The sequence below is a fragment of the Eptesicus fuscus genome, chromosome 9 (assembly GCF_027574615.1).
Source record: "Eptesicus fuscus isolate TK198812 chromosome 9, DD_ASM_mEF_20220401, whole genome shotgun sequence".
NCBI classification, from domain to species: Eukaryota; Metazoa; Chordata; class Mammalia; order Chiroptera; family Vespertilionidae; genus Eptesicus; species Eptesicus fuscus.
In genome coordinates, this window is record NC_072481.1 from 38,016,691 (window position 1) to 38,160,869 (window position 144,179).

The 144,179-nt window shown below is 39.7% G+C and overlaps 1 protein-coding gene and 2 pseudogenes across 1 annotated transcript; 2 read left to right on the top strand and 1 right to left on the bottom strand.

Annotated features, from left to right (window-relative positions):
• The first annotated feature begins 4,829 nt into the window (after positions 1 to 4,829).
• LOC129150208 (parafibromin-like) lies at positions 4,830 to 8,721 on the top strand. Its single transcript, XM_054720746.1, is given in 4 exon segments — positions 4,830 to 5,027; positions 5,030 to 5,082; positions 7,417 to 7,499; positions 7,502 to 8,721. Coding segments are annotated over 4 exon segments (1,554 nt in total).
• Positions 5,095 to 7,401, top strand: LOC103284228 (pre-mRNA-splicing factor SYF1-like; annotated as a pseudogene).
• A 3,382-nt stretch (positions 8,722 to 12,103) lies between the features above and the next one.
• Positions 12,104 to 101,775, bottom strand: LOC103284229 (BUD13 homolog; annotated as a pseudogene).
• Between the last annotated feature and the right edge of the window lie 42,404 nt (positions 101,776 to 144,179).

A 144,179-nucleotide genomic window follows, 5' to 3' on the forward strand; every position in this document is an offset into this window, starting at 1 on the left:
TGCTTCTCTCAGCTGGGACAATCCTGAGGGATGTGTGCTACAAGATTTCAGAGGTTAAGCTCCAGCCACGCACAGGGTAACTAGCCTAATACATCTGGTACTGACGATATTCCCCTTATTACTTCTTCATTACCAGCCAGTGTTCCCTGAACCTCCAAAATAAACCAATGGCATCTAATATTTGTATCAGGGCCTGCATCTGGGGGAACCCAAACTAAAACACCAAGTCTTAAAAACAAAAATTCACATTTTAAGACATCTTGTTCATTGCCTTTCAGCTCACCACCATTAAACCTCTCACGGGAGAAAGTCTATTCAACTAAGATGCTTTGAGTCTCTCTCAGATTTATACCCGATTTAGCTGAAAGGCAAGAATGGCAGCTAAGGGAAGAGATTATGCCTTTGAACACCTTGCATTTCAAGTGCACAGGACACGCCTTAGTGTCAGTTCTTAGTGAGCAAGTAGTCTATTCAAGAAGGCAGCTGAGCCTAGACCGTGTTGCTATCTCCATCCCAAAGAGCCCAGCAACCTCTGGAAGCGTTTCACCAGTCATCCCATTGCACAGCCTAGAAGGAACGTGACGTGCTCCCAAAATCAAGATCCATAGATTTTGTTCAGTCTTCAGCAACTGTTTTATATTTTATCAGCCTAAATACAGAAAAGCCTTTTCAACAGATGGATTGCATCAGATTCTGTAAACATTGTAATTGTTTGGCAGGATTAGTGCTTGTGCTGAAAAATGTAATTTGCAAAGATACACACAGACGGCACATATTCCCCCAATACACACAGCAACGCAGTTTAGGCTGCAAATGAGGCCCCATCATATGCCTTCTGTACAGTGCTCATTAACTCATCAAATTCAGAATTAAATAGCAATTATCTCCAACATTTCAGACTGCTGTTTCTGCCATTTGCTGTTTCATATGAGCTTAAGAAATGAAATAAAGCACAGCCCCCATCCATTTCTCCCCAGCATACTCACAGAGACCCTGGAGGGCAGCCAAGTGACACAGTGCTAAATAAAATCAGCCCTTTTAAATTAGGTGTGGGCAGAGCAGATATTTTACTTTACTAAAAAGATAAGCATCCTGTAGTTTGGGTGGTTTCACAGTCACTGCCCAAGGAAATTTACAAAGATGCTGGTCTAGCTTATAAGGAACTCCCCTCAGATGACTGTTCTGGGAATGATTCAGAGGGCTTGGGGAAAGAATCCTCTTGATTTATATAATTTCATCAGCCGCCCATTTTAATAGAGTATTTTATTGCTAAAATCAAGGAGGAAAGCAATTGCAAGTAAGTCAATCTCAGGCATGCTGCCAGGCAGACCTAGGTCCATGGAAAGTTCAAGGCTGATGGAAGAACCCTCCACTTGAGACTTGTGAGAGCAATTGTGGGCTTATCATGTTAATCATCGAAGGCCTCCTCTGTACCAGGCACTGGACTAAGCATGTCACTCCTTAGGTTGAGGCTTAAATGGTTTAAAAATGAGAGGATTAAAGCTCAGGGGTCTTTAATAACTTGCCCAAGGAGGTTGCTGTCAGACCTGATTCAAACTTAGTTTTGCCAAAGTTCCCGACTCTGAAGCTCCTTTTGTCAAATCTTCAAAGAGATCCCTATGTAGATCTAAAACCTATGTAGCCCACTAGGAATAAATTGTTTTCTTTTCCTTGATTTCTACTCAAAATTGAGGAGTGGAGAAGAGGCCAGCTCCTAAATGAAGGGGATTGTGAGAAAAAAGAGAACATGATGGTTATAAGTAAAGTCAGCTTTTGAAAGTTCGTTTATCTCTCAATTCTGAAAGAGTTCATAGCCAAATTTTGTGGCAGAAGATGTATTCTGTTCATCCAAATTGCAATAATTACACGCAATACTGCTTCAGTGTTTTCTGATTACAAATGAACAAAAACAAAACAAAAAACAAACAAGTAAAAGAATAAAGATAGAAAAGCACAAAGAAAAAAAATTGGAGGTTATAGGTTCAATTCCTGGTCAGGGCTCATGCCTGGGTTGTGGACTTGACCCCCAGTAGGGGACATGCAGAAGGCAGCCAATGGATGTTTCTCTCATTGATGTTTCTCTTTCTATCTCCCTCTCCATTCCTCTCAATCTAAAAAAATAATAAAAATTTCAATCCAAAGTGATTATAATGCATGCAGAAAAGCATAAAAATTGTAAATCCCCAGTGAATTAAAGCAACATGAAAATTTTTCTGTAACTACATCTCCCACAAAGTTTAAGAGACATTTATCACTACTCATCAAGATCCCTTCTTGCCCCCTAAACATCACTGCCCTCTATTTCCCCCACCTTGTAACCACTGTGCGTATTTCTCTAAACTATTGTTGAGTTTCGCCCGAGTTTGAGTTTAATGTAAAGACAGCACTGCTTGATGTATTCATGTTGTTTCATGTAACTATAGCTCAGTCATTTTTATTGCTGTATAATATTCTATTATAGGTTAGTTTAGCAGACTTAGCAAATAAAAATTCAAGATACCCAACTGAATTTGAATTTCAGATAAGTATTTTTAGTATTAATATGTCCCATGCACTATTTGTGATATGCCTATATTGTAAAATTATTATTTCCCTAAAATTTAAATGGGCATCTTGGATATTATTTGACAATCCTAATTTTACAATCTTTAAAAGTTATCTAATACTCTACTTTTGGAAAGTTTAAACTTTTGGCTATTGCAGATATGCTGCTAAGGACATTCTTATACAGGTCTTTTCATTGTTAAGGTTTTAAAACAAATTCTTTCTTCCTTGTGTAATATGTGAATATATGCTTTCAATTAAAATGTGATCAAATTATAGTTTCAACATTTTGCATGTTCCGGACATTATAATTTTTGGAGTGTGTAGTATTCCTTTGGGTGACTGGGAATTGTCAAATTATAGTTAAATTAGGGCACATTTTATTGATAATTTAGATACTCACAGTTCTAGAGAACCACTCTGGAGAGTTTGAAGAACACGAGAGAAGAAAAACCAAGAGGTGGTTGCAGAATAAGCAAGATAGAACTCTTGAGATTTGCCTCAGTCTCTTTTCTAGACAACACAAGTGAAGACATGATTGAAGATACAATCCCAAGGAAGTACGAGTGGAGAGGAGATGTGGGAAAGACCAGAAGGAAAGCAGTTAAAGGTGGGGTACTACTGAGCTGGCTATGGCTTCAAGAAAACTTTATAGCAGGTTACTTAATCACAGGAGAGGGCCCTAGAGAGGCCTGTGGATCCATTGAATCTGATTGACAGCTGTAGAAGAATACCAGCCATTCATCTTTAAAGTGTGCCTCTGGAGGTGGTAACACTCCCACACTTTCAGGTTTGGATAATCTAGCCTTGCTGTTAGGACATTGGCGAGGCCAGATTCTCTCTGGCTACAGCCCAGTCAGACCCGCAGCTGCCTTGGAGCTGTTATGGAGCTGCTTTTTAGACACTACTGGAAGATGATAGAGGTCTTGCAGAATCCTGTGCCCTGCCTGAGGAAGCTGTGGGACAATGTGAAATCTCTCTATATAAAAGCCTAATATGCAAATTGTCCCTGCGGGAGTTTGACCGGGAGACCAATTGCTCGCTGTGACTTGTGCTGACCACCAGGGGGTGGCACAGAACAAAGGAAGGCCCTGGAAGCAGGCGGCAGGCGGCAGCCGGGGAAGGGAGGCTCTGTATAAGCAGGAGTGAAAGCTCCGGTAAAGTGGTAAACGGCCTGCCAGAGCATTGAAGGCATGTCTCAAAGCACACACCGTCCCTAGCAGAGTTTGGGAGCTGTATTGGCTCAAAGTGAGGGTGGAAAAGGGGGTTCTATGGAAAGTAACCTCACAGGGTGATCTAGTCACAAATTCCCAACTAGGCAGGTCTTGGTGGCAGTCACGCCCCTGGCTTATATCTGTAGGAAAATATTTATCTTTGCCTTAAGCAAACTTCATTCATTGTTGTGCATCTAGGTTAACACACCTTTGAAATGCCAGAGTAATCCTTTTTTCAGATACCTGGGAAGCAACCACTCTTAAGAAAGCACATAATCTTTTTGTTTTGTTTTTTTGTTAAGTACAGTAGGTCCTCAGGTTATGTCAGAGATCCGTTCCTACAGGGCGGCATAACTTGATTTTTGCCGTAAGTCAGAACCCGCCACATAAGCACCTACGTCACTCACATGGAGCACATACACAGCAGTAATGAAGTGAAACAGAAAAAAAAAAAATTAAAAGAAAGATAATTCCTGACCTTTACTTGTGGTAAATAAATTATAAAAAACATAAAGCATATATGTACATACATTGAAATGATGGAACTTTTTTTTTATCAATAAATGGGAGATGGCGACGTAACCACGAAATGACGTACATTGAGTCTGACGTAACCTGAGGACTGTCTGTAGATCTTTATTGATTTTAGAGTGGAAAGGAGAGGGAAAGAGAGAAAGAAATATTAATGATGAGAGGGGATCGAGCCCACAACCGAGGCATGTGCCCAGACCAGAATCCAACCATGACCTTTTGGCTCATAGCTCCATGCTCAATCACTGAGCCACGAGGGGCCGGGCAGGAAGCACATAATCTTATAATCCAATCCCTGTCTTGTTTTCTCCCACCTTCATGTAATCTTCTTTACATCCCCTCCTTAATTTCAAATGTAGAAAAGAAACTGCAGAGTGGGTGTGTGGCATAGGCAGGGGTGGAGGCCCAGTGAGGCCAGGAGGTGGTGGAGGTGGAAGCAGAGGAGCAGCACCCAGTGAGACAGAGGGCGCAGCTGGAGGGGGTGAGGAGGCTGTGGTAAGCGTGGGGGGGCGGTGTGTGTGAAGGGGGGTGTCCCTGGTGATGGCAGAGGTGGTGAGAGGGTGGAAGATCGCAGACCTGCTCAGTGTCCTGCAACAGTACAACATCCAGAAGAAGGCGATCTTGGTTAAGGGGACTGGAAAGGAAGGCCAACCCAGGGAGTACTACACATGGGATTCTATTTTATTTCTACTTAGTAACATGCACCTTTCTCATCCTGTTTATGTCCGAAGCGCAGCACAGTCACTGACAATATTCCTGTGTTTAGAAGACCTGATGGAAAAGATCTGCTTGGGGAGCTGGCAAAATGGTGGTGATGGCGCGACTCTCGCTGCAGGAGCGGCTGGACCTTGTCTTTGATGTAGAAGACCTCCCCTATGAGGAGGAAATGATGCGGAACCAGTTCTTTGTCAAATGCTGGCTCCACTACATTGAGTTCAAGCAGACCCCCCCCAACCCCCGAAGCCCAGGCTCAATCAGCTGTATGAGCGAGCGAGTGCTGAAGCTGCTGCCCTGCAGCTACAAACTCTGCTACTGTTACCTGGTGGTGCGCAGGGCACAGGTGAAGCATCGCTGTGTGACTGATCCCGCCCATGAAGATGTCAACAACTGCCACGAGCGGGCCTTGGTGTTCATGCACAAGATGCCACGTCTATGGCTAGACTATCGTCAGTTCTTTGTGGACCAGAGCCCTATCACTCACACCCGCCGCACTTTCGACCCTGTCCCTTGGGCACTGCTCATCACACGCACTCTTGTATTTGGCCTCTGTACCTGCACTTCCTGCATTTACACCCACTGCCTGAGATGGCCAAGCTGAGCTCCGAGAGCGCAGAGGGGTACATTGAGTACCTCAAGTCAAGGGACTGGCTGGACGAGGCTGCACAGCGCTTGGCCACCATGGTGAATGATGAGCGCTTCCTGTCCAAGGCGGGCACGTCCAACTACCAGCTGTGGCACAAGCTCTGTGAGCTCATCTCCCAGAACCCGGACAAGGTGCAGTCGCTCAACATGGACACCATCACCCAAGGGGGCCTTACTCGCTTCACAGATCAGCTGGGCAAGCTCTGGTGCTCACTGGCCGACCACTACATGCTCAATGGCCATTTTGAGAAGGCCCGGGACGTGTACAAGGAGGCCATCCGAACTGTGATGACTGTGCGGGATTTCACCCAGGTATTTGACAGCTATGCCTAGTTCAGGACAGCATGATTGTAGCGAAGATGGAGACCACCTCAGAGCTGGGGCAGGAAGAAGAGGATGTCATGGACTTGGAACTGCACCTGACCTGCTTTGAGCAGCTGATCAGTCGGCGGCCCCTTCTCCTTAATAGCATCTTGCTGCCCCAGAACCCACACCATGTACATGAGTGGCACAGTGAGTGGCCCTGCACCAGGGCTGCCCCCAGGAGAACATCAGCACGTACTCAGAGGTGTGCAGGCAGTGGATCCCTGCAAGGCTACGGGCAAACTCCACATGCTGTGGGTTCCATTTGCCAAGTTTTATGAAGACAACGGGCAGCTGGATGATACCCGCATCATCCTGGAGAGTGCCACCAAAGTAAGCTTTAAGCAAGTGGATGACCTGGCAAGTGTGTGGTGTGAGTGTGGTGAGCTGGAGCTCTGACTTGAGAATTAGGACTAGGCCTGCGGCTGTTGTGGAAGGTAACAGCACTACCTGCCCTCCGGGCTGAGTATTTTGATGGCTCGGTGCCCGTGCAGAATCGTGTGCATAAAACATTAAAGGTGTGGTCCTTGCTTGCTGACCTGGAGGAAAGCCATGGCACCTTTCAGTCTACCAAGGCTGAGTATGACAGTATTCTGGACCTGCGCATTGCTACCAACTACGCCATATTCCTGGAGGAGCACAAGTACTTCGAGGAGAGCTTCAAGGCAAAGGAGCATGGCATCTTGCTGTTCAAGTGGCCCACTGTGTCTGACAGGAGCACCTATCTGACCAAATTCATCACCACTATGGGGGCTGCAAGCTGGAGCGGGCGCAGGACCTCTTTGAGCAGGGGCTGGATGGCTGTCCCCCCCAAATATGCAAAGATCCTGTACCTGCTGTATGCACAGCTGGAGGAGGAGTGGGGCCTGGCCCAGCATGCAATGGCCGTGTAGGAGTGCGCCACCCAGGCCGTAGAGCCCACCCAGCAGTACGACATCTTAAAATCTACATCAAGCAGGCAGTAGAGATCTATGAGTCACCCACACCAGCCATGGCATCTACCACTGCTCGCAATGAAACCTGTTTGTGTGTGTGTGTGTGTGTGTGTGTGTATAATATATATATATATATATATATATATATATATATATATATATACTAGTAGCCCGTTTGCACGAAGATTCGTGCAATAGACCTTCATTCACCTGGCTGCCTGCACCAGTTTTCTGCCAGCACCGGGGACCCAGGCCTTGGCTGTGGCCACTGCCTTCTGCCTTCTTTCAGGGTCCGGGCTTGGCCCGGGGCGGTGGCCTTGGGCTTGGCCGCACCCAGCGTCCCTGCAACGGTTTCCTGGTGGGCGTGGTTGATGGGCATGGCTTGGTTGGTGGGTGTGGCTTGGGCATAGCGAAGGTGCAGTCAATTTGCATATTTGTCTATTATAAGGTAAGATATATATACTTGCATATCTCAGTGGTGAAGCATCAACGTCAGCAAATATTGACAGAAGCGCCCCTGTAGAACTAGGGCTTCAGCAATCTACTCAAATCAAAGAGCTGCAGAGGAAGTGTCAGCAGGAGCAAAGAAACCACGAATTAAGGATGAAGAGCATGTGTGCCTCGATAAAGAGAGGTGGGCTGCCCGCTTGCAGGGTCACAGAGAAGGGATTGTACGGCCTGGACAGATTAGGTCTTTGTCTGAAACTGTGTCAGTGGAAAAAATTGCTGCCATCAAAGCCAAAATTATGGCGAAGAAAAGATCCACCATCAAGACGGACTTAGGTGGTCCCTTAGCCGCTCTCAAAGGGAGGAGCTTTGTGGACGCGGAGGTGGATGTGACCCGGGACATTGTCAGCAGAGAGCGAGGGGGGAGGACACGGACAACCATCCTACAGAGCACGGGGAAGACCTTCGCCGAGGACATTTTTGCAATTCTTCAGTCTGTGGAAGCCAGAGAGGCAGGGCGAGCGCCCGAACAGTGACCGGCCCCAAAGGCAGCACCTGTGGCTCCCACATTGCCTACCAAACAGCCGACCCCAGCTGCCTACAGCAGATATGTCCAGGAACGATTCAAAGAAAAAGAAACGGAAGGCTTCAAAATTGACACGATGGGCACCTACCATGGGATGACGCTGGAGTCCGTGACGGAGGGTGGGGCAGCCAGTGAGACTCAGACCCCCGCGGCACAGCCAGTACCGAGACCCATTTCTCAAGCAAGACCCCCTCCTCATCAGAAGAAAGGCTCTCAGACCCCCATTATCATAATCCCTGCCGCCGCCACCTCCTTAATAACCATGCTGAACGCAAAGGACCTTCTGCAGGACCTGACCTTCGTCCCATCAGAGGAGAAGAAGAAACAGGGCTGCCGACGAGAAAATGAAACTCTGATACAGAGGAGAAAAGACCAGATGCAGCCGAGGGGCACCGCGCTCAGCCTCACGGTGCCCTACAAAGTCATAGACCAGCCTCTGAAACTCAGGCCTCAGGACTGGGACCTGTTCGTGGCCGTCTTCGTGCACGGTCCTGCCTGGCAGTTCAAAGGGTGGCCAGGGCTTTTGCCTGATGGATCTCCAGTTGACATGTTTGCTAAAATTAAAGCCTTCCATCTCAAATATGATCAAGTTCCTCTAGACCCCAACGTGCAGAAGTGGGACGTAACGGTGTTAGAGCTCAGCTATTACAAACGCCACTCGGACAGACGGCTTTTCTTAAGATTCTGGGAAACGCTGGATAGGTACATGGTAAGGCATAAATCCCACTTGAGATTCTGAATTACGTGGTTTCCCCATCTGGAAATCTGGATTAAGAAGCGTGGGTATACCTTCATCTAAAGACTGACTGAGTGTCAAGCTCTGAATTTATCAAAATCTCACAAATGATGAAGGTCACGGATCGAGCAAAGATCTCATATGATGCTTTTGTGCTTCAAAGAGATCATATGATGCCTGTCATTCATATAAGTAAACTTTTTGGCCTACAACTATCTATAATAATAAAAGTGTAATATGCTAATTATACTGGACATCCTTCCAGAGAAAGCTGGGGCTGTGAGGGAAGCCCGGGTGCCTGCCAGGGGCCACAGGGTGGTGGAGGGAAGCCAGTGCCGGCAGCCCGGGGAAGGAAGGCCTACTCTTGCATGAAGTTCATGCATTGGGCCTCTAGATTTTTTTAATATTAGCCTCCTAGTCTGTAATAGAAATTGTATATTTTGATAGAAGTTTTTTCTCCATTGGTTAAACTAGCATTATTTAAAATGTGTTTCTTTAGAAAAATAAAAGAAACTGCAGAACTGTTATTTGCTGAAGTGTTTGAGATCTTGTTTTGGCTCAAATAAACTAAAAAATTCTCTGCAGGTTTAGACATTTCTTATGTTGATGAAAGCATTTAAGGAGTCTCTGTTTGCCCTGGCTGTTTTGGCTCATTGGATAGAGCCTTGGCCTGTGGAATCAAGGGTCCCAGGTTCGATTCCAGGCAAGGGTATATGCCTGGGTTGCTGATTCAATCCCCAGGGTGGGGTGTGCAGGAGGCAGCCGATCAATGATTCTCTCTCATCATTGATGTTTCTATCTCTCTCTCCTTCTCCCTTCCTCTCTGAAATCAATATATATATTTTAAAAGAAGTCTCTGTTCAATCATTAGTTGATCACTAAGCAAGCCAAGCAGAGACTTCAGTGGTCACACATCAAAAGTGATTGTGCCCTAGCTGGTTCGGCTCAGCCGATAGAGCGTCTGCATGGGGACTAAAAGTCCTGAGTTCAATTCTGGTCAAGGGCACATGTCCAGGTCTCAGGCTCGATCCCCAGTGGGGGAGTGCAGAAGGCAGCCAATCCATGATTCTCTCTCATCATTGATCTTTCCATCTCTCTCTCCCTCCCCCTTCCTCTCTAAAATCAATAGAAAAATATATTTTTAAAAAAGTGATTATCCCTACCTGGCTTGGCTCAGTGCGTCCACCTGCGGACTGAAGGGTCCCGGGTTTGATTCCTGTCAAGGGCATATGCCTGGGTTGCGGGCTTGATCCCCAGTGGGGGGCATGCAGGAGGCAGCTGATCAATGATTCTCTCTCATCATTGATGTTTCTATCTCTCTCTTCCTCTCTGAAATCAATAAAAATATGTTAAAAAATAAAAAAGTGGTTGCTCTTTTATTTAATGTTCTGGGGAAAATAGGAACTGAAAATATACATTTGGATGTGAAATAACATCTAGAAGTCAGGTGAGGTGGTAAAATGGCTGAAACTGGGTTCATTTAGCCTCAACATCTAGGTGAAGACCACAGACCAACAAGTCATTCAGCAAACATGGAAACAAGCAACTGGTGCTAGGCATGTCCACATGATAGCAGCCCCACATGAGGCTGCTTCCACATATGCTAAGCAGAGTTTGAGCACATGTTCTTCAACTTGCCTGACATTAGGCCCCTCCTTTATCCTCTGTCTCATATCTTAAAAGCTCAGGCACCTCAATTGTGTTCTGTTGTATAATCAAGCACCTGAAGTTGGTACACTGGAGTTATAGCTCAGTTGAAGTCACTAACAAGGCCTTTGCCTCCAGCAAGGTGGTGCAGCGCCCCAGCTACTCCTGCAGTGGGAGGGCCTTAAGTGAATTCACCTTCAGCTGGGACTCCAGGCAAGTGCAGAAGCTTAACTAGAACTTCCTGAGTCAAGCTGTGCACAGTCTGTAATCTTGTGGGGAATGTTTCTCTGACCTGCCAGAGAAATGGACGTGTAGGAATCTACAATTAACACAAATGAGCATAAGTTAAAGGATAAAGCCTCCCAGTAGTCTCGCTACCTAGTGTCAGAAAGCTCTCAGGAAGAGGCTGACTTCCCCCTCTGACCCTGCCTCCCCACTCTGCACAGACTCAAGTTTCCACAGCCCGTGGCCAAGGGCACTTCCAATCCAGTGATTCTTTCTCCAGCAGAGTGAGGGCGACCAGCTGGTGAAATCATTTCAGATGGACTGAATTGATTCTCATGACACAAGGTGTTGTAAGACTTGTAACAAGTTTATAGACCTCCATGGAAATATGACTCATTTTTCTTATCACCCATATATAGGTTTTAAGGTGAACAGATGACTGTGTGGAGGTGATTATTTGGCAAAGAAGGGACATCTGGGCTGTAGTCACAGCAAGTGAACCTCTTTAGCTGGTGGAGGGGGAGAGGAGACAAACTTACCAGGATTTTGGCGGGAAAAGAGCATTTTGGGTTAATTTGTCTCAACAGGAGTTTCTTTAACTAAATATTCAAGTAGCAGTGTTTGAGAGCTGTGATTCTAGACTCTCAAAAGTTGCCCGGAGAAATCTGTCATCCTCTAGAATGGCTATGTACTGTAGCAGCTCCACCCAGGGAGTGCCATGCTGTTCTTTGCTAGATCTAAATAGAAAAAAAAACAAAACAAAACATATGGGGGAACCAGAGGGAAAGACATAGCCTTCATTACTTATATCTGGGGAAGACCTGATGATAGCCAGTTGGGTGAGTTTCCACATTGGACCAGGATAGGCTAGGGGCTTAACTAGCAGAAGGGAGAATAGAGAGGGAAGAGGAGAGACGGGAAGGGGAGAGGGGGGAACCGAGCTGGGAAAGGCCTGAGGTCAGACCAAGGACAGAGAGCCTGGTAAAGCTTGTTAGCCATCAAGAGCGAGGGAAACACTTGGGTCGGTGCTGCCCTGCTCCTCGTGGACCCTGGCTAGACGGACACCATTCCACTGACTGGGAGGTGGAACTGGGTATATCCTCGCTTGACCCTACAGGCTACACACTTCACATACCCAGCACTGACAATAGTGCCAGGCTACTTCCCACAAGCATGCCAAGGAGAAATCAGTCTGACTGAACTTTTAAAAACATAAATGTTTGTTAAAACCTAACCAAGAACAAACCCTGGGACGCTGGGAAATCAGTGTTTCTTCTGTAAGTCAGCAGCGATCACTGGTGTTGGCACACCTGAGACGTTACAGGTGCCTCAGTCCAAACGTCAGGTCTCAGATATTCTTCTCAAATGCTAGTCAAAACTAGTCTTCAACAATTGCTTGTGTGTGTGGTCCCTGATTATTAGCATAGACAACTGTTACCGCTGGACAGCTGGATAGCTGGCTGCCCTAGGTTCACTACCACAACCCTCAGCCACTCCCATAGCCTCAGAGAAGTTACATACCCTCAACACTCCACTTGTGGGCCAGTCTCTCCATCGCCTTCCTGCTGGCAAGCCTGACAAAGCACTTCTGCTCAGATCCACTGGGTCTGTACCCCCATCCCTGTGATATCCAGGACAGATGGTGAATTTGTTGGGAGGAGGTGCTGGGCCACTGTAGTGATGTCTCATTTTCTTATTGTTGTTCGCCTTAGTATTATTCTTCTTAATAAAGTTGGCCATGGGTCCCCTTCTCTTTCTTGTTCTCTCAGTATCTGATCCACATTTTTATCATCATTTTCTTTACTGCATCCTTCCACATTTTGTTGCAGCTGCCGGCTCTGGACAAGCCCCTTTCCCCACTGGGCATATAGAGCATGTCTCTGAGTCCTTCTCTGCTTCTCTCCTTTGCTCTAAACATTCTGGTTTCAAATTCTTCTTATGACCAGACCAATCTTGAAATAGGGTTTCAGCATATCGGAATTCAGCTTCTCATGCCATGGTTTCTTGAATTTCTGCTGCTCTCGCTGTTTGTCAGTTAACACCAACACAGTGCTAGCCCCAGAATACACCGGTGCAGCCTTCTTTCCCAGAGGCTGAGCACTTTGAGATGGAGACAGGTCGGAATCAGAAGAGTTGGCCCTCTTGTTTCCTCCCTGGTGGAGAGGGGTCAGAAACCGAGCTCTAGTCTTCCAGTCTCTTTCATGGAGGTGACATATCTGAATCAGAATCCTGGTGCCCTGAACTTCGCTTCTTCCATGGAAGAGAATGATCTGAATTGGAAGCTTTCTGACTGTCACTTGGGAAGGAAGAAAAGTCCAACGTGTGACTCTGATGTCTTCTAGGTGAAGCATTTGTATGAAATTTCTTATGGCTGGTGAAGAGCCTTTAGAATCATGCTGTGCATTTCCAAAATGGAATTTTGCTTGCTTTTTTCATGGAGCAGAGTTGTCCGAGTTATATTCATATTTGCTGTTCTTCAGGTGTGAGGGATGAGAGCATCCTGGCCCCTTCCAATGTGGAGATGTTTTGCTAGAGGCTCTTTCTGGGGCTTTACTGCTTTTGGTTCTGGGCAGTGAATGAGGAACATTAGGAACCAAATTGGGGAAGTTATGAGTGGCCCTCCTGAGCTGCGATGTGTCCAAAGATTCAAGTCTTTTTAGGTTGAGATGAGTCAGGGGAGCTGTTCAGGCACTTCTATTGGGAGAGATACCTGAGGAACTGTTATCGGTCCTCCTAAGAGAAGAGGATCTGGGGTGTCATATGGACCCTTCTAGGAGGAGAGGATCTGGGGTATCACATGGACCCCCTACCTAGGAGGAGAAGGATCTGGGGAGTCATGACAGAAATGTCTTTGTGAAAGTAAGTCCTCATTGTGGCCTCCCAGAAGCTTCTATTTGGCACTGGATGAAAAGATATTCACCTGCTCAGCCTCTTCTGGCCGCTTATCTATACATTCAGCCACTGAAGGCAACTCTCCATCATCTTTCTTTTCCTCCTTTTCTAGTTTAGTGGTGGAGAAAGATGTACAGCTTACGTCATCCACCTTCCCCTCCCACCCACATGACCAGATTAAATCACTTTTTTTGACATTTGAGAATGGAGTCTGAGCTCCTGTGGCAGCAGGCATCTGCCCCTGACAAGTAACTTCAGATACTTGGCCTTGGGGGACAGAGGAGCTGTCTGCCACCACTGCCCTGGTGAAGGCAAGGGCAAGGCTCTGAATGAACTTGATATAAAGTTATTAGTTTTTGATTGGATGAAAGGATTTGAGAAGAAAAGTGGTTAAAGCAGCTTAGGGAAGCTGTGAGCTGTCAATTGGGTTTTGAAGTTTGGATAGAATTTACCTGGGCACAAGTCAGGTGGGAAGTGAGATGGAATAGGGTTTATAGAAATGAGGCTAGTTTATGGAGAACAGTTTGACATCTTTCTTAGAAGGAAAGCCTTGCACAAGATGAACAACGAGAGTATTGGCACCATTTGAAAAGCTGTCTTTGCCTTTAGGTAGCAAAATGCTTTCATCTCTTCTGAGAACCTTGGGTTCACTCTATTTCCATTGCATTTTGCTCCAACCTAGGAGCCAGCCATGTTGCCCTGAACATTCCATAAAACAAATCCTGTGCCTCAGGTTTAGAGTCCTAGAATGTTTAGGGGGTGGGGAGGCAGGCTTCACATGTAACTAAACCAAAAATAAATCACACCAATTCAATTTTGATCTGGAATCAAACCAGAGAATGACTTGAGACTTAGTTATTTCATTCATGATACTAACATTAACATTGATTGCTTGCAAAAGAAAAATGGGTTATAGATTAAGTTGAAAAGACTATAGCCCAGAACTATTTATGAACAAGCAGCCATCAATACTCAAGTCTGAATCAGTCTGAGATTATCACACCTAGCAGAGAAGGAAAAAGTTATCTTTTATAATTCTAAATGAGAACCAAGAGAAACTTGATTACTAGGAAGGGACAAAGAAAAAGGCAGAAGTTAATGAGGATTGTGGATTTTTAAATGCTTTTATAGCTAAGAACTTTGTCAGTAAACACTAAAATTCATCCTGTTTAATGTAATAACTATGCCTGATAACACTACTTGATTTGGGAAGCTGTCATATTTATGGATATTGACATCACCACTGAGAATGCATTTTTACTTGCTAGCATAAGACCAGTCCTAAGAAGAGGTGGGCTACTACATATCTGAGGTTATTAATTCTAAAAATCCCTCACGTATCTAAGAGGGAAATCTCCAATGGAAGAGATGGAGCACTTCACTGTGCAACATCACTAGAATGAACATTCTGTCTCTTGATAACTTACTAAGAAGCTTTGTTTTTACAGTAGAATTTTCCATCTTAGTTTGCTTTAGAGGAATCTTGTTAATTCTAACAATTTTTCTACAGAGAATAAGGAATTCCACTGTAGAGACAGAGGCATAGTATCCATACTTTACAACTAGAACTCACCTAAGCACAAACACCAACACAAGAATGAGCTCATCATTTGAGTAAAAAGGTTGGTTTCATGGACCAGTGGAACAAATGCCACAATATTCACTAGAAGATCCAGCTTCTCTTTTCATGTGCAGTGTTGGTCCAGGACAATGTAGCTATTTGGAGTAGGACCCCTTCTTCCAAAGGTGTGGACTCAGTTCATCTACTTACCACCTGCCTCTGGACTAGTCAACTACCCACTTGTCCCAATTATGCCCCAATTAATTAATGATCTGCCTATACTTAGTGGGACATATGCAGGTGACCAGGGGTCAGCAATAACGGTCTATTCCCTGGTACTTCAGTGTCTAGACAGTTGAGCAGAACCGGAACACATGAACACACAAGACAGAATTAGTATGCAATCACACAAGGTTTATTTACCTATTCCTAGTGGGTCCTAGGCTCCAGCAAAGGCCACCCGGTGATGCACACTGAAAGACGGATGATGAAGACAGAGACAGACAGGCGGTAGCAGTTGGTTCAGGCTTGCACAGCAGAGCAGTCAGTCAGGGGCTTGTCTCACAGAGCGATGTGGAGTCCTCCTCTTATCAGGCAGGAGAAGTTGACTGAAGAAGGTCCAGTACTTATATAGCCAGTAGTAAACAACTTGTGTCTTATCGGTGTGGGCCAGACAGTATGCCTTATGCTAGGAGCAGGACATTTACACATAAGGGCTTAGGGCGTTTACATCAAGATAGTGGGGCGTTCACCATGTTTATAACATTTTGGAAGTTACAGAGTATTGGGGTCTCCACACAGCAAACATTTCACACAATAACATTTCACACATTAGAGGGGTTTCCTTATGACCATAACATTATAACACCACTCAAGTCTGGATGGATGAGAGAAGGTTAGTATTTGCTAGCAAAAATCAAAGCAAAGGTCTATGATACATACATGACACAGATCTGCTTAATGTGCCAGGTGACTGAGCTTTTGGTGGGTGATAGCTTAACTATATTCTTGCCCTGACTGTATTCAGCTCTGACACACCTAGGGTAGCATTCCCTCTCATTGATAGAGGAATTGAGGAGGTGAAGTGACTTTGCCAAAGCCATGTGAATGGTTAAGTGTGAGGGTCAGGTTTCAAGTCCTTTGACTTGAAAATTATTCATGTGAAAATCATTCAGCTAGTGAGGGCGAAAAAATCCGTTTATTTTTTATTTAAGAATAATAACAGTTTGTATGGTCTTTTACCTTGAAGATGGAACAGATTTTAATGTACCTTAAAAATGTTTTTGCTACATCCTCAGACATTCCTCACTTTTGAGACTCACTACTCAAGTTCCTATTGTTGACCTGAAAATATTTTTTATTTCCCAAGAGAGTCATTCTTTGTGCTCACATTTAAATGCATTGTGCTTTACGGCCATCATCTTCCTTACTTTTCCTGAGCATTTAGCTCCTCCTGGGTCTGACTTCTCTCCTGGCAGTGTTCAAAGATCTTAATTCTGTGTCCAGTACTGTACAGTATTGCTGATGTTATACAAACATACTTAATGAAACCATTAGAGGATATGCTGGTTTATAGGTGTTTTAACTGCATCATCATAAAAATCCTTGGTGGATTGTTATATACATGTTTATGGCTGTTTTAGTGATATTTGAACAAGTTGATTGAGACTTTGGACAGGCTGAGAATACTTTTGTTTTCCCATTTAAAATATTTTGATTCCTGCTATCTAATATGTTTTTTTAGGAGAAGATTAATATTTCATAAAAGATTAAAGTAAATATGCATTACTTCTCAGGTACAACTATACTAGAGGACATATGAGTAGTCAGATGCTTGTACTTGTATGTAGAAACTCCAGGAGGTGACGACTACAAAAGGAGTCCAACACAATTGCACTGAAGTGGCCACAAATACCCCTAATGGTATAGTCTTTAATAAGATGATTTTTTTCTGAAATATATGTACTTTCCCCCTGCCCCTAAATTTTATACTAATAGCTAATCTTGCTCTGAGATGTTTTCTTTGAAAACTCAGTAAGTATTAACTAATATAATAGTTAAGTTTCAAGTTCGAGTTATAAACAGTTTTCACCTGCATGTAACTTGTGTACTGTGTTGGGCTGTTCTTTACTAGATCCTAAGATCTAGCATTCTGGAGCTCTGGAGCCCTGCCCCCTAATTGCCAGTATTGACAGTCTCCAAAATTGCCCCCATAAGTTTTCAAGATGAACTGGGGGGAGTGTGACATTGTACCTCTTGGAAGCTGCTGAATTGTCCCTCTTGGAAGTTGCTGAATTATACTATCTACCACCATTGAGATCTTAATTTCACAGCCCACAATGAGAAAAAAAAAAAAAACTCCACAAAATTCTAGAGTCACAGCTGATTGACAGCACTATTAGGTTCCTCACTATCATCCTGGGGTCAAGATACATAGGGAATAATTGCAAAGCTACATAACTCATTACGGAACTCAAGAGCTTTCAGAGGCAGTTATGCCTCTGACATAAGAGTATAGAGAAGCTGGGGGGTGGGGTGGCTGGGGAGAGGTCAATGGGGGGGGAGGAGACATGTAATACTATATGTAATACTTTAAACAATAAAGAATTTTTTAAAAAGAGTATAGAGTAGCAAAGAGAAATGGCTTTGGAGTCAGACTACATATATTTAAGTCTCAGCAATCTAAGAATAGACCATTTCCTTACTCGGTTCCTCAACTTACTCATCTGTCAAGTGGGTATGTTAATAGCATCTAACATGGGTTTGTGAAGATACCCCACAGTGTTTGACATAAAGAACATGAATGTTATCTACTATTAAATTATTTGCCTTTTTTCAGGCTGGTGCTACCAAGTTAGGTAATTTGTATATTAGAAAGAATGTTAGACAATAACTCATGCAGGGAATTCAAGAAGTTCCCCTAAAAGGAGGATTCATTTCTTAAGAACTAGGTTTGTAGAATTCTTTCCAGAGCCCAGAATTGCATTTATCTAAAGTGAGACATGCTCATTGCTTTAAGTGTATTTTTTAGGTTGTTAGTTTCCTTAGTTTGTGTTCCTATTTCTAAACATTTATTTTTCTATGGCTAGATAATACTTTAGGTGTTTGTTTGTTTTTTTAATTCTTGGTAGTCAAAGATAAACCTGAGCATTTGCATGTCTTTTCCATTAGGTTTAAGATAAGCTCATCTCTAATCAAAACCAAACTGAACTTCCAAAAGGTAAAGACATCTGTTCTACATCATCTTTTATGACTTGCAATATTTGACTGGTATTTCTATTGTGGCATAAATGTTTGAGGAGAAATGATCATGGTCTTCTTCCCAGACCTATAAGAACTCCAACCTGAGTCCTGGGGGGACTATCTGCAAGTGAACAACTGATTAGTCAGCTGCTCTCTCTGTTCAGTTTCACGTGAACAGCATGTCAGATGATGCCTCAAATCCTAGCAGGGGCCTTCCATTTCCATTTGGGGAATTTCAAGAACTTGGAATCCTGAAATAATCAGCTTTTTTTATCATGAAAACAATAGGTAATATTTTCCATCCTTTCGGTGGAGGAGCCAAAAAAATTAAGGTGCAAATGGGATTAGACCTTTAAGAGTCTTTCTGTTGCATTTCACATAACTATCCCCTCTCTTGGCCCCCAGAGGGAAGAATTTGAACCATAACAAAAGGAAACAAGGCTCTTGGCATTCAAGTCTCTCCAGCTTTTCAACCATCAATGGACTATTTATTATTCCCAGCATCCTTTGTCATTCATCTTCATAAATTATCTCTTAATTCTGGCTTGTTAGTAGCATTCACCCTAAACTAAGTCAAATGACAGCCTCTATGAGGCCTGCTCTCCACTCAGCCAAAACAAAACAAAACTCCAGTTAGAACTAATCTTCACTTCTGTGCAGTGACTCTCATAAAACTGAATTCTACCCTGTCTGAACACAAGTGACAGGCTTGGCTTTTCCCTGACAAACCACTTTAAGCTACCTCTTTTATGGAGCCTTGTGCTTTAGAGTAAATATATATAAAACATCTCTAGAAGAGGTATTTAAACCTATCATTCCATGTAAAAACTGAACAAGCAGTAGCCAACATGATTAGATGGAATACAAAACATGTTAGAAGTTTAACTCTATGGTTTGCCATATGTTTGTTGAAATAACATTGGCTATATTTATAAGGTGAGAAAAATACCCATTGGAAAAATTAGTTACTTGGCTTTCAACTGAAAGAGCTGCCAGTGATGTAAAGAAAGTTTTCTGGGGAATTCCACCATAGTGAAAACAAGCAAAAGAAATCAACCGTTCCCATACTTAATTATCCAGCATCCCCTAATTAATTCTTGTGACTATGGAAGCATGCCACTGATATTTCCATTAAGTGTACCTGCTGCAGGAAACACAGCCAGTTGACAGTCTTCAGTGATCTACCATGACATTCACAATGAGGCTGTGCGTCACCTGCTGCCCTCGGTCAGAGGCCAAGCAGTGTAGGCTGCTAGAGCCAGCCTGCTTCCGTCTGACAAAGCTCCTCAAATGGGCCACCACTGTTCTAGGACTCCTCAGTGACAGGCTTGGCTTTTTCCTGACAAACCACTTTAGACTAGCCTAGACTTTCTCAGGACTGAGCTGTAGTCAGCTTCTTCTTAACCAATCCCGCTTCCATCTCTCCTTTCACAGGAGTCAGAAGTACATCGGTGAGTGGCTATCATCAGTGTCTAGTATTTGTTTCACAGGTGTTTCCCTTAATAAGTCTCTACTTCTATCTTGGCTTCTGTTTCTGAGGATCTGAACTGATAAGGGAGGGAGGTACTGGGATTGGTTTGAGAAGGCAAGTAGTAGAATGCCTTGAGGACTCACTTACTGCTTGGGCAGCAATGACAACCCCACCCAGAGTGAAGCTGAGGACAAAGATAATCATTTTATAACTTGGTAAAACAATTAAATAGCTGATCAGTTGTGACCTGGGAAAATACCCCAGTAAAGGGAAAGCCCCTAGCCAGTGACATGTTTCAGACACTTAAATATTGGGAGGAGACAAACCACAGAATGAGAGAAAATATTTGCAAATCATAAATAAGAAGTTAGTATGCAGAATAAACTGAAACAGGAAATTCTAATAAAAAGTGGGTAAATTACTTGAATAGATATTTGGCCAAAGAATATGTACAATGGCTAATAAGCACATGAAGATGCTCACTATCATTAGTCATTAGGGGAATGCAAATTCAAACCACAATGAGATGGACATTTTAATGGGGATAAAGTGGTATTAAAACTTTTTTTGGCAAAGATGTGGATAAATTGGAACCCTTGTGCATTGTGGGTGGGAGAATAAAATGGTGCAGTCACTATGGAAGAGTTTGATGATTCCCCGAAAAACTATATGGATTACTATATGACCCATAAATTCCACTCAAAGGAATTGAAAGCAGGGATTCAAACAGATACTTGTAAGCCACTGTTCACTGCATCATTATTTACAATAGCCAAGAAGTAGAGATAGTCCATGTGTCCATTTACAGATGATAGAGTAAACAAATGGGGTACATTTACAAAGTAGGTTATTCAGAGGAGTAAAGTTTTGATACATGCACAACATAGATGAACCTCCAGGACATTGTGCTAAATGAAATAAGCCAGGCACAAAAAGACAAATATTGTATGACTGCACTTATTAGATACCTAAATTAGGCAGATTCATAAAGACAAAGTAGATTAGAGGTGACCAGAGCTAGGGAGAAAGGGAATGGGGAGTTATTGCTTAATAGTTACAGAGTTTTCAAAATAGATAGTGGTGATGGTTGCATAATGTTTTGAATGTAAAATAGCACTGAATTGTTCAGTTAGTTAAAATAAGTTTTATTATTTTAAAAATGATTAAAATTTTCCTCTGGAGAGAGGAAAGGCAATAAGAACATCTGTCTACACAAATACTTGAAAGATTTGTACACCAATTTCTATAAAAGCACTTACTCATAATTGTCAAAAAGGAGAAACAAATGTCTGTTGGCTGGTGAATGAATAAGGTGTGTTGGATTATTTAGCAATCAAAAGGAATGAACTACTGATGAATGTTACTATATGGATGAGCTTCTGCTACATATGAAGTGAAAAGAAGCCAGAAGCAAAATACCATGCGTTTTTGGATCCCACTTTTATGAAATGCCCAGGCAAATCTAGAGATAGAAATTAGATTAATAGTTGGCTGGGGCAGGAGATGGGAATGGAAATTAATTACAAATTGGCATGAGGGATATTTTGGGTGATAATCTAAAACTGGGTTGTGGTGATAGATGCAGTCCTGAATTTACTAAGCTGACTTGTATCCTTAAAAGGGGTGAGTTTTATGGTATAAGTTACAGCACAATAAAAATTTTAAAGGCCATGTGGGGTAAGAGCAAGTCGCAGCAGGGGAATCACAATGCGGGTCTCTGGGGGTGTCGTGTCAAGGCCTGTGTTTCCACAGTGGAGAATTGTTATGTTTTTCAAGAGGTAGTTGGGTTGCTAGAATTCTGCTAAGTAGAGATCAAGAGGTCAACAAGGGAGGCTCCAAGGGACCATGAGTCTGGAACTGCCCACTACAAGCTTGGTTCTATCAGATTTACCAAGTTTATAAATTCAGACAAGACCAACAACAGTATGTTGCAATATAGAAATGGATTAGCCAGGAACAAAGCTAGTTGAACCAGAGATCACAACCTGTATTAACGGGTAGCTCAAACACCCAGGACTCCTATAAGAGATGCACAATGCTTCTCCCTCACCATACATGTGAGAGTGTTGTGTGGGTGAGTTTCTTATACAGATCAGCTGGAGGAAAATTCTGCGCTTGGTTTACAGATGGGTATAAGTCAAAATTGGAGAGCTGCTACTCCTGCTCCCTCCTATACCTTTCAAAGGAATTTTCCCCAATAAATCACACTTAATCCATCTTGGTCTTTGCTTCGTAGTAGGTCCAAATGGACAGTATCCTAAATCAATATGTAAAAACATTTAAAGTCCAATATTGGCAACTGACCTAATTCATTGTCATAGAAGTTAATAGGTGTCTTATATGCACTGCTTAGCAAAAATAAGTTATCTTTAAAGGCAAAATCGGAGCCTGGATTGATTTTAGACCTTTTATAATATGCACACAGTGCTATAAATTGTCCTCTAAGCACCACTTTTCCTGCATCCCACAAATTTTGGTAAGTCATATTCTTGTTCTAATTTAGTTTAAATTAAAAAAAAATTCTCTTGAGATTTCTTTGATCCATGTGTTATTTAGAAGTGTGTAGTTTAAACTCCACGTATTTTTAATGTTTTCCAGCTATCTTTCTAGTATTCTTTCTGTTATTGATTTCTAGTTTAATTCCATTGTGCTTTGAGAACACACTTTTATATTTTATATTTTTTTCAAATTTGTTAAGGTGTGTTTTACAAGCTGGAATGTGCTCTTAATGAATGTTCTGTGTGAGCTTTGAGAAGAATGTGTATTTTGCTATTGCTGGATTATGCCATAGGTATTAGATTCAATTGATTTATGTTGCTGGTCAGTTATACTAATTTTCTGCCTGCTGGATGTGTCAATTACCTACAGAGGGATGCTGAGCTTTCCAAATATAGTAGTGATTTATCCATCTCTCCTTGCAGTTCTATTGGCTTTTGTTAGGCATACACACATTAAGAATTATTATGTATTCTTGGAAAATTGACCTTTTTTTATATAACACCCCCTCATATTTTTGTTATAGAGTTGGATTTGTGTAAAATGAATACAGATACTCTAGTTCTTTTGATTATTGTTAGCGTGATGTTATCTTTCTCCAGGCCTTTTTTTTTAAAAACAAACAAAACTATGTGTATTTAAGTTGGGCTTCTTATAGAATACATATAGTTGAGTCTTGTTTTTTGATCCACTTCAACAGCCTGTCTTTTATTTGGTGTATTTAGACCCTTGATGTTAAAGTGATTGATAGAGTTGGATTAATATTTATTACAGTTTTCTATTAGTTACCTTTGTTCTTTCGTTTTTGTATTCCACTCTCTCTGGTAGTAGTTGAATATTATTTATTATTGCATTTTTCCTTCTTAGCATGTCAATAATTCTTATTTTAGTGGTTTCTCTTAAGATTTCAGTATATATTTACAAGTAGTCTTCTCTTTTAATTGTACTTCTCACTTCATGGGTAGTACAATTACCTTGTAATAGTGCATTCCCAATTCATCCCTCTTCTCATAATTTTGTCATTCATTTTATTTATCCATAAACTAGAGTTGCCAAATGCATTACTTTGAACAATCTGTTACCTATTAGATCAATTAACTGACTCTTACCTTAATTCATTTCTTCTCTAGTGCTCTTTTCTAATATATAGCTGAGTTTCTGGCCTGTATAATTTTCCATTCTTTCTGAAGATTTAACATTTTTTGAAAGGCAGGTTTACTGGCTACAAATTCTCTATTTGTTTTGTCTAAGAAAGTCTTTGTCTGCCCCCCTCTTGAACTCTTGAAGGATAATTTTCACTGGATAAAGAATTCTAGGCTGTTTCTTCCCTCAAAATCCCCTAAAATGTTTCACTCACTTGTCAGCATGGTTTCTGAAAAGAAGTCTAATATAATTTTTATTCTTGCTCCTCTATTGTCAAGGTGTATGTTTTCCCCCTGGCCTCTTTCTGGTCCAACATTTTCTACAGTATGAATATATACGTAGATGCTTTTTTGGTTTGTTTTTTGATGTTCTAAGATTCCTGGATATGTGTTTTGGTGTCTATCATTAATTCTCAGTCATTGTTCCTTCAAATATTTTGTTTCTTTCTCTTTTATGATATTCCTACTACAAGTAACACTCTTTGTAACTGTCCTGAAGTTTAGATATGGTGTTCTATCCTTTCCATTTTTTCTCTTTGCATTTCAGTGTTAGAAGTTCCTATTGGCATTTCAAGCTTACCAGTTCTTTGGTCACTTCCAATCTATTGAATAGCTCAGAGGCACTCTGCTTTTGTTGGTTTGATTCTAGCATTTCTTTTTGATTCTTAAAGTTTCCATCTCTGTCCACATTCCAAATTTTTCTTGTATCTGATTAGAGCCATTAGCTTATCAGTCAGTTGTTTTAAATTTACCAGCCATTTTTTTAGTATGCCTTGACATTTTTTGTTGAAAACCGGACATTGTGAACTGGGTAAAGGAATGGAGGTAAATGGGCCTTTATTGTGAGGTTGTGTGTTTATCTGACTAAGGGTTAGGCTATTTTTACTGTAATGGTATGTTTCAGAGGCTAAACCTTCCTGATATTTTCCTTGATTTTGTCTCCCCTGTTGTCTTTGGGGTTCCCTATAAACTTCAATAAAACCTGAGACATGTTTTTTTTTCAGTTGTGTCTCCCTGCTACTGCATCAGGAAAACTAGGATGTGGTGCTTAGATGTGAGGGAACGAAAAGCTTTCTCAAGTTTCAGTCCAGTGATGAGGTCCTGGGCTTTCAGTGAGCCCATGCACTTGGGCAGTGATCATCACAAGTGCTTCTTTGTGTATTTTTCCCTTCTTCCTCATGTGAGACAGAACTGGTAAGAGGAAACTGGAGTTGGGTACTTCCCTTCCTCCCACATGAAAAGCTAGAGGAGGTTGAAGTTGGGTCTTCCCTTTCCAATTTGTTGGTTAGGTAACTCTGATAAGATAGTTTCTCTTGAGGGCAGGCCTAAGAACAGAATGCTCTGGAGTGTTTCAAAATGGTTCCTTTTCCTCTCCTTCTGCTGAGCAGGAAGGGATTTTTCTCCTGTCTTCCCTGGGAGAGCCTGGTAGGGCTCCTGGGGGTGTGTGTGTGTGTGTAAAACTCAAGTGTGGGGCCCTCCAAAACCAGCCCCTCAAGTTTTTAAACTCTCCAACTGGTCCCCACTGAGCCTCTGGCAGCCATCAGATAGTTGTTTCCTACTTAGATACTGGGTCCTGTGAAGTTTTCTGTTACTCAGTTTCTGCTCTACTAAGTTGTTAGGAACTGTAAAATGAGAAAAATGGGAAAACCACCAATTTGCCCAATGGCCTTAATTTTCTGATTAATAGAAGTAGAGTTAGACTTTCCATATGTTTAGTTTTATTCTTAGTTGTGTGCATGGAAGTGACTTCTACATTCATTACATGACAGACCCCAAATTAGAAGTTTCCACTACCCAAACCTTTACACACATCTCTATCCAGAAGAAAGTGTGACTTATCCACAAGAGTCAGAACTTATTAGAGCTAGCTAGGGTTTTGTTTTGTATTTTAACTCATTTCATTGAGATGGTGGGTTATGTTATTAAGCTCCTAGTGCAAGAATAGCTTGTTTTAATGCTTGGAACCAGATGGACTTGGAGTTCAACAATACATTTCTGGGAACCTTGAACACTGACTTTTGCTTTTAGGCAGCAATAGGATTCTTAGAATAGGATACCCTTTTTTTAGTTGTTAAACACATATCTTCCTTCATACCTCAAAGATTAAGTTCTAACAGAAAAAAATAGTCTAGTAACACTGGCCATATCCGTGGCTTTTCAAGGGGAACAAAACAATTACATAGCATTTGACAATAAGTTACCAAATACATTTTGTGCATGACTCTTGGCAAGGTCTTGCTTTAGCATAGGTAAACTGTATTCAATCATCTGTGCAGAAATGGTTCTCCTGAAATTCTGAGAAGCATAGAACCGTGGATCAGACAGCGTCCAATGGTAGGAGGAAGAAACGGGAGAAATCAGCCACTTATTTGGCCTGGGCTTCAAGTTTAGACACATTGGAATTGCCTCACCATATTTGGTATCAGGTGAAGCATTGAATTAAAACATTTTCCTTTAGAATATTTCAAACAAAGAGGCCCCAAACCATGTAAAAAATGTTGGGGGAATATCCTGTTACAATCTTTCATTGCTACAAACAAAGAGAACAGCTAAAGCTAGAATAGATCTTGTTACCTATCTTGAATATAGGTAGAATTCACTAAAGTTGAATTCTATGATGGGACGGAATTTTAATGGGCTAGCCACTCAACTATTAGGGCAATAGAAGGAAGGGTTTATTGAGTTGCTTTCCCAGATTCAGCTCTGTTGGAAAGCTTAGACTGTTATGCAGGAACAGTGGTAGCCAACAAGCTAGTTATGGGTTCTGGAGTATGGAGACACTTTGCCTATTTTGTTTGAGGCAGTTACTAGGCTCCTTATTCACGTTGATGTAACACCAGTAGTTATCATGTTACCTGATAGATCTGTTCTGCACATTTGGGCCACATAGGCCCTCTTTAGGCATCAGTATTACAATACAAGCTCTAGGGGCAACCCTTAAATATTTTGGTATCTTTCTCTATTATATCCATCTTTTAATGTTGGAAGTTCAAAGTCACTAACCTGAGCAGAAATACCTATTTTGAGTGTCTGCAAAAAGGCAAGAAATTCCGTCCCATCATAGAATTCAACTTTAGTAGATACTGTCAGATGTAGTAGATGTACCTGACATAGATAGGTGATCTACCTACATTCAAGACACTTCCAGAAGTGATCATTTTCTCATTTTACAGATGAAATTGAGATTAACCCACCAGACTCACATAGCATTTGGAGTTGCACTAAGATTCAAACTTCCAATCCCTCGCTTTATCATACCCCAGCTTCAGTGACCACAGGAAGGCTGAGGAAGTAGCCACATTGGAAATAGATGCCAAAATGCAAGAATGCCAGGAAGAAGGGACAGAAAGAGCATTACAAGCAGAGGCAGCAGCTTAACCTGAGGCACAGGACTTGGTTTATGGCTCATTCAGGGCAACATGGTTAGCTCCTAGTCTGAAGCAAAATGCAATGGAAATAGAGTGAACCCAAGCTTCTCAGAAGAGATGAAAGCATTTTACTACCTAAAGTCGAAGACAGCTCTTCAAATGGTGCCAAAACTCTGGTTTGTTCAGCTTGTGTAAGTCTTTCCTTCTAAGAAAGATGTCAAACTGTTCTCCATACACTAACCTCATTCCTATAAACCATATTCCATCTCACTTCCCACCTGACTTGTGCCCAGGTAAATTCTATCCAAATTCCAAAGCCCAATTGACAGCTCACAGCTTCCCTAAGCTGCTTTAACCACTTTTCTTCTCAAATCCTTTTACCCTTTCTCTGACTGGCTTATTTCGCTTAACGTAATGCTCTCTGGTTCCATCAATGCTGTTGCAAATGGTAAAAGTTCCGGATGAACAAAAATAGATCCAGAGACAAATGGCAGGGGAAGTGGGGAGGTTAGAGAGCAACCAAAGGACTTGTATGCATGCATATTAGCATAACCAATGGACACAGACACTGGAGCATTGGGGGCTTGCCCAGGGTGAGAATGGCAGGGGGAGGGGGTGTCAATTGGGGAAAAAGGAGACATATGTAAAACTTTAGACAATAAATAAATAAAGAAATAAATAAATAAAAATAAATCCTTTCACCCAATTAAGAGCTAATGTCTTCACATCAAGTTCAGTCAGAGCCCCACCCTTGCAGCCACCCTGAGGGCAGGCAACTCTTCTCAGCTACTGGCCTTGAAGAGCAGGTTGCTTGTGGGGGCAGTTGCCAAAAACCATGGAGGCTGGGACTCCATTCTCAAGCATAGCAAAAACGGCCTAAGCCTAGAGATATCTGTGGGAAGGGACTGCGGGTTGTGGATAACAATGTTAGCTGCCCATCTGTCTGTCTCCTTTAGCATTTGAGAATACTTGAGACCTGACTTTGGATTGAGGCACCTGTAAGTTCTCAGGAGCACCAACACTGGCGGTTGCTGCAACTTCCAGAAGAAACACTGATTTCTCAGGGTCCCAGGGTTTGTTCTTCCTTGTGTTTATTTAAAAAAAAACCACAAAAACTAAGTGTTTTTTTTTTTTTTTAAATAAAAGTTCAGTTGGATTGATTTCTCCTTGCCATGTTTGTGGGAAGTAGCCTAGCACTATTCTCAGTGCTGGGTATTTGAACTATGTTGTCATTCCAGAGGATGACAAGTTTCTCCAGACAGACAACTTTTGAGAGTCTAAAATCATAGCTCTCAAATACTGCTATTTGAATATTTAGTTAATGTGACTCCTGTTGAGATAAAATAGCCAAAAATGCTTTTTTTCCCTGCCAAAATCATTGTTTGTCTCCTCTCCCCCTCCCACTAGCTAAAGAGATTGACTGGCTGTGACTTGTGCAGATGTCCCTTCTTTGCCAAATAATCACCTCCACACAGTCATCTGTTCACCTTAAAACCTTTATGTGGGCGATAAGAAAAATGAGTCAGATTTCCATGGAGGTCTATAAACTTGTTACAAGTCTTATAACACCTCGGGTCATGAGAATCAATTCAGTCTGTCTGAAATGGTTTCACCAGCTGGTCGCCCTCACTCTGCTAGGCAGAAAGAATCACTGGATTGGAAGCACCCTTGACCATGGGCTGTGGAAACTTGAGTCTGTGCAGAGTGGGGAGGCAGGGTCAGAGGGGGAAGTCAGCCTCTTCCTGAGGGCTTTCTGACACTAGGTAGCGAGACTACTGGGAGGCTTTATCCTTTAACTTATGCTCATTTGTGTTAATTGTAGACTCCTACACGTCCATTTCTCTGGCAGGTCAGAGAAACATTCCCCACAAGATTACAGACTGTGCACAGCTTGACTCAGGAAGTTCTAGTTAGGCTTCTGCACTTGCCTGGAGTCCCAGCTGAAGGTGAATTCACTTAAGGCCCTCCCACCGCAGGAGTAGCTGGGATGCTGTACCACCTTCCTGGAGGCAAAGGTCTTGTTAGTGACTTCAGCTGAGCCACAACTTCAGTGTATCAACTTCAGGTACTTGATTATAAAACAGAAAACGATTGAGGTGCCTGAGCTTTTAAGACCTGACACAATGGATAAAGGAGGAGCCTAATGTCAGGCAAGTTGAACACGTGCTCAAACTCTGCTTAACATCGGTGGAAGCAGCCCCATGTGGGGCTGTTATCAGGTGGACATGCCTAGCACCAGATGCTTGTTTTCATGTTTGCTCAATGACTTGTTCAGCGGTCTCCACCTAGATGTTGAGGCTTGCACTGGACTTACAAAACCCAAAATCAACCTAGTTTCAGCCATTTTACCACCCCACATGGTATCTAGATGTTATTTCACATTCAACTGTTCATATCTTCACTGGTTGTCTAGTGGGATTAAGTGATAAATAGCAGGCCACCTGTCACAAAGGTGCTCGGTCCTTTCTCTTTCCCCTCCCTGAAAGTCATCAAGTGCAGCTTATTCTGCTTCTCTCTCCTCAGCTGGCACAGGACTGTTAATGACTACTGAGCACAAATAGATTCTAGTAGCTTGCTAGCAACAGCCCAGCATTTACTCTAGTCCAGGTTTCAATACAAATATTTGAACCCCCAAAAGTAGAATAGTTACTCACAATCCAACTTGAGCTCTTGGCTTGCTCTGTTATTTGGAAAGCCCTTCCCAGGGAAATACAATGCTCCCCAAAGTCATGATTGGCTCTACATGAACCCCCTAGCTTTGAGAAACCCCAGTAAAGGACAACAGAGCCCTGTGAAGACGTAGATGCTGTAGTTAAAAAACCTTCCTATGGAAAGGAGCATCCTTACCCCAGTTCTTCCAAGCTTAGGGCAGGCACTGCCAACAAACTTCTGTACTCAGTTTTTATTATTATTATTATTATTTTATTATTATTTTGTTAATCCTCATCTGAGGATGTTTTTCCTATTGATTTTTAGAGAGAAGGGAGGGGGAGAGACACAGAGAGAAAAACATGGATGTGAAAAAGACATCAATTGGTTGCTCCCCACACCCATCTGCCCATGCCCCGACCAGGGCTAGGGATCAAGCCTGCAATTGAGGTATGTGCCTTGACCGGAATCAAACATGGGACTCTTCAGTCCATGGGCCAATGCTCTATCCACTGAGCCAAACTGACGAGGGCTCTGTACTCAGGTTTTAGAAGAAGGAGCCCGACCTTCCCTGCCATTGTGGGAATACCAGCAGAGTTGTCATGCTAGTTAGGGAGCATCTCCTCTCCGGTGGGTCCCTTTTCCGGGGACTGGGAAGGAGCTCTGCAGGCAAGCATCTGTCCCACTTTAACAGGTTAGGCAGAGCCTGAACCAAAATGAGGAAGAAGCATTTCAGAGCTGTGCAGTCCACCAACAACTAGAGAACTGCCTTCTTCAGAACTGGTAAAGGGATGAGGTGAAGACACAAGGCTTTGTAAGAGAAGCCACAGGAAAAGAGAATAGTCCCTTCAGTAAGACAGTGTTTCAGGTCCTGGAAGTAGGCCTGAGACAGAAAGTTCTTGCAGAAAGAAAGGGAAAGAATAGATACCATTTCTTCATTTCTTGCCAGCTCCCTTACTTCCCCAGTCTCCACCTCATTACAAACCGCTAACGTACACAAATAGTAAGACGCCCTGCTGCCTAGAGCAGAGGCCCTCCACAATGCCACAGGTGACTGTCTTGGCTTTTAAAGGCGGGTGTCCTGGGCGCATGCTCAGCAAGAAATGGAGCTGCATCAGGGAGGGGAAAACACCTGCCTCGCCAACCCTCTTCTCGCTCTCCACTGCAAAGGCTCCACTTCATCTCGGAAGAGAAGGGGCAGCTGAGAGTAACTGAGGCAGCAACTTTATCTCGTGGGTTAATCACCCAGAGCTGTGCCTCCTCCCCGCTTTTTTCACCTTTTCCTCAAGCTCTGCCTCAAGGTTTATGCTGCAAAGTGTCCAGGGAGAAACAGTTCTCAAAGACTAGCTCTGAGAAGCTTTGCATTATTTTGCCAAATGAGTGGGAGAATGCTCCTGTGGGTGTCTCCACTCATGGATAGGGTTGCCAGGTTTAACCAATAAAAGGACAGGATACCCAGTGACATTTGAATTTCAGATAATGAACACATCGTTTTGTAGTATAGTTATGCTGCATTGAAGCTCCACTATCCTATTTGGGATATATCTGTCCTGCAAAATTATTTGTTGTTTATTTGTTTTTTTTTCATTGTCACTGGGCATAATAAACTTTATCTGGCAACTCCTATGAGGCCCCAGACTACCCAGATGATTCCTCCTCCCAGCCAAATGCTGGTTGAGTTCTTTGTGATACTAATGAGAGAAACACAAGAAGATACATTGCTATTGCTCCATTGTACCTAAAACTGCACCACCAACCTGTCTAGCTCTGCCTACCCTGAAGGGAGTGACCCTCAGATTCAACAGGCTCAGTCGAGAGTACATAGTTCAAAGCCGGAAGCTACCCCTTGAAGAATTCTGTTAAACTTCCTGTGTGACTTGGAATAGATTCCATCTTCCTGTGGTCATTAATTTCCCCACCTGTGGGATGACTTGGACTCAATAATAACGGCGATTATTCACGGAGCCAGTCATGCCCGTCAGGCTCATTATTTCTAATTGATTCAACAATGCTGCTAGATCTGTATTTTACAGCTTTACATTTCACAGAACTCAGAGAAACAAAGGGTCCACAGGTAAAGGCTAGGATTGAAACCTAGACCCAGTTGATTTTCAGTCCTGGTATCTTTTCTGTTCTTCATTCCACTTCTCTAAGTGTTTCTGAGTTGTTCATTCATTCATGTTTGTTTGATTGCTTGTTTGTTTGTTGGTTGGTTGTTTATAATTAGGTAATACAGACACATGTTACACACACACACACACAAAACAGGTACAAAATGGTGAAAAGTAAGACTTCCTCCCTTGTTTTTCTTCTAGTCACTAATTCTTCTCTCCAGAGCCAATCAGCCAATTAATAGTTTTCAGATACATCTTGTTCATTTTCTTTTCCACAGAAGGTGGCCTCCTATACAAATTTTTCTGCTCTTCCCCTTTCCCCACTTAATATAAGTTAGAGATATTTCCATTTAGTAAATATAACAGTGTCTTTTTAAATGGCTGCCATTATATGGATATGTTACATTTTTTTCTTACCAATGGTTTATACAAGTACACATTTAGATTTATTTGCCATATTTTGCCCCCCCCCCTTTTTAACAAAAATTCTATAATAAGTATCTTTCTCTAAGCTTATATTTGTACATGTGCTACCCATGGGATGCACAGTTAGGTATTTAAATATTTAGGAATGAATTCACTTACTCAAAGGATATGTGCATTATAAACTTTGAGAGATACTGCCAGATGGAGCGGAAGTTGAGATAATAACGGACATTCCTTTCAACAATATATAATTACCTGTTGGCCAACAAAGCTCCTTATCCAAGTCTCTGCCAATCTGATAGGTGAAAAAATCGTGTCTTATGATGGTTTTAATTTACATTTGCCTTATTATAAATGTGACTGGGTTTGAGCCTTTTTCTCCTCTTGGGAATGTCCATCTAGATTATCGGGGGCCCAAGGAATGAAAACAACACATGGGTAAACCTTGTGTTCAATTGGTAAAATAATGCCAAGTTGTTATACGTTTTCTTATTAACTTGTAGAGGAATATCAGATTCTCAAAAAAAAAAAAAAAAAGCCACTTTACCTGTGATTTGAATTTCAAATATCTGTAGGTTGTCTTTTAACTTTGTGTAATGCCATTTTTTCTAATTCACTGTGTTTAATTTTTATCTAGTAAGATTTATGGCTTCAGAATTTAATATCAAATTTAGATAGGCTTGCTCTGCTCTAAGGTTCTAAAACAAATCTTTCTTTTCTTTTCTTTTCTTTTGATATCACAATTCCATTTTTCAAAGTACTGAAATATTTTGACCTAACAAAAATGTGTTTTTCTGTCATCAGCATCTCAAATGTTTTCTTTCAGTCTATAATTTTGTACTGACTTTTTATGTTTGAGTATATTTGTCCCAGGTTATGTTCTCCCTACTGCTCCATAAGATAAGTTTGTAGCTTTTCTTGTTGACCTGCAGTGCCTCTCACTCAGGGAAGAAGGAGTCTATATCCCTTACCACTGATGTGTAATTGACAAATGGTCACCAATGTTTTTATAATATGAGATTATGTTACACACTTATTCTCTGCTTGAAGGGAAATCATGAGTTTCTACCAGCTCTCTTGTTCTTTTCTCTTTGTCATAAGAATGGCATGTCCCAAATAAGGGCAATTCCTTCAGGCTAGGTCCAGCAAATCCACAGCCACCAAGAAGGAATGTGAGTGAGAAATACATGTTTACTGTTATAAACTACTTAGACTTTAGGGTTGTTTGTTACCTAAGCAAACCTGACATTCATAACTTAATTGTATCTACGTTTAACCCTTGTATCATGAAGTATAACGTACATCCAAAATAAGGAAACAAAACAAATGTTCCCTACCATAAATTACCACTAAGTTAATCCCCATGTGACCATCACCAACCAGGTCAAGAGGCAAAATATTTCCAGCCCTGGTAAATAAGACTATACCGTCTCTTCAATGTGATAGGCTGAATTGTGTCCCCTAAAATTCATAAATTGAAGTCCCAACTCCCCATAATTCAGAATGTGACTGTATTTAGAGAGTCTTTGAGGAGATAAGTTAAAATGAGGTCTTTAGGGTGGACCCTACTCCAGTGTGACAGGTATTGTTATAAGAAGAGGAAATTGGGACACAAATATGCACAGAAGAAAGACCAAGTGAAGACATGGGGAGAAGAGAGCTCTCTATAAGCCAAGGAGAGAGGTCTCAGAGAAAACCAACCCTGGTTTCTTGGACTTCTTGATCTTGGACTTCTGCCTCCAGAGACGTAAATAAATTTTTGTTGTTTAAGCCTGTGTTGCTTTGTTATGACAGCTCTCGGAAATTAATTTACTCATAATAGTGGATTCCTCAATATCGGTTAGCAATAATGTCTGTACTTACTTCCATTGGTATAGTTTGTTGCTTGCTTTGTTTTTTAATTTTTATAGAAATATAATCATGCACTGTTTGTGTGTGTGTGTGTGTGTGTTGGTTACTTGTGCTCAAAATTATAATTGTGAGGTTCATCACTCTCTTTGCTATAAAAATATTCTACCATGTATTAACTCATTCTACTGTTTATGAACTTTTGTGCTATTTCTGATCTGGAACTATTATTAATAATAATGATATATAATTCTTGAACACATCTCTTTGTGCTTATGTGCATCAAAGAGTAAAATTCATGTATTATAGGGTATGTGTATGTTTAAGTTTAGTAGATAATGCCAAATAATTTCAAAATTATTTTAATAATTCATGTTTTCACCAGCAGTTCAGGAGAGTTTCTGATGTTCAACATTCTTGCCAACATTTGCTATTGTCAATTTTTAAAATTATTTTGTCATTTAAGACTATAAAATTGTTTCTTATTATGGTTTGAATTTGTATTTCTGTGATTACAAATGAGGTTAAGTAACTTTTAAAAACATTGATTGGTCATTAGAATATCCTTATCTGCAATCTTTTTTCAACATTCTTGAATGTTTTTGTTGGATAGTATTTTTCTTATTGATTTGTTTGTTCTCTTTATTTATTATGAAAGTGAGCCCTTCATTGGTTATTATGCTATTAATATAGTCTTTCATTCAGAAAATGTAAATTTGTTCTGTAACCTACACTATATTAAAAATCAATTAAATTGTGGTTCTAAATATAAAAAGACAAAATAATACAATTCTTAGAAGATAATATGGCAGACTATCTCATGACCTTGACATAGAGAAAGTCTTAAGCAGGGCACAAAATGAGATTGATAAATTTGATCACAACAATTAAAATATTATTACTCCCAAACTACCATTAAAATGATTAGAAGGCAAGCCCACAGAGAGGAAGTGATATTTCTAGGGGTGTCTAAGTGAGGTAAATCCTCAGTTTCCTGGGTGGAAGTTAATGGATAATGTTTAAAGTTGATCCAAGAAATAACAAAACAAAAATAAATACAGAAGCACATAATAGGTCACTGTTTCTGGGACTAGGACTGAAACTGAGGATAGGTGGGAAAAAAATGGAAAACTATTGGTTTTCACTATAACCCCTCTATATTATTTTATGTGTTAACTAGAGGCCTGGTGCATGGAATTCGTGCATGGGGGGGCGGTCCCTTCAGCCCAGCCTGTATCCTCTCCAATCTGGGACCCCTTGGGGAATGTCTGATATGTCTGACTGCCGGTTTAGTCGGGACTAAACCGGCAGTCAGACATCCCTCTCACAATCCTGGATTGCTGGCTCCTAATCGCTCACCTGCCTGCCTACCTGGTTGCCCCCAACTGCCCCTCCCTGCCGGCCTGGTTGCCCCCAACTGCCCCCCCTGCTGGCCTGGTCACCCCATGCAGCCTGTTTGTTCAGTCGTTTGGTCATCCCTCACTAAACCCCCTGCCGGCCTGGTCATGGCAGCCATCTTGTGAGGGTGTGAGGGTCAATTTTCATATTACCTCTTTATCATATAGGATTATGTGCATGTATTACTTTGTGTGTGTGTTGTTGTTTTTTTAAGGTACTCTTTTTTAGAAAGATGTAGTAATTCTTCAACTCTTATTGAAGTACCTCTGGAGTGAAGAATGGAGATACCTTCTTAGACCTCCAGCCATGCCCTAAGACTGTAATGACAAATTAAAAAAACATGCTTTCAGGTCTGGTATTTTACAATAAAAATCACAAGAATTTTATATTCTTAGTCATCATATATTTGTGTTAGTTTAATGTGAAATCTTTTATTTAAATTACTTACATATTTACTCAAATTTCCCAGCAAATTTCATGTTCAGGAAGATCCAGCAGGTTTATTCTTTGGCTTCAAGTAGCCCCAGGACACCCCTGAGGACCCCCTGGACTGTAAGTAACCCAGTATGAGAAGGATATTTCTAACTTGTTAATGCTGCTATAATGGCTAAATATATTATGGCTTCCAGATGTTGTATCTACTTCAGATGTCAGATAGGGAGCACAAGGCAGTATAATTGTGCAGTACCCATTTTGCAATCAGAAGATCTGTTTGCATTCTGACTGGGACCTTACTTTGAGCAAGTTACTTGAAGTCCCAAGACTTTCACATTCTCAACTATAAAACAAGTCTAATAAATACTGATTTTGCCGATTACCCCACAAAGTTGTTCTGTGGCTTATGTGAGAAATTATTTTGTAAACCATGTAACATTTGTCTTCCAGAGTACTAGCAGAAATTTTGTATGTCAAATTTTAATGCCAGAATTTTCAACGTAAGTTGAAAATGTGATATTTTTTAATATCTATATAGCTTCTCCAAGGTGTTTGCATTGACCAGTGAGTTCCATTGGATGAAAATTTACAGCTCCCACTCCATATCAGGCTAGGCACTAGGAATTACCAATATACAAAGAGGACTCCCTGTCTTCAAGTCACATACAATAGAATCTGCATTATAGATTTGGTAGAAAAGCCTTTTACATGAGCACACATGCCACATATTTTCCTGACTGCATTGCCTTGGGAAGTCATTTTCCTTTCCTGGGCTTTAGTTTCTTTATCTATAAAAGGAAGATGTTGTAATTTTATACATACTTAAGATTCATTGATTTCCAATATTCTATATTTACCAGGACCTTTTAATGCCTTTTTAAAAAATCTGCAGCAATGCTTGATTGAGTACCTTCTTCATGATCAATACACGAGTCAGGGTTCACCAGGAAGTACTCAAAATTGAGCATAGAGGAAACTAAGTACACTGGTGAAAGAGGAGCTGCAAGGCCTCCTACCCTTCCCCCTCCTCCCTTCCCTCCCCCCGCCCCCCCCCCCCCCCCCCCCCCCCCCGCCTCTCTCCCAGCAAACACACACACCCTGAGATTAGCAGCAGCAGAAACCTGCTATCACTCCCCGGGCTAGTAGGACAAAGGGAGAAATTGATGCTTCCAAAGACCATGGTCAAGGTCACCTGGAAGGAGATGGAACCAGGAAGGCTTGTCTAGTGTCCATAGAGGAGACACAACCAGGTCCAGAGATACTGAGTCAAAGAATAGAGCAAGTATAACATAGATTTTTTTTCTCCTTTGCCCATTATCTCCAACTGTGCCTCCCAAGGCCCAACCCACCAGAGCTTTCTAAGCAGGTGCTGGGGAAATTCAGCCTTCTTGGGCCATTTCCAGTGACACAGAGCAAAGCAGGGGAAGGGTGAGGAATGGATTTGAGCCCAAATAGTTCACAGACTGGCCCCATCACTGTGGTGCGTTGTACTCCTTCAAGGAGCTTATGATGCATCAGAGAAAACCAAGCTCATATTATGGAGCAACAAAAATTAAAAATTATTTCATTAACATATGTTATCTGAAACCTCCAAAATATTGGCTTTATTTTTTTTTTCAGATGAGAAAATGGGCTCAGAGAGTTAAGTTGCCCAAACTCACAGAGCAAGTAAAAGTGAAGTTGGAACCTATAACCACCTGCCTCCCAAGGATGTGATCTTTCTTCCATACACATTAGATGTTGCAAATTCTCAGTAAGAGGGGTGTTCAGATAAAGGAAGGTCTCTATTTCCTCATCTGAAATCCCACAAATGGGATTTGAAAAGCTCCAATAGGAATCCTCTATCAGTAGATGCTGGCATCCTTTAGGAGGGCTTCAGAGAAAACCAGCCGCGGTGGCTCAGTGGTTGAGCGTTGACCTATGAACCAGGAGGTCATGGTTCGATTCCAGGTTAGGGCACATGACTAGACTATGAGCTTGATCCCCAGTGTGCAGCCTGCAGGAGGCAGCCAATCAATGAATCAATGATTCTCTCTCATTATTGATGTTTCTATCTCTCTCTCCCACTCTCTGAAATCAATAAAAAAGAAAAAAAAATAGAAAAGGTAGGGCTCTTTGGGGTCTTCAAAGATGTGTGGGACTCACAGAGAAAGGGTCTGAGTAAAGTTCCTCTTGTTTTTCTCTCTCTGAGAAATCTCTTCTCTCTCAGCAGCCTTAATTTGAGTTTTGAGTACTGAAACATAATATTGCTTCCAGGAACCTTGATGGGCTTTCCTAAGTTTTTGCTTAGGATATGAAAAGCAGTTGTCACCTCACACAGCTCTGGAGCCTCGGAGGCAACTGACAGAGTGTCTGGAGTCCACCCTCATCCTTAGGGCCTTGTACCCTAACTCAGGGGTACCTGCATGTTTGACATTAGTTTTCCTGGGCAACTGGATCTCTATTGGCCATACATCTGAGAATTCTCAAGAACACTGTTTATTCCTTGAGAAATCTGGAATGAATTAGGCTGAATAAATTGGCTCTCAACTTGGCTGTTTCAGATGGCAGCAAAGAAATAACATATGCTGCTTTTCCCCCTTTTTCTTTTTTTTATTTATTGAAGGGGAAATGAAAACACACCCATGTCCACACAAAAAAATAGATTTTGTCAAATTATGCTTCATTTCTGCAGAAAGTGGAAACCTTTGATCAGAATATTTAGGTGTCTCAGAAGAGTGTTAGGATAGCAAGAAGCCTGGGGAATTCATTCTAAGCATGTCTGCAACCTGTGCAGCATAAATCTAAGTTGAACTGCAGTGTCCACAGAGCCAACCTGCAGCTGAGTTGCTAGGGCTACTGATGCAGTAAGCAAACACAACAAAGAATGTTCCCCTCTTAATCCTCCCCCGATCCTACCTTTCTAACCTCAGCGCCAGACATTCATCAAAAGAAAGCCACATGGAGACTTTGAAATATTATTCAGAAAGAAATTAGAAGGAAAAACAAAAGGAGAAATAATCAGGGCATAATTAATCAGGATTAAACCTAACACATGCATTGTTTTAACTGCTCAATCTCAGTTTACAAATAATTAATGATAACAATGATAGGTGACATGCTTGAGCACTATGCTAAGTTCTTAGCTTATATTACCTATTTACATGTAAGAGTAACCTCATAAATGAAGTACTATTATTATCCCTACCTTATAATGATAAAAATTAGCTTTAAGAATTTAAGTACATTTCCTGAGTTAATACATTTAGAAAGTAAAGGAGCCAGATTTCAACATTAAGTCTACCTAACTGCATTATCCAGCTCTAAACCATTATACCAAACCCTATGGAATAGACATGGAGGTATACTGCCCAGATTTTTCTTCAAGAAAGAATTTGTTGCTCCAACTGCTTTGGGTGCTATCAGTAGGCAGTCTTTAGCTGTCAGCCCCTTTGGAGTCATCTCAGCTGCAGAGTACCACCTCACCCAAGGTCAAATCTTTCCCAGGGCTGCTCATATCCAATGACTGATGGGCAGTTCCAGACACATAGTCACTTGGTATCCTATGGTCAAGCTGGCAGCCTTTTCTGTCACCTGGTATCTGGCCAGAGCATTATTCCTAGGTGTGGAATGTGATCCTTTAAAACCTGAAAAATTCTGCCAAGTGGTTTGCTTCCTTCTTTATGGTAACTGATGCAAGATCCAGGAATTTGTTTTTTACTTTGGAAGGCATATCCTAGCATGCCCTTGACCACTGGACTGCTAAAAGCTTTACTGAAGTGGCAGATCTCAGAGTCTTTGTAGGTTTTTGTTTCCTATCTTCTGGAGAACTTGTGCCTTCCCAAGGCTTCCTGTGTACTAGAGACTTGTTCATTCTACTCGATCAGCATCAATGTCCTGCATCAATATGATGTTCCAGGATTGTCCTAGGGGTTCAGATCTCTTTGGGTTACATTATAATAGACAATGTACAAATTAACATGGACTTTGAGAAAATTGTACATGGATATTTTGTCTCTCCCATGTGGATGCTAGCTTTTGAAAATCTGATCAGATTAGGGAAGAAGCATTCAACCAGTAAAGTTTCCTGAGGCCTTGTTAGTCTTCTCTATCAAAGATAACACATCGAAGACAGCAGCAGCATTAGGGCTACTTCCTGTTTAACTTGAAGTAACCTACAATCATTCTCCAGGATTTGTTATTGTTTTTTTATTTATTATCTTGGAAAGGGTGAGAGGAACATGGTTAAAGGCTTCTCCTTGGTTTCTCTATTGTGATAGCTCTTACCCAACAGACCCAATGTAGGGGTTACTCCAACTGCCAAATACATCAATCCCATTTATAAATTCAGAGAGTGGGAAAATAGCCACCAGGTGGACTGATTGTTTGCCAATCTTTGGCCAGGATTTTATTTACAGGCATCGTATATGCCACTACTCTAATAGGGGATGTGTGATAATTCTCCATGTCTTTCACAGTTCCCTTTTTCTCAATCAACCAAATAAATTGCTGAAGTTCCCTTTGGGGCAGAAAGAAGGGAATTAATGCAGTATATATTAGTTGTGGTTTGACAGGGTCCTTCCTCATGGGAATTGAGCCATACCTTCACTCAAAAAGTTTTTGGTCTGAAAACTGATTCAAGTATAAAAACTAGGTAAGGGATTGGGACATTTTATAGTGACAACCTCCTTCAGTCTCTTGCTCCTCCAAGCTTGCTCTCTTTAGATTATAGCATTAAGCAGTATCCTCATTGACAGCCCATTTATGCTGCCCCTAGAGATAGGGTCTTCTATTAACTCTCTCCACAACTTTCAAGCCCTGCAACTGCCATTCCAACTTTACCAGTCATTATAACGGCAAAATCCTGGCTTCTGGCAGTTAAGCACCACCATCTGACCTCCATTGCTCCACTGTGGGAAGGAGGGTAGCATTATCCACATTGTTATCAACAAATCAATGTCTGTAACAACTCTACCTTTGTCACAAGTCTATGGGCATTCAACAAAACAGAGACTTTCCTGCCTGGTCAGAGAAGAAAGAGCCCTTTGTTCTATAGGCCCTAGAGTAGAAAAACAGCATTATAGACTGGATGTGTTTGTTTTTTGCTTCTAATTGTCTCTAAGAGATGGACATTAGGTCCACCCTCTTATGGAGCCAGTTAGAAATGTCCTGACTTTTGTCTGATTAGCAAAGTAACAAGAGCCAAGTAGAATACTATATCAAATTGAAGATGGCTGATATTCAGGAGAAGACTTAAATCTTCCCAACAAAAAACAATGCACATAAAAGAAAATTGTAGAGCAACATCTCTAATGAACATAGATGCAAAAATCCTCAATAAAATATTAGCAAAACAAATTCAACAGCACACAATGATCAAGTGGGATTTGATCCAGGGATGCAAGAATTATTTAATATCCACAAATCAATCAATGTGACATACCACATTAACAAAGTAAAGGTTAAAAAATACGATTATTTCAATAAAGGAACAAAAAGCCTTTGACAAAATTCAACATCCATTCATGATAAAAAAAAAAAAAAAACAACTTTCAACAAACTGGATATAAAGGAAATATACCTCAAGATAGTAAAGGCCAGGTTATTTCTGATAAGTCCACAGAAAATATCATACTTGATGGTAAAAAGATGTAAGCTTTTCCTCTGAGATCAGGAACAAGAAAAGGATGCCCACTCTTACCACTTTTATTCAACACTAGGGGCCCAGTGCACGAATTCGTGCACCTTGAAAGAAACTGTGGGTCATGAGGCTGCAGTGGGCACAGAGGCTGGTCTTGGCCCATCCTCCAAGCCCCCGCCCGGCCCCTCCCACCACGGTTCCTGATGCCCTGTCTGCTGGCAGCCCCGCTCCCACCACCAAATGCCAGCTCCACTTGCACCCACTGACAGCATGGAGCCGTTGGGGCCAGCGCCAGCAGTAGGTGCGAGTGGGGCCAACACTGTCAGCGGGTGCAGGTGGCAGCTGCTGCCCTGATCACCCCTCAGGAGCAGGGGGAGGTGGAAAAGCCCTGAGGGGTGATCAGGGCCTGTAGCCACTGCTCAAACCTGCTGATGGCGCCAAGTGATTGGGACCAGTGCCGGGCGTCAGAAGCAGGTGCAAGCGGCAGCTCCAGCACCGGCTGCGGGTGCAAGAGGGGCCAGCACTAGCAGTAGGTGTGAGTTCCAGGCGGGACTGTGGTGTGCAGGAACAATGAATTTTCAGTAACCACCAGAGGCTTGCCCCGATGACAGCAACTGGCACCCCACCTTGGTCTGGTGCCCCTGCTCACCTGATCCACCATCCTGCCATGACCAAAGCCCACCATTTTCTGCACTCTGCTGCCTGCTGCTGATGCCTGCCAGGTTCTGCACGTAGTCCCTGGTGGTCAGCACACATCATAGCAACCGGTTGTTCAGTTGTTCCAGTTTGGCCTATTTGCATATTAGATATATATATATATATATATATATATATATATATATATATATATATATAGACTAGGGACTGGTGCAAGAAATTTGTGCATGGAGGGGTGTCCCTCAGCCTGGCCTGTACCCTCTCCAATCCGGGACCCCTCAGGGGACGTCTGACTGCCAGTAAACCAGCTGTCGGACATCCCTCTCGCAATCCGAGACTGCTGTTTCCTAACTACTTACCTACCTGCCTGCTTGATTGCCCCTAACCGCCTCTGCCTGCCAGCCTGATAGCCCCTAACAGTTACCCTGCTGCCCTGATTGCCCCCTAACTGTTCCCCTGCCAGTCCGATTGCCCCTTAACTGAGCCTTGAGCTGCTGGGCAGCCACCATCTGCGGCTTGCCTGAGCCTCGGGCCGGCCCTGGGCAACTGGGCAGCTGCCATCCCCGGCTTCCCTGAGTCTCGGGCCAGCCTTGAGCGGCTGGGCAACTGCCATCAGTGGCTTTCCTGAGCTTGCAGCTGCCATCCCTGGCCTCCCTGAGCCTCAGGCAGCCACTGTGGCTTTGTCCGGAAGGACGTCTGGAAGGTCATCCGGAAGGTCTCCCAGTCTAATTAGCATATTACCCTTTTATTAGTGTAAATAGTACTGGAAGTCCTAGTCAGAGCAATTAGGCAAGAAAATAGCAATTAGAAAGAATGAATATTGTTAAAATGTTCATACTATTCAAACCAATCTACAGATTCAATGTGTCCCTATCAAATTTTCAATTGCATTTTTTTACAGAAAGAGAAAAAACAATTCTAAAATTTGTATTAAACCATAAAAGATCAGAATAGCTAAAGCAATCTTGAGAAAGAACAAAGCTTCATGCATCAAACTCCTTTATTTTAGACTACATGACAAAGCCATAGTAATCAAAACATATGGTGTTGATATAAAAACAAATACATAGATCAATGGAACAGAATACAGAGACAAGAAATAAGCCTAATTAATTTATGTCAAAGGAGCCAATAATACAGAATGAGGAAAATAATCTCTTCAATAAATGGTATTGGGAAAACTATGCAAAAGAGTAAAACTATAACTCTATTTTGCACCATACAAATTTAATTCAAAGTTGGTTAAAAATTTAAATTGAAGATCTGAAACTGTAAAAATTCTAGAGGAAAACGTAAACAGTGAGACTAGATTAAACTAAAGGTGTTCTGCATTACAAAGGAAACCACTAACAAAATGAAAAGGCATCCTATGGAAAGGGAGAAAATAATTGCAAATTATATATAATTGCGAAGGGACCAATACCCCAAATATAAAGAACTAACACAACTCAACAGCAAAAGAACCCAAACAATCTTATTAAACATTGGACTGAGGAACTGAATAGACTTTCTTCCAGAGAAGACATATAATTGGTCAACAGATAAATGACAGGTGCTCAACATCACAAATCATCAAGGAAATTAAAAGCAAAACCACAATGAGATTTGTCCTGCTTGTTAGAATTACCATTTTCAAAAAAGACTGGAGATAACAAGTGTTAGTGAGGAGATAGAGAAAAGGAAAACTTTGTGCAGCCACTGTGGAAAATAGTATGAAAGTTCCTAAAAATAAAAATAAAAATAGAGCTACCATATGATTCAGTAATTCCACCTCTGGCTATATATCCAAAGGAAAGGAAAGCAGGATCTCAAAGAGATAACTGCACTCCATGTTCACTAGCATTATTCACAATAGCTAAGATAAGGAAACAAACTAAGTGCCTCTCAATGAATGAATAAAGACATAAATATTTTTTTCACATCTTTATTATTCAGCCATGAGAAAGAAGGAAATATTGCTGTTGACAACAACATGGATGGGCCCTGAAAACATGCTGAGTGCTATAAGCCAGACAGAAAAAGACAAATACTGTTGATATCACTTATATATAGAATCTAAAAAGGAAAGAAAAAAAGCCAAGCTCATAGAAACAGATAGTAGAAAAGTTACTAGGGACTAAAGGGGGGAGAAAAAGGGAGAGATTGGTCAAAAAGTACAAACTTTTAGCTATAAGATGAATAATATTTTGGATATAGTGTATAATATGGTGACTACAGTTGATAACACAATGATATAACTGAAATTTGCTAAGAGAGTAGAAATTAAATGTTTTCATCAGTCAAAAAAGAGATGAATATATGAGGTGATGGATGTGTTAATTAACCTTTGGGAGGAATCCTTTAAGAATACATATGTATAACAAATCATCACAATGTACACTTTAAATATTTTACTATTTTGGTCTTTTTAAAGACCAAATATTTTTTAAAAATATAGAAACTAACTACTTTTCAAATTTTAGATTTTTCCAAAATTTTAACATTTTCATTAAAATAAAATTGCTTTATTGCTACATTTCTACTTTAGTAGAAGATTACGAGGGGAAAAAAACCCTTCTTTTACTGGGTGGCCCTGAGTCTCATTGAGGAGCAGGTATTTCCCCAGAGTCACCTCAATAAGATGGGAACTTATCATACTTGCTTTTGTTTAATATCTGTGTTCTCTTATTACTCTCAAGCTCCCTTAGATAAAGCCATGGCTCTTTATCACCAGGCCTAGCATAGTGCATCATAGCTGGACTAGAATAGTGCCTGGCAATACTTATTGTTTCGTAAATTCATTCATTAATTATGTAATAAATACTGGACAAGTGAGCAATAGATGCACAAATTATTATAGAGCATCAAATCAAATTTAGATTCTTAGTCATCCATTGCCTCGTGGATATCTGCTCTCTCATTCACAAATAGATTTTATTCAGCCCTGTAAGTGGAAAAAATCCAGCAGGATGTAGCCTTTTACTCAGAGAGCCAAACGAGGAAGGGATACATTAGATGTGAGCAATTGGGAATCCTGCCCACCTCAGGACATTGGTAGCATTTTAATGATATAGACCCCTATCTATTTTCTTTGCTCCATCCACCTCCCTCCTATATTATATGTCCCCATTGAATTCTCATTTTCAGTAGCGTCTGGTGCTAGCTCTAACATATCAGCAGAAACAAAGAGTGGCATTTCCAACCTTCTTAGGTTCAGCACTGCCCATGTAGTGTCTTTTGTTAATTGGTTTTGGCCTCTAGAGGCACTGAGTCACTATTTCCTTTATGGGCAACTTCTAAGTCTTGTCTTCTCAGGAAACTTACAGCTCTTCATCTTATCATCTCATTTGATCCTCCCAAAGGTCCTATGACGTAAATGACCAGATGTCATGCACAGAAAGGTCACTGAATGAGGAAATCAGAAGACAATGATTCTTATTTTTACTATTTATTAGTTGTGTGATCTTAGGCAAATCTCATACAGTCATAAAAAAGAAATGGTTTTTTTTTGGATCCAACACCCAACGAATATCTGGTGAAATGCTAAAGGTACAGTGGGACATAAGACAGGTAAGTTCTCTTTTCTCACAGTGCTTTCATTCCAGTGAAGTATAGACAAATGAAAAGGCAGCAAATAGATAAGAAAAACTTATATATTAATAAATGCTAACTTACTGAATTAATAAATATTATGGAAAAAATAGAAAAAGGGTGATGTATTAAATAGTGACCAGTGGAAGCTGTTCTAATTAGGAGGTCAGAGAATGCCCCCTCCAAAGAAGTGAAACTTTCCCATATCTGACAGCAAAGAGGAGTCAGCCCATGAAGAGGGTGATGAAGAGCTTTCCATGCAGAGGGAACAGATATTTAGAAGTTCCAAGTTACAGAAGTTCCAAGATGGCACAGGCTTGGTTGTCCTTCACAGTTTTTATTATTGGTGTCTCCCATTATACAGATGATGCTCCTAAGGCCTAGAGCAGTGAAGCAACTTGCTCAGGAGTAAATGTTGACTTATAAGAGCATGGATTCAGACCCATAACTTCTGACTCTTAAAGAGAATGTTCTTCATTTAAATTCTTAGCCACCTTAGTTCAGACCCTCACGATCCCACCTCTGGATAATTTCAGTTGATTCCTAATTGGTTGCTCAGCATCTACATCTACCTTTTCACACTTCCAGCCCACTTCATCTTTGGTATTGAAGATGGCCAGTTTTATTTCTAATATGGAGGTCTAATCATGTTCTCTCTCTCTCTCTCTCTCTCTCTCTCTCTCTCTTTCTCTCGCCTGCTTTAAATGCCTCCCGTGGCTTCTAGAAGCCTAAAGATAAAGTCCAAGATGTCCAACTTATTATTTAATGGATTCTTCACATTTCAGCCTTATCTCTTAACACCATCTTTCCCAATCCTTCCTTTAGCCTCACTGAATGAAATGTCAGGCCATTTTATGCCACTGTGTTTTCAAAACATACTATTCTCTTTTGTTAGTAAATTCCAATCATCTTGCAATTACTCATGCAATTGACATTTACTGTGTAAAGTACATCACTCCCTTATCTATGCCAGCATAACACTTTTGCTCTATTATAGTACTTAGTTTCCATATCTATTGCAATGGTTCATTTACTTGCCCTATTAGATTGTGAGATCCTAAAGGGCAGAAAACAATGTTTTTTGTGTGCTGGAGAATTTTAGTAATTAGTTTATGTGTGCCAGGAGATAAAATAGGTTGAAAATTGCTGCCTTAGTATGTCAATCATAGTGGTTTTTTAAATTCTTGGTCTGATCATTCCAATATCCCTGCCCTGTCTGGTTCCAATGTTTGCTCTGACTCTTCAAATTGTGTTTCTTGCCTTTTAGAATGCCTTGTAATTTTCTCTTGATATTTGACCTGATGTATCACATAAAAGGAGCTGCTGTAAATATGCCTTTAATAATGTGATGGTGAGAGGTGGGGGAAGGGAAAGCATTCTATAGTCCAATGACGAGGTCTCAGTGTTTCAGTAAGTCTTACCTGTGGACTGTGAACTTTACTGTTTCTCACCCCCAATAGATGGGGTGGCATGGCAAGCATGGGCTGGAGTTGGGTATTTCCCTTCCCCTAGCTCAGGTTGGCTCTGTTTAAGGAGTTCCCCCTGAGGGCAGGCTTTGCTAAGAATAACAGAGTTCTCTGGTGTATTTAAAAATGGTTCCTTTCCCCTCTCCCTGCCAGAACCCTGAGGGGATTTTTCTCTGATATTTACTGTTGGAATCTAGTCAAGATCCTGGAGGTAAATGTCACAATATTATGAGGGGCTCCTAAAATTCCCCTGGAGTTCTTAACTCTCAGACTTGTCCACACGGAGCCTGCATCAGTTCCTCAATTGCAGAGCAGGTTTTCTGCCCAGTCCATGGTTCCTGAGGAGGTTTCCACCTGTCATCTCTGCTCCCAGAGCTGTGACTCTTTGTATTCCCTTTTCTGTCTCTCCAATCTTGGGGGCAGTGTTTTGCCCTGTGTCCTCCCCTCTCTTATAGATCTGAGAAGACTTCTTGATTTTTCTGTTTATTCAGCTTTTTACTTGTTAGGAAGGTGTGGAACTTCCAATCTCATTTCATGTGGAACTGGCAAAAAGAGTCTCTGCAGTAATTTTTGGTTGGCTGTTGGATATCGTGAATGTCACATTGTTGAGTGTCTGGATTTGTTGCTTTCCTTTAAAGAATGTTGGCATTTATTCTGCAAGTGGGTCATGCTACTTTCAGAGCAACTTCATTTTTTCCCCTAGCTTTATTTTTTAAACTTTTTTTTTTAAAGGATAGGTTTAAAGTACTCCTTTTCTTCGGTATAACCTTATTCTCCATCTAAGGCGTGCCTCTTCTTGGGTCTCAAGCAAATGACTCAGGGGCTGCATTACATCTCTCCATTCTGGCTATTTGGTACATGAAGAGAGCTATATGTGAGTTTTGAGAATTTCTCAGCTTACACATTCCCAGTTGCTCTTTGCCCTTATTCAGAGGCTTTCACCTTACACATCAGTAAGTTCATATTGAGGATACAATAAATGTAAGCCAGTGCAATTTTCTCTGCATTTCTGGAGCTTCTCCTTCTTTCTCCCTTGGCGTGGCTCTCTCCTCTCTGAGACTCTTCTTTGCAACTTCCAGCAAAGAAGAGTCTCTCTATTGGAAGCTATTTTACCGTTGCTAAATATAAAACACTTTAAAAAATTACTTTGTTCATTTTTCTAGTTGTTAGCTATGAGAAAGTGTGTTTTCTGTTACTCTATCATAGCCAGAAGCAGATATTCAGAAATGCCAAGCCTTTAAATAATAGGCAATCTGGCTGTAAAATACTAGATCAGTGTGACTTCATTTTGCATTTCTCTGATTATTAATCAAATTAGAAATCTTTTTTCCAGGTTTATTGGACATTTGTGCTACTGCTTCTACTCATATGTTTGGCCTGTTTTAAAAATATTGAATTGTCTTGTTCTTGTTGATTAAATGAATTCTTTGAAAATCCTGGTACTAATTCCTTGCCAATTATATTATTAAATATATTGGTTCCAAATATCTTGTTAGTCTTCTTACTTTACAATGCATTTTGTTTAATAAAAATTTTGTTTTGTTTTAAATGTGGATAACTATTAATTTTTATGTTTTTTCTTATTTAACAATTCTTTGGTTTATTAAAAAATGTTAGTTTTATTTCTCATATTCATGGCTATAATTCACTTATAATAATTCACTTTCTTTATTTTGTTTGTTTGTTAATGTTCACCTGAGGATATTTCTCCATTGATTCTTAGAGAGAGTGGAAGGGAGGGGGAGAGACAGAGAGAGAAACATAGATGTGAGAGAGTCACATCAATTGGTTCCCTTCTGCATGTGCCCCAGGACCAAGCCTGCAACCAAGGTATGTTCCCTTGACTGGAATCGAACCCAAGACCCTTCAGTCTGTGGGTCAATGCTCTATCCACTGAGCCAAACTGGGTAAGGCAATAATTGATTTTTGTGCATAATGTTCAATAGGAAACTAATTTTTTTCCCCTGTAAGTATATCCAATAGCATCCATTCCATTTATTGGGCTAATCCTTTTCATTCTATTGATCCACAATGCTACACTTGCAGTTTATCAAGTTTTCATATGTACATGATTTTGTTTCTGAGCTCTGTATTTCTCTCATTAATCTGATTGTCCATGCAAGCTTGTCCTAATTCTGTATAGTGTTCATTTCTAGAGCTTCATAATAAAGCTTGATATTTGATAGAGTAAGATCAAGCACTCTTATTTTTTCAAATGTTTCTTAGCTCTTTCTCTCTTGGCTAAGTTCAGTAACAGGTACTACTAAGATTAAGTTTTGAATTTATAAATTAATTATGGAAATTCAACATCTTCGTTGAGTCTTTCCAATAATGAACATGTTACTATATCTTCATTTACTCAGGTTTTTAAAAATATTATCCTATAAGTCTTTATAATTTTCCTAATTAGAGGACATGAATATTTTTCATTCCACTATTTCTATATGTTAAAGTCTTTAAAATGTTATCTTTATTGTTGAAAGTATTACAGATGTCCTCTCCCCCCCATTGTCCTCCTCCACCCCATTCCCACCCCCTCTAAAGTTTTTAATTACTATTTGAATGGGATCTGTATTTTCTATTACATTTTACTAATTGTTGTACTTATATAAAAGTGTATTTGATATTTGTATATTTACCTTATATCTGCTAATTTTGCTTAATTATTTAATTAGATAAAATATAGTGCCTATGGATCTCTTAAGTATTTTATAAGAGAATTATAGTGTCTACAAATAAGGATGGTTATTGTCTTTCTTTAATTTCTATTCCTATATTTAAAATTTTCTCTTTAATTGTATTATGTAGGACTTACTGCAATATTGATTAGAAGTGGACTAGTTCTATTATTTCATTGTCAAACATGATGTTCTGTAGGTTTTGATAAATTATTGAGGGTGCTACTTTCTAATCAAAGTTGACTAGAATATTTTTCCATGTTTAATGTGTGCTAAATATTTTAAATATTTATTCTACATCTATTGAGATGGTTGTTTATTTTTTCTCCTATAATGTATCAATGAAGTATACTATCTAATACATTTCCAGATTAACTGCTCCTGCTATCTTCATTACTTGCTCATTACTTTCAACAAGCAAACAAAACAAAAACCCCTCAGCTTTAATCTACATGTAACTATTTTATTAAATACTAGAAGCCCGGTGCACAGATTCGTGCATGGGTGGGGTCCAGCCAGCCTGCCCTGATTGGGGCCAATTGGGCTGGGCTGGCTGGAGGGAGGGGCTGCAGGTGGTTAGCTGGCTGGCCCCGCCCCCTGGTCAAACTCTCTGTCAAATTCCTGGCCAAGGGGACAATTTGCATATTAGGCTTTTATTATAAAGGATTTTTGTACTTGTCCTGTTTCTATTTTATATGAGGATCAGTTTGATCACAATCCAACTTTCTTTAATGGCTATTGGTTTGTTTAAAATTTCTATTTTGTTTCTTGAGTCAATTTTGGCAATTTTTTTTCCTGAAAATGTAACCATTTCAACTAAGTTTGAAAATGTACTCACATGAAATTATTCTTTGTAATCACTTCATTCTTTATGCTAAATTATGTTTGTAAGAGGTATTGGGTATTTTTTAGTTGGTTCAAGGATCTCTACATTTGTTTCAGGAAAGTGGTGTTAGAGAGAATTCACCACCACCCTTCCTCTACAACATAGCTGCCAAACATGCGACATTGTTACTCAGACTATCACTAAAGTTTCCACCCCAATGGAAATGTGGCCTGATGATCTAGTAGTGTGGAGATATGCATCATTGTCTCCTTTTTACTTTTATTTTATTTTATTTTTGGTTAATCCTCACCTGAGGATATTTTTTTCCATTGATTTTTAGAGAGAGTGGAAGGAAAAGAGGAAGGGAGGGAGAAAAAGAGAAACATTGATGTGAGAGAAGCACATCAATTGGTTGCCTCCCACATGCACCCTGACTGGGGTGGGGATTGAACCTACAACCCAGGTATATGCCCTTGCCTGGGAATCAAATCCGTGACTCTTTGGTGCATGGGCAGACACTCCAACCACTGAATCATACCAGCCAAGGCGGTCTCCTTTCAACAAATAAAGAATTGGAGGCTCAAGAAGTTTGAGAAAACTGCCCAAGTTTAAAAGCTATTTAGTGTAGAGTTAGGTTTTTAAAAAATCTCTAAGTCAAGCTCTTTCCATCACAGTGTCCTTTCTCAGTGTGTGGTCTGACAGCCCCCTAGAGCAGAATCACCGTGGGGATTTGATTAAAAATTCTCATTGCTGAGCCCTACTCCAGATTTACTGATCTGAATCTCCATGGAGCACAGGGCCTAGGAATCTGCATTGTAAACACATTTTATAGATGCTTTTTACCCACTACATTTTAAGAATGTCTGTATCTATAGCAGCTTTCATATTAAGTCACTCAACAAAGTAGAATACTTAACAAGTAAGTCATTTACTACTGAATTTCCATCCCTGGTGGCTGGCTTTCCTGGTTCAGGAAATTATAACCAAACTTCTCATGTACTTACTCCATTTAAAAGAAAAAAAAAAAGGTAATGCTGACTTCAGTGTAAATATTCGAAATAGGGCATTCCTGCAACTGGCTGAGAGCCCCACAGGCACACACCGCACCAGGAAAGGAGCTGCACAAACTCGGGGTCATGGAAATATTAGCAAAGGAAATGAAGTAAGAAAACGGATGTGAGAATGGGACTGTTGCAGAGCTCCATATTACAATGAGAAATATGACACCAAAGCCCCAATAAAGAAGTCTTTAAAAGTCTTTCTAGGTTCTTTATCAGCTAAGAGATTTTTCTCTTTTATCTGTGGTTTGGTTTTGGTCTCTCTTTTGCATTTGCTTTTTTTCCTGAATTCTTGGAAGTTCCTGTATGTTGATTTTCTGGAAAAGGATGAAAGAAAAACAATCTCCTTTTCTACCTTTATTGACAATTGCTACCTTCTGTGTTCCTTCATTTAGTACTGATTCAATATTTCGTTCACACATTCCCTCAGCAAACAGATAATTGATCATTGGACACTGTATTAGGCGTTGCAGGCCTTGCCCTTGAAAATGGCACAATTTATATAATAAAAGCCTAATATGCAATTTGTCCCCTTGGGCGGTCATTCAACCGGGAGTTTGACTACTCGCTATGATATGCTCTGACCACCGGGGGTGGCACGAACCATGGTGGGCATCGGGGATGTGGCGCTGGCAGTGGGTACTCAGGTGTCAGGCGCCCGCCCCACACCCGTGCGGCCTCTTCTGGGTGAGTCGGGCCACAGCCGCAGGGACTGCAGGGGCCGGTCAGCTCCCCGTGGGTTCGCGCAGGAGCCAGTCTGCAAGGCCGGCCAGGAGAGTGCATGCTGCTCACCCAGCTTCTGTGAGGCACCACTGGGTGGCCCAGAGGCCAATGCTGCACCCCGGCCTGCAGCGTCTGGCCACACTCACCACATCTCCACTTGGGCACCATGACTCAGGTGGAGGGGGACACACAGGGGCCTGGGGGCCCAGGTGCTTCCCAGGGCCCAGAGGTCAGCTGGGACCTACCCTTCCACTGTCTTCATGCTTCAATCACCAGCCAGGCCTCAGGACCGCACCCATGCATGAATTTCGTGCACCGGGCCTCTAGTAATAAATAATCACAAATAATCACAATTAAAAGTTGAAAATTGTAAAATAAAAATGTCTTATCTCTCTGGCTGAGAGAACTGACATTTTATAAAGAACTGGCTAGAAGAATAAAGGTGAATAATTTAGAGTACTAGGCTTCCTAGGTAAGAATCTTGTCTCTTATTAGATGTATGCCCTTAATCTCTCTGTGCCTCAAATTCTTCATCTGTAAAATGGAAACAGTTAGAGTGTCTACCTCACAGGGTTGTGAGATTAAATCAGTTGATATTTGTGAAGTGCTCAGAATAGTTCCTGGTGCGTAGTTATATATAAATGTTAGTTGTTACTGTTGTTATTATCATGAAAGGGTTCAAGGGAGACCTATTCCATTCCTTACCCAAAGGCTCATGTGAACAATAGCCCAGAGGGAGGTGAAGGAGTATGATGTCCATGCAGTGACAAGAAGTTCTGCAAATTAAGTGTACAGTTCACGTGTGCATTTAGCATTTTAATGGTAGCCAAGCTATTCTTCTACTTTTCATACAATGCATTTATGATTGCAAACAAAAGCCATAACAATTTAGCATTGTTGTGTTTTTTTACTGAATGAATTATTTTCTTGACAATTTTTTATTGAGTTCCTCCCTATGCAGGTCCTATTGTAAACAATACAGATAATAATCCCTGCCTGTGGAGAGTTTATATTGTAGTGGGAAGGTAAAAAGAAAGAGAATAAACAATAATTAAATAGACTATAGAGGATGATTATAATGCACCAAAGAACAAAATAAAGTAGGGAAGGAAATAGGAAGCATCAGGACCAACGTGGGAACAGGAGAGTGCCATTTTCAATAGGGAGGTCAGGAAAGGCCTTACTAGGAAATAAAATGTGAAATAAAAATCTGGAAGTATAGGAGTCAGAGCAAGTCACTTTATAGTTGAGAGTAGAAGAAGCATTTTAGGCAGAAGAAATAGCAAGTGCAAAGGCTCTGAGGTAAGCTTACCATGCTTGATCAAGAATAACAAGGAAGCCAATGTGGCTGAACTCTAGAAGTCCCTCCATATCCACAGGAAATACTTTGCAACACCTCCAGTAGATGCCTAAACATACATATATACCTATGGTAAAGTTTAATGTATAAATTAACATAGTAAGAGATTAATAGCAACTAATAATAAAATAGAATCATAACACGACACTGCTTTAAAAGTTATGTGAATGTGGTCTCTCTCTTAGAATATTTTATTGTACTGTGCTCACCTTCGCATTTAAAGGAAGCATGTAATGGTTTCTCTTGCACTTTGCGGCTAATACTAAGTAAAACAAGGGTTACTTGAACCCAGTACAGTGATACCATGACAGTTGGCCTGAAAATGGAGACAGCTACTAAGTAACTAACAGATGGGGAGCGTACAGAGCATGGACAGCACAAAGGGGTGTTTCTGCTCAGAGTGGCGCCCAATTTAACACTTATGAATTATTTCTGGAATTTTCTATTTAATATTTTCAGACCGCAGTTGACCTTGAGTAACTAAAATCTCTGAAAGTGAAACAGACAAGGGGGGACTATTATAGATTCCAAAGCCAGAGGGGTCATAAGGTCTTGAAAGTGTAGAAACTTAAGAGATTATAGGAGGATTATGAGGATAAATGGGAGTCACTGAAGGGTCTTGAGCAGTGGAGGATATGTTGACTTACATTTTTATTTTTTAATATATTTTTATTGATTTCAGAGAAGAAGGGAGAGGGAGAGTTAGAAACATCAATGATGAGAGAGAACAATCACTTGCCTTCCGCACAACTCCTACTGGGGACTGAGCCTGCAGCGCCCCAGACGGGAATAGAACCAGAAAAGACCCTTTGATCCACAGGCCGACACTCTCTATCCACTAAGCCAAACCAGCTAGGGCATGACTTACATTTTTAAAAGGATAAACCCACAGCAAAGATCATACTCAGTGGACAGAAACTAAAAGTGTTTCCACTAAGATTAGGAATAAGACAGAAATGTCTGCTTTTACCTCTCTTATTCAGCAGAGTACTGGAAGTTCTTACCATAGCAATTAGATAAGAAGAAGAAATAAAAAGCACCTAGATTGGAAAAGAGGAAGTAAAACTGCCATTATTCACAAATGACATGATACTAGAAATGACATGTACATAGAAAACCCTAAAAGCAGGGGTGGGGGACCTTTTTTCTGCCAAGGGCCATTTGCATATTTATAAAATCATTCACAGGCCATACAAAATTACCAATTTAAAAATTAGCCTGCTATATTTGATCAAACATTTAATTAACTCACCCCTAATACTTTGGCAGGGCCAGACCAAATGATTCTGCAGGTCTTATGTGGCCTGTGAGCTGGATGTTCCCCCGCCTGCCCTTAAGTCTCTACCAAGAAACTACTAGAACTGATAAATGAATTTGGTAAAGTAGCAGGATACAAAATTAATATTCAGAAGTTGGTGGCCTTTTTATTTTTAAAAATATATTTTATTGATTTTTTACAGAGAGGAAGGGAGAGGGATAGAGAGCTAGAAACATCGATGAGAGAGAATCATCAACCAGCTGCCTCCTGCACACCCCCTACCGGGGATGTGCCCGCAGCCAATGTACATGCCCTTGACCGGAATCGAACCTGGGACCTTTCAGTCCACAGGCCGATGCTCTATCCACTGAGCCAAACTGGTTTCGGCAAGTTGGTGGCCTTTTTATACACCAATAAAGAACTATCAGAAAGAGAAATTCAGAAAGCAATCCCATTTACTATTGCAGCAAAGAAAAAAAAATAAGTACCTAAGAATAAATTTAACCAAGGAGGTAAAAGATCTGGAAAACAGGATACTGAAGAAAAAAAAAATTGAGAAATTAAATTTTTGTAAATTAAAATCATGAGTCATTAAAAAAAAAAAAAAGAGGACCACTCTGTCAGCAATGTGGAGAATATGGCTGAAAGCTATATATATTATGCATTTATCCAGCAGTTACCAAGTTCCAGCCCCAAGTTCCCTACCAGGACCACCCTTCCATTTATATGGTGGTGTTACTTTGTTGTAAACAAGTTTACTGAGTATAATTGACATAAAATAAACTGCATTGTATTTGAAGTGTACAAATGGATAAGATTTGATATGTGCATAAGCCATCACCATATCTGAGCTAGTGATTGATATTCATTACCCCTACAGTTTCTCATATGGTATGGTTTTATTTTACTAGTTGCATCACCCAGTTACTGTTTTAAAAGTGGGGTGGAGTAAGTGGTGTGTGGAGTAAAGGCAGTGGCCATTTGTTCTATATTCTTGGCAACGACCTGGACACCATTGCATATACCTGACATGGTGGGTTTCCTTCCTCTTTTGCTTACTTTAGGAATACCTAGAAGGGTAATTGCAGGGCCAATTTCAACTATTCCAGACCTTTCATTGCATTTGGAAAGGTGTGGCCTACGGTTCTGAGCAGAAAGAGAGAGGAGCCTGTGTTTAATGTGGCAAATATTTCTTGCCAAGATTGTTTGATGGAAGCCCATCCAGCCGTTTGCAGCTATTTCGGTCCTGTTATAAGGAAAGTAAGCTATTTGGTTTGGAATTGCCTAGATTTCTGACAGACACTTATAAGCCAATTAAAATGGATGAAAGATGTGGCAGAAGGAGAATTTTTCCCCCCTAAGGAATAAAGACATTCCAACATCTGCATCATTACACTTGGCAATAATTCCCCCCTTGGAGCTAATTAAGAAATGTGGGTGGGTTGTTTTTAACTTCCTTAATTCTACCTTTGATTCTCCTTCCACCTCACCCCTCATCCCTGAGTAGCAATATATTTTCTTACTAGGTGAGGGGAAACTCCTAAATAGCTTAATAATGTACCTTGCCAATATTATCCACAGCACCTTGGAATTTCCTTCCACCAAATGTGCTGCCTCTCCAAGTTCTTTCTCAGTCCCAGCCAGACAATGGCTCCTTCTTCCCTAACTCTGCACTGACTCTCAGTCTCTCGTGACATTTATTTTTACCCAAATAGCTAAACAAGATTTATTTTCTCAAGTTCATATCCATCCATCCATCTGTCTATATATTCACATGTAAGATTTTTGTTCAATTATTATTTATTGAACATCTACTATATCAGTCAGGGCCCTAGTAGGAAACACATGGCACATATAAATGGGGTGATTTTAAAAGAAATCAGTATGAGGAGGATGTACAACACATGAATGAATGAGTATTGGAAACCCAAGAGGAATTAGTGTAGAATCTTGGATATAGTAACAATAGGAAGCATTACCACTCCTAATCCTAAAGAGGCAAGAAGGAAGAATTACTAGAACCAGAGAGAGACAGAGAAGGAGAGACTGGACTAAATTGAAACCTTGCCTCTGGCTAGGGGATGAAGCCAACCCACAGCATCCTGCCAGGAAGAAGCCTGGGGAATAAACACCCTGACCTGACTCTCTTTCTTCTTTCCTCCTTATCTCTTGCCATGTTGATCCTTGACAAAATGCCTAAAGAAACAGGACAAAAGGAAACCTATTAATGTCAGTGATGCAGATCAGATTTCCCGGGGACAGAGCCTGAGAGAGTGGATCAGAAGGGCAAACAACTGCTTTGTGACAAACCAAATATATTGAACTGCTCTCTGAGTGAATATTTAGGTATCCTATAGGAATGTCAAACTCAACTGATAGAGATTGAATTATTTTATTCCCACAATATTGCTCTTTTCCCTCTATTACCAATCTTGGTGTCACCATCTGCCAGGTCACTCAAATCAGAAATACTGGGGACTTGAGTTTTATTCTATAATTTATTGTGTCTTTTAGCTCCTGCCCTTCTACCCTTGGTTATGTCACCAAGCAGTGCTATTTTATCCCTAAGATGTTCCCAACATCTGTATCTCCTCTACACCCCTATTATCATTGCCTAGTACAGACTTTTGCATCTATCTTATTTATTGCACCAGCAACCTACCACTCTCTAATTCATCCTCCACATTGCCACCAGAGTGACTTTTCTAAAACATAATTCTTCTTACTTGTTTATTGTGTCTCTCCCACTAGAATATAATCTCCATTTTTTGTTTACTACTCTATTCTCAGTACATATGTGTGGCATTGCGTGGGTACTAAAGGACATTTTGGCTGCTTCCAAGTTTTGGCAGTTATGAATAAAACATCTGTGTGCAGATTTTTGTGTGAACATAAGTTTTTTAACTCCTTTGAGTAAAATTCCAAGGAGCATGATTATTGAATTATATAGTAACAGTATGTTTAGTTTGTTAAGAAATTGCCAAACTGTCCTCCAAGGTGTCTGTACCTTTTACATTCCCACCAGCAATGAATGAGAGGACCTACTGCTTCACATCCTTGTCAGCATTTAATGTTGTCAGTGTTCCAGATTTTGGCCATTCTAGTAAGTGTTAGTGGTATTTCATTGTTGTTCTAATATGCATTTCCCTGATGAAGTGTCTTTTGTATGCTTATTTGTCATCTGTATATATTCATGGCAAATAAGCATACAAAAAGACACCTTATCATATGTCATCAGGGACATGTAAAGTCTTTTTAAGTATTTGGTCCATTTTTAATTGACTTGTTTATTTTCTTATTGTTGAATATTAAGAGTTCTTAATATGTTTTGGATAACAGTTCTTTACCAGATGTGTCTTTTGCAAATATTTTCTCTGTCTGTGGCTTGTCTCCTCATTCTCTTGACATTGTTTTCAGCGTTTTAATTTTAATAAAGTCTAGCTTGTTAATTATTTTTGTGAAAAAATGAAATCCAACTATGTAATTTTAAAGATCTTATTGACTATATTCAATGGTTCAGGCAGCATCCAATCTAGCAGATAGAAAGGAGCTCCGAGTTGCTATACAAAATATAAGACTTTCTGCCCTCACCAGTGTGGCTTAGTGGATAGAGCATCAGCCTGTGGACTGAAGGGTCCTGGGTTTGATTCTGGTCAAGGGCACATGCCTGGGATGCAGGCTCAATCCCCAGTGTGGGGCATGCAGGAGGCAGCAGATCAATGACTCTCATCATTGATGTCTCTATCTCTCTTTCCCTCTTCCTCTCTGAAATCAATATATATATATGACTTTCTTAGTCAGAGGGAGCAGAAACAAGGAAGTTCTACTAGAAAAAAAGTGGATTGTGTATTGCAAGATTACTTTTTTTAGAGGATAGCAAGGGTCTATCAAGCAGGTTGCGTAGTTGGTGTTAATTAGGGGATTCCTGATGGATTGGTTTAAGATTTCTTTTCTTGGAGAGCTGAAATTCTAATTGAGTCTCAGTTTGGTGATGTGGGCTTAACATAAGCAATTCCATTTTGGGCCTGTTGTCTTGTCTTGTTTCTTTCCTGGTTCATGCCTTTGGAGTTGTACCTAATTAGCTGCTAAAATGTCTTTTTAAATCTTCAATAGATGGGTAAAACTCTTTGGACAACATTAACAATAACAAATTAACTAAGAATATCATTCAGAATATATATATAACTTAGAAAACCATTTGATGTATTGGGAAGTTTTTGACATATCCTATATATGTCCTATAGGAGTATATAATAAGAGTCGCAAAAGACAACACTAAAACAAATGATACGGAAAGAATATTTGAAATATCTACACTAATAAAAGAGAAAGATGCACATTGACCATAGCTCTGCTACACCTACCAGCCAATCAGGAATGAGTATGCAAATTAACCCAAAGATGGCAGGTTAATTTGCATACACAGGCATCCAGTTGCCTGGGTCCTGGGAACATCCTCAGGACTCAGGCTGTTCCGGACCTGTAGGCCCAAGCGTATGCCCTGAGCTGCCAGGGTTCCAGAATGCCCTGACCACTCCTAGCCTACCAGCCTTGGCACAAATCGGCCAGGGGTGGGGTGGCAGAGGCTTGAGCAGGGCCTGAGCAAAGCCGGGGTGGGGGGGGCCCTGCCCAAGCTGTGGCACAGGCTTGATTGGAGCCGGGGGCCCTGCCCAAGCCAAGGCAGAGGTTAATCAGAACTGGGGGAGGCCCTGCCCAAGCCACAGCAGAGGCTTGAGCAGGGCCTGAGAGGAGCTGGGGGGGCCCTGCCCAATCCGCGGCAGAGGCTTGAGGGGGGTGGAGCAGGGAGTGCCCTGCCCAAGCTGTGGCAGAGGCTTGAGCAGGTGGTGGAGGGGTGCCAGCCTCGACTTGCCAGCAGTCCTGCCTCTGTGCATGAGCTACAGAGGAAACACCTTTTCTGACCACTCATTGGCTAAGCTCCCTGTATGCCACTGGTAATGTTCTTGGTAACTTGGGTAATAAGTATCCAAAAAGGTGATCTAAGGTTTTTCCACCACACTCCTGGAGGAAAAAACAAAGGTCTGCTGCTGGAGGGCTAAGAAATGTCATATCCTGCCCTAGTGGGTTTGGCTCAGTGGATAATGCCTTGACCTGCCGACTGCAGGGTCCGGGTTCAATTCTGATCAAGGGCATGTACCTAGGTTGCAGGCTCCTCCCTGGCTGGGGCTCATGCAGGAGGCAACCAATCAAAGTGTCCATCTCACATTGATGTTTCTCTCTGTCTTTCCCTCTCCCACTCCCTCTAAAAATCAATGGAAACATATCCTCAGGTGAGGATTAAAAAAAAAAAAAGAAAAAATGTCATATCCTATGAAAGACACATCTTGAAAATGCCTAAAGAAAGTTGTCATTTTTTCATGGTTAAGGGACTGGAGTCTGTGTTGATGAAAACACCTTGGGGGCTGCAGTGGCTGGCAGTGTCTGCAGCAGCGGGCTGATGGGGCTGGCGCCTTCCCCTGATCAGCCTGGACACCTCCCACAGAGGGAGGCCAGACCGGGGGGAGCAGGCCTAAGCCATCAGTAGGACATCCCCTGAGGGCTCCCAGTCTGTGAGAGGGGGCAGGCTGGGCTGAGGGACCCCCCCCCCCAGTGCATGAATTTTCTGCACTGGGCCCCTAGTGTAGGAAAATAAATTTCTACCAAGATATGTCTTATATTTAAAGTGAGCTTCAATGCTAATAATATAAGTTCATGCAAAAATATCTATACTAATAAAAGGGTAATATACAAATTGGTCAGGATGCCCTCACAGTAATGCCTGAACAGCAGGCTGTGTGGGGCAACAAGGCTGGCAAGAGGGGCAGTGAGGGGTGACCAGTCCAGCAGAGGGGGGAAGTGAGGAGTGACCAGGCCAGCAGGGGGGGGGGGCAGTTGGTGGCAATCAGGCTGGCAGGGTAGTAGTAAGAAACAACCAGGCCAGCGGGGGGGGGGGGGGGGGGGAGGCAGTTGGGAGCAACCAGGCTGGCAGGGGGGGGCAAAGAGGCCAGCAGGGGAGGCAGTAAGGGGTGACCAGGCCAGCGGGGGCGGGCAGTTGGGGGGTGATCAGGCTGGCAGGGGGGACAGTTAGGGGCGATCAGGCAGGCAGGCAGGTGAGCAGTTAGGAGCCAACAGTCCCAGATTGTGAGAGCTATGTCCCGGATTGGAGAGGGTGCAAGCTACGCTGAGGGGACCCTGTTCCCATGCACAAATTTCGTGCACCAGGCCTCTAGTCCTATATAATAAATAGGTAATATGCAAATTGACCATCACACCATCACAAAGATGGCAGTGCCCATAGCAGGGGCGGGGCTGGCTGCTCTGTGCGCCTGCCACTCGAGTCCTCTCAGCCCCATGCACCTGCTGCCAGAGTCCCCTCAGCCCTGCTGGGGTCTTGGGTCCTCCTGCACCCCCCACTGACTGAGGCTCAGGCAAGCAGGGCTGGCCGAGGCACAGTAAAGTCACTGATGGTAACTTCCCAGCTGCCCCTGGCCAGCCTGAGGTGCAGGCAAGCCTTGAATGGTGGCTGCCCAGCCGCCAAGGGCCGGCCCGAGGTTCAGGTAACCAGGGCTGATCAAGGTTTGCGCTACCAGCAGTGGCAGCAGTAGAGGTGTGATGGGCGTATCACCTTCTGCTGATTGCCTGGGTCACTTCCTGCCCCTGGGGAATCCTAGATTGTGAGAGGGGGCAGGCCAGGCTGAGGGACCCCCCCTCCAGTGCATGCATTTTCATGCACTGGGCCTCTAGTTTAAAAATAAGTAGGAAAAATATAATTCCAGGCCTATAAAGACTAAAATCCTGACCAGCCAGTGTCTCAGTGGTTGAGTGTCAACCTATGAGCCAGGAGGTCATGTTTTGGTTCCAGTTAGGCCACATGTCTGGGTTGCAGGCTAGATCCCCAGTGTGGAGTATGCAGGGGGCAGCTGATCAATGATTCTCTCTCATCACTGATGTTTCTATCTCCCTCTCCCTCTTTCTTCCTCTCTGAAATCAATAAAAAAAAATTTAAAAAGACTAAGATCCTTACTTTTAAAAGTAGTAAAGAATATAGTTCTGCAAGAAGAAATAATTTATCCAAGGAATACAAGAACAATATAACAAAAGATTGGCAAGACATTTTTTGGGGAAAAAAATGTGGACACAAAAGAAGTCCTACATTATTGGAGAAATACCATAAAGTGGGCAGTTCTCTCAAAATTAATCTATAAATATATTTTAATACTGATTAAAAATTTCATAACTTAAAAAAAATGAAACTTGGTAAGATGATAATGAAATCCATATGGAAGAATCAGAACAGAGGACAGCCAAGATAGTTTGAAGAAGAATGTGATTGCATTTGTCCTACCAGCTATTAAGACATATTTTAAAGCTGTAGCCATTTAAACAGTGTGGAATATGCCCAGAAGTATACAAGCATAGCAATGGAACAAATTAGAAAGCTCAAGAGCAGACCCAATAATTGATGGGAACTACATTTGTAGCACAGATGTAAAAAGAATGTTAGTAATATAAACATTTAAAAAATCTTCATAGTGCATATTTACCTCTTATGGTATTCTATGTATATACATTTGAACTTGGAGGAAGATAGTAGGAAGTCTGAATCTTGCCATTGATGAAGCTATTCTTTCTTATCAATATTTAATAATCTGATAATATATTTTATATAATGTCTGATATATCCATGAATTGGTTACAAAGATACATAAAGCATAGTCTTTGACCTAGATTGTCACAGAAACCTAGTGAGAGACCAAAAAAAATTAGAAATATCTTCAAGATATATATTTAGTACACAGTAGAAAGTGATTTAGTTTTCAGGAGACATCAGATAAGACTTGACAGAGAACTTGGAGATGATAACAGGGTTTGAAAGGTGCAATAGAAGTTTAAGTAGACTGAATCTGAAAGGACATGTTCAAAGTATTAATTTTGAAGTAATATATTGTTTCTGAAAATCAAAAGACTGTTCACATACTTACTATACTAACCATAAAAGCATAGATGTATATTTAATATACAAATATTTCCTATATACCCTATGCTGGTTAGCTTACTGCATAAAAAATTATCCCAAAACTTAGTAGCTTAGAATAGCAGTCATTTATTATTGCTCTTGTGTCTGCAAGTCCATGGGAAGTCTGCTGACAGCTATCTGGGCTGGGTTCTGGTAGGGTAACCTGCTCTATGTGTTTCTCATTCTCCTCTTCTGACCAGTGGGCTGCCTGCACATGTCCTTCTCATGGTGATGGTGGACGTGTAAGGGGTCAAGTGGAAACAGTGAGGCTTCTTAAAACCTAGGCTCTGCACTGACACACTATCATTTCTACCACCTGTCACTGTCCCAGAAAGTTACATGGCCAAATCTCAAGTCAAGGGTGGGGAAGTACACTGCACCCTTAGTGAGGCCATGGCAAGGATGTGCATGCTCAGATGAGTGAACAATCAAGACAATTGATAGATTCTACTTCATATCTTCAGGTACTTGCCACAGTTTACAACAAAAGACATGGAGGGAGATATACTACTAAATGACCCTTCTAAAAGAGACCATGTCCGTAGATGTTGGAGATCAAACCTTTATCAGTGATGCCATTTGCAAATATGTTCTCCCATGCAGTAGGCCTTCTTGTTGTTTTGTTAATGGTTTCTTTTGCTGTGAAAAAGCTTTTTATTTTGATGTAGTCCCATTTGTTAATTTTCTCTTTAGCTTCCATTGCCCTAGGGGCAGTGTCAGTGAAGAATTTCTTTTGGCATATGTCTGAGATTTTGCTACCTGTGGATTCCTCTAGTATTTTTATGGTTTCCCGTCTTATGTTTAAGTCCTGTATCCATTTTGAGTTTATTTTTGTGTATGGCGTAAGTTGGTGATCAAGCTTCATTTTTTTGCATGTATCTGTCCAATTTTCCCAACACCATTTATTGAAGAGACTGTCTTGACTCCATTGTATGTTCATGCCTCCTTTGTCAAATATTAATTGAGCATAGTGGTTTGGGTCAATATCTGCTTATACAACTTAATAAAAGGAAGATAAATGATCCAATAAAGAAATGGGCAACAGACCTAAATAGAAGCTTTTCAAAAGAAGACAGAAGGAAGGCCAAGAGACACATGAAAACATGCTCAACGTCACTAATTATCCGAGAGATACAAATCAAAACAACAATGCGGTACCATCTCACACCTGTCAGAATGGCTATCATCAACAAATCAACAAACGACAAGTGTTGGCGAGGATGCGGAGAAAAAGGAACCCTCGTGCACTGCTGGTGGGAATGCAGACTGGTGCAGCCACTGTGGAGAACAGTATGGAGCTTCCTCAAAAAACTGAAAATGGAACTCCCATTTGACCCAGTAATCCCACTCCTGGGAATATATCCGAAGAAACTAGAAACACCAATCAGAAAGGATATATGCACCCCTATGTTCATAGCAGCACAATTCACCATAGCTAAGATTTGGAAACAGCCTAGGTGCCCGTCAGCAGATGACTGGATCAGAAAACTGTGGTACATCTACACAATGGAATACTATGCTGCCATAAAAAAGAAGGAATTCTCATCATTTGCAGCAACCTGGATGGAATTGGAGAACATTATGCTAAGTGAAATAAGCCAGTCAATGAAAGAAAAATACCACATGATCCCACTCATTTAGGGATAGTAAAGATCAGTATAAAGTGACGAACAAAAAGATAGATACAGAGACAGTAAAGCATCAAACAGACTTTCAAATTACAGGGGGAAAGTTAGGGAGAGGTGGGGGAGTTATGAAATCAAATGAAGGACTTGTATGCATGCATATAAGCATAAACAATGGACGCAAAACTCTGGGGGGGGAGGGCATGTGTGGGTGTGGGGTGGGGGGGGGGTAATGGTAAGATATGTACACATATAATACCTCAATAAAAAATATTAAAAAAAAAAAAATAAAAAAAAAAATAAAAGAGACCATGTCCAATAGAAACCCCAGACCAAGGGGAACTGCTGTAATCAGGCATGGACACAAGTTCTGAGATTCCTGACAGTCAAAAGCAAAAAGAAAAATGAAGGGAAAATGTTTCTTTTGCAAAAGGGCAAAGCAAATAAAATGTCTGAGGAAAGGAAGAGCACCAATTTGTGAAAGCTAAATACACATATATCTAACTTATCAACATATTAATCTATGGGTATGGACTCCCATACATTCTGTGTGGTTAGAAGATGGACTGATATGTATCACAAGATAAATTCTTAATATAAATGTTATCATATGTGTCTATCATTCACTCTTATTCTCTCTCTCTCTCTCTCTCTCTCTCTCTCTCTCTCTCTCTCTCTCATTTATGTCCATTATTAACAATAAGGAGCAGGCCATCCCTCTTGCCTCAAAAGAATTCTATTTTTCAGCCAAGAGAGAGCAGACTAAGATAACCAGGCAGATTTTTTCCATCTCTTGTGTCTGACTAGATGACAAAGAAGTCTGCTGCTTTAGCCAAGTTGTCTGCCAACATTTTACTTTCTTCATTTGCTATTAGTTGCTTGGTCGCAGGGAAAAAGCAAAACAAAACAATCTTCGCAAAATCTGGACCTTTTATCTCCCACTTAATAAATAGTTCCGGCTATCTGTTGCCTCACATCCTGTGTGAGTTGGTATGAGAACCAGTTTGGCGATTTTATATGGAAACAAAACTTCACGATGTGCCTTTGGGCTAATGTCGGAAACAATGGTGATGCTTTGTAAGTGTGGACTGTTTTTCACTTCCTCCAACAAGTAGTGACATGGTGACACTGACAGCTTTGGGCCTGTGACACCCTCTGGTTGTATCCTAGTTACTTTGTGTGAACCTAAAACATCAGTTAATATACTTCAATCTCAATTTCTTAATTTGTAAAAGTAATGACAGTAATGTCTATCTCAAAGCATGGTTATAAGGATTAACATTGAGTGTGTGTGTGTGTGTGTGTGTGTGTGTGTGTGTGTGTGTGTGTGTCTGCCAGGATCAGAGCGGTAGCACTGTACATTTAAGTAAATAAAAGAGACTTACCCTCAACTAGCTTACAGTAGAGTGGTACTTGAGGAAAGAGGAAATTTCTCTTCTTGATTTAATTCAAAGACACCTCATATATATAACTGTGTAGGTTGTACATTTCACAACATGGGAGGCACCATTCACATAGATTACAATGTATAGCACGAAGCCTAAACAACTGTACATGGTAGCTTTGATTATAATCTTTTGTGTTTATACACTCATTTATTTATAGATTCATTTATAGACTCATCAAGTGTCTAAAGAACTCCCTCTCTTTTCAAATTTCGACTTTAGTTTTATTAGGAATATTATATACACCAAGGTATTCAACAGGGGATTCTTGAAATTCTCAGGATGTGTCCCTCCCAAAGTAGCCAAGATATGCTGTTCACTTAACGTACAATATGCACAACAGATCAGGGCCTTGCTGGAGCAGTGAAGTAGTACTTAGCACAAAGCATTTTAAGGCTGGTATGGATTTCAGGATGTCTGTGTCTATGTGTGTGTATGTATCATTTATCTTTCTTAACCTATACAAGGTTTGGTATATTATTTTTTGTGCTGTCAAGTGATCAAAAATTATAATTTCCTTACCTATTATCTTACCTAAAGATTTCATTTAAATCTTTTAAAAAGGTAATTATGGGAAGGATGCTCAATGCCACTAATCATCAGAGTGATGCAACTTAAAGCCACAATGACATATCACCTCACACCTGTCAGAATGGCTACAAGCAATAAATCAACAAATGATAAGTGTTGACGAGGATGTGGAGAAAAAGAAACCCTCATGCACTGTTGATGGAAATGCAGACTGGTACAGCCACTGTGGAAAACAGTATGGAGTTTCCTCAAAAAATCAAATGTGGAAGTGCCATATGACCCAGTGATTTCACTTCTGAGAATTTATCCAAAGAAACTGTAACACTGATTCAAAAGAATGTATGCACCCCTATGTTCATTGCAACATTATTACAATAGCCAAGATTTGGAAACAGCCCAAGTGCCCATCAGTAGATGAATGGTTAAAACAGCTGTGGTATATATAGACAAAGGAATACTATTTGGCCATAAAAAGAAGAAAAAAATCTTACCTTTTGCAATAGCATTGATGGATCTGGAGAGTATTATGCCAAGTGAAGTAAGCCAGTCAGAGAAAGACAAATACCATATGATTTCACTTATATGTGGAATCTAATGATCTAACAAACAAAATAGAAACAAACTAATATATACATAGAACAGACTGACAGCTGTCAGAGGAAAGGGGGCTAGAGAGGGCTGGGTGAAAAGGTGAAGGGATTAAGCGAAGAACCCAACACCTCATAGATAAGACAACAGTATGGTGATTACCAGAGGGAAAGATGAGTGGTAGTAAGTAGAAGAGGGTAAAGGGGGATAAATGGTGACAGAAGGAGACTTGACTTTGGGTGGTGAACACACAATACAATGTACAGATGATTTATTATTGAATTGTACAACTGAAACCTATATAATTTTGGTAACCAATGTCACCCCATAGGTTGAGTCTCAACCACTGAGTGATATTGGCTGGGTTCTCTATACGATTTTACAGAAAATTTATAATCTTTGCTCATGCTGTTTCTTAGTGTTTACTTCAAACATTGAGGCTTCTATACAGAATCAATAAGGAGGTTTTGCTTGCTTCCAAAATGCCAACAGGTGATAAGCAGAAAATTACTACGTAATTAGTGAGTTTTGATCCTGCTTATTGGATCCAATAGCCTTGGTAGTCTGTGCACTCAGGCCTGCTGTCTCATTATTTTTCTTTTAGGGTTTAGTAGGTGGTTTCCCTGTCTTTAAAAAAATTATTATTTATTTTTTTGTATGACAAGAGGAATTACTTAGCATCCCTTGAGTTAGGACGGGTAAATTTCTGACTGAGGCCCAAGATTAAAACAGACTCTCCATTGGGGAGATACCTGGACAATATTAATTTTCCATACAGCATCATGAACCATCCTCCTTGTTGCCCTAGTTCACGGCTTTATTGTTTAACCAGTCCATGCTGAGAGTCTTGTGGGTTACAGCTCCGTGTGACTGCCAAGAGTACATTATTTCCACTATTGCACATTCTATTATGTTCTCTAGGAGGAAATGTTTGAAGTGAGGCCAAGTGAAAAATTTCCAATTATGTTTCTCCCTGAATCTGCCATAATTTCAAGAATTGATTCCCATCCCTCTAGTTAGCAAGTTGTCATTAGTTGTGGCCTTCATTTTGGTATCTCACATTTTCTACCTTTCCAAATCTTACAGAATTTCCAAGACCAGTTCCCTTTTTGCAACTAGTAGGGACTGCTGGCTGTTTTGAAATTTATAGCTTTTGGAATTTGTCCATTTTTATGTCACTTTGTTCAGAAGAGGAGTGAATGTCACTTAATAACAAGTGAATAATTGTCTACTTTCTTAGATGGTTCTTTGTTTCAGGGCTTTCAATAGTTCCTTTTAAATTGTTAATAACTTTACAGAATAATGATTTCCTTGAGGGCAGGAACTGAACCTTTTCTTCTATTGGGTACTCAGGACATATCCAAAAACCTGGGCACAGAGTTGGTATTTGATAAATATTTGTTGCCCTTTCTCACTTCCAGGGGAAAAATACCCATCAAATCTTAGTCCTATAATATGCAGTGATAAAAGTTGAAAGGAGGTAGAGTAGTGTGTGGTAAGCAGTATAATATATGAAACAGGTAGAGGGTTAACAATATGGATTTTAGAGCCATCCAGACCCGAGTGCAAATACTAGCCATGCTGCTGGGTAACCATGTGTCTGGTTAAGTTCATGACATCACTAAGCCTTTGTCTTCTCCTCTATAAATGTCTAAAATGACATCCATCTTATAAAGATGTTAAGAAACTGAATGAGATAATGCATGCAAGTCTAAGCATAATACCTAGCTCATAGTAAACACTTAACCTATGGTATATTATGTTATTATTAGTAGTATCAATATTAGTACTTTTAGTAGTATCAAGGTCAGTATTCAAAGAGTGATAACTGTGCAGTAGCCTCTAATTTCATAGCTATTAGTTCTGTGGCCTGTGTCAGATAAGATCCTTTGAGAAGCAGATGACAACAGAGGATGTGCAAGAGACTTATTGGGGGGAATGATTACGAAGGATAACTATGGAAGGAGCAGGAGTGGTAGGTGATGCAGTTCTGACACCTTTGAAAGGAGAGTGGGAATGAAGGAGCATCAGATAGGAGGAATCACTGACTGGGTATAGTTCTGAGGAATTTCTGGCCAGGCTAATATAGAGCCTCAGAACAAACGTTGGAGGACTCCCACATTGGGCAGGAGTGGACTGGCTCCAGTGTCACTGCTGTGCTCAGTCATTGCCTCGGAGCAGCCTGGGTGAAGTGTAACCTTGGCACAAATGTCAGCAAAGACCTGAAGATATGGCAGCATTGTCATCTATGCTGGGTGCAGTAGATTTTCTTGGATGGAGATCTGAGCAATGCACCTCCTTGCCAACCACTTGGTCTTAGACTCATTATTCCACCTGTTATAGTCTTAGTCTATCATCCATCACATGAAGAACATAATAATACTAAATGGAAAGAGTGCAAGGTTTCACTTAGATGATGTACAGGGGGTGTCTAAAGCATAGTAGAGTGTTCAGAAAATGTTCACTCCTTTCCTTCCCCCTAGTTTTATCTTCTGTCTTTAACTCCCTTTCCTTAAGGAGAGACTCCTAATTTCTTCTTGAGAACTGCTAGCAGGGTTGCCTAAGACCATCGGAAAACACAGATATTTACATTACGATTCATAACAGTAGCAAAATTACAGTTATGAAGTAGCAACAAAAATAATTTTATGGTTGGGGGTCACCACAACATGAGGAACTGTATTAAAGGGTCGCGGCATTAGAAAGGTTGAGAACCACTGCTCTAGAGAGTAGCTCAACATTGAAAATCCCCACTTTTGCCTTGGTCATCCAGTCTTTGGCCAAATATACTAGAAGTGAATTATCCAGATGACTCTGTCCACCTTGTTCCTCTATCTGGATAGAAACAGTCTCAGACAAAAAAAGAACAGAGAAATGGAAAGAAATTCATATTTGGCATTAGGTTTCTTTTTCCTTGTGGGAATAAAGCTTGCTTCTCTTTGAGATTAAACACTTTATGAGAACACTATGTCTTGAATGCTTCATCCTATTCAAGTCATTGGGGGCACATTCTAGAAATAGAACTCTAAATGGAAGGATATGAGCTGAGTGGGGCAGATCACTGTCTTGAGCCTATGGAATTCTCAGAAAGAAACCCTTCTGAATTGTAGCCCACCGATAGACCACACAAACGGGGAGAGGCTGAAATAATTACACATTGCACAGAAAAATTGAAAAACACAAAACATCAATAATGAAATTGGAATTCTAGAGAAGAATTTTTTTTTAATAAGCTGGGCAAGCAGAAATATAAATACACATAGTTTTAGAATGATTCGTCCTATATGCAATCTTTTAAAAATTAAACTTCAGCAAAACCCATGTTGCTTTTGCTTCTGCTTGATTATAACATATCCCAAAGGTGTTGTGTAGCCTCCAAATCTTTTCATGGAGAAGCTTTCCCTTTCCCAGCTCCAAACACCACCAGTTTAAATTGGTTATCTTCCAAAGGTTTCACAATGTTTGTCTTTGGGTGCCTTGACACATAAACAAAATTAAAAGTTTAATATTCTTCTCTTCAGACAGTTTCTCTATAAAGCATCTTTGTTCCATGACTGGCTTAGCAAGACCAATCTTGTCTGTACCTGTTCATTCTGGATACTTATTTGAACCAAGTGGTGTTGAGATCTAGTCTTTGAAATTGAAGAGAGAGTACCCAAGTTTCTCGGATGGCCTGTTGAAGCTCTACAGGACCAGATTTCCTGTAAAAGTTCCTCACTGCTTACAGAAAAAAAGCCAGATTATTTGGCCTAGGCATCTTTTCTCAATAGGGACATGTTTTAATATACTAAAAAATACAATGAATCATACAGGGTATCTAAAAAAGTATACACTAATAAAAGCTGATAGCTCAATTGATGTTTCCCTCTTTTCAAATTTAACCCATTGGAATTCATCATTATTCAAAGTGTGTATTCATTTTCTGGGGACACATTATATAGTAAGCATCCATGTATCCACAATCCAGCCTTGCCAGCTCTTAACATTTTGCTACATTTGTACCAGATCTTTTAAAAAATGACACTGAAAATGAGAGCTAGATTAGCAGGCTTCTGAATCCCTTACTGTCCTTCCAGAAGGAACCAATGCCCTGATATGATGTGCATCTTTTCTGCACCTGCTTTTGTCCTTCTACTATATATGAAATATACTCAAAAACAATCCATGATTTTCTCTAGGTTTTAAAATGTATATATGTTATATTCAAAATATTCAACTGAAATTCGTGTTTGCCTGTGGTGTGAGAGAGATATATCTTTCTTTTCTAAATGAATAACTAATTTTCCTCCTTTCTGTGTATTAGTTATAATTCATCCTATCACCTTTTACTTATTTGTTCAGGCTTTTTATTTTTGAAATTTCCTCTTGGTTCAGTTGTGGTAAGTTATATTCATCTAGGATATGATCCATTTCTTCTAAGTTTTTGAATGTATTAACATAAAGCTTTAATATTTTTCATTCTCTATTATTTTATGATTATATCCACTTTCTCATTATTAATGACTTATTATTAATATTGCCTACTCCCTTTGTTTCATGACCAACTTCTCTAGACCTTCTCAAGGTCTTTCTTTTAAATGCATATTTTAAAAATGAATAACAGTTCTAATTTTAATGATCTCTAATATGGCTTTGTTTTCTATTTAACTTCTCTTCTTATACTTTTTATTTCTTCTTTTGGGGTTTATAATTTTTAAAATATTTGAAATTTTGAGTTTAAGTTTAGCAGTCTAATTTTCAGACTTCTTTTATAGCATTTTGAGGTAATAATTTTTTCTATAAGTATTGCTTTATCTATTTTCACTAGCTTTGCCATTATCATCCACAAAGCTTATATTCTTGGGTGATGTTGAAGAAAGTGGTGATATAAATAAATTAATTAAAAGTATTTTATGAGTGATAGTGCTATGGTAAAAAATGAGTATGGAAAAGGAATAAAGGGTGTTGGGTAGGGAGGGGCCTCTGTAGTTTTAAATATAATCATAAAGCAAGGTCTCACACACAGGTGGTATTTGTGCGAATACCTGAAAGAGGTAAAGAAAGGACCAATATGAATATCTTGGGGGAAAGCATCCAACCAGAGGAATCCATAAGATCAGAAGTTCTGCGATGGAAACATGATTGGAGTGTTTGCAGAACAGCAGGTTTTGTGTTCATGTCTGGAGCAGAGTGAACAAGGCAGAGAGCAGAAGGGGAAATGTTCAGAGTTAACAGGGCATGTCATAGAGAGTTGTGTTGGCCATTGTAAGTTGTTTTACCATAATGGGATAGGAAGCTTTTGGAAGTATTTAAGCAGAGAATTGACATGATGTAACCTGACTTTTACTTTTTAAGATTCAGATGTTGAGAGCAAACAATAGAGGTAAGGGCAGAAGCGGGGAGGTCAGGTAAAAGGCCATTGAAATAATTCTGATGAAAGACAATGGTGGCTTGAATTAAGTCATTGTAGTGAATGAAGTTAGTAAGAAAAATGGAACAATTTTAACTATCATTTTCAAATGTTATTTCCCCTGCCATTTCTTTTTATGTTGTATTGAATTCTAGCTTCCATATCTCTTAAATTAAAAAAAAAAAATGTTTATCTCTCTATACTATATTTTTGGTAATTTATTCAGATATATTTGGCAGTTGGTTAATGTTTCTTTAGTTTATTCTAGGCTACTGTTTATATTATATATGGCTTTTAATTTCAATAACTATATTTTTTATTTATATATTCTCCCTCAGAAAGATATTTTTAATGATATCCTTTATGGTTTCTTTTTGTCTTCAATGATTTTTACTATACTTATTTCATACTTTCTATTATCTGAAGTTCTTGGAGGTCTATTTCTGCTGTTTCTTATATCTCTCCCTCATGATTATTTCTTTATGAATTATGGAATTTTTATTTTCAAGCTAATCTGCAGTGCGGCTTCAGCTTGGAAAACATTTTTTTACCTTGTTTGATGATATGTGCTACCAGAATGGTTTTGTGTTTGCTTCTTTCTGGAGCTACCAAAATAATTACTGTCTGGACATTCTTTTCTGTTAATTTCTCAGTTTGCAGTTTTCCAGATCACTCATGTAGTATTTATTAAAATTCCAAATTCAAGGGTAACAGGTCTTTGGCAGCAAATCATCAGAGATGACAATTTTGTTTTCATGTTCAGGCTGATAAATACATTTTATTTGTGAATTCTTATAATAGTAGATAGATTTATTTAAGCCCCATAGTTTATTTTTGGAGTCATTGGAAGGCTATTACTTTGTGGGTAGATATCAGATATGTAGCCATCTATCCCCAACACCCCAGGCCTAATGTCTCATTCATTGTCCACTTAGGAACAAAGAAGTCAAGATCTTTGTTAGTAAAAAGTTCAGTTTATGAGTTTACTGGTTAATTTTGCAGAATTTTGAGGTTTTTTTGAGACTTTCCTTTCTAGTTGACAGCTGTGCATTTGAATGATGTTTGTTGTGTTTTATGGAACTACCTAATGTGACATGTTGACAAACATGGATAGTGAACTGTCTGGCATTTCATATTCTGCTACAATTTATCTTTCTACTTCCATATTCAATTTATCACCCACCGTAGCTTCATAAGTTGGACAAATTGACAAAAGATTACTTTGCTTTTTTTGTTTTCTCTTCCTATATTTCTTCCTTTGCTAGTCTTATGTCCACATGTGAGTCATACATTAAAGCCCTGCTTAAATGTCACTTCTTCCAGGAAGTTTTCCCTCATCTACCAAAAGGAAGTGTCTTATATGTATCCCTTATTTAATGCCTATTGACTTCTGGCATCTATTGTGTTATTATTATGCTCTTACTTTTAAACTCCACCCCACTCCTAGAATTACCCTGGAAACTTTTGGTCTAGGACAAGATCTGTGGTTAGTTCATTTTGTATATATCCCAGATGTAGCACTGTGTCTTTCAGAGTCTGAGAGCTTATTAAACACAATTGAATTTCAGCAGAGTTTCAAACAGAAGCTGTGATATAAACATATTATAGAATGGAATTAATATATATCCAGTGAATGCTGAGATTAGATTCTGTAAATCGATTCAAATTTTAAGACTAACAAGAATAATAATAATACTCTAAATAGTCGAACCTATTATGTTTCAGGCACTTTTCTAGTGCTTTACTTATATGATGTCTAATTCTGATGACATTTCTGAAAAACAGATGAGGTGAAGGTAGTTGCTCAAGATCACAGAGGTAGTAAGAGGTAGTAAGAGGAAGGAAGCTGAGATTTGTCTAGCTTATAAAAAAGCCAAGTGTACACAGATACCAAAATAGAAAACCGATGCTTTATCGGAGATAAAATATTGCTTATTCCATGTGGCTAATCAGAAATGGTGAACCGAGGTAAAAGGGATTGCAATGATGCCACTCATTTGTGAGGGCTCAGCTCCAGGGCCACCTCCTCCCAGAAGTCTCTACCTACCTGGTTAGTTTTCTCCTAGAAGACTTCCATAATCCTCTGTCTTTATCTTAATTTTACACCTTATTCACTTGATTTTAATTGTCTGTTTATAGGATTGTCTCCCCATTAGACAATGAGTGACTTGAAGACAGGAACTTTACTTTTCATTCTGTCTTCCCATTTTAGTCCCATAAGATATGAGTAGTGTTCTTATCAAAATATTTACATGCCGTATCTTAGTCTTGGGGGTCCACAATGCAAATTAATAAATAAAGATTCTATGAAGTTCTGCAGAAAAGAGATGTGTTTAGCCTTAACTAAAGTAGCATTTCCCAATCATACTTGACCATGAAATCTTTTTCCTCAGAATACTTATTAATTACTTGTGCACCTGGTGTTTCAGAAAATAGACCTTGGGAAATAGAGTTCTTACATGGCTTTATTGGATGTTTCTTTTCTCCTTGTTTTGGGGGTCACAGGTGGATAGTGATAGTGATAGGTAGATAGTGAACCAACTAATTTTATAATCCAAAAGGGATCTTTCTCATCCAATTACTAAAAAGAAAGTATGCTTTGTAGCAGGAGGCAAACTCAGAATTGCTAAAGGAAACTGTTCTCTTGGCAAGAGAATGTACTTGGCATTTCTGTCTTTAAGGTAACCACACCTGTTTTAGGGATGTGGGAGGGGGAATCCTTGAACCAAATTTATTCTTTGCTTTGATTCTCCTTTAGAACATGATTCTGTTTCTCCCAAAGCATGCACATATTCATTCACTTTTTCTGTTAAAATACATACATCAAAGTGGCAGTTGCAGTATTTAGAAATAAAAAATACAGGGAGAGGAGTTCAATAGTTTCTCAGTGCTAATGGCAGCCAAGGGCTGAGCCCTGTGTGTCGTAAATGACAGGGCTGTCCAGAGGCAAAAATCCTTTGTAGGCAGTTTTTATCCCCTTTTAAATTTTTTGGTTTTAAAGAGTGGAATCTTTCAGTAGCAGAAGCAGTTGCAATCAAACCTCACCTGTTTTTTATATTTCACAGCTCCTTAGGGAAAAAAGAAAAAGAAAAAGATAACCTGAGAAAGGAGATAGGTAGAAATGCCAAGTTCTGAGCAGCACTGTTTTCCAAAAGATGGACGATGCAAAGGCGCTTTTCTTTTTATAACCATTTTGGTGTCTCTTGCCCCATGAAATGACTCTTGAAAAGTCTCTTTTTCTGCAATCATAAATGCCTCTACTATGATCCTTGGGAAAACTCTCATAAAACACACTCATGTGAGGAATTCCATGTTATTTGTCTCATGGGTCCCAGGTATATTACATACACAGGCGCAGGCCTATATTTAATACCAAGGCATTTGAAAGAAGTGCACCCCAGGATTCTCAGTGCTCAGAGTAATTATAAAACACTTGCTGAAGCAGAGTTACAAAGATGTTTTTATTCCTCAAAGTTGTTGTTTTTGTCTTGTTTACTATGCTTGGTGAGTAGGAGGTAGACCACTAAGTAAAAAACAAAAGTCAATTAAAACCCATTGCAGGTAACATTTTGGTAAAGGAAAGTTACCATGACTGAGGCTCTATCAAGGACCAGCATTCTGTATTTTATTCATCTAAATTCTCACAATATCCATATAAGGTAATTATTATTCCCATTTTACATATGAAGAAAGTAGATCTACAAGAGAGTAAGAGGTTACAGAGCTACAAAATAGTGGAGCCAACCTTGGAAACCAGGTCTGCAAGGTCTCCAAAGGTGAAATAGGAGGTGTTGGAGAGGTGAGGCAATTTTAGGTCAAGTTACCTAAAAGGTAACATCTTCCTAAAAATGTGAAAGGCATGAGCTCAGAGTCTGTGTGGGAAGCCATTATAAAAGGATATGGGCACAGAGAAGCATGAAAAGGTGGGGCCATTAATATAATCCATCTACCACACTGGGTATAGTAAGCAAGAGGTGAGTGACTCAAAGAGACTGGTGAAGAGGCATGGTCCAGACAACTCAGGACCTTGTGGGGTGTGCTAATGGGGTTTATTTTCATTTTAAGGCCAAGAAGGAAGCCCTGGTAGTGGCTTGGACTAGCTATTACCAGTGGAAGCAGACACCAGTGGGCAAAGTTGAGATATATTGTATTTGTTCAATGGATAAAATTTGGTGACATTTTAGATGTGAGTGCTAAAGGAAAAGCAGGACTCAAGGATAACAGTGGAGTCTTTGACTCTCTGACTTGAGTTAGTGGTAGATGATGGCACCATTCCCTGAGATAGAGAAGAATGAAGAAGCATCGGGGGTTTGGGGAGCAGGAATCAAGAGTTCTGTTTGGGGCATTGACTTAGCCAGTGTCAGATAAGAAAAGCAGAAATTACTAGATATTTTAGGAATCTGTTGCTGGGAAATGGTCACAGGGGACAGGGTTGCATTATACATTTCATGGCCTGAGGCACTTTTGTCTTCATAGCCACTTTCTCTATTCATTCCCCCCCCCCTTCCCTTCTGATTAAGAAAAACAATTAAAACTTTCTAGGGCCCTAAAACTATTGTGGGCCCAGCCACAGGCTTTGTGCCTGCTATGACTAATGGATAAGCCAGCCCCGATAAAGGCGTTGAAAGAATTAGAAAGCAAAAGGGAAACTGGATATTACATAGAGATCAGGAAGCTTCTGCCATCAGTGGGCTGGGGCTCATGAGCCACACTTAACCACTGATGGTGCTGGAACCACCGACTCCTGCTGCTAAGCAGGAGCCTTCATTGCTCTCTCTAAAGCTGCCAAAACTCTATTACTGGAGCTGCTTAAACTGCCATCACAGAAAGTGCTGGAATCATGACAGCTAACGCTGAGCAGAAAACATCAGGGTTGCCATTGCCAGAGGAGCTGCCAGGAGCTCGGGGGTCTTTCTCATCTCCCTGTAATACCTTTTATTGGAAGAACCTGAAGCAAAGTCTGCAGGTCTGGGAGTCTGGGAGCTGTTGTTTTCAGGCTTCCCATTCTAACCGTACGGGGAGAACCTAAGAGTACAAATGCAGGGGTAATAATCAACCAATAAACATCTGGCATATGCATGTTATGTTTGAGCTGTCTGTGAAACTGGCTAATGGAAATGCAGAGGGAGGTCTCTTTGAAGGGGGTGTGAAGAAAGAAGAGTTGGTCAACTAAGACTAAGAGCTAAGATTTCCAACATATTCATCAAATAAAGGAAGAGAAACTGGCAAAGGAGACTGAGAAGTCAGAGAAGAAAAGCAGCCAACTGTAGAACCCGAGAAGGGAGAGTGTTTTGAGAAAGGGTGAATGACCACCTGTGTTAGATGCCACTGAAAGGGTAAACAAGATGAAAACATAAAAGGTGCCTTTGGATTTCACATCATGGACGTCATTGGTAACCTTGACATAGTTTATTTCGATCAAAGTGCTATGCATGCAAGCCAAAATGGCTTCATGTTTTCTGATTTATTTTATGAAAAACCCTTTTATATGTGGATTATTATTGCCCCACATACCTACTGAGTGGTGGAATAAAATTCCAAACTCAGGATTCTGACAAGTCCAGTTGTCTTTCTACTATCCCCCAAATTTATAAAAAATAATTACTGTCCTTCCTTTACAAGAAATGATATAGCAAAACAGAAGTTTCTAATCCTTCCTTGCAGAAATTCTGGCCACGTGCAACTTGGTCCACATGGAATCTCAAGTTAAAAAAAAAAATACTTAGATACAAAATTCCACGGCCTCTAGGATTTCTCATCAAGAGGCACTTTGAGTGCGTACAGATGGAAACCAGGAGTAGGTATGGTCTTCCCATTACCACCTCCCCCAACACTTATTTTATCATTCCCCCCTTAAAGAGCAGGGAAGATTTTGCATTCTGATCTTTTTATTTTAAGGCAATGGCAGGGAACTTTAGATCACATCTGTCAGCTAAACATTCCAAGGAAGCTGTCTGCATACTAGTCAGGCTCAGAAGATGAAAGGTCAAGTAATAACTGGTGAGGTGAGAGGAGCTGCAAAAGAGAAAAATGAAAATCTATTGAAAAACGGGGAGTTGCCGAGGAAGGCTAAATAGCTAAGAAGGGCCTCAAGAGAATATTCCCAGCTGATTCTAAAGAGGCCGTGAAATCACTGCCTGGAATGAATGGCACCAGCAGGAATATTAAGATAGAGAGAGGAAGATTCCAAGGAAGAATGATGTTTTGACAGCTCTGAGGCTTAAACTATCTGGGGAAAACCAGGTACATTCCTCCTGCCAATTCCTAAGTTCATCTCTTGCCTGGATTGTTGCAACAGCCTCTTAATTTGTCTTTCATCTTTGGGATAGCCCGTAGTGTGACTCTACACAACAGCTAAGGTGATCTTCCAAAAGTACAAATATAACCTCCTCTTTAAGCTCTACAATTCTTCTCTTTACTTTCAGGATATAAGTGCAAGTTCCTTAACATTGTTCACTTACTTCTCCTACCTTCTCCACCCCTTTCCCAACACACACACACACACACACACACACACACACACACACACACACACCTCTAATATGTATATATTAGAGGCCCTGTGCATGAAATGCATGCACTCAGGGGGGGGGGGGGGGGGTGGGGGGATCCCGCAGCGTGGCCTGGCCCTCTCACAGTTCAGGAGCCCTTGGGGGATGTCCAACTGCTGTGAAGGCGGCACTGCCGCTGCACTTGCCAGCTGTAAGCCCTGCTCAGGGCTTCTGGCTGAGCGAAGCTCCCCCTGTGGGAGTGCACTGACCACCAGGGGAAGCTCCTGGGTTGAGTGTCTGCCCCCTGGTGGTCAGTGCGCATCATAGCCACCAGTCATTCTGCTGCTTGATCGATTTGCATATTAGCCTTTTATTATATAGGACTAGAGGCCCGGTACACGAAAATTCATGCACTGGGGAGGGGTCCCTCAGCCCAGCCTGCCCCCTCTCACAGTCCAGGAAACCTCAGGGGATGTCCTACTGACGCAGGGAGCAGGCCTAAGCCGCAGTCTGGCCTCCCTCTGCAGGAGGCAACCGGGCCAATCAGGGGAAGGCGACACCCCCATCACGCCGCTGCTGCTGCCATTGCTGGCCGCTGTGGCTGCTAGAGCCTTGGCCTGGCCCTCGCAGCAGCAATTCCCATTTGCGGCTGCCTGAGCCTCAGCTGCGAGGGCCGAGGCTCAAGAAGCCGCTGGGGCTTTGTCTGGAAGGACGTCCGGTCTAATTAGCATATTACCCTTTTATTAGTATAGATATATTAGCTGTATTTCTCTAAAGAACAGGGCCCTTTGAAATTGTAATAAACAGATTCTGTGGAAGTAGAAGAGCTTGAAGGGGCCCATCATGCTAATTACAGCACTGAACAGATTCCATGTTCCATTGCTAAGTCACCAAATATATGGAGGCCAAGAGCAGTTATAATGACAGTAATGGGAGCTTCCTCATCTGGCTTTCTGGATCTTGGATTACAGCTATTGATGTATGTTTTTTAATTCAGTAGTTTCAGTAGCTATCCCTAAATGCCTAACTTTTTGACTGCAGCAATAATAGCAGCTCTGGGGTGGAGGGAGGGGTCATACTTGTGACATTCTAGGACATTCCTAAATATATAACTATTGTTCACACTTTCAGCCTTAAAAAAAACAAAACACTTTAGAAGCCCTAAATCCCCTATTAAAAATCTTTAAAGTCTGAGTAATATCATTATATTTTACATATGCTAATAACTTATGGGAGAAAAGCTACATTTATTTTTAAAAAATAGAAAGCATAAAAGAGCATTCTAGTCATCATGGCCTATGTGTTTAGAAGACTGAGAATTAAGTTCGTAAACACCTAGAAAAGACATATAATTATATTCTATATAAAGTCCAGTGGCTATAAAAGAACATTGCTAGCAAATTAATGAACTACTTTTCATTTATGCTTGTAGGATTCATTAAACAGTTTAAAGGAACGATTTCAAAATAAAAATTTCCATATTCATACCACTAGCTTTATTTCTTAGGAAACACACACACACACACACACCCCTAGATGATAGACTATGTAATTGAAACTGATCTTATTTTGCCAAGAATGCAAGGAAAGAAAGAAGCTCCATTTTAATACAAATAACATAGATTATCAAAAAAAGCAAATTCCTCCTGATAAACTTAGAGACTCCCCAAGCTTCTATATAGTTCTGAGTTTGGGAAGTTTTCTTTCCTAAAGGACTAGTCCCACCAAAATAATTAGGTACCATCTCCCAAGACTAAAGCTCTAGTAACATCCCTCTCTCCTGCCCATCCAGTGCTGAGAGGCGGGAGTGGAAACTTACCACCTCTAGGTTCTGAATGGGCATGGAAGAGAGGTGCGCCTGGCAGAGCTGTAGCAGATGACTGTTGCTAGTCTCTGAGACTTTCACCACCCCACGTTGGTTCCCTTAACCCTGACCTTAACTGTAGATAGGCCTTTCATTAAACCCTCTTCAATTACCCCTTTGAGTGTGCCTTCCATTTCCCTGCCAGGGGCCTGACTGATATCGGTAAATGCTCTCATCAAAGAATGGGGCAGCTTCTGTTTAATATCTGATCTTAATGTCATTCAGACCCAAGTTTGCCTTTTAAATCAGAGTAAGGCTGCAGAGATGTTTTCTGCCCTGGGGTCAGCGATATCAGTCAGGGCCCTGGCTGGAAATGGAAGGCACACTCAAAAGGATAAATGAAGAGGATTTAATGAAAGGCCTATCTATAGTTAAGGTCAGGGTTAAGGGAACCAACATGGGGTGGTGAAAGTCTCAGAGACTAGCAACAGTCATCTGCTACAGCTCTGCCAGGCACACCTTCTTCCATGCCCATTCAGAACCTAGAGGTGGTAAGTTTCCACTCCAGCCTCTCAGAGCTGGATGGGCAGGGGAGAGTGCTGTTACTAGAGCTTTAGTCTTGGGAGAGGGTCTGCCCAGAAGGAGCTGCAGCCATTGGTAGAGAAAGGCAGCTACTGGTACACCAGCATGGCCACAGAACTGCAAAGATACATAAGAATAAGTGTCTCCAAAGTGCATCCTCTATGGGGAAAGTTTCAGATTCGACAGTTAAAAAGCCTGGATTCAATATGATATACTGAGCACATGTTTTTGGACATATTATTTAAATGTTCTGAAATTGTCTTCTTAGTTTTAAAACAGGAATACTCATACCAATGATGTCATAGGGATCAAAGGGAAGAACAGATATGAGTCATTTGAAAACTACAAAATACCACTTACTTTTATCATTATTTTTATTGTGATGATCATTACCTTCTTTGTTATCATTATTACCTTTAGAGACACTCATTCATTTCAAAAGAATATTTGAACAAGCAATCTTATGACTAAGATATGCTTTTTCTACATGCCAGAATATTTTATAGCGTAGTCACCTCTGGCTATCAATATTTAAATACTAGGGATCCATGGGACTAAGTACAGTAAATAAGTTTTCAGACAGTAATAGAATACTCTATAGAACTTAAGAAAACACAGTGCAAGACTCCTTAGCTTTTGTTCCATGTGAAAACTCAGAGAGATGTTTATTCAGTAGCTCCTTAAATCTCAGGTATCAAATATGGCAAAACTACTGCTCTCCCCTTCATGCACCCGTGGCAGACATTACAGAGCCCAGGGACACATTAGAACCCAGAGAACATTAGAGCTAGAGATAACATTAGAATCTTCCTCAATATAAGCTTTCCAGGCAGTCACTAGCAAGTCCAGAAAAAAAGGTAATCAATTTAGTCCAAGAACCTGGTCATGTTTTCCTGAAAGTGAGAAGACTTAGGAAGGATAACAGCAAACTCTTTAAATATCTGCAAGGCTGTGTGCTAAAGAGAGGGCAGCGAGGTTCAGTGTGGCCTCAGAGGAATACATGAGAGCCAGTGGGTAGAAGTGTGTGAGAGGCATCTATCAGCTGTTTAGCCTTTAGAGCTAACCAGTGTTCTATCATTTTTAAATGTACTATATTCAGTTGAACCTGCATGAACCTCTCTATCATGGGTGTTTTGAAATAAAATAATTCTTGATTTAGGAGAGTGGGTAAGCTAAATAATGACTAATGCCCATTCCAGGTGTAGATTTCCACAGTTTTAGGTCTTTCTAGGAGTTCAGTGGTGTGCACCAATTCTCAGAAGGCAGCTGTAAAGAAAAGCCTTACTGGTTCACTTGGGAATCTTTAGATGGGTATAGAATTGGCAAAGTCCCATACAATCCATTTGCCAGCTTTATTTTATAATGTGTCAGCCAGAACTCCCCTAGCCAATATTTTGTGCCCCGGAAAGGAAAGCCCACGACATGGTAAATTATTGATGATGCTGCCAAAAAGGAATTTCACTCTCGGATCAAATTTGGATTAAATATAGTAAATCCAGGCATTAGTTTTTAATAATCAAAAAGTTCTGTCGATGTGCTTTAAGAGAATAAAATCCCCCCCTTTTAAAGGTCTGTTTGATGTAACACTTGAAAGTTGAGATGTAATCAATCATTAACAATATTTAATATTCTCTACCTTCTAGAAATACAATACGGTCAAGGTGCTGAGGTGTGAAAACTGGCCACAGCTCAATTCTTATATTAGATGAAACCACTTTTGAAGTATCATTTTCTTACCCACATTCAATTTAGCATTTCTTCAGCATATTACTTTTATCCATCACTACTTATTTTAATTAAATGAATTTACCTGATACTTGGGTCTCTAGGCACATGTAGGGGGAAAGAGGACATAGTATAATGTACATAAGCAAAGCAAATATTAGAGTTCCCAATTCTGTGTAAAATGATCCAGCAGCAAAATGGGATTTAGATGTCTCCATATGGAATTACTAGGCATTTGTTTAAATAGGAACAAACTTCTGCTGCCTTTTTGGAGAACTTTGACAGCATGGATTCTGTCTTACATTATCTGTTTCCTCAGCTCTTAGCATAGTGTTCAGAACATAGTGGAGATCAATAGGTATGGAGTAAATTTAAAAAAAGAACTACCAAGTTCTCCCTACTCTGTGCTCCTCAGAGTATTTAACACATGGAATTATATTTTTTTGTTTGTTTATTTTTATTTGTCTGTCCCCCACATTAATCTGTGAGCTCCTTGACAGCACCCATCTCACCAATTCCCAGTGTCTAATTTAGTGCCTACTAGGTACTCCTTTAATGTGAGTACTTTCCTCAGTGAGATTACATGCACACACTCAAATAGGCTTTACTGAGGAACAGCATTGGTTAGTAAAGAGCAATGGCTTTCAGAATGTTTGAATTCCTAAATTAAATTCCTAAATTTTTATTAACCACATAACCTATGGCAGGGATTTTCAACTGGTATGCCAGAGGTATTTTAAAATCATGCAATACCTGACTATTTAATCTGGGGCACTGACTTCTTTTTCCTGAGATTATCAAATAAAAATATGACCAAAGCCCTAGCTGGTTTTGCTCAGTGGTTAGAGCATCTGCCCTTGTACTAAAGGGTTCTGGGTTTGATTTTGGTCAAAGGTTATGTACCTCGGTTGCAGCTGGGCTTGTGTGAGAGGCAAGCAATCGATGTGTCTCTCTCACATCCATGTTTCTCTCTGTGTCTCCCCTCCCTTCCACTCTCTCTAAAAATCAACAAAAAAAAATCCTCAGATGAGAACAACAACAAAAAATGACCACAACCAACACAACAATAGCCATCTGGTGTAAATGCTGTCTTGAACCATAAATATATAGGTCATATAATAGTTGCATTTTATTGGTCACTTAGCACAATAAGGTTGCATCTGATTGGTTCATTCTTGGTAGCAGAAATCCTTCAATACAAGTATAGGCACCTGATTTTTAAAAAAATCACTTTGGAGCAAAAAGGGTGACTACTGCTATTATTATTAGTTTTGTAAATCAATTTAAAGTATACCTATTTTTTGGTCAGATAAGCAAAAAGTACATATTTTTTGGTATGCTGCAGAATTTTAGTAATTAGTTTATGTGTGCCATGATATGAAAAAGGCACACTGACCTATGGGAATATATTTATCCTCTATGATCCTCAATATTCTCATTTGTAAAATAGGAAGAGTAGTAATCTAATTATATGATACTTATCACTTTAATCTCTTTCATATGTATATTAATTGTATTTAGTATTCACCTTCCCAATTATATATGATGTACTCTAGGCAAGACAGTCACATAACAATTAAGAGCAAAGGCTTTGGAGTTAGGTTACCTGGTTTGAAATGCAGATTTGGTTCACTAAATATGGGACTTTGGGAAACTTATTCCCAAATCTGTGCCTCAACTTCCTCTTCTATAACATGGGGGATACTAATAGTACATACTTCATAGATTGTTGCATGTACAGCACGTAAAATAGTGTCTGGTGCATAATGCACAGAAAATTTAGCTATTATTATTACTATTAATATATTTATACATCTCTCCCTTTCTTTAAATAACACCTGGAAGTTTTCATGTATTATGTCACCCAGCATTTAGCAGCTCAAACCAGAAAACTTCTTATTCTGTTCTAATGAAATTTTCTTGATTGAATTATATTGTCTCATCTTATCTTCTCTATTAGTTTGCTGAGCTCCCCAGCTAAATTTCCAGCTCCTCTAGTACTAAAACACTTCTCAAAGTCACTCAGGACCAATGTTAGCCCTAAAATCAAACCCCTCTGCAGTGAGATCCCTCTTGGTTAACTTCTCCTCTACCTTTTTAATCACTCTGATTAAATATTTCACAATCATCTTTATCCCTTTTCTGTAACCCCCTAACCGATGTTTATCTCAACATCTTATTCTTTCTCAATAGTGTTTCCCAAATCCATCCGCACTGCTCTATCCCAATACTGGCACCCCAGTTCAGATCACATCATCTTTTACCTGGGAGATGGCATCAGCCTCCCAACTGACCCTTTAGCTTGCAGTTCCTCTATTTCATCCTATACCCCATGGCCAGGTCAATTTTTCCAAAGCACTGTTGAAATATTCTGAGCCCCTCCTCAACACATTCATATTGTTGACCATGTAAAGGTGAAACTCTTGAGGTTGAAAACCTCATAGTTTCCTTCATCTGGATCTCTTTATCTCTCTAGGTCTAGGTTTTAACTTCCTATAAAGGATGGGAGGGAAAAGTACTCATATTTATTTTAGAGACTATTTAAGCTAGGATGAAGGTAAACACTCTCACATTTAAAATATTTAATACTTTCTGCTTCATCCTGATTCCCATATAATCTCCAGCCCACTTCTTCCTGAAGATGAGGGAACTGCTGTGGGCCACTTTCCTTTTAGAATATAAAGATGCCAGACATTACCCACCATCACCCTTGGTGGCTCTCCTCTTTCACTACTTGTAATTTGTATCTGTCGTACCTGATTTCACACCTTCCTCTGTTCTTTGCCATGACACATTGGCTCAGTGATGAAATTTCAGACTGCTCAGATGAGCTATGATCTAGCATTCCCTTCAGGTACTTCTTTCATGAACTGCTTATGAACTCCAAACATAAAAGTTACTAGTAAGAGGTGGCTCTTCAAGCTTCTGGGACATTGCTAAAGGTAGATGCCCAATGAGATTTCTACAAAAACACTGTCAGGTGGGCATTATTACTCCATTCTTCAAATGAGGAAACTGAGGTGTAAGACAGTAAAAGTACCTTGTTCAAAGACACTATAGCTAGCAAGTGGCAGATCCTAATTGGAGCCCAAGTGTTTTGAGATCAAATCCTGTGCTATTTTTAAAGAACATGCTATTTCCTCAGATAACCAGGTTACTTTGTTCTAAGTACTTATGTACTTCAGCAGTAAAAACAATATATCATATTAAGTGTGGTGGTAAAAATTCATGTCAGTACTATGATTGTCATTTCTAAACCCTCCAGAATGAAGCAAGCTCTCTGAATTACGAGAGAACACAGCACAAATTATCTCCCTGTACTATAGAGGCAGTGTGACATATAGAAAGAGAAAAGGCTTAAGAAGCAGACCAGACAAATCAAAATGAACTAGCTTGATGACCTTGAGCAAGTGATTACTTCCCTGGAGGCATTTTCTCATTGTAGAAAATGAGAATATGTCTTAGATCAGTGGGTGGTAAGAAATGAAAACCATACTTTAAACACCTAGTCAAATCAACAAATGTTAACTCATCATCTCTTCTATTCCTTAAATGACTATCTCCTTCTGGATATTTTTAAAGAAATAACTTGATCTGCCCATAAAATTCTAAATCTTTCCCTTATAATCTTTCAAAGGAGACCAAATTCTGCTTTGTTTGGGGGTTAACACCTTTATATAAGATGGCATCTATTGATAAGCACTGTGATCAAATGAAAGACCAATCTAATTTTTTGTGTGAATTCATTATTTAAGGAAGGGTAGAACCCACTAGCTGCCAAAGCCTTGAGTAGAAGCATAATTTCAAAACTAAACCGTATTACCACATAAAAAGCAATACAATTCTAACCTCAGAGTTACTCAGCCTCAGATGGAGAAAAATGAAGTAGAAATATCAGTTATAAAGCTGAGGAGCCCCAAGCCAGTTTGCAATATTTTCCAAGAATGTCTTTATAACGTTCATGGAAAATACATTGAACAGCTATTTTGGCCTTGACAGTGTGTGTGGCAGAGCACCTCCCAATAACTTTTTATTAGTTTTTATTACTATTTTATTGTAAAATCTGCATTTTATCAATTTTTCATAGTCAATTAGATTGAGGCAGGCCCTTAGAAATGATCTCAGGCAATATCCCACTCAGTGCAGGGATCTCATCCTCAGTCTCCCAGGGCTGAATATTTATTCCCTGCTCGAGGGAAGAGAATGGGTAGAAGGGGAGAAAATAAATGACAGTAAATGGTTATAAAATAGTCTACCTCACAGGGCATTACTAACATTGAGTTTGCACTACTCTTTATTCATCTAAATGCTAGTTTTTGGTATTTATTTTTCTTTTGAAAAAACTGACATTGAATTTAATTCTAATTTTTCATGTTACATTTCTTGTAAGATCTTTTTCCTCTGCCTTTCTGCTAGTCAATGCTTCTAAATAGGATGCCACCTTGCACCCTCTTCTCCAATTCTTCTATACAAGCTATTTATATTTACTGTTTCAGTCTTCAGCTCTCCATTGGTAATTCTTTTCCATCCCCACTGGTCATTCTTAAATCTCTTTCTGTGGTTCAAACTCTCTTGAGCACCAGAAGTCATAGATCCAACTGATCTCTGAACATCTCCATCCTACATCAAACAAAACACTTCAAAAACAAGTCCAAAACTGAACTCATTAGACTTATCATCAAACCTCTTTCTCTCTTGACAATTAGTCAAGTAAAAATATAATGTCAGTAAGGACTACTTACAGACTTTTAAAACATACCTAAGTTCTAGAATCAAAGTGGAGATCTAAATCACAATTAAAGGGGATAAGAATTCTCAAAAAGTATCTGCCACTAGCAAACACCCATAATCTGATTAATTTACAGCAAAATTATTTTCCTTTTTTATAGTAAAAAAAATTAAAAGTATAGCTGATATATAAATGGCCTCCTTTTCCAGAACATAATAGAACAATAAGAAACTTATTTATTCTCCTCCTTTAACAACTTGAAATCCTGGAAAAACTGAATATGAAAAAATAAAATGGTTCTCAGACATTGGACCATAGGAAGAAGGGAACTAGAGAAGGGAAATAAAAGGGTGAGTCCTCATTATCTGGCCTACTGTCTAGAGTTACAGAGCAGGCAGGAATAGCTAAAATAGATCAGAGGTTGGCAGGCAAAGGCAGCTAGAATTTGAGGGATACAACACTAGAGTGGAGAGAGGTACGCAGAGAGAGCTCTAGAGATCTATAGAGGAATCCTTCAAATTCTTGGCTGAATACTCTTCTATCCATTCATGAAAGGAAATTACCCAAAGCCTGGAAAAACCATACAGTGGGCTGAAATAGTGTGTGTGTCAACCAATCAGAGTATAAAGATATTATAATAGTTAGGACACCAGGTAAACTTCTAAGAAAAAAGAGTATCACCTTAATGGTGGGGCTAAACTAGCTCTAGCCATAAAGCTACTCTGGACATGCCTTAAAGCTTAAAAGAAAACACTAAAAGGATTCAATTAATTCCAAATAATTTAATGGCATGCCAGAACAAAATCCAACACTATATAAAAGAACATAACAAAACTCTGCACCTAAAGATGTAAAATCACAATGTCTAGCATTCGATATAAAATTTACAGAAAAATTTATAGAAGCAGAGTAATATAGAACATTATCAGGGGAAAAATTAGTCAATAGAAACAGACCCTTAAATGACAGAGATGATGAAACTAACAGACAAAAATATTAAAACATATGTTCCACACATTCAAGAAGACAGCAAAAAACATAAACAGGATGGGAATAAAAATTCAAGATAAAACTAAGACCTAAATGGAACTTACCTGGAAGATCTAACAATTAAAATTTCTCAAATGAAAGACATAGAGAAAAATAAATGAATAGAACATCAGGACAGAACAAAGAAAATACCCTTCAAAATAAAGGATATTATATAAAAACTTCAGACCAACAAAGCAGTATGACATTAATTTCCAGCAGACCTACACTGTAAGTTATGTTAAAAAAATTCTTTAGGCAAAAGGAAAATGTTAGCAGATGGAGATTCAGATCTAAACAAAGGAATGAGCTCCAGAAATAGTAAATGTATAAGACATTTTTTCTCTTTGTTAAATTTTGTAATTAACCTTACAAAACAAAAATAATAACATTAAATTGTGGAGTTTAGAGCATAGACAGAAATAAAATATATGACAATACTACCACACAGTATAGGAGGGGGAAATTGAGGTATACCCTTATATGGTTCTTATGCAGTACACTAGTCATATACTCTGATTTGAAGGTATACTGTAATAAGTTAGATAAGTATATTATAAATCCTAAAACAACCACTAAAACAAAAAATAACAAAGAGGCTAAGCTAATAGTGTAGAAGAATAAAATACTAAAAGTATTCAATCCAAAAGAAGACAAAAAATGGGACATTAAGAAATAAAGAACAGAAAGGAAAAATTAAAACAAATAATAAGATGACCACTTAGGCCCACTGCATTGATAATTACATTACATTTAAATGGTCTAATATTCCAATTAAAATAAGATTATTTTTACATAATAAAAAAAGAGCCAAATATTTGTTGTTTACAAGAAACCAACATTTTAGTACAAATACAGAGATATTCTAAAAGTAAAAGGGTAAAATATATCTGCCATGCTTACTCCAAACAAAGGAATATTAGAGTGATCATATTAATATATGGCCAACTAAATTTCAGAAGGAGTATTACTAGGGTTAAAGTGGAATCCTATATAATAAAAGGCTAATATGCAAATTGTCCCCTCGACCGGGAGTTCGACCAGGGGGTGTGCCAGCCGGCCAACCTCCGGCGTCCCCTTCCGCAGCTGGCCTGGCCTGATTGGCCTGATAGGGGCAGGCCAGCTGGACCCCACCTGTGCACGAATTCATGCACCGGGCCTCTAGCATTTTGTAATGATAAAGGAGTTAATTTATTAAGAAAAAATACCAATTCGAAAAAGGCATGCATGTTAAAACAGAGCTTAAAAATATATAAAACAAAAACTGACAGAATTGAAGTAGGAACAGAAAATCTACCATTACAGTTGGGAGTTTCAAAACTCCTCTCTCAGTAATTGATAGGACAAATAGAAAATCACAGATGTGGAAAACTTGAACAACACTTTTAATCCATTTGACTTAATTAAATTTATTGGGTTCTAACTCCATAGCAGAACATACATTTTGCAACAAGGTAAATCATATTCTGGGCTATATATCAAGTTTCAACAAATTTAATCATACATATGTTATCTGACTTCAAGGAATTTAAACTAGAAATGGATGTAAAGAAAATACCTAAAAAATCTCCAAATATTTGGAAATTGAACAACACACTTCTATATAACCCATAAATGAAAGAAGAAATCAGAAGTAAAATTATAAATTATTTTGAACTGAGTGAAAATGAGAAGCAACACATAAAGATTTATGGAACACAGATAAAGCAGTTCTAAATGGGAAATTTATAGCACTAAATGTTTATATTATGAAATAAGTGTCTCAAAATTATCTAAGTTTCTATTTAAGAAATTAGGAAAAACACAAATAAATGTATACACAATTAAATACACTCATTTTAAACGCACAGTTCAGTAAGTTATGATAAATGTATATAACCCATGTATATATATCACCATTATCACCCCACAAGTATCCTTGTGCTCTTTGCAGTTAAACTACCACTATCACCACAATCACCAATACCAGTCCAAAGTGACAGCTGATCTTCTCTTGGTCTCTATAGATTACTATTGCCTATTGTAGAATTCCATATAAGTGGATATTAATATGGTATGCAACTCCTGTTTGTCTTCTTTTTCTCACCATGTTTTTGAGATTCACATGCTTTGTATGTATAAGTAATTTTTTAAATCTTTATTGCTAAACAATATCCCATTATATGAGTATATTACAATTTGTTTATTCACCTATTGGTTGGCATTTATATTATTTCCAATCTCTGATTTCTTTTCTTAAATATATTTTTATTGATTTCAGAGAGGAAGGGAGAGGGAGAGAGAGAGAAACATCAATGATGAGAGAGAATCATTCATTGGCTGCCTCCTGCATGCCCCTACTGAGGATGGAGCTCGCAACATAGGCATGTGCCCTTGACTGGAATCGAACCTGGGACCCTTCAGTCCACAGGCCAACGCTCTATCCACTGAGCCAAATAAGCTAGGGCCAGACTCTTATTTCTATGAGTAAAACTGCTATGAACATCTGTGAACAAATGAGACTGGGACTTTAACTGAAATTTCACATTTGCTTGGCTTCTCTTCCTTCCCTATCCAATTTGTCTCTTTCCTTTATGGGTGTCTTCAGGGATACTTTTTAATAACTTGCACCAAAGTCCTTGGCTCCAGATCTGCTTCTAGAAGAGCCCAAGTTAAGATATCACCTGAGGCAAATGCCTCTCAATATGAGGATTGTCCTTAAGATCCCACTCCCTCATTGCCTCCAGACTGATAACGAAAGTCAAGTCTCAGTATAGCCCACACAGAGAATTATAGTCCCTGTCCAGGAAATAGCTGCTTGCTACTAACATTCTTGGGAAACACGGAGCATGTATGCAAGTGAACCTTGAGGTGTGGAGTCTAAGGAGGTAGGATATAAGACTAGATAGTTGAGAATTTATTGACTCAAGATTGAACATTCTTGCAAGAATATCTGGAACTGGTCCTAAATCTCTAGGTTGGACGTACAAAGGACTCTAGTGAATGAGATGGAGATGCAGGAATTCCTTTGGAATGGTATAGAGAAAATGGTCAGAATATAAGAGAAGTGAGAATATTAAAATGAATTTATTAGGTGAGAACAGAAATTTCATCACCTAACTGTTCCCAAGAAGGGCCCAGAGGATACTCCCCTTACAAAGTCAATATACACTAGTGAAGAGGTGATTGGCATCTTTGAGAAATTGTGTCGATTAGCATAGGCCATGTGGACAGGGAGATTATGCTGGAATGGTAGAGGTCTAGAAACAATATTCAGCCATCAGAGACAAGGTAGACATAATGATCAAAATGATAATTAAGCCCAGAGTGGCAATTAGGATACTTTGGCTTACAGGGATTTGTGGCAATTGCTAAAACCTCATGGAATTTCTAAAGTTGAAATAGGTATACAACAGACTAGAGTGATGCTCAACTTGAACATTAAGAAAAAAAAAAAAAAGGAACACAAATATTTGATTCTAGCTGCTGCCCTGGAAACTTATGGTCCCTTACCTAGTTTGCAGATCTAAGACTGTTCACAGAATCGGCCCTCACTGATAGAAGAGAATATGGAGTCTCCTTCATGAAGGTTCCTATAATATCACAGCAAGACTATATGGCAAATACACTATTTTGCTGATTTGTTCATAAGTATGTGCCATTTGCCTGGAAATGGGATACTGGGAAATGAATAACCAGGATTTTCAAGGAGTATTGGATAATACCCCAGAGATGACACCATGTAGCCTTGGTTTTCCCAAAAAGCAGAGCCTGTGTCAAAGGATTGCTTGTAGATAGTTTATTTGGGGAGGAAATACCAAAGAATTGGAGTGGAGGCAGTGAGAATAATGAAGAAGAAAAGGAAGGAAAACCAATCCAATGGTGTATTATCAAGCAGGTTTGTAGTGTGGGCAACTGTCGCTTGAACCTGCTAGGGACCCTCTAAAGATTAATTTAGAATGGACCTCCAAATGGTCTACCAATGAATGGAAGATGGTAGTATTTATCTACCAGTTCTCCTCACTCGTTTCTCAAGGGTAGTCTCATCACTGTCTGTACCCTCCCACTTCCTTGTTTGTTCTTCACAGCAGAATGGCTGAGAGAGAATTCCAAAAGGCAGGTCAGAGAATTCCCTGGGCAGAAAATGAGAGATACTCTATGCAACTGTAGCCACTGGGACTAGCCCTTGTTTCATTAACCCTCTTGTAAAGCCTTGCATAGATTATGGTTGGCTACCTCTTTGAAAGTGACTCTATAAAGGATTGGACTTGCTTTTCCCCTCTGTCAGAGATGGGGTGAGGGCATTATTCAGCTCTATGTTGCAGTAAGAGAGCCAGATATGATGGAATACACGAGGGGACCTTAGGTACAAGGAATCAGACATCTCTTATACACCACTTCAGATCGCCTTGGCCTCATTTATGTCTCATTCCAGCAAGCACTGTTCTGTGTAGTCTCAGATTGACTATTGTTGGTGTAATCTGGCATCCCACACCTGTACTATGAGCCAGTCCTTCCCTGGAGCTTCCCTCTTGATCCTAAGGCATGGAATATGCTGGGACTACACTCAGTGCCCACTCATGTAAAATCCAGAAGTGAGGCAAAGTAAACCTTGGGATGAAACTAACTAACAAAAGGTAGATAGAAGGAAATGAAAAAATTCTTCTCCATATCTCTCCTTGTCATGGATAACGACCCTCAATCAGTCCTGTGAGACCAGACAACTATGAACTTCTAGCTGTTGACCACTCAACCCCATGATATATTTCTCTGTGCTGCTCCCCAGTGTGAAAAAAACTATTACATGACGTGTACTTTTTGAACTTCCTATCAAAGCACTCATATATAAGGCATCATCTCAAACTCTGAATTTTGGGAAATCCAAGTTAAGCACGGGGGTAACAAAATTACCAATATTTCACAATGATGATGGTCTATCTGGAAAACCAAAGAGACAAAGCAATAACAACAACAAAGCCCTAATAATAGGACTCAGTACACTGCCTTATGATAAAAATACACAAAAGTGACTAGTTGGTTTATATGTGAGAAATAACTTCATAAAAAGTTGAGTTAATAGGAAATGTACTAAACCTAAGGAGGACAAAATGACTACATCTGGGCCATAAAAGAAATGAATTACTGGAAGACTTGTCATGTTCCAAGATGCAAAGGCTTAATGTTATAAATATGTCAAATATCCATAAATTAATCTGTAAATTTAATGAAATTTCAATTAAAATTCTAATTCCTTAACCTAGAAACTTAATTCCAAAAGATATCTGAGAGAATAAACTCATTAAAATAGCCAAGGACATTTTGAAAAAGAGTAATAAGAGATGACTAACCCTAATAAATAGGCAAGTTTGTTATAAAAGCTATAATTTAAAAATTGTGTGTTACAGCTATAGATAGTCTAGGAACCTGGCCCAAGTAGAGACAGATGTAATATATGTTAAAAGTGGCATAAAATATCAGTGGGGAATTAGTGTATAGTTTTTTAATAATATAGCACAATTGGCTAGTCACTTGGGAAAAAATATATCCACCTCCCACCCCGACCCTTCATGGAGAAATAAGTTCCAGATGGAATAACAGCATCTTAGTTTGCTGCGTGCTCTTCCATAACTCTATTTTGGCATTTACTTTTTTTTTTTTACATGAAGGATTGCTGTATATAATAGTCTTCCATTTGCTTTTTTCATTTACTATTATTTACCTCTGGGGAGTGGGGGTGGGGCTGAGTTTGAGAGTGATAATAAAAGGGAGTTTAACATAAATTAATCAGTTCATTCACCAACTCATTGCTGAGTGCCTGCCATGTGCTAGTCACTATTCTTGGTGCTGGGGACACGGCAGTGAACAGCAACACTACCTGCCCTCTTGAAGCTTGCATTCTAGTTGGGAGGAGAGAGAGACCATAAACAAGTAAAATATGTCATATGCTAAATGGTGAAAAATGCTACCTAGGAAAATAAAGCAGAAAAAAAAAAAAAGGATAAGGAAGGCAGACTTCACTGCAAAAGTGACATTTGAGCAAAGACATGAAAGAGATGAGGGAGAGAACCCTTTGGAGGGTGGGTGCTGTATTCCCAGGCAGAGGGAACCTGAGCACAGAGACTGGAGGAGGGAGTGAGCCTGGCATGTTCACCACCCTGGCTTGGGCACTGTTCCTTGGACATGTCTAGAGAGAAAGTAGTAGAAAAGGAGATCAGGAATATAAGGCATACTTCACAGGGCCTGACAGGCCTTTTGAGGTCTGGTGTATCCTCTGAATGAAGGAGTAATCTGTTGTAAGGCATTAAGCCAAGGACAGACATGATCCAATTTAGTTTTTGTTAACAGGATTACTATGGGGATACTATATGGAGAATAACATGCAGGGAAATCGATAGGAGGCTACTGCAAATATAGAGAAGAGAGGTGGCAGTGGTTGGGACCAGGTTGGTGGCCAGGAAGTTGGTTTCTGGATGTATTTTGAAAGTATAGCTGGCAGGATGTTTTACTAGTTGGGTGAGGAGGGATGAGGTCTCTAAGAGAGTCAGCAAGGTTCTGAACTTTATTATGAGCAATGAAAAAGGTAGATTTGCCTGTAATTGAGATGGAGGGATGGTGGGAGGGGTTGGTTGTAACAGGGATGTCAGAACTTAGTTTTGGGTTTGCTACATTTGAGATACTTATTAGATATCCAGGTAGAGGTATCAAATAGTTGGGTGGATATATGGCTCTGGAATTCAGGGACAGTTCAGGAATAATATATAAATCTGAGAGTCATCAAGTCACAATTTAGTCAGACACTGAATGAAATAACCTAGGGCACAAAGGGCATAAGAATCACATTTCAGTGATTCTTATCATAAATGTTTACAATATATTTTTATGTGTATTTTTGTACAATCTTTAGAACTAGTAAAGCACTGGAAGAAAATATATGCAAAATATTATATAATTTTCTGTGGAGTAAAATTTTCTAGGCTTGATACCAAAAATACAGTCATAAAAGAAATCACTAACAGACATGACTACATGATAATTATACATTCTGTATATCACATATGGCATATATAAAAATAAGAAACCAATAAATTATTGGAAAAAATTAGTGCCAATGTGCATGACATACAAGTTTCTAACCTTAATATGTAAACGTTTCTTGCAAATCAGTAAGTATAAGATAAATGCCCTAATGGTAAAAAAAATAAATAAATAAAAAAATAAGTATAGAACTGAACACAAAATTCATAAAAGAACAAATAGAAACCATCAGTAAATATATAGGACATGTACAAACTAAAATTACATTTTCATTTAAATTGGCAAAAAGCAGCCCTGACTGGTTTGGCTCAGTGGATAGAGCATTGGCCTGCGGACTCAAGGGTCCCAGGTTTGATTCTGGTCAAGGGCATGTACCTTGGTTGTGGGTACATCCCCAGTAGGGGGTGTGCAGGAGGCAGCTCATGGATGTTTCTCTCTCATTGATGTTTCTAACTCTCTATCCCTCTCCCTTTCTCTCTGTAAAAAATCAATAAAATATATTTTAATAAATTGGCAAAAAGCATCTTTATGTGATACCACCTAGTTTGGGCAAGGGTGCTGAGAAATGTGTGCTCTTTATATGTTTACTGTAAATTAATATTAAATTTCCTGAGTTTAAAGAGGCATCTAATGGAGCCTTAAACTGCACATATTCTTTGACTAGAAAGTTCAGCTCTTATAATTTATGTGAAAGAAATTCTTTTGTTTATGGGTCATGACTCATTTAAAAGGAAGTAAATTAAAATATTTTAAAACAGCTCAGCTGGAGTGGCTCAGTGGTTGTGTATCAACCTATGAACCAGGAAGTCACAGTTCAATTCCTGGTCAGGGCACATCCCTGGGTTGCAGGCCCAGTAGGGGGCATGCATGAAGCAGCCAATCAATGATCCTCTCTCATCATTGAAGTTTCTATCTCTTTCTCCCTCTGCCTTCCTCTCTGAAATCAATAAAAATATATTTTTAAATATTTTAAAAACAGTATAATAGTAGATATTAACTCAATGGGGAAAAAGTTAATAACTAATATTAGAGAATTTACTAAGTAAATTTTACGACATCCATATGACATGGTATCATAGGCATGTTGTAGAACAATAATTATTTATAAAAATATTTGTGTGAGTATATGTGTTATTTGTTATAGAAACAGAGTTGATAACAAAACAAAAGGTAGAGTAGCTTTCCATCTTTAAAAATGCCTATAAACTGCATAGAAAAATCTGAAAGAATTTGAAAATATCAAATTTGTTTTTCTGTGGATAGCAAAATCACACGTGATCTTATTTTTTGCTTTCTGCTTAATTGTATTTTTTCAGTCTTTTAGAAAACAAAAATGTTTTTCTAACTTGGTGTGGTTGAAAAATGAAATCAATATAATAAGGAATAAAAGAAGAAGGTCCAACAGCCCTGGTTGCTATCCAATATTATATAATCCTGGAGTGTTTCAAAACCACCCAGTTATGTGCTGACAGCTTGTCCAGATGTCTGGGATGAGAGTCATAGAGCATCTTTGTCCCAGTGAATTGAATGGCTGGGCACATAAACAACCTGCCCTTTATTTTATTTATTTGCACTTAGACAAGGCAATTTTCCCCGTCTTCATCATTTTGCTTTTTTGTTATGAATTCAAGGCACTTTACTATGTACTTAACGTATTTGATAGTATCCATACAGATATCCTCCAAGTTGAAAGTTAATATTTCATTTGACCAAAGAGGAAACTGAGGTACAAAGACATTGAGTAACTTGTTAAATTTAATTGGTAACTAAAGAATATAGCTAAACTAGAGGCCTGGTGCACAAAATTCTGGGACTCCTCAGGGGATGTCCAACTGCTGGATCATCTATGGGATCGGGCCTAAACCGGCAGTTGGAGACCCCTCTCAAAATCCGGAACCACTGGCTCCTAACTGCTTACCTACCTGCCTGCCTGATCACCCCTAATGCCTCTGCCTACCTGCCTGATTGCTCCTAACTGCCCCTACCTTGCCCCCCTGTCAGCCTGATCGCCCCTACCTTGCCCCCCTGCTGGCCTGATCACCCCTAACTTGCTCTCCTGCCAGCCTGATCGTCCTTAACTGCCTCTGACTTGGCCCCTGGCCTAAGCAGCAGTCTGGCCTCCCTCTGTGGGAGGCGACCTGGCGGATCAGGAAAGGCGCCACCCCTATTACCCCACTGCTGCTGCCACTATCTGCCTGAGCCTCAGCCCTCACAGCTGCTGCAGCTTTGCCTAGAAGACATCCACCCTAATTAGCATATTACCCTTTTATTAGTATAGATTTTAAATGCTGGTCTCTCTACCCTAAACCTTTGCTCTTTCCACCATAATTTTTTCCTACTGAGTGAGTGGGATGAAAGATGATTTAAACAAGGGACATCAATTAAATGACAGTAAATCTTATTGTGAGACAGTTTGTACTTTTTCAATTATATTTCAAACCTGCTTTCATCAAGGAAAATTTCAAGTTTTATAAGATCCTATCTATAAACCTCTTTAACACTTAGTGATTCTCATTTTTTAATAATAAGAGCATAAATCTAATGCTTAGAGCCTATTTAATTTAATATATTGCTTTGCCTTACTGAATTTAGTTTAATCTTCTATTTAGAGAGATACTGATTCTTCCATTTATAGTCACACTACAGATTTTTTTAAATAAATTTAAAATTTTCATAAGTAGATTTAAAAATCTTCAATCATTAATATTTTTACAATGTACAAATAGAACATTAACATTTTTAAAACTTGTAAAGGTTAAATGCAAATGCCTGTAGCTTGTAAAATAACTGAACTACTATGTGTTGCCTCTTTTTACCATTTTAGGAATTGGAAAAAGTACACAGTTAATTTTTGTTAAGCCTTTACTGTGTTTTGGTAGTTTCTCTGTGTGATCCCACTTAATTTTCACAGTTGTTCTGTGAGATTGGTATTAATACACCGAGTTTACAAATTTGGAAAATGAGGCAATGCATGGTGATGTAGCCTAAGGGCACCCAGTTACTAAATGGTGAACTGGGATTGGAACTCAAAGTCCTGAGTCTCCAAGGACTCAATTTTAAACCAGGCTATTCAAAGAAAGATAGCTCATCGGCTTGCTTTTTTGCAATTCTATACAAGTGTTAGATCCTGAATGTGCAGTAAATCCAAGAGAAGTTCAATGTAGGGGTGACTATTATGGGCTAGGGTTGATAGTGAAGGCTTTGTAGAGTGGGTGTAGCTGATCTGAGATTCTTTGAAGGACAGGTTAGCCCTGGGAGGAGATGCTTTTGGAACAATTAAGGTGACGTCGATACCTCTAAGGCTGGTTTCTGAAATGCAGCAACTTATAGCTCTATGGTTTTTATCTCTGCAAATGGCTAAAAGGGGCAACATTTTAAGCTTCTATCAATACTTTATACCTTACTATGAATTAATTTTTAGTACTTTGCTGAAAGTAGGTTGGAATAATGGAAAGTATTTCAACATTCTGGAGATCATCAGACCATAAACAATGGCAATGAGGAAGCCATGAAGCTAATTCACAAGTTTACCCGTGTGCAGGTATTAAGAACTTTTTACCATAGTTGCCCAAATATCAATGGTACTCTCGGAAAAAGATCAGGACAATTGTCTCACTTGTATAAATTTCCTAATAACGTTTCTCAGTGTGATAATATAAAAAATGAATCTGAAGACTTGTAGTACCTTACGGTTAAAATGTCTAACCAAGTTTTCCAGCCTGTGTGCCTATGAAATTCTAGTCAGGGAAACAGCAATCATTGTGGGCCTCTGCTGGCCAAGGCTCCATGTTTATTATTGGGAAGATCACTTACAGCCCCAGGGAGGTCACAGTGTTGACCTGACATGCTTCCCATCCTCTCTGCTCTTTAGCTGATCATTTAAGACATTTAAACCTGATACCTCAGATCCTTTGGACCTGAAAACCAGATGTGCTCAGCTGGAGAGAGGAAAGGGCTCCAACAGAATCCAAACTCTTTGCAGTAAAGAGCCACATTAACAAGTAAGCCAAGGGTTTGTCTTTTCTGCCCCCTCTTTGACCTCTGACTCCCTTTTCCATATTAGCTTCACCCTTCCATCTAGAAAGTGGACATGTTTTATCAAATCCCCAGGTCTTAATGGCCCACAAGACCCATTTGTTTGATCTCTAAAGTTTATTTAATATCTATCGCTATGCCCTCTGACCTTGTCCAACATGTCATCATTACTGCCCTAGATTATGAAATATTCTTCTAATTGACCTCCCATCTCTCCTCCTCAAAGACAATATTCTGCATTTTAATGAATATCAAAATGATATCATGAAGATAGTGGCTACCATTGCCTGAGAGGCTCTGTCAGTGTGCTTCATATAAGCATTTTACACACACCATTTCTCCAGTCTTCTTGTTCCTCACTTCCATAATGCTCCCTATATCATAATTACCATGAGATGCTTTCAGTTCCTCTGGATACTTTATACGGTCTACCTCTGTCACCTGAAGCAAGTCACTGTCCTCACTTGGGATCTAATTCTTCAACTGTGAAATGAGATTCTATCATGTCTAATGTTTATTAAGTCCTGCGGGTTTAAAACCGCTGAAAGGGTTTTCTCCTTCTCTTCCTTGTAGTGCTCTGTGTGCTCCTGAGGTGAGAGAGGGGAAAAGTGAGTCAGTTATTTTCCCTGTTAACTACTTTAGCTAGCTCCTGGCACATCCTCTTTTCCAATCTGACTTGTCAGATTCCAACCTTTCACTCTAAAATCTCCAGCTCTCACTGTATTTAGACTAAAGGCTGTGAAATACCACTGGGCTCCACATGGTTTTATATTTGTCCCAGGGGCCTCGTGCAGCTCAATTGTGTGTTCCCAAGCTCTTCAAGGATCATATGCTTTATGCTTTTTTAAAATATATATTCATAGCATTTATCAGAGATAGGGGAAGGCAAATGGGAAGTCACATTTATAACATCACAGTTAAGAGAATGAATTCTGCATCCTGGCAGCATGGGTTCAATAAGATTCTGACACGGCCATTTACTGACCTTGGGCAAGTTATTTAATCTCTGATCTCAATGTTTTTTCTGTATAATAGCAAAATGTTAGCTACTTTATAGGCTATTATGAGGGTTTTTAGTTAACATAAGTACTTAAAATAGTGCCTAAAACATGGTTGTGTCATAGTTTTTCCTATTATTTATTAAGACTTTTTTCACTCCAAGGATTATGCTAGAAGCACTAGTAATAATGATAATAAAATAATAACATATACTAATTATTGATCACTTGCAAGATACTATCATTTTTTTATGATTTTCAATTCTTGACAGCAATGTGACTCATTTTACAGATGATAAAACGAAGTTTGAGGGTGTTTCAGTACCTTGTTCAAATATGAGAATTAATATTTTTTGAAGCCTAGACTGAGACCAGGTCATTCAGAGTCCAAAGCTCATATTGTTTCTATCATATGAACCATACCATGATTGCTCCTCATCTGATTGGTTTTAGTTTTTTGTTGTTGAGCCATGCATAGGGAATGAAGCTCACTGTTTGGCATTCTCTCCTGTGCTGAGCAGCCATACAGATGTCATCTGTGTGTTATGCCCAATTTGCCATCCCCCCACCTCATGTACTATAGCTATAAAGACATCTTTTTTTCCTCCCACTCAATAAAGCATTCTGTAAGTTGGGTGGTATTGTCAGCGTTAAACTTGACTCTACCTGATACACTGTTACCTAACTGATAATCTTCCAGCCTTCTCCCACTTCAAGAGTCACATTCTTCAGAGTATGTTGAAAAACAGTGATTTGCTTTAGCACACCACCTTGTTTGCAATTCACGGTTCTGTTGTACTTGTCCACCACTGAAAGCCCCTGCTCATTTTGAAGTGGTTTCCACCTGAAGCTCCTGGACCACACGCCCTTCTGAGAAGGTTCTACCCTCCTTTCATAGGCAGCATTGGATGAAGGTGGAAAAGCCATGCTTCCCTGTGCAGACCTTTATCTCTGTCCTCCATTATACCATAGCCTCACTAAAAGTTGAGCATAACCAAATGAATTGTAATGTTGAAGGAAAAACCTGCTTTATACAATTGTCCATTATAAACCAAGAAAAAATTATAAACAAAGGTAAATCCTTCACAGGAAATCTTTATCAGACACACCTGATTTCTCACTTTGTGCTGCCATCTACAAGTCTTCATTCCTCTCCATGGTAACTTCCTTTCACATATCTTTGCAGCATAAATCTTTATTTTTGAGAAATACATTTTGACCTCAATCATTAATCAGTGGCTTGAGGCCCATTTCCATCATCTCCAAAATTTATCTCTAGACACAGTAGTCACTCAGCAATACAATTACCAAATTATTTGCCATGGAAGGCTTCGCTAAGGCAGTCCAATGTGTGGTTTGATCCTCAGCGTTTAGAATTAGTGCTGATGCTTCAAGCCATCTCCACATAGATCTCATCAAGATCCTGAGAATACATACACACTCAATCCTCCAAAAGATTTGCTTGTTCTCAGAAACCTGACAGTAAATTCATACTGAAGAAGAAAAACAATTCCTTAATTGCAATAAAATTAACACTACTAGAGTCTTCTATAATAACAGGTAGCACATCATATTGCCAAGCAGAGCACGGCCAGTTCTTCTATATTTACTTCCTGTTACTATCAGTTAAAGTAAGAGAAAACCCAAATCCAATTCTCAAACAAGGAAGGCAGTTTCCATAACCAAAACCTCAAAAGGTACAAAGACTTCATATGGAATTTGATAAAGTGCTTCAACACCACCAACAAAGGACCAGAGAACCTGCTTCTATCCATCTTTCTTTTCCTCTAGAGGCCTGGTGCACGAAATTCATGCACGGGGAATGGGGTGTCCCTCAGCCTGGCCTGCACCCTCTCCAATCTGGGACCCCTCAGGGGGATGTCTGACTGCTGGTTTAGGGGCATTAACTCCAGCCATTAGGAAAATCACACAGAATGTCCTTGACATACAGTGTGGTCTTATGAGTTGTTTTAATAATAATGGCCATTCCTTTAAATAATATCTGCTTACATACAATACAGCTGGTACTATGTGAATTCAGAATGTTAATATCACAAAATCATAGAAGGTTGTGGTGGAAATAACCTTGAATTGTCTAGTCCAAACTTTTATAAATATTAGAATTCCCTTTTCAAAGATTTTGAATGCTTTTTGTCCTAAGAAGCTTAACCAACTTTTGAGGCAACCCATTTTCTGTGAAAGGACTGGGGGACTCTGGCAGCAGACGTGTGTTGTAGCCGGACCCGCCTGGGTGCGGGTCTGGCTACGCCGCACACTTTCCGTCCCCCCCCCCCCCTTCCCAGGACTGGGGGACTCCGGCAGGGCTGATGGGACTGGGCACTGCCATTTTTGTGACAGTGTGATGGTCAATTTGCACATTCCCTCTTTATTCGATAGGATGGCTGCTGTGACATTCTACCACAAACTTAAAACAAGAGAAATTTATTATCTTACAGTCTGTAGGCCAGAAGTCCTACAATCAAGGTCTCAGCAGGGCTGGCTTCCTCCTGGAGGCTCTAGAGGAGAATCTCCTTCCTTGTCTTTTCTAGTTTCTCAAGACTGCCCTCTAAGCAAGCAACATAGCATCTTCCAATCTTTCTCTCCCCTTCCATTGCCACTTCACCTTTTTTCCTCTTTAATATTCTTCTATTTCTCTTTATAAGGACCCTTGAGATTACATTAAATCCACCTCAATAATTTAAGATAATCTACCATCTCAAGATCTTTAACCTAATGATACTTTCAAAATTCCCTGTTACCATGTAAGGTAACATTTACAGGTTGTGGGGGAGGGAGCATTATTCTGTCTATAATATCTGCTTTCCATTGTGTCAATGCCATTTGAAAATAGCACTTCTTATGTTTATCAAAGGACAGTCAGCAGCTCTATGGGCTACATGCTTCTTAATTCCTTCAGCAGGAAGAACAGAGATTCCAGCAAACCTCTTCTCTTGCTTGCCAGAATTTGGTCACATGCTCTTCCCTGAACCAATCATAATGGCCTTGGAGTAAGTGGAGTTAGATTTGGAGTTAGATTTGCAGATCTAACCAATCATAATGGCCTTGGAGTTAGATTTGCAGATCAATTTAAACCAGGAAATGAAGCTGAGGATGGGGTCAACTACCATGGATAGAAATGTAGGAGAGACAGTTTTCTGAAGGATATTCAGAGTGTGGTAGCATGAAGCAGGAGATAGTTAATGGGCAACAGCAACTATAAAAGCAAAAACCATAGTGTCCCAACAGTATGATCAGAATATGCTCAATAGATCCCTGATAAATTAAATAATTCCACAGTTCTTTGGTCCTTTCATGGACCCTGCTTACTCTTACAAAGACCTGGCAGAAACTTTTATTTTAGGTCTAATTCTAAATCTCAGACAGGACTGTAAGGGTATGGTAAAAATGTAAAATCCTTATGCTCAACTAACACTGCTTGGTGGTTGTTTTCCCCAGTATTTTTACTTTTAAAAGTAAACTGTTTACACTCTTTTGCACTTAGACATCAGTAACAAATCCCTCAAGGTGGACCTGTGAGTTAACTGACTATATCAGGGTGTTGTGACATTGCTGTTGAGGTATGATTTCTCACAGCAATGGGATTCAGGCATGGCTTTCTTCTTTAGCACTTGTTGGCTCTGTTTGCATAGACATGTTTGTGGTTTTTTTTGAAAGGATGAAAATATATTCTTTTTTTCTTGTCTTTCTCACTTAAGTTTTATTCTAGAGCATTTTGGGAAAATTGGCACTTTTCTTGTAGTTTCACATTCTCTCCATGAGAACAATGATAAGGGCACCATGGAATTTTACCTGAACAAGTTTCCTTAATCATGGGCTTCCTGATCAAAGACTTGGAGACATTTACTCTTTGGTTTATCTTTGTAACTCTAAGGCAGTGATGGGCAACCTTTTGAGCTTGGTGTGTCAAACTTCGCCAAAAAACTGAGCATAACTCAGGTAGTGTGTCACTTTGAGGAAAAAACTAACTCCAAGACTTTAGTCGCAAATGTTTCATCCTCAGGAGCAGCAAATGTTTCATCCTCGGCATGCGACCACGTGTCATCAGAAATGGCTACGCATGTCAGTGCTGACATGCGTGTCATAGGTTCACCATCACTGCAAGGAATATAGTCATCTTCATGAAATTTCCTTGGATCTGTATTTTGAAGACCTGATAATTGAAAATAATGTCTCATTCAGATTTGCCTTGAAAAATTTTAAAACAAATGTTTCATTTGCTTCTCTCCTATGTAGCAAGCCTTAAGTTCCTCTGCATCAACCTCTACTTTTCTGGGCTTCTTGTGCAGACTTGTGGACTTTTTGCCCTTGTTGTTGCTATCTATAATGAGAGAATTCCTGAGTTTGCAAAAGGCATAAGAATGGCCTAATCTAGTCTTCATCTGACACATCAGCAACATCCTCTAGTGTTAGAGAGCTTAGTACTTTGGTGTCAATATATTCTATTGTACTTAAAACTTTAATAGTTCTTACTTGATAGTGGTAAGAACACTGTTTTCCTAGAACTTTTAATCCTGGATCCTATTTCTGACCTTGAGGCAACATCATAGAAATTTATGTAATAAAACCATAGTAGTTTATTTCTAAAAGTGTGAGACACTGCTTTTATTTGTCTCATTAGAAAAAAATAGTTATGTAAAGCCATCATATACATGAACTCATATAATTCTCAAAGTATGATAAGGTAAATAGGGTTGTTCCCACTTTACAGATGAGTAAATAAGCTCAGATATGTTTAGTTATTCTATTAACATATTTAATGTGAAGGCATTGTGGTAGACAGAGTATAGAGTGTTATATGAACAAACATGGTCTCTTATCTGCATGAATTTTAAAATCTAGTAAAACCTTTAAAATATATGTGTATATATATATATATATATATATATATATATATATATATATATGCTATTCCAAAAAAAAAGATCAAGATGCTCTAAGAGAATTTCTAAGGCGTAGGGGTAATGGCTACATAGTGAGTGTTTAGGCAAAGGCCTCTCTGAAATCAAATTTAAATGTGACATGGAAAACATGAGAAGAATGAGTCAAAGACTGACCTGGAGAGATGGACCAGCAAGTAGGAAGACAGAAGGTGCTAAAGAGTTTGGCATGGTGAAGGTACTTCAGAAAGGCCAAAGAGATGGAGCCTAGGGACCAAAGGGGAGAGTTGGACAAAAAGAGACTAGAGACATAGTTGTTCAGGAAGTCATCAGATAGTGAAAAGATGTCACTTATTTTAAGACCAAAAGAAAGCAGGGTTTTAAGCAGGGAATGAAAAGATCTAATTTACCTTTTGAAGAGCTCACTCTTGATGTCCAGTTAAGAATGGAGAGTGGGAAATGTATGACAGGAGACCAGTTAGGAGGCTAGTACAGCAATTCAGAAAAGAGGTAAAGGTTGATTAAACTACACTGGAAGTGGAGATGGAAAAAAGTTCATTAATTAAAGAGCTATTTGCAATGTCAATTTTATCAATTTTGATAGTGAATTGAAAAAGAGTAAATGAGGAATCAATGGTAAGTCCTAAGTTTCTGGCTTAACCTGCTTCTTCAGCAGTTGAGTCATTTACTGCAATGGGGAAAGATGGGAAGAGAAACAAGTGTTAAGGATGAAGAATAAGATTTTAGTTTTTCAGAATGAATAGCTCTTAAGTGGAATCCATTCTTCCTGAATTCAAACCTAAGTATTTGCAGTCCATTAATTTGTTCATTTTGACAAATATTTTGAGCATCTTCTTTGTTCCAAAAACTATGCTAGCCAATGGGAACAGTATGCAAGACACAACCCTTGTATGTAAGAAGTCCACCATACAATCTGAAGAAAATATGGTAAATCAATTATTAGTGTATTAAATGTTATGATAAAGGTATATAGAAGATGCTATGAACTGAAAAGATAGGTGATGCTAACAGATAGATGTCATAAAAATACATATTTGTCATCAATGTGACAACCTATCTTGGGGTTCTCACAAATGGCTTCATAGAAGAGGCCTATGAGTAGGAGCTTACAAAAAAGACAATGGGTGTAGGAGGATTCCAGAAAGAAAAAAAAAATGCAAGAAGGCACAAAGGGTTTGTTCAGAAAACTAACTGGTTCAGTATGTTGGAATATAGGCTGTAATGAGAAAAATGGAAAAACAAAAAGGTAAAATGGGATCAGATCTTGATGGAATTTTGCATATTATGTGGTTTGGACTTTATCTTTTAGGCAATAGGGAACCATGAAAGGATTTTTAAGATGACAAGAGACAGCATCAGGTTTTTAAAAATATGACCAACCTCAGTGTGTATGGAATATGTGTAAGAATAGGGAGACATTGGAGGTTACTGCAGAGGAGAAAATGATTTAAAAAAATAAACTAGGAAACAGTGGCAGTGAAAATGGAGAGAATTAAATTAGAAGGTTTTGAATTCTAAAACATTTGTTAATCACTGAGCTATAATGTTAAATGCTAGACATGGTAGTTGTAGAGGTGGTCATAATATAAGGATTCATGATCACAGACTCAAACTATTGAGTTTCAATGGCATTCTAACAACTTCTTTGACCCTTTCCTCTTTATTTCTGATCTAGTCTCCTGTGGTTATTGCTTGATAGATTGTTGGCTGAACCTACTTCAGCTGGGCCCAATGGCTCTGCAGCAATCTTTTCATAAAGGGATTCCTGGGTTATATAAATATTTTGACACTGTGAGAAGTTTGAGGAACAAGACCATGTCACCTTTATTTCTTTGTTCCATTTCTTTATGCTCATTGGATGAAAGCGTTACTGAACTAAGGTATGCTCAGTAGATAACTTGATTAGCTACAAATTTGTTTGAATTCATGATAGCAAAGACAACTGAATTCTGAATTTCTACTTTGAAGAAGACTCAGTTTCCCAAATAGCAATTTGATCTTTAAAAAAATATTCTTCCAGTGAAACACATTTGATAATAATTGTCCAAGCCATTTTTTTTTCTCTTGGCCATTCATAGCCAAAAGTTACTGTAACTAGAAAACACCACATGAGATGTGAAATAGAGGACTAGAACTATCACTTGTTAATTATATCATCTAGGGCAAGACATGTAATTTTTGTCATCTGTAAAGTAGGTAGGACCATTATGTTACTGCCCATAGAATTTTGCAATGTCCTAACCATGGTTGTCAAAATCACTATTGTTCCTTCCCCACACAGTTGTTTTTTGAATCCATAATATTTTAATTGTAATATAAGTAGTAAATGTACCATTTCAATTGAGCTGTTGTAAGTAGTTAGAGAAGGCCTGGAGGTTTGCTTGAAAGAGGTAAGTCTTTAGATTCAGGCAGGTTTTAAGTCCTAATTTCAACATCTTCAGCTGAGTGTCTTCAGAGAAGTTATCTAAATGCTCTAGTCTCATTTCCATCACATGTATAAAAATACCTATGTTACTGGATTATGAAGTTTAAAAAGGCAGTTCATGTATTTTTTATGTAGCCTTAGACCTGGTTTCCTTCTAACTCTCTTTCTTGACCATCTCCTCCTGATCAATATCTCTTTTCCAACCTAATAAAGAGATCTAGGGAGTGTTTTTTCAGCAATTTTTATGAAAGACATTTATTAGGCCATAAAAACACAATGTTAACATTTTTACTCACTTGTTGGGACATGAAGTTCTACGATTTCTTTTTATGGGTAAGCTTTGTTTTTCTTCATTTTTTTCCCTCTCCTGCACTCAAAGTTGGCCCAAATATGGTAACAGTAAATCATTCAGACTGGGTTAATACTCGCCATTATAGGTTTAGATGCCTCTCAGTTCCCTTGCTCATCTCTGAGACAGAGAGGGAATTAGCCAGACCTTCATTAGAATCATTGCTTGGCATATTAAAGCTTTGAGTACCTTGTAATGTGATCTCTATTTTCTTTACCTTTCAAATCTCTGGCTCCAAAGAAACCATAGCTTTGCTGGTTTTTGTGCAACAACCACAATGATGTTTTTCAACTTTACTTAATTTTCCTTCCATCTGTTCTTTCCCCAAAAAGGCATTTGCCTCCCCTTCTCCCTTCATTGAATGCCAAGTACTGTAAGTTTGTTTCTTCCTTTCTTCAATCAGGTCAAAGTGCCTCCTCTTGCTTGGAGCTTTGACCTGTCTTTGTGGACTCATCCTCCTGGACTCAGGGCCCTGATTGTCTCAGGAGTTCTGAAGGCATATGATTTCATTTATAGTCATGTGGTGAATGCTTACTTTTTAAAATCAGCTTTGAAAATATTCAATTTTAAGGTAAATTTCATAAAAAGCTGGAATGACTGAGGTTTCACTGTCCTAATCCTTTCTCTTGTATGTTTGCATGGCCAGTGGGAGGCTGTATTAGACCCTATTCAGAATAATTCCTTTTAAAAGGCTATTTTATTTGCTCTATGCTCTCTGGACACCATGATCTTGAACATAAATGTTGGTTGGATCCATATCAAAAGTAATTCCTGCCCTAATTGGTTTGGCTCAGTGGATAGAGCGTTGGCTTGCGGACTCAAGGGTCCCAGGTTCAATTCCGGTCAAGTGCATGTACCTTGGTTGCAGGCACATCCCCAGTAGGAGGTGTGCAGGAGGCAGCTGATCGATGTTTCTCTCTCATCAATGTTTCTAACTCTCTATCCCTCTCCCTTCCTCTCTGTAAAAAATCAATAAAATATATATATTTTAAAAAGAGTAATTCCAAAAAGTAGATATCTTGATTAATAGAAGTGGTGGGGTATAGCACAGTGGCTTCCCAACTCTAGGACATTTGATGCCAGTAGCACACAAAATGGCTGAAGGTGGTTCACAGCAGCCAATAACATTGAATCGCACACTGTGAAAGTTATTTCCTTTTATGGTCTTTGTAATAATTATCATGGATAATTAATATATATTTATATTAATCATCATAGACAATTGATATATATTTTAATTATTACAAAAATATGTAGCTGCCATTACAGCTTGGACTATTAATGAGTCACAAAAATATGTAGCTGTCATTGCAACCTGGACTATTAATTACAACTTCAAAGAGCATAGGAAAAGTTCTTTGGCAAGAATCATTGAGGAAAAGCTATGTTAGGGTTACCATTTGAGTCTACGTGACTCACCTCTACTGTCAAGTGCTTTTTTCTACATCATCTTTTTATCTCCAAAAGGTGCCTTTGGAGTGCTTTCTGTCTCAGAGTGGCACTGTCCATCACCCAGATCTGCACATCAGAAAGTTGAGGGCCAGGTCCCCTTTCTCTCTCTCTCTCTTTCTCTCTCTCCACTTCTCTCCCTCTCTCCTTCCCTATAATCCTAGGTGAAATCCATTATCAAGTTCTGTTTCATTTCTATTTCATTAATCTTCAAAACTTTCTTTACACTGTCTCTACATTCACCACGTGCTCTATATTATTTGGTCCCTACTTTTTCCTCAACACTTATCTCAAGCCACTTTCTCTTTATTCTTTCTCATCCATCCTTTGCACATGCTAATTCTCCTTACTGGGCAGCTCTAGTCCTCCCCAACCCTCCATCTCTGTTCCCTTTTTGGTCTGTTCATCCTGCAAAGCTCACATCAATGGTTCTCTCCTCTGGGCAATCTTCCCTGACTCTTGTTCAAAACCTTCGATTAGACCAACTTCCTTGTTTTTACATTTTCTTTCCTCCATAGGATTTATCTGTGGTTAACATTTTGAAAAACTATTTGTTAATTTTCTGTATTCCTACCAGACTTAGTCCATGAGAGAATAATTTCTGTTTTTGCTTAGCATTCTGTCCCCAGTACCTAATCAGAAATTGACACATAGTAAGTGGTCAATAAATATTGTTTTTTAAATAAATGAGTGAATCAGTTCTCCTCACTAGCATTTACAATGTTGTGCAACCATCACCACTATTTAGTTCCAGAAAATTTTTATCACCCCAAAAGGAAACTCCCTACCCATTAAGCAGTCACTCCCTATTCCCTCTCCCCTCAACCCCTGGCAATTTGCTTTCTGTCCCTATGGATTTGCTGACTCTGGATATTGTATACTAGTATGAATGGAATCACTACTACATTGTCTATTTCCTAATCTAGACTTGCCTTTATCAATTCTTAACCCATCATTTAGCACAGTGCATTGCATGTAGAAGGTATAGAATAAATGCTTATTAAAATATTTTTTCTTTTATATTTATCATATTAAATATATACACAAAATATAGTTTTAGTTATGAGGGCAAGGATTTTCTTACATTTTCCTAGTAGGAAATTCAACTGAAGAAGTACATAGCATATAATGTATTGATTTTGGTTATTGTACTATATACCCAATTTACTTCCAAAAATAGTTTGAAACTAAAAGACAATATGATTTAAAAAATATTAAGATATTAAAACAGAAACAGAATATCAAAAGGCATAAAGGCAAAGGGGAAACTTACACTAATAGATAATTGTCACAATTAAGAACATCTCTGAACTTTCTACAAACCAAAGAAAAAAATCTATTATATAATCTTGAAAAGAATCATATCTATTTTAAACAGTGAGTAATTTCCTTTAATGTTCTAAAAGAAATGTTTAATTTATCTATTTATTCTTAACTGTTTATAAGTAATGACATTATATTAGATACAACTTTGTAGAATGGATATAAAGATAAAATGTTTTTAACCATATTTCCCAGGGGTTAAAATTAGTATTTCTTATATAAGGACACTTATAATGATGTATCCACTAGTACTCAAAAGAAAACTAAAGCCAAGCTTTAGAGCTCATGCATGAAACTGGTGGACCTATTTATTTACTTCGATATCAAATCCCCATTCTAAAGCTTGTCAGTCAAGCCACAATTCAAAGTAATTCCAGAGCAGCAAGTTTGCCGAGCCAAGTAATTTTGAAAATACCCACCTTCAATCACAGCAGTGGGTGTAGTTTGGAAATGGGTTTCTACAAAGGTTGGTTTGAACCACAGGTCAAGCAGAGTGACCCGTGATCATTTATATATAGGCATTATGATCATTTGTCATTATTTTGCACCACCTGGCAAAGATTGAGTCCAAAATAGCCCACCTGGTAGACATTACATTTTGATCAAAAATCAGATCACATAGACTGGTGCTTGATTGGAAAATTTACCCATGAGTCTGCAAAAGTGGAGTACAGTTAAAGTTATTTTCTATATTTGTAAAATACAAACTTTCCTTTTCTGTAGCTCGGCAGAAAGCAAACTTAATGGAAGGTTCTCGTGGGAAACTATCAGATTTGTTAAGCATTTGATGTTAGCTAAAAGCACTCTGAGTCAATTGAGAGGAGCCGAAACGGCCCAAATTAGAGTTTCTGGTGTACTTAGGAACAATTGCAAGGTTATTTTAGGGAAGCTGGTCTGTAAGGTTTCCTGATTTTTTTGTCAGCACATCACTCTGGCCTCGGGGTTAGATTAATTAAGGCCTTCAATGCACACTCCCCCTCCCATCTGAGAATGATGGTAAAGGTCATAGCCACTAAAACCACAGAGGCCTCAATGACATCCTATTTTCGTGTTAGAAATCCAAGAAGGTTTTTGCTAAAATAAACACCAAGAGATTTTAAATAAACTAAACTGATTATTAGCTGACATGCTTTTTTTTTCTCCCTTGAATGTAATCCATTAAAATTCAATTCATATATATCCACTCATTCAATAAGCATTTATTAAGCACCTACTAAGTGGCAGGCACTATATTTGGGATTAGAGATTCAATGATGAAGTCTGACAAGTTTAGGACACTTAGCAGCTTATTTCTTAGAGTAGTTACACATTCATTTAATTATTCAAAACATATTTGTTAAGCATCTACTATGTTCCAGGCACTGTTCGGTCAATTAGAATATATCACTCAGAACAAGTCTTGCATTCTAGTAGACAGTATAATACAATAAAAAATAAACATCATTAATAATTAAACTGTATTAGCCACTTATGGTAATAGATAGAGTATGTTAGAAGATAATAAATGCTATAGAATCAAAACAAAACAACAATTGGGACAACAATATTGATTAAGGAAGTTAAGGTTGGGTTCATTGAAAAGGTGCCATTTGAGCAAAGACCTGAAAAGGCTGTGAGGAGTGGGCCATGCTGACAAGGAATGAAGAACATTCCAGGCAGTGGAAATTGTCAATGAAAAGGCACAAAGACAATAGCAAACCTGGTATATTTGAATAACAGCAAGGAGGCCAAGGTGGTTGGAGTGGAGTGAGCAAGGTGAACAGTGGTAGGAAATGAAATTAGAAAGTAAGAAGGTGGTAGGAGACTGAAAAGGAAGGTGATAGATGATATAACGCTTTGTAAGCCACTGAAAGGACTAGGGCTTTCATTCTGCATGAAATGATTTATATTTTTATTATATTTTTAAAGGATAAGTCTAGCTTCCATGTTAGAAATAGACTTTAGAGACCACCAAGGATCAAAGCACCAAGAAGCATTAAGAAGCTAGTAGAGAAATCTTGGCCAAGGGCCAGGGTGGCTTGGACCAAATTGGTAGCAGTGAAAGTGGTGAGAAATAATCAGGTTCTGGAAATATTTTAAAGGTAAAGCCAACAAATTTCCTGATGGATTGAATGTGAGATGGGAAATAAAGACACATGACTTCATTCATCCAACCAATCTTTCATTTCTTGACTCATTCCTTCACTCATCTATTAATTTACTCAACAAAAAGTAGCTAAACCCTTTCATGCCAGGCACTGACATCATAGAAAGGATGCAGAGTCAGTCTCAGCTCTCAAGATGCTCAGTCTAATGAAGAAGACAAGCTTATAAACAAAATATGCTATCCTAGACATATGGAGCCAAACAGTGATTTAGGCACAGAGGAAGAAGTATTTGGGTTAGGTCTTAAAGGAAGAGTGGGAATTTGTCAGCTGATTAAAGCTGGGGAGGGCTTCCCAGGCAGAGGGTACTACAAAGAGGCAAGAGACAGTTTTGCAATTTGATAAACCAAAGGTAGTTTGGAGTGGCTTATAAAGATGGTGCAAAGGTGAGGATATTGATTGCAAAGGCTGGTGAGGAATGATCTCTTTCAAATGACATTAGACCTCAGGCTAAGTGTGGTGGTTATTTTTCTTTTAGTGGTGAGAAGTTATAGTAGAGGTTTAAATAGTGGAATGACATGACCAGATTTGGGTTTTAGAAAAATCATAATTGAGTAGGACAAGTGAATTACAAATGTTTGTAGAAAGTTATTGACAGCATAGAAGGGGAGATAGTAATTTTGTAAAATCCAGTTTGTAAAAAATACAGACTCATAAAATGTTTTCACTCTGTGTATTAGTCAGGCTTCTCCAGAGAAACAGAACCAATAGGATATATCCAAATGTCCTATATAGGATATACAGTACATATTCATATATATCCATATCTCTTCTTCTATATCATAAGGAGATTTATTATAAAGAATTGATTCAGCCTGGCCAGTGTTGCTCAGTGGTTGAGCATTGAACTATAAAGGAGGAGGTCATGGTTCGATTCCCAGTCAGGGCACATGCACCCATTGTGACTCGATCCCCAATGTGGGGTGTGCAGGAGGCAGCCGATCAATAATTCTCTCTCATCATTGATGTTTATATCACTCTCTCCCATACTATTATGAAGGCTCAGAAATCACATGACCTATTGTCTGCAAGTTGTAGAGACAGGGGTGAGAACCATAAGCACTGATGATGAAAGTTTCAGGCTGAAAGTTCTGAAAATTTCAGGCTGAGAATGGGAAAAGACAGATGTCCCAGCTCAGCATGAGAGAGGGAGAGAGAGAGAGAGAGAGAGAGAGAGAGAGAGAGAGAGAGAGAGAGAGAGAGAATTATTTTCTCTATGTTCTTGTTCTATTTAGGTCCTCGAAGGATTGGATGATGCCCAAGCACATTGGAGAGGACAATCTGCTCTATTTAATCTACCAATTCAAATGCTAATCCCAGCTGGAAACACCCTCACAGACACACCCAGAAATAGTGTTTAACTAAATAGCTGGGCACCCTGTGGCCCAGTCAAGTTGACACATACAATTAATCATAAAACTCTGTTATTAACATAAATATGAATTAGCAAAAAGTAAATAAAGCTGCCTTCTTTTTAAAAGCTGGGAATCTCCACTTTAATCCCAGCAGTGAGCCAAACTACTTTTGACATTTAGGACATGCAAGGCTCCATTATCAATTGACTTTGTAAGACATAACAGTAAGTAATGTGTTGCTCCCCTTCAAGGCCAGGCAAGTCTAGACACAGGTCCTGAATGCTGAAAGGTGTAGGTAAAAGAACCAGATCCTTTCCTTCTGAGTTCAGTGTACCTCCAAGTATGGTTCCCAATCCCTTGATTTGACAAAATATAGGAGTCCCAGTTGAAAACTACCACATCAAAATCTCTGCATGCAGCCCTAGCTGGTTTGGCTTAGTGGATGGAACTTCGGCCGGTGGACTGAAGAGTCCCAGGTTCAATTTCTGGTCAAGGGCACATGCCTGGGTTATGGGCTCAGTCCAACATGTAGCAGGCAGCCAATCAATGATTCCCTTTTGTTATTGATGTTTCTATCTCTCACTTCCTCTCTGAAATAAATAAAAATATCCTATCTAATAAAAGAGTAATATGCAAATTAACCATCACGCCGCTACACCCACAAGCCACGCCCACAAGCCAATCAGGAGTGAATATGAAAATAAACTCAACGAAGATGGCTATGGCCACAGAGAGCAGGAGGGAGAGGCTTGGGTTTCCCCGGCAATGGAGGAAGACAAGCTTTCCGCCTGCCCTTGCCAGCCTAGGCCTCCACTCAAGGCTACAAAGTTTCAATGATAGAAGATACATAAATCCAAACAGAAATGGCAGCAGCCATGGAGCTGGAAAGAGCAGGAGGCTCGGGTTGCCCCCAGCAATGGAGGATTCCAAGCTTTCCACATACTCTGGCCGGCCCAGGCCGCCGCTTAAGGCTACAAAGTTTCAATTATAGAAGATACATAAGTTCCAACATTAATGGCTGCTGCCACGGAGCAAGCAGAAGGCTTGGCTCCACTCCAGGCTACAAAGTTTCAATTGTAGAAGATAAATAAACCCCAGATACCAGGGACTCTGCTTGGGTCACCAGGGGGCGTGACCGGCCTGCAAACCACCACAGGCCCCTCACCCAGGCCACCCCATGCCCCAAGGGAACCCCCACCCTGATCCAGGACACCCTTCAGGGCAAACCAGCGGGCCCCCACCCGTGCACCAGGCATCTATCCTATCTAATAAAAGAGTAATATGGAGATTGACCATCACTCCAACACATAAGATGACTGCCCCCATGTGGTCAAAGATCCTGCCCCCATATGGACACAAGATGGCCACCACAAGATGGCCAGCAGGGGAGGGCAGTTGGGAGGGACCAGGCCTGCAAGAGAGGACAGTTGTGGGTGACCAGGCCTGCAGGAAAGGGCAGCTGGGAGGGACCCAGGCCTGCAGAGGAAAGCAGTTGGGGGGACCAGGCCTGCAGGGGAGGGCAGTTAGGGGTGACCAGGCCTGCAGGGGAGGGCAGTTAGGCACAAACAGGCTGGCAGGGGAGCAGTTAGGCATCAATCAAGCTGGCAGGGGAGTTGTTAGGGAGTGATCAGGCTGGCAGGCAGAAGCAGTTAGGGGCAATCAGGAAGGCAGGCAGGCAAGCAGTTGGGAGCCAGCAGTCCTGGATTGTGAGAGGGATGTCCCAGATTGGAGAGGGTGCAGGCTGGGCTGAGGGACACCCCCCATACACACACACGTGCATGAATTTCATGCACCAGGCCTCTAGTATTTTTTTAAAAATCTCTGCATGCAGAACCCTGAAAACTATTTATCAAGCACTCCAGTTAATAGATATACACAGTAGAATAACTGTGCAGCCTCAGGTAGTTTATCTTCTGAGCTCTTGGGTACGATGATGTGTGCATCCTGTAAGGTTGTAGAAAAAATTAAATGAGACAGCTTTTGGCATAATTTTGAACAGGGTATGGAACTTAGTGGGCACTTGATGAATGATAATTACAATCAAGTAACTAAAATATAAGGCTGAATACCATTAGTATTGTACTGGTGCAACACCAATGACCAAAAAATATATAATTATGGAACTGAAAAGAAAGAGTTAAGTTCTGAAATGAGGGGAAGTTGAAGAGGTATCAGAGAAGATTCCAACCTTTCCTCTTGTTCCTCTTGCCTAATTCCATTTTCGCTCCAAACTTCCAGACTCTTTTCAAAAGAAAGCTTTGATCATGCAACCCTTTGTCCTCCCCACTTTCTGTACTACAACTGACTTCTAACATGACACCAAACCCAGATCCTTTCTTCCAGCAACCTTTTCATTCAGGCTGAGCAAGGCCAGCCTCTTCTGAGCCACTACAACCCCTTGCCATTGCATCACCCTGTCCTGGGGATTGAGAGGGGTAGTGTCAGGATGGCTCTGCCCATGTCTCTCTCTTCATCTAGACTGAGCTCAAGAAAAGGAAGTGATCTTATCCTTTCATCTTTACATCTCCATACCTATCATACTTTGATTCAAATTTGATTAAAGTCTAGGTACTTTTTAAATATCTGTTGACCTGAACTGATATCAAACTTCATTATGGGCCTGATGATTACTTGTGACATCTGAGATGGGTGGCAGGACATTCCATGCAGGCTATGGCAATGAACAAAGGCATGGGAGAGGAATGAGGTATATGTGGAGGAAGTAGTGCAGAAAGATAATGTCTAGTCATATGTGGTCAAAGTACAGTATGCATAATGAGGCAGACTATGAGATAAGGGTGGGTAAAGGTGATGGTTAATAAGTTATGTCCTACAGCCCTGGCCAGTGTTGCTCAGTTGGTTGGGCATCGTTTGGTGAACCAAAAGGCTGCTAATTTGATTTCCAGTCAGGGCACATGCCCTGGTTACAGGCTCGATCCCTGTTCGGGGCATGCAGGAAGCAACTAATCAATGTTCTCTCTCTCTCCCTCTCTCTCTCTCCCTGAAAAAAATAAAAAATAAAAAAGAAGTTATGCCCTATAGACAATGATTATCTATCAATGGGTTGGACAAAGGGTGGCATGATCAAAGCTTTCTTTCAAGAAGATTCTGGAGGTTTGAAGCGAGAGTGGAATTAGGCAGATGAGTTACAGAAAAACTACTCAAGCAGAAATAAGAGCACCTGTTAAAGCTTGTCAACAGACATTAGATCTGGTACAAATTAGCTGGCCCTTACTCAAAAGCTGTTTCAATAGCAAAAAATGAAGACTGACAATGTTTCTTGGAGCCTCATTTATTTTGTTCCATCAAGTTTTGCAATTATCACTGTTTATTATTCTCTTATAAAAAACAGCCAATTCAGGATGGATGAGACCATCACATTTTTCTAATTCTGTTAAATAATGTGTGCCATGTAATCTTGAAACTACATCTGAGAAGCTGCAAATAACTCAGGTGGGTTTTTTCCTTATTCTTTTTTTGAAACAACAAAGCAAATACTCTGTTTTTATTCATTAGAGAAAGCCCTGCTGCTATTAGTCTGTGTATACAATTTACTGAAGCTTTAAATTCAGCACTCAGGGAATTGTTTAAATTATCTTTGGGCATCACATCCTCCCCTGGTGTCTTGCCAAAGAAAATAATTCAAGAAATATTTGTTGAAAGAATAGTTAATAATTTATTGCAACATTCCTTGCAATAGTTTCTGCTTAGATTTTGACTTCAGATCTTATTTTCCACAGCTTCTAATTAACATGTTGGGGTACATCTTTTGGACCCTGTAGCTGCTTGTCCAGTATTGACCTTGAACCTGTATTTTTACAGCTTTCTGTGCTGAGCCAGAAAGGAGGGGTCTGGCCCAGGCTCAGGCAGGACTACATGTGCAAGCAATGCACAGGAAGTGAGGATGGGTGTTAGGGCTGGCAAGGCTGCTATTTGTGGTTGGTGCCAAGAAGACTATGTGAGTATTCGGGAGCCATTGTTGGGTCAACATTCCTGTATTTGATAGAGCTGTCAGTATTTGATAGATCAAAGTAATAAAAATCAATAAGAATAGAGAATATGAAAATGAAATTAACAGGCTGATATTTATATGTAGTGGATCCAACTATTTTAAAAGTTTACATTCTGTCCAAATTGAGCATTTAGAAAACATAGCAAACATATAGTTATTTTATAACCTAGTAATTCCACTCTTATTTATTTACCCATTAAAAAATGAACATATCTACTAGAAAGACTTATATATAATCATTCATGGAAGCTTTATTCTTAATCGCCCTAAATCTGGAAACAACAAAAAAGTTCATGGAAAGGCAAATAGATAAATAAATTATGGTATATCCATAAAATAGAATACCATGTACTTAGCAATAAAAAGTAATAAATTGTGACATAGGCAACAACATAGATGAATCTCAAAAACATTTGGTCAGTGTGGCTCAGTGGTTGAGCATTGGCCCAAGAACCATGGGTCATGGTTCAATTCCCAGTCAGAGTACATGCCCGAGTTGCAGGCTCCATCCCCAGTGAGGGGCTTGCAAGAGGCAGTCTATCGATGTTTCTCTTTCATCAATGTTTCTATCTCTCTATCCCTCTCCCTTCCTCTCTCTAAAATCAATAAAAATATATTTAGAAAAACATTACGCTGAGCAGAAAAAACCAGACACAAGAGTATATACTATATGATTTCATTTACATAAAACTTTAGAAAAACAAATCTATTTTATAGTGACATAAAGATCAGTGATTGCCCAGGGTCAGATGAAGGTGGGAAATAGAAGGAGAAGGGACACATGGGTTGATGGAAATATTTTATCTCAATTGTTTTGGTGGTTACATGAGTATATACATTGTCAAATTTCATCAAATTGTACCTTTTAAGTGGGTGAATTTTTGTATGTAAATTATTCTGCAATAAAGCTAGTTAAAACCAAAAAAATTTATGTTGTTTTATATATATATATATATATATATATATATATATACACACACACACAAATATATATGTATATATACTATATACATATATATATATATATATATATATAGCCAACTTTGTTAATAGTAAAGATTATAATCTTACATGTAACTGATGAAGGGCTTGTAGGCATAATAAATATAGGTAATCAATAGAAAAATAGGCAGGAGACTTGAAGAGGTACTTCACAAAAGAGGGTATCCAAATGCTCCTCTCCTATGAAAAGTAATCAGTGAGATGCTAATTAGTACCTCAATGAGATTCCATCACACACCCATCAATTTGACTAAAATTGAAAAAACTGATACTACCAAAATTTGCCCAAGTTGTGGAATAAGTGGAACTCTCATACACTGTCTATGACTCCATAAATTAATGCAACTATTTTGAAAACCTGGCATTACCTATTCAAACTGAATATAAATATACAATACTAGAGATCTGGTGCACGAAATTCATGCACGGGTAGGGTCTCTCGGCCTGGCTGGCGATCAGGGCTGATTGGGGCCTTCCTCCCCCATCTGCCAGCTGCGGGCTCAGGCCTTCCTTTATTCTGCACCATCCCCTGGTGGTCAGCACACATCATAGCAAGCAATCGAACTCCCAGTCAGTCAAACTCCTGAGGGGACAATGTGCATATTAGCCTTTTATGATATAGGATGACCCATCAATTCCATTACTAATCCTATATCATAAAAGGCTAATATGCAAATAAACCAAACGGTGGAATGACCGGTTGCTATGACGCACACTGACCACCAGGGGGCAGATCCTCAACACAGGAGCTGCCCCCTGGTGGTCAGTGTGCTCCCACAGAGGGAGCGCCGCTCAGCCAGAAGCCAGGCTCATGGCTGCCAAGCACAGCAGCGGTAACGGGAGCCTCTCCCACCTCTGCTGCAGGTGGGTAGCAAGGAGTGAGGGGTCCTGGACTGTGAGAGCCCCAGACTGCAAGAGGGGTCCCAGACTGCGAGAGGGTGCAGGCCGAGTTGAGGGACCCCCTCCACCAGTGCACGAATGTCATGCACCTGGCCTCTAGTCATATATAAATCTGAAATGCATAGGCGCTTTAAAATATCAGTGTGAGAATGTTTATAGAAACACTATTCATAATTGCCCCTAATAAAGAGTACAATGGGTAAATAAATTGTGGCTTATATGTCTAGTGGGATTATTTACTCGGTAATGGCATGCCTGAAGCCAATTCCAGCATGTCAGCAGGGCTGAAGGGCATCTCCCCAAACCTGAGTGGGATTGTCTGCTGCTGGACAGCTCAGGGCATCTTAATCTGCATATTATTGCCTTCTGTTGGTCAAACACCTGAACAGCTGTAGGCTATTCCCCAATCTGACAATGCTTCTGTAAACCCTACCCTTTGAAACCCTGACCCTTTAAAGTGTATTATCTCCACCTTGCCTTAAGACAAATTGTGTTAATAAAAGCACGGGTCCTGAGTCAAGGGAAGTCTAGCTCCTTTAGCTGAAGTTCCTCTGACCCCCAATGCCTTTCAAAACTATCTTTCGTCTTTGGACACTTCTTATGAAATCTATGCAAAGCTTTCTCCAGATTGCAGCACCCCTTTGTAATGCTGGGACAAGAACCCTGGCAATGGCATAGGAAGCCAGGTAGTAAATACCTTCAGAAAGGAGGGAGAAGGAGTCATTATACAGCCCAGTGATTCCACCAGGGCATGTGGCGACTTCTGGAGTAAAGATAACATTCTACTTAATAACTTGGGATGTACTAGCATGAGTATGTTCAGCTCATGATAATTAGTTGAGAATTACACTTAAGTTCATGTACCTTCACACATATTTTATGCTCAGATAAAAAATTAGAGATGAAAGGATGGCAGATCAGCACCAATATCATTTATTTCTATCAAACTGAGTTTTGTTTACTGCCAGCCTCTGTCCTTCTAGATCAGGCATCCTCAAACTATGGCCCGCGGGCCACATGCAGGTGTTTTTGCCGTTTTGTTTTTTTACTTCAAAATAAGATATGTGCAGTGTGCATAGGAATTTGGTCATAGTTTTTTTTAAACTATAGTCCGGCCCTCCAACGGTTTGAGGGACAGTGCACTGGCCCCCTGTTTAAAAAGTTTGAGGACCCCTGTCTAGATCATATAATAAGGCACAAGAGTAATTCTCTTCAGAAAAATCTCTTATCAGTATCAGTTTCTGACATGAGTCTGGTTACCTGGAACAACCTTTCTGATAAAGACAACTCAAAAGTTGAATTAAATATGAATAAATGCATTTTAAATACATTTTTGATACTTCTACACCAATGTAGAATTGAATTGCTTGTAGCAGACAAATGCTTTTGCTAAGAATAATTTTAAAAGCTAAATAAATACAAAAACTGACTCTTAAAAAGGCATCAGAAAACCACTGAAGAAATAAGGACTTGGGGGTTCAAAATTATGGGAATGGAAAATCACAGAGAGGTGGGATAATATTATGCATTTGCTTCTTCTCCTTTTTGTGTTTTTTTTAAATCTGGGATATTCCCCAATTCTGGTTTAAGAATAGAGGCTAAGAATAAGAGTAAAAGGCCATTGATGAGGGTCAGAGAGACCAACAGAACTTTCGTGAGGAAACACATAGCCAGTTTTCCTCTTAAAACATTTGCCGAATTCTGAGACTAAGCAGAAAGCTCCTGAAAAGTGAATTGCAGTTTGGGGCAGTCTTTCCATGCTGAAAAGACCAAGATCAGAATTTAGGATGCACTAAGAGAAGTGACATTGGTGAACACATCGGGGTTTTCACTGAAAGTCCTGAGGAGCTATGCCACACAAGCCAACCAGAGGTAGGTTTGTGTTTTCCAAAACAGCAATCCAGTTTTAAGCCATTATTTAGGTGATCATTCCCTACTTTCTTTGCCCAGTACACAAAAGGGTGAACTACTTCTGGAAAAAAAATCATCATTTGGATCATTTATAATTTGTTATACACAATATCTGGCATTCGGTGAAAACATGGTAAACATGAAATAGGGCATTATGCTTGAAAACCAAGAGAGAAGTGGGAAAAGAAAAACTCAGATGCATAGGTGATACAAATATTGACGTTAATCAGGCACGGACATTCACTGCAATCAACATCTCTAAAAATTACAAAAAAAAAAAAAAAAAAGGTAGGTAAATGGCATAAGGTAATGAAGAATTTCATCAAGAATCAAGCTCTTTAAATGGATCGCTGGGCTGCCAAAAATGCAGAAATTCGAAGGAGCCAAACATGAAGGAAAAGTGGAAATTGTGAGGCATGTTTTATACTGAATACAGCTTTCATCATGGATAAAGGTTTCTTCAATAATTCGTGACTTGAAGTTTACATTTTGATAATTGTGCAATGTATACGAATCAATAGATTAAAGTTCAGGGTGTTCTATGGACTGAATTGTGTCCCCCTAACATTCTTATGTTGAAGCCCTATCCCCAATGTGACTATATTTGGAGACAGGACTTTCAGAAGGTAAGTAAGCTTAAATGAGCTCATGAGGGTGGAGCCCTAATCTGATGGGTTTGGGAGCCTTATAAGAAGAGGAAAAAGGAGAAGGACCTGTTTCTCTCCAGGATGTGAGGATGCAGTGAGGAGGCACCATCTGCAAGTCAGGAAGAGTTCTCCTTATAAACCAACCATGTTGACGCCCTTATCTCAGACTTCCAGTCTCCATGACTATGAGGAAATAAATTTCTGTTGCTTAAGACACCCAGTCTATGGTATTTTGTTATGACAGTCTGAGAAAACTAATACAGGCTGGAGGCAAATTTATAAATTTCATAGGAGGTCCACACATAAATCTAAACTATCAAAGGACTGCACCCTCAGTGGAAGGGACAATGAAAAGTAGATGCACTTCTTAATCAAGAAGAGCAAGGAAACTTGTCTACTGATTTAATTCATAAACCTAAGAAAATAAGAAAATCTTTCCAGAGAATACTAATAAAGCCAATCCTCACATGAATTTTTCAGTCCAAATATTTGCTACTCTGCAGTACAAAACACCTCATGTAGATAACTTAATTTGAGTTTATTCTGAGTTGTAGAGAAATAAAACAAATTAGAAGAACCATATGCAAATCCTCTCAGAAAATATAAAGCTTCAATCCATGCCACTAAGTACTCCCCAGATAAAGTTTTAAGGAAAACTTTCCCTAAGGAAAATATAAGGAAAACAAAAAGGAAACAAAATACTAAGGATGAAAGTAAACATTAAAAAACAAATAGAAAAATCAGAGCTATACCAATTTTGTTGCTACCTAAAATGGATTCCTGTAGTACCAGCAAAAAAGAAATTTCCAACTGCACACACGTGGGAGAAGTTCAAGTTAGTGGCAAGATTTATTGGGGAGAAAAAAAATAATACACCCTGGGGATCTAGTAGCAATTGCTTCCCTCCTCCCCATGATCCCTGTTTAATCCTATGTTTCCTTGGTTTTGCGCATAAGCAGGTTACCTTTGAAACTATCCAACCTGGTCCTTATTCTTCCTGGGCTTGTACTGCCCCCCACAAGCAATCTCTTTTCTGGATTTTCTGGGGCCTGGCCCCATCATCCAAACCAATCCTTTTTCTAGGCTAGACTCCTCCCCTTTACGATTGACATTATGGCTCCTACTGCGCAAGCCCCAAAGTTCCTCCCTGCAATATCTTTGCTTTTACTGCACATGCCTCAGCAAAGGAATTTTCCCCTCAGGTAGCCCAGTGGAAGGGTCCGACCCGGGAAGTTTGGACATCCATCCTTCCTACCTGCCAGGAGATTAAGTCCCTTTGGGCAGATGATGTGGCTGTCTGTCCCCTGGTGTCTGAGAAGCTGTAGCTTCCAGGCTTAAACCTGATTAAGTGGAACTTCCAGACTCAATCAGGCGTAGGCATTTTAGCTCCTTTTCTCTTTTGTTTTATCTATCTAGCTGCCTGTCTATGGTAATACTTCCATATACAGTGTTGGAATTATTCAATCTATATATATAAAAGCCTAAACAACCTTTATGACCGGTCAACTGAATTATGGGTTGACCAGTTGCTATGATGCACACTGACCACCAGGGGACAGACTCTCAATGCAGCCCTGGTGGTCAGTGCGCTCCCATAGCCAACTTTCTGTGGCTGGCCAACCTCCCGTGGTCCCTCCCCCCGGCTGGCCAGCCTGATAGGCCCTGATCATCAGCCAGGCTGAGGGACCCCACCCATGCATGAATTCATGCACCGGGCCTCTAGTGTTTATATAAAATAAGAATGCTTAATATTTTTTCAAAAATGTTAAAGAGGCTTAAATATGAGCAAGCGATAAGAAACTTGGGGGGAAAATGACCAAGCATATTTGGAAAAGTACCAAAAATAATTTATAGGAATGGAAAATGTAATTACTAAAATTAAACCTTCAATGAATGGTTAAAAGTCAGATTATATGAAATAGAGTAAATAATTACTGGATGAGATGATGAAACCAAGAGTATTACCCAAAATGTGACCCAGTGAGACAAAATAAGAAGAAAAAGAAAAATATAAAAAAGAGATTAAAATACATAGAAGGTATATGGAAAGGTCTAACATAGATGATCAGAGTTCCAGAGAGAAACAATAGAAAGAAAAGAAACAATATTCAATTATTTAATGACAGAGCATTTTTCAGAACTGTGGAAATATACTTATATAGTATAACTATAACTTATGATAGAAGTTGTGATTTTTTGTATACATTTTGCTATAACCTAATAAAGTGAAATGTGATTTTTCCTTACAATTCACCAATGTACTTCAGTGGTATATACCTTCGACAAATTCTTTCACATAAGAAGACATGTGCAATACAGTTCATGGGGGTACTGTCCTCAATAATATGTATAGTATACTCATTCATACAATGAAATACCATACAATAGTAAAAATTAATAGATCAACACTGATTAATTTTGAAAAAATAAAAAAGCAACTAAAAAGAAAATATAACATATTATTTCATTTCTTTTTTTTTTTTTAATTCTTACCCAAGGATATTTTTCCATTGATTTTTAGAGAAAGTGGAAGGGAGGAGGAGAGACAGAGAGAGAGAAACATTGATGTGAGAGAGAGACATCAATTGGTTGCTTCCTGCACGTGCCCTGACCAGGGCCAGGGATCAAGCCTGCAGCCGAGGTGCATGCCCTTGACTAGAATCGAACCTGGGACCCTTCAGTCTGCAGTCAGATGCTTTATACACTGAGCCAAACCCACTAGGACAAATTTCTTCTTATTATTTATTTATTGTTGACACTATTACAGATGTCCTCCATTTACCCTCCATTTACCCACCTCCACCCAGCTCCCACCCCCCACCCCCCGCCTTTGGCCATCACCACACTGTGATCTGTGTCCATGTGCTATGCATATAAGTTTCTTAAAATGCAAGACAATAATCTTTTTTTTTTTTAATTATTGATTTCAGAGAGGAAGGTAGAGGGAGAGAGAGATGGAAACATCAATGATGAGCTAGAATCATTGATCAGCTGTCTCTGCCATGCCCCCTACTGGTGGTCAAACCCTGGACCCTTTTTTCCCCAGGCTGATGCTCTATCCACTGAGCCAAACCAGCCAGGGCAAAACAGTAATCTTTGTAGTTATCTATTTATAAGATGGCCTCACACACAGAGAACACCAATGTGAATTATTAGTACATGTCCACTCAATCTTTGTTCCATAAACATATCTGCACATTCACTATACACCATGTACTACATACCCACACACATATATTTTTATAACATGCTTGTTTCACTTAGAATAAATTATAAACAGTTTCTAATGTAAAAAAAGTATGAATGATATTATTGGCCACATAGAATTCTGGCAGATTAATGTACCATACTTAACCAATCCTTTGCTATTGAACCTTTAATTAATTCAAAGATTTTTCATAATAAATTGTATTGCAATAATGCATAGCCTTACACATAGTATTTTGTTATATCACTGTTGGTTTCAGTAGAATAAATTTCTCTTGGTAGAATGGCTTCTTACAAGGTTATGGCACTATACACGGCCACCAGTGATGTGAGAGTAATCAGGCCCCCAGTAGCCTTTGTAGATTCCAATGTTCTATTTAATTTTTATCAATTTGATAGGTAAAAAATATCACTAAGGTTTTCTAATGTACTCTCATTTCTAATGTTTGGAACTTTTCATATATGTATGGGTCTTTTCTATTTATCCTATCTAATAAAAGAGAAACATGCAAATTGACCGTACCTCTGCTACACCCACAAGCCACACCCACCAGCCAATCAGGAGAGGGTATGCAAATTAACCACACCAAGATGGCGGCAGCCACGGATCTGGAGCAAGCAGGAGGCTTGGGTTTCCCCCGACGATGGAGGAAGCCAAGCTTTCCCCATTGTGGCCTGCCCTGGCCTCCGCTCAAGGCTACAAAGCTTCAATTATAGAAGATAAACAAATAGAAGAACATACCATGTTCCTGGATTGGTAGAATCAAAATCATTAAAATGTCCATACTACCCAAAGAAATCTATAGATTCAATGCACTCCCCATTAAAATACCAACGGCATATTTCACAGACCTAGAAATAACTCTCCAAAAATTCATCTGAAATAAAAAGAGATCCCGAATAGCCACAGCAATCGTGAGAAAGAAGAACAAAGTAGGTAGGATCTCAATACCAGATTTCAAGCTGTATTACAAAGCCTCTGTTCTCAAAACAGACTGTTACTGGCACAAGAACAGACATATAGACCAATGGAATAGAATAGAGAACCCAGATATCGACCCAAACCACTATGCTCAATTAATATTTGACAAAGGAGACATGAACATAAAATGGAGTCAAGACAGTCTCTTCAATAAATGGTGTTGGGAAAATTGGACAGATAGATGCAAAAAAATGAAACTAGACCACCAGCTTACACCATACACAAAAATAAACTCAAAATGGATACAGGACTTAAACATAAGATGGGAAACCATAAAAATACTAGAAGAATCCACAGGCAGAGAAATCTCAGACATATGACAAAGCAATTTCTTCACCAATGCCGCTCCTAGGGCAATGGAAACTAAAGAGAAAATAAACAAATAGGACTACATCAAAATAAAAAGCTTTTGTACAGCAAAAGAAACCATCAACAAAATGACAAGAAAGCCCACTGTATGGGAGAACATATTTGCAAATGTTATCACTGATAAAGGTTTAATCTCCAACATCTACAGGGAACTTATACAACTTAACCCTTTGCACTCGCTTGCTTTTTCTCGATTCCTTTATTCTAATGCTAACCGTGTCGAGTCACAATCGACATCCGAGTGCAAAAGGTTAATAACAGGAAGATAAATGATCCAATAAAAAAGTGGGCACTGGACCTAAATAGAATCTTTTCGAAAGAAGACAGAAGGAAGGCCAACAGACATATGAAAACATGTTCAAAGTCACTAATTATTCGAGAGATGCAAATCAAAATGATAATGTGGTACCATCTCACACCTGTCAGAATGGCAATCATCAACAAATCAACAAATGACAAGTGCTGGCGAGGATGTGGAGAAAAAAGAACCCTCTTGCACTGCTGGTGGGAATGCAGACTGGTGCAGCCACTGTGGAGAACAGTATGGAGTTTCCTCAAAAAACTAAAAATGGAACTCCCATTTGACCCAGTAATCCCACTTCTAGGAATATATACCAAGAAACTAGAAACACCAATCAGAAAGGATATATGCACCCTATGTTCATAGCAGCACAATTCACCATAGCTAAGATTTGGAAACAGCCCAAATACCCATCAGCAGATGAGTGGATTAGAAAACTATGGTACATCTACACAATGGAATACTAAGCTGCTATAAAAAGAAGGAATTCTTACCATTTGCAGCAGCATAGATGGACCTGGAGAGCATTATGTTAAGTGAAATAAGCCAGGCAATGAAAGAAAAATACCACATGATCTCACTCATTTATGGAAAATAAAGAACATTATAACCTGATAAACAAAAAGATAGATACAGAGGCAGTAAAGCATCGAACAGACTGTCAAATTACAGTGGGAAAGCAGGGGAGTGTTGGGGAGGGGGAAAAAGAGATCAACCAAAGAACTTGTACTCATGCATATAAGCACAACAAATGGACACAGGACATGTGTCCAACAAATGGAGGGGGGTGGGATGAGGGCATGCGACAGGAGGTAGGGGAGGCTGGGGAAAGGTCAAGGAGGAAAAAAAAGGAGATATTTGTACTACTACATGTAATACTTTAAACAATAAAAAATATTAAAAATAAAATAAAAAATAAAAATAAATAAATAAATCCCAGATACCTGCTTCCAGCCTATGTTTAGGTCACCAGGGGGTGTGGCTGGCCTGCAAACCACCACAGGCCCCTCACCCAGGCTGCCCCATGTCCCAAGGGAACCCCCATCCTGATTCGGGACACCCTTCAGGGCAAACCAGCCAGCCCCCACCTGTGCACCAGGCCTCTATCCTATCTAATAAAAGAGTAATATGTCACTCCAACACACAAGATGGCTGCCCCCATATGGATACAAGATGGCTGCCACAAGATGGCCAGCAAGGGAGGGTAGTTGGGAGGGACCAGGCCTGCAGGAAAGGGCAGTTGGGGGGTACTCAGGCCTGCAGGGGAGAGCAATTGGGGGGACCAGGCCTGCAGGGGAAGGCAGTTGAAGGGGACCAGGCCTGCAGGACAGGGCAGTTAGGGGTTACCAGGCCTGCAGGGGAGGGCAGTTGGGGGCAACCAGGCCTGCAGGGGAGGGCATTTTGGGGGGACCCAGGACTGCAGGGGAGGGCTATTTGCAGGGGGGACCAGACCAGCAGGGGAAAGCAGTTAGGGGCAATGAGGCTGGCAGGGGAGGGCAGTTAGGGGTGACCGGGTCGGCAGGGGAGGACAGTTGGGGGGGACCAGGCTGGCAGGGGAGTGGATAGGGGGTGATCAGGCTGGCCGGCAGAAGCGGTTAGGGGCAATCAGGAAAGCAGGCAGGTGAGCAGTTGGGAACCAGCAGTCCCGGATTATGAGAGGGATGTCTGATTGCCCATTTAGGCCTGATCCCAGTAGGATCAGGCCTAAATGGACAGTCAGACATCCCTCGAGGGGTCCCAGATTGGAGAGGGTACAGGCTGGGCTGAGGGACACACCTCCTGTGCATGAATTTTGTGCACCAGGCCTCTAGTTCTTTTATAAATAGCTTGTACACTTAAATTGGAATATAACTTGCATATTAGTCTTATCTATTTTTCTTTTTGATAGACCGCTTTTCAAAAGAATTTGTAAAATCTATGTGTGTGAGTATCTGCATTTGTGGAACTATTGTAAAGTAGACTATTTTTTCCAGCATTGCATTTGGCCAGGCCTTCATGCCAAGAAACCATGGAATTGTCCCTGGTCTTGCTCTTAGTGCTGCTGCTTACCATGTCCTTCTCAGTGCTTGCTGAGCTATTCCAAACACCAGGAAGAAGAACTTCTTTCTCATGCTATAGGACAGAGGTTGGCAAACTACAAAAGGTGGGCCAAATCTTGCCTGTCACCTATATTTTGTATGACCTGAGAGAACATTTTAAATGGTTGGAATATAATTTTTAAATGACATTAACATATGAAATTCAAATCTCAATATCCATAATAAAATTGTATTGGAACACAGCTTTACTCATTCATTTACAGATCATTTCTGGTAGCTTTCATGCTACAATGGCAGAGGTGAGGGGTTGCTAGAGACCACATGGTCAGCAAAGCCTGAAATATTTACTAGCTGGCCCTTTATAGAAGTTTGCTGATCCTTGCTGTAGATTTGTAGTTTTAAAAGGGATAACGATAACACATTTTATCTCTAATACCTTTCTTCCCCACTGTTAGCTTTCACCTATGTTAGGGTTATTAATGGGATTTTGCCAGAATCTATTACTTATTGCTATAATGCTGGACATTTTTATCAGGAAGGATAGATTTGAGCCATACCTTCCTTTAATCCACCTCCAAAAATTCCTTGAGGTATCAAGAATATGAATGGCATTCTTCTTTAATTGGGCTTTCCTGTACATTCTACCTATTTTTAAAAATTCCTTTGACCATTTTAATAGTGATTTGGAAGTAAAGAGAAATAGATCTTTACTCAAATTACCTTCTTAATCTAACTCATGGCTATTTGTATTGTAATTTAAATAATAATTCAGTGATAATCATTATTGTTTGAGAATGTGCTTGGAAATGGAAACAATTTAGAAAGTAATGATCTAAAGTTTAATGCTCTAATGACTATTGATGGTTGCCATTCTGGCAGGTGTGAGGTGGTACTTCATTGTCATTTTCATTTGCATCTCTTTGATGATTAACGATGTTGAAAGAATATATGTACCCCTATGTTCATAGCATTGTGATTTATAATAGCTAAAATCTGGAAATAGCCCAAGTGCCCAACAGTAGATGAGTGGATAAAAAAAGCGGTGGTATTTTACACAATGGAATACTATGCAGTTGTAAAAAAAAAAAAAAAAGAAGGATCTATTACCCTTTGAGACAACATGGAGGGACCTGGAGAGTATTATGTTAAGTGAAATAAGACAGAGAAAGACAAATATCACATGATCTCACTTATATGTAGAATCTAATGAATAAAATAAACTGACAAAATGGATTGAGACATGGAAGCATGGAACAGATAGGTGATTTTCAGAGGGAAGGGGGCAGGAAGAGATTAATCAAAGAACTTATATGCATATGTGCATTGCCCATGGACACAGACAATAGGGTGGTGAAGGCCTGGGGTAGGGTGGAAACAGGGTGAAGGAGGGCAATGGGGATAAAAAGAGGAGGACGAACATCTGTAATACTCTCAACAATAAAGATTAAAAAAAAAGTTTCAGTGAAAGAGAAATATAGTTGATACCTGATTCTTTCCCCAAGTTTATCTCACTAATATTTTGCAAGGGAGAAAGAAAAGCAGTTTTTAATCACTGGCTAGCAATTGTTTTTATGTCATTTTTAAATCCAATAATTAGCCCGAGGAGTAAGAAATACACACTATATCCTTAATCTGTGGCACTGACTTCCTCACTGTTTAGTAAGGTGCAAGTCCCATAGATGTAATTGGTATAAGCAGAACCAGGTCAAGGATCATGCTATACTGATGTTACATGGCTTCCCAATCTGTAAGGAACTCTAAAACATCAATAAGGAAGAAATGAGATTGAGAAAATGTTACCTACAAGAGTTCATCTCAAAGAAAGTACTAAATGTGGCTAAAAGAAATAACCTGAGTCATTCTTGAGTAAGAAAACAGATTACTGAACTTCCCCCTAAGGCTGGTGGGTCCAGTTTGCAGCATAACTATTGTTTTTGTTAAAGGAGTTCTGTGAATGGATAGCTGTGATCCTCCTTCTCACCTTTCTCTCTTGAACTTTAAAGAGATGTCCTTAAAATAGACATTGATATCCATTTAAATGGGCACCAGCTTTTCAGCCTTCGGGTTATCCTCATATCATTCCAGTCCCAGTGGGGGAAAATCTCCACACAGATCTATTGAAATACTCATCCTGGGGTTTTACCATCAGGGAAAGGGGCTCCATGTGGTATTGTGTAGGAATAGGATCACAGCATAAAATATTTTTTAAAAACAACTTTGGTCTCATGGGATATTTAATGGTGTTACATGAGGAGAATCATGCCATGCTCCAATGGGAAATCAATTTCATTTTTACCGGTTCTGCAAAATCAATATCTTTAATAGCAAGGAGATCATTAGTAGGAAGGAAGAGTAAGCCAGACAGATACACATTTAGAGAGACAGACAAAAAATGGATTCTGGAGTTAATGTGTAAATCATGCAGCCAACATTTTATGAAGCATGTTGAAGAGAAATTAAAGACTGTGTTTAGAAACCCAAACAAAAGAGGATCCATATTGAACAAGGGATATCTTTTTTTTTTTAATCATATTGGTTAACGGTAAACAAGTAAGCAGGAGGAAAAACAGAAATTGATTTCAGAATTCCACTGAAAAGAAACAGATCTGGAGGAAAAGAATGAGAAAGATTTAGAGAACACTGTCTTCAGCTTGAGTTATTAATGGTGTATATTTTTAAAGGTTTCAGTCAAGTTTGCTCAGTTATTTCTAAGAAATATTTCATCATCCTCACTATGTCCCAATTTAAAAGATTTTGTTCAAACCAACTTAAATGTGAATTAAAGGGTATTGCTTAACAAAATTTGGTACATCAAGAGCCTAGCTTTTAGATTTTAAGTAATGGAATACTAGGTCCTTCTTAAGAATCTAGTCTTAATGTGATTTCTGGCTGACTGTGCTACATATTTTACTATGATACTACTGAGATTTATACGATGGCGTAAAAGTAGGTTTACATTTTTGACTACAGAGTTTATTCTTGTATTATTTTGTTAATTATTATATTTTTTCTATATAAACAACTGTAAATTTACTTTTGCCCTACCTATATTATCATATGTTCAGTGTAATTACTATATTACTACTAGGGAGAAAACAGATTTAAAAAATTATTTTTGTCTTATGACTTACACTTTGGCTGAACTTAATTTTTTATATACTTGTCTACCTGCCTCCACCTTTGCTCCAAAATCAAGTTCCAACTTCCCACAGGTTCCCATGAGCTAGCACCTTTGTGAGAAACAATATCTTTACATAAACCAATTGCACTGTGAAATGTGGGTCCTCCTGATTGTGAAACCGGGCAATCAATGGGTCAGGGCTTCCTGTCACTATTTGAGCCCATTCAGCAGAGACATGGTTGAATTACATATGAGCATTTATTCCAATACTGCCGGCAGTATGGGAGAGCAGCAGGTCATCCACAAAAATCTGCTCTGCACCCCACCAGCTGCTTATATTGGGTAGAAAGACAAAGATTAAATGAGGGGGGGGGGCGGGTAGGAATTACAGACAAGGGAAAGCAGGCTCAGGATAATCATTACAGGTTACAAATCATGTGGGCTGGGGGAAGGGGCGGGGGCGGGGCAAGAGTGCAGGTGCCTCCAGGCACCACAGGGCCAGATTACAGGGGCTGGGGGTTGTAAAGAGTAGGTGCCTCCCAGGCTAGATTGTTTCAGCCAGGAGGTTGCAAATATTTCCATAATGATAGGTAGTTCTTAGGACAGGAGGATGGACTACATTCGGATATTAGCTCCCGTGTCCCAGGGCATACAACTCCAAGCCAGGTTAGAATGTGCTTTCTCTAATCAGAAAAGAACAATTATGGTTAGCAGAGCATGATTAATATTACTTATAATTATAATTAGTTTCCAATATTCTATTTCTGCCCCTAATAATTGCATGCATCTGGATCTTATTTTGTATCTGTAAAACATTCTGACTTGCTGACATTTGGAGTGCTTATCATGACATCATGAAGACCAAACTCTATGAAGACACCAGATTCTGATATCTCCAAGTTGTGGAACCTTGGGAAAGTTATTTGACATCTTGAACCTTCATTTCCCCATCTGAAAAGTACCTAGCTCAAAGGATGGGTGAGTGGATTAAACCAGATCTGTGTGTGACACCAACCACAGTGCCCACCTAATAGCTGATCTCTTTTTGCTAATTCACTCTCTAACAAGACTGCTTCTTCAAATCCCTGAAACTGGGGTCCTGACATGAAAGAATGAATTGCCTGAGAAGGTCAAGTTCCTTCTGACTTTCAGTACTACCTGCCTGCTGAAATCCCATGTGGAGTCCTCAGAATTTACTCAAATGAAAAAATATTATTTACTATTGAGGAATAACAGGAAAAAGTTGATCATACATCTTTTCCTTTCTTCTAGCCTGTGGTCTCCAAAATAGAGGCTAGCTCAAAGGATGGGTGTGTGGATTAAACAAGATCTACCTGTTCTTTTCTTTATCCCTAACAAGTGGCTACTGCACATTAGTAAATATTTGCTGAAGAGTAAATGCCATTTTCAACTTATCAGTGGAAGTTCCATGACTATTGATACTAACTTACATCCTCTATGGCCCTCTAAATATTGACCATTACATCATTGACCATCATCTCAAAAATTAGCCCTAGAAGGTGATCACTTTTCCAAAATTCACCCAAGTCTTTCTGTACCCAGTTCTACCTTCTTTCCTCTTCTAACTCCACGTTGCTAAGACCCTAGTATATCTTTAAACTGAGTTTATTTTAATGGCATCTCTTATGATCTTCCCCAACCTCTACTATGTACTAGAATATTTCTATATGTATTTCAACAACGTATTAGGTAGAAACGTCCTTGAGATTATAAGTGGGTCCTCATTTAAAGCCCACTATAGTATGTATTTTTCAATAAATAATGATTGGATTTTGATATTTTGGCTTGGGGCTTTGCCAGAGATATTAGTTTCCCAGAAGCCATAAATAGATAGGCTCTAAAGTTAGAATTAATTAGTGAGATTTTGGCCATATGTAGAAAGATGGGAAAGAAGAAAGGTTTAAAGGAAAATTTCACAAGCAAAAGAGGAGTATTTGCATAGGATGTTAAAAAAGAAAAAAGGAAACGGGATTTTAAGATTAAATAAAACAGTGAGTTAAACAAAATTAATTTTTTTTTATTACAGGACACCTCAAACCCTTTCAAATTTCAGATCTTATGCTGTCATAGATTGTGAAATATACAGAGCTTCCTAACATAATTTGGTCATGAAAGCTTTCTATTTCCTCGGAGAATCTAAAGGTATCAGTGGACGATGCTGCTCTGTGTATCTAGCCTGCTCATCCTGGCTTCCTGCTGTCTGCTGAGGAAAGAGTTCGAAAAGATTAATCAATGTCTTCTGAAAAAAAAAAATCTTGTAATATCACCCTTGACCCCGTGTCTCAATTCACCCAGTGATCTTTATAGCTAATTGAACTTTAACTAAAGTCACTGCTGTCATTATTTTTCCTTCAAGTTATCTGGGTCAAAACCCTGTCTTAGCTTCAAGGTCTAATTAGATGGAAACAAACAATATTATTAAAGACAACATAGCTGCCATTATTCCCTTACTTCATCCATGTGCTTCTTAGTTTTGACTTCCAACTTTAACCATAACAGTACAATAAACTTCTAGCCTATTACCTGAAGGACCCTGAGATGTTTTCTCTATTCCTATTCATCTGTTCAACAGGTATTTATTGAAGGTGTACTATATGCCAAGCACTGTTTAGGTTTTTGAGATACATCAATGAATAATGAGTAATCACTTTCGAAACATGATTGTATACAGAGTTTGTTTTTTTAAGTGACACCTCTTGCTTAGCCGTGTGAAAAAATCCTAATCATTTACTGCCTCAGAGCTTCAATGTTTCCCATCTGATAACCAGGATGAAGAAAAACAAAGTAAAGGCATTCTCCCACTTTTCACAATTCACTTAACACCACTTCACTTTTATGAAAGACATACATTTAGTACCTGTCTGGTGAAAAGAGAAAATTCGGCATTTGTTTTGCAGTGGATCTGTTAGAGAGACAGCATGCACTCAAGCAGCCAGAGTGGCCCTGCCCATCTCATGCCACAGAAAGGACACTCAGCATCTCAGCATCAACCCGCCATCGCCATCGCTTTGAATTGCTTCTGTGAGCATCAGTGCTTCGTGGCTGTTTCCTTGTGCATCCTTTAGTAAGGTATGTCCTTGGGTATCAGAGAAGCTGAAGAGAGTTCATAAGGGTGCTATGCTTATCCAAAAACTGGGCATAATTAAGTGTGGTTGGGATGATCTAGTAGATTATTTTTGGGGTCTGGGAATGCTAAAAAAACATTCCATATAAATGAAGGGTTTCTTCATTTTACGCCCTTTCAGTTTACCTAAGGTTTCATAGGAATGCTCTATTTTCAGATAGCAGGATAAACCTGTATTTGAAGGTGCTTAAAAATGGTAATAGAAAAATTATAGGAGCCTAGATCTTGTAGGTTGGTTGATAAGGTGAGCAGGAAGCAATATTTTAATCTGTGGATCTGGTATTTTGCATGCTGTTTTTGCACAGTTGAAGGAAAAGGAGAGAGACCCAGAAGTGGACTTTCAGGCAGGTGTCCCTGCAAAAGCCGAGTGAAGGAGGAAGCGGGTGTCTAGTTTTCCATGTAGGTGGCCCACTCATTGGCCTCAGCCTGTTACCAGCCATGAGGCTGAAGCTAAATGCTTTGTCAGTGTCTGCCCCTCATGTGAGAACTGCTACGCTCACCGCAGCGCCCACAGGTTTTGCTGAAAGGCTTTTGGGTTTCAGTGGAAAGAAAGTGCTGTGTCAAACCAAGTCTAGCCCAGCAGATGCTGATCCCTCTCCTCCAAGTGCGGTGTCTGTCTAAACCTGGGAGCGCCGCTTTGCAGTCTGGAGGCTCCTCTTGTCCTGAAAGCCTAACCTTCAATTTGAAAATGTTCTCAAAGCGTTCCTCAACATGAAAATATTTGTTCAAATCCTCAGAATGCAATAAGAAAATATCCTTCTAGTAAAAGCAATGACTTAGCATTTTGGGATTGGCACAAAAGTAGGAAAACGTCGCACAGGGACTCATAGCCTTTCTGGTTATTGGCTGGGTCTTGCTTCTAAGGATTAAATCTCATTATGAACTTGGCTTACCTTCTCTCTTGATGGTTCTGGATAGTATTCCCAGGATCTCATATTTTTATGTGTCCTAATTTACTTGGAGAATCTTAGAGATACAATATTATTCCACAGAGACTAACTTCTACAACCTCTTATGTTTGAGATGGGGAAACTGAGGTTCAGAGGGGTTTTTATGACTAATCTCCAAGGCTAAACAATTAGTTAGTGCCAGAGCTGGTAATAAAACTCTGACTCTTTCAATGACCCATATTACCTTCTTTTCTCAAAAATTAATTTTCTATTACTCTTTTTAGTCCTCCTTCACATGATAAAGTTTGCATGAATGTTAATAAGGTTCTTGGAGCAAACACCAGAGAAAGTATTCTCCAGTATGTACTCTTTAGGGAAATATAATACATGACTGAGAAACTAGGTGGTCTGAAAGAGGAACTACAAATGACGATACTTGTTCCAAGTTCTCAGGCTTCCAGAGTTATAGGGGCCAGCTTGCTTAACCTCTCTGTTCCCATATTTGCAAAATAAGGATGATCTGTTTCCATTTTGTGGTTTCTCTGTGAAATATTTGAAATCTGTGATAGGGGTGAGTGGTGCTTGGGTCAAAAGAGGAGTGTCTTCATGCTGTTTTGCTTTTATTATCTGTAATTGTGCTATAAACTTCCAGACCCTTCCCCACATTAAAATTTCACTCTCCTCCCTTCCTTGTGGTTAGATCCACTCCTGCCTATACAAAACAAAGAACCCATCTTATTATATTTGCTAACAAGTTCCCTGCATTGTGCAATATTTTGTATACTTAATCCAGTCATTCAACAAATATTTGTGTACTAGAACATTGTGTTAGTGCTGAGGTCACAATGATTTCTTAATATTCATTCAACAAAAACTGCATTTAGTCAAGTGTCTACTCCATAGAAATTCCTGTGCTGGGTATGGAAAATACCACATAAGTAAGATTAAAACTTGACCTTGAGGACCATATCTCCAAATAACACTAAAATTAAATTTATGTTAAACATTATATTTCATATTTTTCTACTAAAACCATGTAAATGTTAATGTTTCCACTGAATATACAAGCACAAGATGCCATATTTCCAAAATGAAGATAAGGAAACCATGATATTAGCCTGGATGGTGTTGTCCTCATTCTCTTTCTGTAATTACTACATGCTGTTGGACATTCATGGACCTCATTTCTACTGTCTTCAGATGCAAATGAGGAACCACTGCTTCTATCAAGCCAGGACTCAAGCCTCATTGCTAGCCCTACAGTGCTCCTGGCATCAGAGATTTAGTGATGCCATTATTACTTTATCTACATTAGCTATAATTGCTAGTTCACCCTCTTTAGTGACCTCTGAAACATCCCACTAGCTTGGATGAACATAGTATCTGTCACTATGTCCTATGGATACCATGTTCTACCTGGCAAGCGAGGTCCCTTTTAACTTCCTCCATGCTCTTTGCAGTTAATGAGGCTGTGCAGAACTGGATTCTAGGATATGATGTAGCCTGCAAAGGCAAAGGAATGTGGACATGGGGGATGGTATCATAAGAATGTACTTCAGGAACATCAACTGACAGTTCCCTTTAAGATTCAGAAGTTTTTCTTCCCCATGGAAACATTAAGCTGAGCAATAATAGGACAGGAAGAATTTGAAAGAAGATATAGGTGACTACATCTGGTGTTGTGCATCTCATAATTGTGCATTAAGAAACTTCTAATCCTATAGACCTGCTTTTAATAGAAACCAGATACTATTGAGGTTTTTATCTCCCAGCATCATAAGAAAATCTGTTACATAACAAGAAAAAGTGAGGCATCGGAGTCAAGCAATGGGACTGGTGTCAGCAACAGTAAAATGGATTTAAGGCTCAGAAGTCTGAATTTTTCAAAACCAAGTGGGGGTATTTATGAAGGCATTAGAGGGATAAAAGCAGGAGACAAGAACATTCAGAACGAATGTGTGGAAATGTCTTCAGAGCCAGATTGTGCAATAATACAGAGCCAGAGATCACATAGTCGCAAGAACCTAACCCTCACTGTTTTGTTAAGGGAGTGAGATTCCCTGGGCAGAGACACCACAGGGCAGCTATGTTGTTGGTTGTTGTTGTTTTACAGGCTATGTGAATGTGACCCTAGGACCAAAGCAATTGCTTTACTTTGAGTGAAGTTTAGACACATCCTCATAGAACAAAAGTCAAACAAACAACCATAACTCCAAATTTTAGTTTTGTTTCTCCTAGAAGCACACCCTGAGACAGGGACTCAAGTACAGAATGTTTATTTTGGGCCAAGCAGACAATAATGGTAGGTAAATGGGAAGAGTAACAGAGGAGGGAAGGTGTATTATTAAGTCAGCTACCCCAACAAGGAAATGAAGCTTCATTCCCTGGGAATTCCAGCCTGGTATGCTGGACAGGGTGGTCTTCTGTGCTTCCAGAAAGGAAGGGATGCAGAACTGGCATGCACAACCTGGGAGTCTGCCAAGGTATGCCAAATGATACAAGGAATTTGGCCAGGGAGGGGGGTGAGGGGGGGGACACAGGGGCACTGGCAGCATCTTCTGTACTTTCAGCCAAGAGCTCTAGAAGGCTAGTTTAGTGCCCACAGTGAAAGGGACGGTTTTCTCTTAGGTCATAATTCAGCATCCAGGACAGACCCTAATTCCCTTCTCAGACAGATTCAGGTCTTTAAGTCAATGAACTCTTCCCTTCAGACTCAAAAACCAATAATTATAAACATGAACAGGCACACATCAAAAATATTGTGGGTTTGGCTCTATACCACTGCAATAAAACAAGTACCACAATACAGAGAGTACCACAATACAGCAAGTATTGCAACATAGCGAGTCATAATCCTTTTTGCTAAAGTAGAGTCTTGCCTTCAATTTGTTAAAAGATATAACATCTTTAAAGGACAATAAAGCAAGGTATGCCTGTATTAGGGAAGGTAATACATTAGGACTATCAAGATTTCTCTTGCAGACTTAGGGACTTCTACCCCAGTGTTTGGGCTGATCTGATAACCCACACCATAACCCACATAGTAGACAGAATGGACTTTCAATTCAGATAAACCTGGGAGGCATGTCGATGTATCAACTGCCTCACCCCTCACCCAGTGGGGGTTAGAGTTGGTAATTTCATTCCCGATACTAATTCCATAAATGATTCTGGCTCTCTGAGCCTTAATTTACTAACCTATCAAGTTATATTGCAGAGTTCTTGGGAGAATTCTGAACGTCTGCATCTGTGAAGTACCTACTATGGCTTGTGACACCTTGTACAAATGCCACAAGTATAAATCAAAGAACAAAAGTCCCCATCACCCTAGAGCCCCTTGGATATCTCACAGGTACTGAACCCTATCCTGTTTTGGTCTCTATACACACTGTGCTTATACAAACCACCCTACACAAACTTTACCGACCCAGGCTGGTCTGAACCAAAGCACAGCCTAAAACACTCTGAGATTATGCAGGGAGCTTCTCTCATGGCCTTTGCCAGAGCTCACAGGAAATTGCTTCAAAAGCAACATCCTGTAAAGGAAAAAGGAAAATAGCTTTGGATCTGGACAAACCTGGTTTTGTTACTTCCTATTCTACTATTCAAGAAATGTTTATTTATAAATAGGTATATTTTATCCAAGTCACTAAATTAATGCTGCATGACCTCAGGAAAATCCAGGAAAGTTTGCCAGAGACAAGACATTTGGGATGCAGAGGAGCAAACACAGGGCCGGTCCCTTTTTGGACTATAGGAAAGGCTGTCCTCCCCCAATGCCTGAGCCAAGCCCAGCTATCCAAGAGACTGGCAAAAAGGGGTGCAGGAAGACATGATCTCTCTCAAAGGATTTGCAGAGTTGGGAGAAAAAAATGCCTGTGGTCACCCTGAAATCACAGTTGTCTGAGATTTAAAACAGCAGAAATACCAATTCTAAACCCCACTGGGTGAGGGGTGAGGCAGTTGATATAGCGACATACCTCCCTTCCATTGATTCCTGAAGAATGTCTCCAGGCTTCTCAAAGGCAATATATCTGACATCTGCAGTTCAGTGGATGGGAACTACAAAGAGTTGGGATGTGGGCAGAATGGTGCCCAAGAATAATAATTTTATACTGGCCTCAATCAAGGCAGCCTTCATGGCTAAAGGGAAAAGTTGGGGGCATGATGATTATTCTTCCTTTACCCTTCTAGAGCCACATGCATTCCTTTTCTATCCTGCCCTGGAAAGTTGACCTGAATAAGTAACAACCACAATTTCCATGGGATGGCTATGTCCTCCACCAAAAGCCATCCTTCTGTCAGGTGACCTTTTCCACACATCCAGACCCCTGTTTTCCTCCTGACCCTTTGGGCTTCATGGTGATCTCAGTTCCCAGCTGGTAAAATAGCTTATAGCATTCCCCCATCCTTTCTTGGTTTCCATAAATCCTGAACACATCTTTATAAACAATCCCTTTACTAAATTTCCATCAATTGACCAGTTGGGATGTGCACCACCTGCTCCCTGCTGGAGTTATGCTGTAACTGGACAATCATTGGGTCTACGCTGCCTGTCACTATTTGAGCCAATTAAGCAGAGACAAGGTTGAATCATATATGAGCATTTATTCCAATACTGCCAGCAGTATAGGAGAGCAGCAGATTATCCACAAAAATCTGCTCTGAACCCCACCATAAACCAGCTGCTTATGTTGGGTAGAAAGACAAGGATTACATGGGGAAGTAGGCAAAAGAGTATGCCAAATGGGCAGTTAACAGGTAATGCAGGCTGGAGATTTGCAAAGGCCTGTGGGTATGCAAAGGCTGGGGATCTTCAAAGGGCTGGCAGCTCTGGTTTCTGCAACAAGGTTGTTAATCTTCCCAAGATAATAAGAAGCTCCCTAATAGGGAGGATGGTCTGCATTTCCAGGTGAGTTCCCAGGTCCCAAATGCAACTCCCAGCCAATTTAGAATGTGCCTTCTTTAATCAGGACAAAACAATCATGGTTAACAGAGCATGATTAATATTTCTTACAATTATAATTGATCCCCAATATTTTATTTCTGCCCCTATAACTGATTGATAGAAACCTATGCACTGAGCAACAGGAATCATGTGATGACCTTTTCCATTTGTTAAGACATGGTCAGTAAAACCACTTCAGTGAGATGTGTCCATGTGTTGAAGGACAAATATGAATCAGTTTTATTCTTAGTCTAACATTTACCAACTACATTGTGTTAAATAACCTTTTTAGGAAAGGATGCACATCCCTTAGATCATACTCAATAAGAATCCAGGGCTTTCAGTTACTCTCAGTTTGCTAATAAGAATCTCATCCTAATTTTTAGATAGTGTCATTCATTTTGGAACTTCAGTCTCATGCTTGTTACAATTCTTCCTTCTCACCCCATGCAGGTTTGGTAGTGGCTCTAGTCCTGAGAGCAGGAGCCATGGTCAAGTTGCCTTTTCACTCTCCTTTTTCCCTGTGCTTCCCATAGAATATTGGGAGTGAGGTGCGGGAAGCAGGAAAGAATACACTGTCCCCTCTAAAGTGACTGTCTTGGGGAAGTCACTGGATTCTCTAGGCTAGCTTATGGTGCTTCTCTGTGATGGCTCTCCTCTCACCTCGGTAGGTAAAAAGCACTCCTAAATAAGCATCTGCACTTGAAATTACTGGTTTGCACTTTACCTCTTCTCCTACCAGTCAGTACTCCATCAAGGGCATCCCAGCCACACTCTTGCTTTTGGGGTATTCCACTTACTAAATATTCTGCTTCAAGGTTGCCAGCAAATTAGCTCAAAAACAGCCCCTACCTGATGAAGAAAAATTCACACACCCTTGCTGATTGCCCTTTGATACTCAGCTCTACCATCTTTTCCTATCTTTCTTCCACCTCGACAGCATTGGGCTTAGACTAGTTAAATTCCTTTTCCAGAGTCACACAGCTAGAAAATAAGTGTCATATTTCGAACTCAGGACTGTCTGATTCCAGAGCCTGAGGTTTTGCACATGACACCTCTCAAACATGATCCCTCATTTGTGGTCTGACCAAGACAGCATACATTGGAGACATCGATCCCGTCATTCTAGAATACTGCACTTAAGGCTGCAGACACCATCTAGGAAAATATTCCCATTTATAATGAAAAACAGATTCTTTCTTTGCTGTACTGTCCTGAAAATACAACTTTGTGGCATTCTCTATTTCATGTGTGTTTCTTGCAGGTACTTTCATTCCATGGAGTTGTTGGTTTTAAGAAACCAATATATGTATCTCTCATCATAGAGAACTGACAAGAAGAATGACATGTGAGCCCATCAGGCAATCAGCAAGTCCCTGCTGTCAGTAAAGGAAGGCTGCTTGAGATGATTCATGTTGTTTTGAATGAGGCAGAAATAGGAGATTTCTCTGTTGCTTTCCCATCCCCCACAGCCCTGCATCCAGGAGACATTTCCCCAGAGGGTGCTATGACATTGGGAGACACTCTGAGACCTGTAGGCATGCTGACTGCAATGTCATTAACATATTAAATAGGCAGAAGCTTTAAAAATCATTCAGACTGACTTCCTCACCAAATGGAGAAAGACACCGACACACTTGAGTTCTCTGGTGGCCCCAGCAGCAAACCCAGTGCCTGGCACATGGGGAATGTCCAGTTAATATTCACTCAGTGTCACAGAGCAATTGACTAATATGCATAGATAACTAGTTTTCTGATCCTCAGGTTTGAATTCTTATGAATTGATAGATAAGACTCATTAGCCAGAGGATAGGTGAGAAAACTCACTTATTGAGCACCTAGTCTATGATAGTCATTGTGTATTTAATCTTCATTAAACATTATAACTACATT